Genomic DNA, 113,694 nt, shown 5'->3' on the forward strand with positions numbered 1-113,694 from the left:
GTGAGGGGAAGCGCTATGGACACCACATCAAAACATCTGCCCCGTGTGAGGCTCGAGCTCACAACCTTGAGATTATGCCGCTGACATGCTGCTTACTGCACATCAGTCAGTCTGCAGCGCATTTCCAATAAAGAGATGGTTCGAATCTCCATAAATGATGTTAGACAGTAAGTTGCAAGATTTTTCTGAAGGAGAGATGGTTTGAATCGCCATAACTTGTGTTTGAGATTGGAAGGTTTTTCTAAGAGAGTGATGTTTCGAATCCCCATAACTTGTATTTGACACCTTCCACAGATTGGAGTGGTTGAGCTTCCAAGTTGACGTTCTGTAGATACAACAGAAAGCAATCAGAGCCACTTGTGCCCACCAACTTTCCAGCTGTAAGTGAGGGGAAGCGCTATGGACACCACATCAAAACATCTGCCCTGTGTGAGGTTCAAGCTCACAATCTTGAGATTATGCCGCTGACATGCTGCTTGTGTCAAACACAATTACAAGTACAACGTTGTTTATCGTTGAAACTTGATTAGATATGAATAAATATGAAGGACAAAGCAGTCTTAACTTGGTTTGAGTTAAGGAATTCGTTTTATAGGAGAATCCGAATTCGTGCATAACTCGTAAAATAGAGCTTATTTTCGGATTCCTGAAGAATGAGTCTGGTTCTTTCTCATAATACAAAGTTTGTTGTTTATTGTTGAAACTTCATCAGAAGTGAAGAAATAAATGAATGCCTATCAACAAATGTGGGATCTAAACTCTAGTGCTTCCTCTAAAATAATTTCCTTTCTCAATTCAGAAATGTGTGTGTGTAAGTCACAACACCCGTGACACCAAAACGGCTTTCTTTTCTCTCTTTTCTCTACACTCTGCACTGTGAGCACACACACCAAATCAGAAAGGCTTTTTTCTCTCTTTTCTACATTATGGACTGTGGGGACACAAAACCGCTCTCTTTTTTTTTTTTTTTTGATTGTGTGCCAGGGCGTTGTCTCTCGTATTAGATTTTTCTCATCTCTGTTTGAACGTACACCCAGGTAAATATTCCTGTAGTCTTCTCATACCGACTATGGACCCATTCATTGTTTAACTTCACTATTTTGCAAATCCTAATTGAATATTACACATTGACATTGAACTTTACTGGATAAGCAGGTCTTCATTGCATTCAGCAGCCTATATGTGAGCATCTATGTGTAAGCTGTTCTTCTTTGCATTTATCAGCAGCAAGCAATTCTTCATTGCACATGCATATGAAAATAGTAAAACAATTCCAATGCGTTTGCGAAACCTTCTATATCAGGAGTGTCCAGGAGTGATGCTGGGAATAGAACCTCTTTCCCAGAATAGTTCAACCTTCATTACTCTGTCACACCGTAATGAAGTGCGGGCCCCGGTGCGGTCACAGAGTCGGGAGAACAAGAACTCTTAGTTCAAACAAAAGTTTATTGGATAACAGAAGATCTCACACAGAGGTAAAACGTGGCCTGGTGAGCAGGGAAGTCGGCCTGCAGAACCGGAACAAAAAACCAAGGTAATCCAAGAGCTGAAAATAATCCACAAAACATTAAAGGTCAGGATCCAGGTCGTGAACCAAACAGGCATAACAAATACATTAACACACGAGCAAAGAATGGCAGAGAAGACCAGATATTTAAACTAACGGGGCAATCAAAGGAAGATGGAACACAGGTGACTTAAGAACCAGGTGTCACAGCTGTGGCTGTGACAGTACCCCCCCTCCGACGACCGCCTTTAGGCGGCCCACCAGGCTTGTTAGGGTGGGCTCTGTAGAAGTCGGTGATGAGTGAGTGGTCCAGAATAAACCGACGTGGAACCCAAGAACGCTCCTCCTGCCCATAACCCTCCCAGTCAACCAAAATCTGGAAACCCCTGCCACGACGTCTGACATTCAGAATCTGACAAACGGAGTAAGCAGGATGGCCATCCACGACCAGGGGGGGAGGAGGAGATTCAGCTGGAGGGCCATGTGCACAAGAGGTGACTGGCTTTAAGAGGGAAACATGAAATGTGGGGTGTACCTTAAGGGAGTCTGGGAGCATAAGGCGCACAGCCGAGGGATTAATGATTCTGACCACTGGAAAAGGACCAATGAAACGAGGAGCCAGCTTTCGGAAGTCTACCTGCAAAGGCAGGTCCCTGGTGGATAACCACACCATCTGCCCAGGCTGATAATTAGGAGCGGGCGAACGCCGACGGTCCGCCAACCGTTGGTTCCTGGCAGCGGACCTAACTAAAGCAGCCCGAGCCTCCCGCCACACTCTGCGAACCCGTCGCAAGTGTTCCTGTATAGAAGGGACGGACACCTCATCCTCCTGGGAAGGGAACAAAGGGGGTTGAAAACCATACATTACCATGAATGGCGACATACCAGTAGCAGATGTGGAGAGACTGTTATGAGCATACTCCACCCAAGGCAGCTGAACACTCCAGGAGGACGGGTTACGTGCACACACACATCTTAAAGCGGCCTCCAGGTCCTGGTTGGCCCGTTCTGTCTGGCCGTTTGACTGAGGATGGTACCCAGACGATAAACTAATCCTTGCCCCAACGCTCCACAGAATGCTCGCCAAACCTGGGAAGAAAACCGGGGTCCCCGATCAGAAACTATGTCCATGGGGATACCATGGAGACGAAAAACATGGTGAACTAAGAGCTCAGCAGTTTCAAGAGCAGAAGGGAGCTTCGACAGTAGCACAAAATGCACAGCCTTAGAAAAACGATCAATAACAGTAAGGATGACAGAGTTACCTGCAAAAGGAGGCAGACCAGAGACAAAATCCACCGCGATGTGAGACCACGGCCTTGAGGGAAAGGGGAGAGGGTTCAGCAAGCCAGCGGGCCGTTGGTGCGAGGCCTTCCCTCGGGCAAAGACGGAGCAAGCTGCCACAAACTGATTGGTGTCACGAACCAGCGTGGGCCACCAGAACCGCTGTCGAATAAGCTTAAGTGTGCGTGCCGCCCTAGGATGGCAGGCCAATTTGGAGGAGTGCTCCCACTGCAGCACCTGAGATCTAACGTTCTCGGGAACGAACAAGCAGTTAGGTGGTCCAATCTCTGGACGGGGACAACGGGAAAGGGCCCTCTTAACCTGCTGCTCAACCTCCCAATGGACCGCCCCCACAAAACAGCTTGGAGGGAGCACAGACTCAGAAGGATCAGTCAATGGCTGTCTCTCTGTCTGACGGGAAAGGGCATCAGGCTTTAAATTACGGAAACCTGGTCTGTAAGAGAGAGTAAAATTAAATCGGCTTAAAAAACGTGCCCATCTGGCCTGTCGAGAATTGAGACGTTTGGCTCGCTGAAGGTAGGCTAAATTCTTATGGTCCGTCCAAACCACAAACGGAATTTCTGCCCCCTCCAGCCAGTGTCTCCACTCTTCTAATGCCAGAACGACTGCTAAAAGCTCTCGGTTACCCACGTCATAGTTGCGCTCAGCCGGAGACAGCCGGCGAGAAAAATAGGCGCAAGGAAGAAACTTCTCTTCTGAGATCTGTGAAAGCCCGGCTCCCACACCACTGTCAGAGGCATCCACCTCCACCATGAACTGCTTAGAGGCATCAGGGTGGATGAGAACAGGCGCAGAAGAAAAATGTGCTTTAAGTTTTAAGAATGCCTGGGCAGCTTCAGAGGTCCAGGTAAAAGGGCTGGAGGTGGAGGTAAGTTGGGTGAGTGGTGCAGCTACCTTACTAAAATAAAAATTAGCAAAACCAAGGAAACGCTGAAGCTGCTTGCGGTTTTCAGGTACTGGCCACTCAACCACCGCCCTTACCTTGGCTGGATCAGAGCGAATCTGTCCCCTTTCTATGACAAAGCCCAAAAAGGAGACTGACTGGACATGGAATTCGCACTTCTCAGCCTTTACAAATAGTCTGTTCTCAAGTAACCTTTGGAGAACTAGTCTGACATGCTTGCAATGCTTGCAATGTTCTGTGATTGACCTTCCAAGTTGATTTTCTGCATCCACAACAGAAATCAACTGGAGCCACTTGTGCCCACCAACTTTCAAGCTGTGACTGAGGTGAGGTGCGATAGACACCACATCAAAACATCTACCCCATGTGAGGATCGAGCTCACGACCTTGAAATTATGCCACTGAAACGCTGCCAACTGCACATCAGTCAGATTGCAATGCTTTTCTTAAAGAGAGATGGTTTGAATCCACATAAATTGTGTTTGACACCAGGTTGAAAGGCTTTTCTGAGGGAGTGATTTTTTTCGAATCCCAATAACTTGTATTTGACACCTTCAACAGTTGAGAGTCATTGAGCTTCAGAGTGGGCTTTCTGCAGCCACAACAGAGAGCAACCAGAGCAACTTGTACCCACCAACTTTACAGCTGTAACTGAGGTGAAGTGCTATAGAGCCCCCATCAAAACATCTGCCCCGTGTGAGGGTCGAACTCACGACCTTGAGATGATGCCAGTGATACGCCACATACTGCACATCAGTCAGGTTAAAACACTTTTCTAAAAGAGAGATGGTTCGAATCCCCAAAATGTGTGTTTGACACCAGATTGCAAGGTCGAACTCACGACCTTGAGATTATGCCTACTGCACATCAGTTAGATTGAATCCCCATAACTTGTGTTTGACACCAGATTGGAAGGCTTTTTTAAGAGAGTGATGTTTCACATCCCCTAACTTTTATTTGACAGCTTCCACAGTTTGGAGTGATAGACCTTCCGAATGGGCTTTCTGCAGCCACCACAGAGACAAATTTTGGCTGTACATAGACTGTAAATAAGTGAGATTGCAAGGCTTTTCTTCAAGAGAGATGGTTTGAATCCCCATATCTTGTGTTTGAGATTGGAAGGTTTTACTAAGAGAGTGATGTTTCGAATCCACATAACTTGTATTTGACACCTTCCACAGATTGGAGTGGTTGAGCTTCCAAGTTGACGTTCTGTAGATACAACAGAAAGCAATCAGAGCCACTTGTGCCCACCAACTTTCCAGCTGTAAGTGAGGGGAAGCGCTTTGGACACCACATCAAAACATCTGCCCCGTGTGAGGTTCGAGCTCACAACCTGACATGCTGCTTACTGCACATCAGTCAGTCTGCAGCGCTTTTCCAATAAAGAGATTGTTCGAATCTCCATAAATGATGTTAGACAGTAAGTTGCAAGATTTTTCTGAAGGAGAGATGGTTTGAATCCCCATAACTTGTGTTTGACACCTTCCACACTCTGGAGTGATTGACCTTCCCAGTGGGCTTTCTGCAGCTAACACAGAGAGCAACCGGAGGCACTTGTGGCCAGCAACTTTCCAGCTGTAACTGAGGGTAAGCGCTATTGACCCTATAATCAAAATCAATGCCCCGTGTGAGGGTTGAAATAACGACCTTCAGATTATGAGACTGACGCGCTGCCTACTGCGCCATCGAGGCCTGAAAAGCTTGGAAATACATGTATTGTGAGCCTAGACTCACTTTCCCACACTGATTCATTAGTCCTGCAGACTTTGCTAAAAGTAGTCCTTCAAATGACCTGTTGTTTAGACTAAAGGTTAAACACTCAACTCACAAGTTTCTTCATCTGGCTTTTCTTCTCATTTTGAAAGTTTATGGAAAGTTGCAAAAGAGGTAGTTTCACATTGGATAAACTTGACTGACTTGCCCCATGTCAGTCTATGTCAAGAGAAGGAGAGTCTGCAAAGGTGCTTTTGTCACACTGCGTATTCTATTATGACAGTAACGGCAAAACCCAAGGAAAATTTGTCTGACTTGACAAGTTTCAGCGGATAATAAGGAGAGCAGAAACTGAAAGACGACAAAGATCTAATTGCAACAGTTTTCTTAAAGAGAGATGGCGTGAATCCCCATTGATTGTTTTTGACACCAGATTACAAGGTTCTTCTACGAGAATATCTTTTTGAATCTCCATAACTTGTATTTGACACCTTCCACAGTTGAGAGTCATTGAGCTTCAGAGTGGGCTTTCTGCAGCCACAACAGAGAGCAACCAGAGCAACTTGTACCCACCAATTTTACAGGTGTAACTGAGGTGAAGTGCTATAGAGCCCCCATCAAAACATCTGCCCCGTGTGAGGGTCGAACTCACGACCTTGGGATGATGCCACTGATACGCTGCCTACTGCACATCAGTCAGGTTAAAACACTTTTCTAAAAGAGAGATGGTTCGAATCCCCAAAATGTGTGTTTGACACCAGATTGCAAGGTCGAACTCACGACCTTGAAATTATGCCTACTGCACATCAGTTAGATTGAATCCCCATAACTTGTGTTTGACACCAGATTGGAAGGCTTTTTTAAGAGAGTGATGTTTCGCATCCCCTTTACTTTTATTTGACAGCTTCCACAGTTTGGAGTGATAGACCTTCCGAATGGGCTTTCTGCAGCCACCACAGAGACACATTTTGGCTGTACATTGACTGTAAATAAGTGAGACTGCAAGGCTTTTCTTCAAGAGAGATGGTTTGAATCCCCATAACTTGAGTTTGAGATTGGAAGGTTTTTCTAAGAGAGTGATGTTTCGAATCCCCATAACTTTTATTTGACACCTTCCACAGATTGTAGTGATTGAGCTTCCAAGTTGACGTTCTGTAGATACAACAGAAAGCAATCAGAGCCACTTGTGCCCACCAACTTTCCAGCTGTAAGTGAGGGGAAGCGCTTTGGACACCACATCAAAACATCTGCCCCGTGTGAGGTTCGAGCTCACAACCTGACATGCTGCTTACTGCACATCAGTCAGTCTGCAGCGCTTTTCCAATAAAGAGATTGTTCGAATCTCCATAAATGATGTTAGACAGTAAGTTGCAAGATTTTTCTGAAGGAGAGATGGTTCGAATCCCCATAACTTGTGTTTGACACCTTCCACACTCTGGAGTGATTGACCTTCCCAGTGGGCTTTCTGCAGCTAACACAGAGAGCAACCGGAGGCACTTGTGGCCAGCAACTTTCCAGCTGTAACTGAGGGTAACCGCTATTGACCCTATAATCAAAATCAATGCCCCGTGTGAGGGTTGAAATCACGACCTTCAGATTATGAGACTGACGCGCTGCCTACTGCGCCAACAAGGCCTGAAAAGCTTAAAAATACATGTATTGTGAGCCTAGACTCACTTTCCCACACTGATTCATTAGTCCTGCAGACTTTGCTAAAAGTAGTCCTTCAAATGACCTGTTGTTTAGACTAAAGGTTAAACACTCAACTCACAAGTTTCTTCATCTGGCTTTTCTTCTCATTTTGAAAGTTTATGGAAAGTTGCAAAAGAGGTAGTTTCACGTTGGATAAACTTGACTGACTTGCCCCATGTCAGTCTATGTCAAGAGAAGGAGAGTCTGCAAAGGTGCTTTTGTCACACTGCGTATTCTATTATGACAGTAACGGCAAAACCCAAGGAAAAGTTGTCTGACTTGACAAGTTTCAGCGGATAATAAGGAGAGCAGAAACTGAAAGACGACAAAGATCTGATTGCAACGCTTTTCTTAAAGAGAGATGGCGTGAATCCCCATTGATTGTGTTTGACACCAGATTACAAGGTTCTTCTACGAGAATATCTTTTTGAATCTCCATAACTTGTATTTGACACCTTCCACACTTAGGCGTGATTGAGCTTCCAAGTTGATTTTCTGCATCCACAACAGAAATCAACCGGAGCCACTTGTGCCCACCAACTTTCAAGCTGTGACTGAGGTGAGGTGCGATAGACACCACATCAAAACATCTACCCCGTGTGAGGGTCGAGCTCACGACCTTGAAATTATGCCACTGACACGCTGCCAACTGCACATCAGTCAGATTGCAATGCTTTTCTTAAAGAGAGATGGTTTGAATCCACATAAATTGTGTTTGACACAAGGTTGAAAGGCTTTTCTGAGGGAGTGATGTTTTTCGAATCCCAATAACTTGTATTTGACACCTTCCACAGTTGAGAGTCATTGAGCTTCAGAGTGGGCTTTCTGCAGCCACAACAGAGAGCAACCAGAGCAACTTGTACACACCAACTTTACAGCTGTAACTGAGGTGAAGTGCTATAGAGCCCCCATCAAAACATCTGCCCCGTGTGAGGGTCGAACTCACGACCTTGGGATGATGCCACTGATACGCTGCCTACTGCACATCAGTCAGGTTAAAACACTTTTCTAAAAGAGAGATGGTTCGAATCCCCAAAATGTGTGTTTGACACCAGATTGCAAGGTCGAACTCACGACCTTGAAATTATGCCTACTGCACATCAGTTAGATTGAATCCCCATAACTTGTGTTTGACACCGGATTAGAAGGCTTTTTTTAAGAGAGTGATGTTTCGCATCCCCTTTACTTTTATTTGACAGCTTCCACAGTTTGGAGTGATAGACCTTCCGAATGGGCTTTCTGCAGCCACCACAGAGACAAATTTTGGCTGTACATTGACTGTAAATAAGTGAGATTGCAAGGCTTTTCTTCAAGAGAGATGGTTTGAATCCCCATAACTTGTGTTTGAGATTGGAAGGTTTTTCTAAGAGAGTGATGTTTCGAATCCCCATAACTTGTATTTGACACCTTCCACAGATTGGAGTGATTGAGCTTCCAAGTTGACGTTCTGTAGATACAACAGAAAGCAATCAGAGCCACTTGTGCCCACCAACTTTCCAGCTGTAAGTGAGGGGAAGCGCTATGGACACCACATCAAAACATCTGCCCTGTGTGAGGTTTCGAGCTCACAACCTTGAGATTATGCCGCTGACATGCTGCTTACTGCACATCAGTCAGTCTGCAGCGCTTTTCCAATAAAGAGATGGTTCGAATCTCCATAAATTATGTTAGACAGTAAGTTGCAAGATTTTTCTGAAGGAGAGATGGTTCGAATCCCCATAACTTGTGTTTGACACCTTCCACACTCTGGAGTGATTGACCTTCCCAGTGGGCTTTCTGCAGCTAACACAGAGAGCAACCGGAGGCACTTGTGGCCAGCAACTTTCCAGCTGTAACTGAGGGTAAGCGCTATTGACCCTTTAATCAAAATCAATGCCCCGTGTGAGGGTTGAACTCACGACCTTCAGATTATGAGACTGACGCGCTGCCTACTGCGCCAACGAGGCCTGAAAAGCTTGAGAATACATGTATTGTGAGCCTAGACTCACTTTCCCACACTGATTCATTAGTCCTGCAGACTTTTCTAAAAGTAGTCCTTCAAATGACCTGTTGTTTAGACTAAAGGTTAGACACTCAACTCACAAGTTTCTTCATCTGGCTTTTCTTCTTATTTTGAAAGTTTATGGAAAGTTGCAAAAGAGGTAGTTTCACGTTGGATAATCTTGACTGACTTGCCCCATGTCAGTCTATGTCAAGAGAAGGAGAGTCTGCAAAGGTGCTTTTGTCACACTGCATATTCTATTATGACAGTAACGGCAAAACCCAAGGAAAATTTGTCTGACTTGACAAGTTTCAGCGGATAATAAGGAGAGCAGAAACTGAAAGACGACAAAGATATGATTGCAACAGTTTTCTTAAAGAGAGATGGCGTGAATCCCCATTGATTGTTTTTGACACCAGATTACAAGGTTCTTCTACGAGAATATCTTTTTGAATCTCCATAACTTGTATTTGACACCTTCCACACTTAGGCGTGATTGAGCTTCCAAGTTGATTTTCTGCATCCACAACAGAAATCAATCGGAGCCACTTGTGCCCACCAACTTTCAAGCTGTGACTGAGGTGAGGTGCGATAGACACCACATCAAAACATCTACCCCGTGTGAGGGTCGAGCTCACGACCTTGAAATTATGCCACTGACACGCTGCCAACTGCACATCAGTCAGATTGCAATGCTTTTCTTAAAGAGAGATGGTTTGAATCAACATAAATTGTGTTTGACACCAGGTTGAAAGGCTTTTCTGAGGGAGTGATTTTTTTCGAATCCCAATAACTTGTATTTGACACCTTCCACAGTTGAGAGTCATTGAGCTTCAGAGTGGGCTTTCTGCAGCCACAACAGAGAGCAACCAGAGCAACTTGTACCCACCAATTTTACAGGTGTAACTGAGGTGAAGTGCTATAGAGCCCCCATCAAAACATCTGCCCCGTGTGAGGGTCGAACTCACGACCTTGGGATGATGCCACTGATACGCTGCCTACTGCACATCAGTCAGGTTAAAACACTTCCAAAAGAGAGATGGTTCGAATCCCCAAAATGTGTGTTTGACACCAGATTGCAAGGTCGAACTCACGACCTTGAGATTATGCCTACTGCACATCAGTTAGATTGAATCCCCATAACTTGTGTTTGACACCTGATTGGAAGGCTTTTTTAAGAGAGTGATGTTTCGCATCCCCTTTACTTTTATTTGACAGCTTCCACAGTTTGGAGTGATAGACCTTCCGAATGGGCTTTCTGCAGCTACCACAGAGACAAATTTTGGCTGTACATTGACTGTAAATAAGTGAGATTGCAAGGCTTTTCTTCAAGAGAGATGGTTTGAATCCCCATAACTTGTATTTGACACCTTCCATAGATTGGAGTGATTGAGCTTCCAAGTTGACGTTCTGTAGATACAACAGAAAGCAATCAGAGCCACTTGTGCCCACCAACTTTCCAGCTGTAAGTGAGGGGAAGCGCTATGGACACCACATCAGAACATCTGCCCCGTGTGAGGTTCGAGCTCACAACCTTGAGATTATGCCGCTGACATGCTGCTTACTGCACATCAGTCAGTCTGCAGCGCTTTTCCAATAAAGAGATGGTTCGAATCTCCATAAATGATGTTAGACAGTAAGTTGCAAGATTTTTCTGAAGGAGAGATGGTTCGAATCCCCATAACTTGTGTTTGACACCCTCCACACTCTGGAGTGATTGACCTTCCCAGTGGGCTTTCTGCAGCTAACACAGAGAGCAACCGGAGGCACTTGTGGCCAGCAACTTTCCAGCTGTAACTGAGGGTAAGCGCTATTGACCCTTTAATCAAAATCAATGCCCCGTGTGAGGGTTGAACTCACGACCTTCAGATTATGAGACTGACGCGCTGCCTACTGCGCCAACGAGGCCTGAAAAGCTTAAAAATACATGTATTGTGAGCCTACACACTTTCCCACACTGATTCATTAGTCCTGCAGACTTTGCTAAAAGTAGTCCTTCAAATGACCTGTTGTTTAGACTAAAGGTTAAACACTCAACTCACAAGTTTCTTCATCTGGCTTTTCTTCTCATTTTGAAAGTTTATGGAAAGTTGCAAAAGAGGTAGTTTCACGTTGGATAAACTTGACTGACTTGCCCCATGTCAGTCTATGTCAAGAGAAGGAGAGTCTGCAAAGGTGCTTTTGTCACACTGCGTATTCTATTATGACAGTAACGGCAAAACCCAAGGAAAAGTTGTGTGACTTGACAAGTTTCAGCGGATAATAAGGAGAGCAGAAACTGAAAGACGACAAAGATCTGATTGCAACGCTTTTCTTAAAGAGAGATGGCGTGAATCCCCATTGATTGTGTTTGACACCAGATTACAAGGTTCTTCTACGAGAATATCTTTTTGAATCTCCATAACTTGTATTTGACACCTTCCACACTTAGGCGTGATTGAGCTTCCAAGTTGATTTTCTGCATCCACAACAGAAATCAACCGGAGCCACTTGTGCCCACCAACTTTCAAGCTGTGACTGAGGTGAGGTGCGATAGACACCACATCAAAACATCTACCCCGTGTGAGGGTCGAGCTCACGACCTTGAAATTATGCCACTGACACGCTGCCAACTGCACATCAGTCAGATTGCAATGCTTTTCTTAAAGAGAGATGGTTTGAATCCACATAAATTGTGTTTGACACAAGGTTGAAAGGCTTTTCTGAGGGAGTGATGTTTTTCGAATCCCAATAACTTGTATTTGACACCTTCCACAGTTGAGAGTCATTGAGCTTCAGAGTGGGCTTTCTGCAGCCACAACAGAGAGCAACCAGAGCAACTTGTACCCACCAACTTTACAGCTGTAACTGAGGTGAAGTGCTATAGAGCCCCCATCAAAACATCTGCCCCGTGTGAGGGTCGAACTCACGACCTTGGGATGATGCCACTGATACGCTGCCTACTCCACATCAGTCAGGTTAAAACACTTTTCTAAAAGAGAGATGGTTCGAATCCCCAAAATGTGTGTTTGACACCAGATTGCAAGGTCGAACTCACGACCTTGAAATTATGCCTACTGCACATCAGTTAGATTGAATCCCCATAACTTGTGTTTGACACCAGATTGGAAGGCTTTTTTAAGAGAGTGATATTTCGCATCCCCTTTACTTTTATTTGACAGCTTCCACAGTTTGGAGTGATAGACCTTCCGAATGGGCTTTCTGCAGCCACCACAGAGACAAATTTTGGCTGTACATTGACTGTAAATAAGTGAGATTGCAAGGCTTTTCTTCAAGAGAGATGGTTTGAATCCCCATAACTTGTGTTTGAGATTGGAAGGTTTTTCTAAGAGAGTGATGTTTCGAATCCCCATAACTTGTGTTTGAGATTGGAAGGTTTTTCTAAGAGAGTGATGTTTCGAATCCCCATAACTTGTATTTGACACCTTCCACAGATTGGAGTGATTGAGCTTCCAAGTTGACGTTCTGTAGATACAACAGAAAGCAATCAGAGCCACTTGTGCCCACCAACTTTCCAGCTGTAAGTGAGGGGAAGCGCTATGGACACCACATCAAAACATCTGCCCCGTGTGAGGTTCGAGCTCACAACCTGACATGCTGCTTACTGCACATCAGTCAGTCTGCAGCGCTTTTCCAATAAAGAGATTGTTCGAATCTCCATAAATGATGTTAGACAGTAAGTTGCAAGATTTTTCTGAAGGAGAGATGGTTTGAATCCCCATAACTTGTGTTTGACACCTTCCACACTCTGGAGTGATTGACCTTCCCAGTGGGCTTTCTGCAGCTAACACAGAGAGCAACCGGAGGCACTTGTGGCCAGCAACTTTCCAGCTGTAACTGAGGGTAAGCGCTATTGACCCTTTAATCAAAATCAATGCCCCGTGTGAGGGTTTAACTCACGACCTTCAGATTATGAGACTGACGCGCTGCCTACTGCGCCAACGAGGCCTGAAAAGCTTGAAAATACATGTATTGTGAGCCTAGACTCACTTTCCCACACTGATTCATTAGTCCTGCAGACTTTGCTAAAAGTAGTCCTTCAAATGACCTGTTGTTTAGACTAAAGGTTAAACACTCAACTCACAAGTTTCTTCATCTGGCTTTTCTTCTCATTTTGAAAGTTTATGGAAAGTTGCAAAAGAGGTAGTTTCACGTTGGATAAACTTGACTGACTTGCCCCATGTCAGTCTATGTCAAGAGAAGGAGAGTCTGCAAAGGTGCTTTTGTCACACTGCGTATTCTATTATGACAGTAACGGCAAAACCCAAGGAAAAGTTGTGTGACTTGACAAGTTTCAGCGGATAATAAGGAGAGCAGAAACTGAAAGACGACAAAGATCTGATTGCAACGCTTTTCTTAAAGAGAGATGGCGTGAATCCCCATTGATTGTGTTTGACACCAGATTACAAGGTTCTTCTACGAGAATATCTTTTTGAATCTCCATAACTTGTATTTGACACCTTCCACACTTAGGCGTGATTGAGCTTCCAAGTTGATTTTCTGCATCCACAACAGAAATCAACCGGAGCCACTTGTGCCCACCAACTTTCAAGCTGTGACTGAGGTGAGGTGCGATAGACACCACATCAAAACATCTACCCCGTGTGAGGGTCGAGCTCACGACCTTGAAATTATGCCACTGACACGCTGCCAACTGCACATCAGTCAGATTGCAATGCTTTTCTTAAAGAGAGATGGTTTGAATCCACATAAATTGTGTTTGACACAAGGTTGAAAGGCTTTTCTGAGGGAGTGATGTTTTTCGAATCCCAATAACTTGTATTTGACACCTTCCACAGTTGAGAGTCATTGAGCTTCAGAGTGGGCTTTCTGCAGCCACAACAGAGAGCAACCAGAGCAACTTGTACCCACCAACTTTACAGCTGTAACTGAGGTGAAGTGCTATAGAGCCCCCATCAAAACATCTGCCCCGTGTGAGGGTCGAACTCACGACCTTGGGATGATGCCACTGATACGCTGCCTACTCCACATCAGTCAGGTTAAAACACTTTTCTAAAAGAGAGATGGTTCGAATCCCCAAAATGTGTGTTTGACACCAGATTGCAAGGTCGAACTCACGACCTTGAAATTATGCCTACTGCACATCAGTTAGATTGAATCCCCATAACTTGTGTTTGACACCAGATTGGAAGGCTTTTTTAAGAGAGTGATATTTCGCATCCCCTTTACTTTTATTTGACAGCTTCCACAGTTTGGAGTGATAGACCTTCCGAATGGGCTTTCTGCAGCCACCACAGAGACAAATTTTGGCTGTACATTGACTGTAAATAAGTGAGATTGCAAGGCTTTTCTTCAAGAGAGATGGTTTGAATCCCCATAACTTGTGTTTGAGATTGGAAGGTTTTTCTAAGAGAGTGATGTTTCGAATCCCCATAACTTGTATTTGACACCTTCCACAGATTGGAGTGATTGAGCTTCCAAGTTGACGTTCTGTAGATACAACAGAAAGCAATCAGAGCCACTTGTGCCCACCAACTTTCCAGCTGTAAGTGAGGGGAAGCGCTATGGACACCACATCAAAACATCTGCCCCGTGTGAGGTTCGAGCTCACAACCTGACATGCTGCTTACTGCACATCAGTCAGTCTGCAGCGCTTTTCCAATAAAGAGATTGTTCGAATCTCCATAAATGATGTTAGACAGTAAGTTGCAAGATTTTTCTGAAGGAGAGATGGTTTGAATCCCCATAACTTGTGTTTGACACCTTCCACACTCTGGAGTGATTGACCTTCCCAGTGGGCTTTCTGCAGCTAACACAGAGAGCAACCGGAGGCACTTGTGGCCAGCAACTTTCCAGCTTTAACTGAGGGTAAGCGCTATTGACCCTTTAATCAAAATCAATGCCCCGTGTGAGGGTTTAACTCACGACCTTCAGATTATGAGACTGAAGCGCTGCCTACTGCGCCAACGAGGCCTGAAAAGCTTGAAAATACATGTATTGTGAGCCTAGACCTACTTTCCCACACTGATTCATTAGTCCTGCAGACTTTGCTAAAAGTAGTCCTTCAAATGACCTGTTGTTTAGACTAAAGGTTAAACACTCAACTCACAAGTTTCTTCATCTGGCTTTTCTTCTCATTTTGAAAGTTTATGGAAAGTTGCAAAAGAGGTAGTTTCACGTTGGATAAACTTGACTGACTTGCCCCATGTCAGTCTATGTCAAGAGAAGGAGAGTCTGCAAAGGTGCTTTTGTCACACTGCGTATTCTATTATGACAGTAACGGCAAAACCCAAGGAAAAGTTGTGTGACTTGACAAGTTTCAGCGGATAATAAGGAGAGCAGAAACTGAAAGACGACAAAGATCTGATTGCAACGCTTTTCTTAAAGAGAGATGGCGTGAATCCCCATTGATTGTGTTTGACACCAGATTACAAGGTTCTTCTACGAGAATATCTTTTTTAATCTCCATAACTTGTATTTGACACCTTCCACACTTAGGCGTGATTGAGCTTCCAAGTTGATTTTCTGCATCCACAACAGAAATCAACCGGAGCCACTTGTGCCCACCAACTTTCAAGCTGTGACTGAGGTGAGGTGCGATAGACACCACATCAAAACATCTACCCCGTGTGAGGGTCGAGCTCACGACCTTGAAATTATGCCACTGACACGCTGCCAACTGCACATCAGTCAGATTGCAATGCTTTTCTTAAAGAGAGATGGTTTGAATCCACATAAATTGTGTTTGACACAAGGTTGAAAGGCTTTTCTGAGGGAGTGATGTTTTTCGAATCCCAATAACTTGTATTTGACACCTTCCACAGTTGAGAGTCATTGAGCTTCAGAGTGGGCTTTCTGCAGCCACAACAGAGAGCAACCAGAGCAACTTGTACCCACCAACTTTACAGCTGTAACTGAGGTGAAGTGCTATAGAGCCCCCATCAAAACATCTGCCCCGTGTGAGGGTCGAACTCACGACCTTGGGATGATGCCACTGATACGCTGCCTACTCCACATCAGTCAGGTTAAAACACTTTTCTAAAAGAGAGATGGTTCGAATCCCCAAAATGTGTGTTTGACACCAGATTGCAAGGTCGAACTCACGACCTTGAAATTATGCCTACTGCACATCAGTTAGATTGAATCCCCATAACTTGTGTTTGACACCAGATTGGAAGGCTTTTTTAAGAGAGTGATATTTCGCATCCCCTTTACTTTTATTTGACAGCTTCCACAGTTTGGAGTGATAGACCTTCCGAATGGGCTTTCTGCAGCCACCACAGAGACAAATTTTGGCTGTACATTGACTGTAAATAAGTGAGATTGCAAGGCTTTTCTTCAAGAGAGATGGTTTGAATCCCCATAACTTGTGTTTGAGATTGGAAGGTTTTTCTAAGAGAGTGATGTTTCGAATCCCCATAACTTGTATTTGACACCTTCCACAGATTGGAGTGATTGAGCTTCCAAGTTGACGTTCTGTAGATACAACAGAAAGCAATCAGAGCCACTTGTGCCCACCAACTTTCCAGCTGTAAGTGAGGGGAAGCGCTATGGACACCACATCAAAACATCTGCCCCGTGTGAGGTTCGAGCTCACAACCTGACATGCTGCTTACTGCACATCAGTCAGTCTGCAGCGCTTTTCCAATAAAGAGATTGTTCGAATCTCCATAAATGATGTTAGACAGTAAGTTGCAAGATTTTTCTGAAGGAGAGATGGTTTGAATCCCCATAACTTGTGTTTGACACCTTCCACACTCTGGAGTGATTGACCTTCCCAGTGGGCTTTCTGCAGCTAACACAGAGAGCAACCGGAGGCACTTGTGGCCAGCAACTTTCCAGCTTTAACTGAGGGTAAGCGCTATTGACCCTTTAATCAAAATCAATGCCCCGTGTGAGGGTTTAACTCACGACCTTCAGATTATGAGACTGACGCGCTGCCTACTGCGCCAACGAGGCCTGAAAAGCTTGAAAATACATGTATTGTGAGCCTAGACCTACTTTCCCACACTGATTCATTAGTCCTGCAGACTTTGCTAAAAGTAGTCCTTCAAATGACCTGTTGTTTAGACTAAAGGTTAGACACTCAACTCACAAGTTTCTTCATCTGGCTTTTCTTCTCATTTTGAAAGTTTATGGAAAGTTGCAAAAGAGGTAGTTTCACGTTGGATAAACTTGACTGACTTGCCCCATGTCAGTCTATGTCAAGAGAAGGAGAGTCTGCAAAGGTGCTTTTGTCACACTGCGTATTCTATTATGACAGTAACGGCAAAACCCAAGGAAAAGTTGTGTGACTTGACAAGTTTCAGCGGATAATAAGGAGAGCAGAAACTGAAAGACGACAAAGATCTGATTGCAACGCTTTTCTTAAAGAGAGATGGCGTGAATCCCCATTGATTGTGTTTGACACCAGATTACAAGGTTCTTCTACGAGAATATCTTTTTGAATCTCCATAACTTGTATTTGACACCTTCCACACTTAGGCGTGATTGAGCTTCCAAGTTGATTTTCTGCATCCACAACAGAAATCAACCGGAGCCACTTGTGCCCACCAACTTTCAAGCTGTGACTGAGGTGAGGTGCGATAGACACCACATCAAAACATCTACCCCGTGTGAGGGTCGAGCTCACGACCTTGAAATTATGCCACTGACACGCTGCCAACTGCACATCAGTCAGATTACAATGCTTTTCTTAAAGAGAGATGGTTTGAATCAACATAAATTGTGTTTGACACAAGGTTGAAAGGCTTTTCTGAGGGAGTGATGTTTTTCTAATCCCAATAACTTGTATTTGACACCTTCCACAGTTGAGAGTCATTGTGCTTCAGAGTGGGCTTTCTGCAGCCACAACAGAGAGCAACCAGAGCAACTTGTACCCACCAACTTTACAGCTGTAACTGAGGTGAAGTGCTATAGAGCCCCCATCAAAACATCTGCCCCGTGTGAGGGTCGAACTCACGACCTTGAGATGATGCCACTGATACGCTGCCTACTGCACATCAGTCAGGTTAAAACACTTTTCTAAAAGAGAGATAGTTCGAATCCCCAAAATGTGTGGTTGACACCAGATTGCAAGGTCGAACTCACGACCTTGAGATTATGCCTACTGCACATCAGTTAGATTGAATCCCCATAACTTGTGTTTGACACCAGATTGGAAGGCTTTTTTAAGAGAATGATGTTTCGCACCCCCTTTACTTTTATTTGACAGCCTCCACAGTTTGGAGTGATAGACCTTCCGAATGGGCTTTCTGCAGCCACCACAGAGACAAATTTTGGCTGTACATTGACTGTAAATAAGTGAGATTGCAAGGCTTTTCTTCAAGACAGATGGTTTGAATACCCATAACTTGTGTTTGAGATTGGAAGGTTTTTCTAAGAGAGTGATGTTTCGAATCCCCATAACTTGTATTTGACACCTTCCACAGATTGGAGTGATTGAGCTTCCAAGTTGACGTTCTGTAGATACAACAGAAAGCAATCAGAGCCACTTGTGCCCACCAACTTTCCAGCTGTAAGTGAGGGGAAGCGCTATGGACACCACATCAAAACATCTGCCCCGTGTGAGGTTCGAGCTCACAACCTTGAGATTATGCCGCTGACATGCTGCTTACTGCACATCAGTCAGTCTGCAGCGCTTTTCCAATAAAGAGATGGTTCGAATCTCCAGAAATGATGTTAGACAGTAAGTTGCAAGATTTTTCTGAAGGAGAGATGGTTCGAATCGCCATAACTTGTGTTTGAGATTGGAAGGTTTTTCTAAGAGAGTGATCTTTCGAATCCCCATAACTTGTATTTGACACCTTCCACAGATTGGAGTGATTGAGCTTCCAAGTTGACGTTCTGTAGATACAACAGAAAGCAATCAGAGCCACTTGTGCCCACCAACTTTCCAGCTGTAAGTGAGGGGAAGCGCTATGGACACCACATCAAAACATCTGCCCCGTGTGAGGTTTGAGTTCACAACCTTGAGATTATGCCGATGACATGCTGCTTACTGCACATCAGTCAGTCTGCAGCGCTTTTCCAATAAAGAGATGGTTCGACTCTCCATAAATGATGTTAGACAGTAAGTTGCAAGATTTTTCTGAAGGAGAGATGGTTTGAATCCCCATAACTTGTGTTTGACACCTTCCACACTCTGGAGTGATTGACCTTCCCAGTGGGCTTTCTGCAGCTAACACAGAGAGCAACCGGAGGCACTTGTGGCCAGCAACTTTCCAGCTTTAACTGAGGGTAAGCGCTATTGACCCTTTAATCAAAATCAATGCCCCGTGTGAGGGTTTAACTCACGACCTTCAGATTATGAGACTGACGCGCTGCCTACTGCGCCAACGAGGCCTGAAAACCTTAAAAATACATGTATTGTGAGCCTAGACCTACTTTCCCACACTGATTCATTAGTCCTGCAGACTTTTCTAAAAGTAGTCCTTCAAATGACCTGTTGTTTAGACTAAAGGTTTCTTAACTGCTTTTTACAAACTTTGGTCGGACGTTCACACCTTCTTGCAGCCGAACACCTCCGCTTCCGCTTTTGATGGTGTATATTCGGGCATACGAACCTTTTCTTACCCGCTTTTTACAAACCATGGTTGGACTTTCACACCTCTTAGCTGAACAACTCCACTCCCTCTTTTGATTGTGTACAGTCGGGTATTTTAACCTTTTCTTACCCGCTTTTTACCAACTATGGTCGGACATTCTTACCTTCTTACAGCTGAACACCTCCGCTCCCTCTTTTGATGGTGTGTGTTCGGGCATTCGAACCTTTTCTTACCCGCTTTTTACAAACTATGCTCGGACATTCAAACCTTCTTGTAGCCGAACACATCCACTCCTGCTTTTGATGATGTATGGTTGGTTATTCAAACCTACTTTTTGCCCGCTTTTCATTAATTATGGGTGGGCATTCACACCTTGTCACAGCCAAACACCTCCGCTCCCTGTTTTGATCATGTATGGTTGGACATTCGCACCTTTTCTCACCCGCTTTTTGCAAACTATGGTCGGCTATTCACAGCTTCCTCTCCACCATACTTATATGTTGGGATATTCACACCCACTTGCATCCGAAGACCTCCGCCCCCACTTTTGTTGATATTTAGTCGGTCATTCGCACCTTACCCGCTTTTGGCAAACTATGGCCTTCTTGCAGCCAAACACCTCTGATCTCGCTTTTGATGATGTAAGGTTGGGCATTCAGACCTTGCTTCACCTGCTTTTCACCAAATATAGTCGGACATTTACACCTTCTTGCAGCCGAACACTTCCGCTCCACCTTTTAGTGTTCTATCACACCTTTTTTTTCACCGCATTTTATAGATTATGGTTGGAAATTCTCAACCATTCTCATCCGAAGACCTCTCCTCCCGCTTTTTTTAATATATTTGAACTTTAGTCGGACATTCACACCTTCTTGCAGCTGAACCACCTCCGCTCCCTGTTTTGATCATGTATGGTCTGGCAATACTACCTTTTCTTACCCGTTTGTGAGTAATTATGGCTGGACATTCACACCTACTTGCAGCAGAACACCAACTCTCTGGCTTTTGATGATGTATGGACCGGCATTCTTACCTTTTCTAACACATTTTTCAGCAGTTATGGTTGGAGATTCACACCTACTCACAGCCGAACAACTCCGCTCCCGCAATCCATGGTGTATAGTCAGGCATTCTCACCCTTTCTCATCAGCTTTTTGCAATTTATGATCTGACATTCACACCTACTTGCAGTCAAACAGCTCTGCTCCCGCTTTTGATTATGTTTGGTTAGATATTCGAACCTTTTCTTAACTGCTTTTTACAAACTTTGGTCGGACGTTCACACCTTCTTGCAGCCGAACACCTCCGCTTCCGCTTTTGATGGTGTATATTCGGGCATACGAACCTTTTCTTACCCGCTTTTTACAAACCATGGTTGGACTTTCACACCTCTTAGCTGAACAACTCCACTCCCTCTTTTGATTGTGTACAGTCGGGTATTTTAACCTTTTCTTACCCGCTTTTTACCAACTATGGTCGGACATTCTTACCTTCTTACAGCTGAACACCTCCGCTCCCTCTTTTGATGGTGTGTGTTCGGGCATTCGAACCTTTTCTTACCCGCTTTTTACAAACTATGCTCGGACATTCAAACCTTCTTGTAGCCGAACACATCCACTCCTGCTTTTGATGATGTATGGTTGGTTATTCAAACCTACTTTTTGCCCGCTTTTCATTAATTATGGGTGGACATTCACACCTTGTCACAGCCAAACACCTCCGCTCCCTGTTTTGATCATGTATGGTTGGACATTCGCACCTTTTCTCACCCGCTTTTCGCAAAATATGGTCGGCTATTCACAGCTTCCTCTCCACCATACTTGTATGTTGGGATATTCACACCCACTTGCATCCGAAGACCTCCGCCCCCACTTTTGTTGATATTTAGTCGGTCATTCGCACCTTACCCGCTTTTGGCAAACTATGGCCTTCTTGCAGCCAAACACCTCTGATCTCGCTTTTGATGATGTAAGGTTGGGCATTCAGACCTTGCTTCACCTGCTTTTCACCAAATATAGTCGGACATTTACACCTTCTTGCAGCCGAACACTTCCGCTCCACCTTTTAGTGTTCTATCACACCTTTTTTTTCACCGCATTTTATAGATTATGGTTGGAAATTCTCAACCATTCTCATCCGAAGACCTCTCCTCCCGCTTTTTTTAATATATTTGAACTTTAGTCGGACATTCACACCTTCTTGCAGCTGAACCACCTCCGCTCCCTGTTTTGATCATGTATGGTCTGGCAATACTACCTTTTCTTACCCGTTTGTGAGTAATTATGGCTGGACATTCACACCTACTTGCAGCAGAACACCAACTCTCTGGCTTTTGATGATGTATGGACCGGCATTCTTACCTTTTCTAACACATTTTTCAGCAGTTATGGTTGGAGATTCACACCTACTCACAGCCGAACAACTCCGCTCCCGCAATCCATGGTGTATAGTCAGGCATTCTCACCCTTTCTCATCAGCTTTTTGCAATTTATGATCTGACATTCACACCTACTTGCAGTCAAACAGCTCTGCTCCCGCTTTTGATTATGTTTGGTTAGATATTCGAACCTTTTCTTAACTGCTTTTTACAAACTTTGGTCGGACGTTCACACCTTCTTGTAGCCGAACACCTCCGCTTCCGCTTTTGATGGTGTATATTCGGGCATACGAACCTTTTCTTACCCGCTTTTTACAAACCATGGTTGGACTTTCACACCTCTTAGCTGAACAACTCCACTCCCTCTTTTGATTGTGTACAGTCGGGTATTTTAACCTTTTCTTACCCGCTTTTTACCAACTATGGTCGGACATTCTTACCTTCTTACAGCTGAACACCTCCGCTCCCTCTTTTGATGGTGTGTGTTCGGGCATTCGAACCTTTTCTTACCCGCTTTTTACAAACTATGCTCGGACATTCAAACCTTCTTGTAGCCGAACACATCCACTCCTGCTTTTGATGATGTATGGTTGGTTATTCAAACCTACTTTTTGCCCGCTTTTCATTAATTATGGGTGGACATTCACACCTTGTCACAGCCAAACACCTCCGCTCCCTGTTTTGATCATGTATGGTTGGACATTCGCACCTTTTCTCACCCGCTTTTTGCAAACTATGGTCGGCTATTCACAGCTTCCTCTCCACCATACTTGTATGTTGGGATATTCACACCCACTTGCATCCGAAGACCTCCGCCCCCACTTTTATTGATAATTAGTCGGTCATTCGCACCTTACCCGCTTTTGGCAAACTATGGCCTTCTTGCAGCCAAACACCTCTGATCTCGCTTTTGATGATGTAAGGTTGGGCATTCAGACCTTGCTTCACCTGCTTTTCACCAAATATAGTCGGACATTTACACCTTCTTGCAGCCGAACACTTCCGCTCCACCTTTTAGTGTTCTATCACACCTTTTTTTTCACCTTATTTTATAGATTATGGTTGGAAATTCTCAACCATTCTCATCCGAAGACCTCTCCTCCCGCTTTTGTCAATATATTTGAACTTTAGTCGGACATTCACACCTTCTTGCAGCTGAACCACCTCCGCTCCCTGTTTTGATCATGTATGGTCTGGCAATACTACCTTTTCTTACTCGTTTGTGAGTAATTATGGCTGGAAATTCACACCTACTTGCAGCCGAACACAAATTCTCCCGCTTTTGATGATGTATGGTCCGGCATTCTAGTCTTTTCTAACACATTTTTCAGCAATTATGGTCGGACATTCACACTTTCTCACAGTCGAACACTTCCGCTCCCTAATTTGATGGTGTATAGTCGGGCATTCTTACCCTTTCTCATCAGCTTTTTGAAAATTATGATCTGACATTCACACCTACTTGCAGTCGAACAGCTCTGCTCCCGCTGTTGATTATGTTTGGTTGGATATTCTAAACTTTTCTTAACTGCTATTTACAAACTTTGGTCGGACGTTCACACCTTCTTGTAGCCGAACACCTCCGCTTCCGCTTTTGATGGTGTATAGTCGGGCTCTCGAGCCTTTTCTTCCCGGTTTTTACAAATTATGGTTGGACATTCAGACCTTCTTACAGCCGAACACCTCCGCTCCTTCTTTTGATCATACATTGTCGGGCATTCGCACTTTGTCTTACCCAGTCTTTACAAACTTTAGTCGGACATTCACACCTTCTTGCAGCTGAACCACCTCCGCTCCCTGTTTTGATCATGTATGGTCTGGCAATACTACCTTTTCTTACCCGTTTGTGAGTAATTATGGCTGGACATTCACACCTACTTGCAGCCAAACACCACCTCTCCCGCTTTTGATGATGTATGGTCCGGCATTCTTACGTTTTCTAACACATTTTTCAGCAATTATGGTCGGACATTCACACCTACTCAGAGCCGAACACCTTTGCTCCCGCATTTGATGGTGTATAGTCAGGCATTATCACCCTTTCTCATCAGCTTTTAGCAAATTATGATCTGACATTCACACCTGCTTTTGATAATGTATGGTTGGGCATTCGCACCTTTCTTTACCCATATTTCAGGATTTATGGGTGGACATTCACACCTTCTTGCAGCTGAACACCTCCTCTCCTGCTTATGATCATGTGCGGTTTGACATTCGAAAATTTTCTTTCATGTTTTAAAGCAATTATTGATGGACATTCAGACCTTCTTGCAGCTGAACCCCTCTGCTCCCGCTTTTGATGGTGTATATTCGGGCTTTTGAGCCTTTTCTTCCCGGTTTTTACAAATTATGGTTGGACATTCAGACCTTCTTGCAGCCGAACACCTCCACTCCCTCTTTTGATCATACCTTGTCAGGCATTCGCACTTTGTCTTACCCGCTTTTTACAAACTTTATTCGAAAATTCACACCTTGTAGCTGAACCACCTCCGCTCCCTGTTTTGATCATGTATGGTCTGGCAATACTACCTTTTCTTACCCGTTTGTGAGTAATTATGGCTGGACATTCACACCTACTTGCAGCTGAACACCACCTCTCCCGCTTTTGATGATGTATGGACCGGCATTCTTACCTTTTCTAACACATTTTTCAGCAATTATGGTCAGAGATTCACACCAACTCACAGCCGAACAACTCCGCTCCCGCATTTGATGGTGTATAGTCGGGCATTCTCACTCTTTCTCATCAGCTTTTTGCAAATTATGATCTGACTTTCACACCTACTTGCAGTCAAACAGCTCTGCTCCCGCTTTTGATTATGTTTGGTTAGATATTCGAACCTTTTCTTAACTGCTTTTTACAAACTTTGGTCGGACGTTCACACCTTCTTGCAGCCGAACACCTCCGCTTCCACTTTTGATGGTGTATATTCGGGCATACGAACCTTTTCTTACCCGCTTTTTACAAACCATGGTTGGACTTTAACACCTCTTAGCTGAACAACTCCATTCCCTCTTTTGATTGTGTACAGTCGGGTATTTTAACCTTTTCTTACCCGCTTTTTACCAACTATGGTCGGACATTCTTACCTTCTTACAGCTGAACACCTCCGCTCCCTCTTTTGATGGTGTGTGTTCGGGCATTCGAACCTTTTCTTACCCGCTTTTTACAAACTATGCTCGGACATTCAAACCTTCTTGTAGCCGAACACATCCACTCCTGCTTTTGATGATGTATGGTTGGTTATTCAAACCTACTTTTTGCCCGCTTTTCATTAATTATGGGTGGACATTCACACCTTGTCACAGCCAAACACCTCCGCTCCCTGTTTTGATCATGTATGGTTTGACATTCGCACCTTTTCTCACCCGCTTTTTGCAAACTATGGTCGGCTATTCACAGCTTCCTCTCCACCATACTTGTATGTTGGGATATTCACACCCACTTGCATCCGAAGACCTCCGCCCCCACTTTTGTTGATATTTAGTCGGTCATTCGCACCTTACCTTTTTGCAAACTATGGCCTTCTTGCAGCCAAACACCTCTGATCTCGCTTTTGATGATGTAAGGTTGGGTATTCAGACCTTGCTTCACCTGCTTTTCACCAAATATAGTCGGACATTTACAGCTTCTTGCAGCCGAACACTTCCGCTCCACCTTTTAGTGTTCTATCACACGTTTTTTTTCACCGCATTTTATAGATTATGGTTGGAAATTCTCAACCATTCTCATCCGAAGACCTCTCCTCCCGCCTTTGTTAATATATTTGAACTTTAGTCGGACATTCACACCTTCTTGCAGCTGAACCACCTCCGCTCCCTGTTTTGATCATGTATGGTCTGGCAATACTACCTTTTCTTACTCGTTTGTGAGTAATTATGGCTGGAAATTCACACCTACTTGCAGCCGAACACCACCTCTCCCGCTTTTGATGATGTATGGTCATGCATTCTTACGTTTTCTAACACATTTTTCAGCAATTATGGTCGGACATTCACACCTACTCAGAGCCGAACACCTTTGCTCCCGCATTTGATGGTGTATAGTCAGGCATTCTCAAACTTTCTCATCAGCTTTTTGCAATTTATGATCTGACATTCACACCTATTTGCAGTCAAACAGCTCTGCTCCCGCTTTTGATTACGTTTGGTTAGATATTCGAACCTTTTCTTAACTGCTTTTTCAAACTTTGGTCGGACGTTCACACCTTCTTGCAGCCGAACACCTCCGCTCCCGCATTTGATGGTGTATAGTCGGGCATTCTCACACTTTCTCATCAGCTTTTTGCAAATTACGATCTGACATTCACACCTACTTGCAGTCAAACAGCTCTGCTCCCGCTTTTGATTATGTTTGGTTGGATATTCTAAACTTTTCTTAACTGCTTTTTACAAACTTTGGTCGGTCGTTCACACCTTCTTGTAGCCGAACACCTCCGCTTCCGCTTTTGATGGTGTATATTCGGGCATACGAACCTATTCTTACCCGCTTTTTACAAACCAGAGTCGGACTTTCACACCTTCTCTTAGCCGAACACCTCCGCTTCCGCTATTGATTGTGTACAGTCGGGTATATTAACCCTTTCTCATCAGCTTTTTTAAAATTATGATCTGACATTCACACCTACTTGCAGTTGAACATTTCTGCTCCCGCATTTGATTATGTTTGGTTGGATATGTCCACAAATAATTACTGAAAAATGGTTAAGAAAAGGTGCAATTGCCCAACCATACATCATCAAAAGCAGGAGTGGATGTGTTCGGCTACAAGAAGGTTTCAATGTCCGACCATAGTTGGTAAAAAGCGGGTAAGAAAAGGTTAAAATACCCGACTGTACACAATCAATAGTGGGTGCGGAGTTGTTCGGCTACAAGAAGGTTTGAATGTCTGACCATAGTTTGTAAAAGGCGGGTAAGAAAAGGTTCAAATGCCCGAACATACACCAACAAAAGAGGGAGCGGAGGTGTTTTGCTGTATGAAGGTGTGAATGTGCGACCATAGTTAGTAAAAAGCGGGTAAGAAAAGGTTAAAATACAAGACTGTACAAAATCAATAGCGGGAGCGGAGTTGTTCGGCTACAAGGTGTGAAAGTCCGACCATAATTCGTAAAAAGCGGGTAAGAAAAGGCTCGAATGCCCGACTATACACCATCAAAAGAGGGAGCAGAGGGGTTCAGCTGCAAGAAGGTCTGAATGTCCATCAATAATTGCTTGTGTACAGTCGGGTATATTAACCCTTTCTCATCAGCTTTTTTTAAATTATGATCTGACATTCACACCTACTTGCAGTTGAACATTTCTGCTCCCGCATTTGATTATGTTTGGTTGGATATGTCCACCAATAATTACTGAAAAATGGTTAAGAAAAGGTGCGATTGCCCAACCATACATCATCAAAAGCAGGAGTGGATGTGTTCGGCTACAAGAAGGTTTCAATGTCCGACCATAGTTGGTAAAAAGCGGGTAAGAAAAGGTTAAAATACCCGACTGTACACAATCAATAGTGGGTGCGGAGTTGTTCGGCTACAAGAAGGTTTGAATGTCTGACCATAGTTTGTAAAAGGCGGGTAAGAAAAGGTTCGAATGCCCGAACATACACCAACAAAAGAGGGAGCGGAGGTGTTTTGCTGTATGAAGGTGTGAATGTGCGACCATAGTTAGTAAAAAGCGGGTAAGAAAAGGTTAAAATACAAGACTGTACAAAATCAATAGCGGGAGCGGAGTTGTTCGGCTACAAGGTGTGAAAGTCCGACCATAATTCGTAAAAAGCGGGTAAGAAAAGGCTCGAATGCCCGACTATACACCATCAAAAGAGGGAGCAGAGGGGTTCAGCTGCAAGAAGGTCTGAATGTCCATCAATAATTGCTTTAAAAGATGAAAGAAAATTTTCGAATATCAAACCGCACATGATCATAAGCGGGAGAGGAGGTGTTCAGCTGGAAGAAGGTGTGAAGGTCCACCCATAATTCCTGAAAAATGGGTAAAAAAAGGTGCGAATGTCCAACCATACATCATCAAAAGCAGGAGTGGATGTGTTGGGCTACAAGAAGGTGTGAATGTCCGACCATAGTTTGTAAAAGGCGGGTAAGAAAAGTTTCGAATGCCCGAACATACACCATCAAAAGAGGGAGCGGATGTGTTCCGGTGTAAGACGGTGTGAATGTCCGACCATAGTTGGCAAAAAGCGGGTAAGAAATGGTTAAAATACCTGACTGTACACAATCAATAGCGGGAGTGGATGTGTTCGGCTGCAAGAAGGTGTGAACATCCGACCAAAGTTTGTAAAAAGCAGTTAAGAAAAGGTTCGAATATCTAACCAAACATAATCAAAAGCGGAAGCAGAGCTGTTCGACTGCAAGTAGGTGTGAATGTCAGATCATAATTTGCAAAAAACTGATGAGAAAGGGTGAGAATGCCCGACTATACACCATCAAAAGCGGGAGAGGTGGTGTTCGGCTGCAAGAAGGTGTGAATGTCCAGCCATAATTACTCACAAACGGGTAAGAAAAGGTAGTATTGCCAGATCATACATGATCAAAACAGGGAGCGGAGGTGGTTCAGCTGCAAGAAGGTGTGAATGTCCGACTAAAGTTTGTAAAAAGCGGATAAGACAAGGTGCGAATGCCCGACAATGTATGATCAAAAGAGGGAGCGGAGGTTTTCGGCTGCAAGAGGGTCTGAATGTCCAACCATAATTTGTAAAAACCGTGGAAGAAAAGGCTCGAAAGCCAGACTATAAACCATCAAAAGCGGCAGCGGAGGTTTTCGGCTGTAAGAAGGTCTGAATGTCCATCCATAATTACTGAAAAATGGGTAAGAAAAGGTGTGAATGCCCGAACATACACCATCAAAAGAGGGAGCGGAGGAGCTCTGCTTTAAGACGGTCTGAATGCCCATCATTAATTGCTAGAAAACATAAAAGAAAATTTTCGAATATCAAACTGCACATGATCATAAGCGGGAGAGAAGGTGTTCGACTGCAAGTAGGTGTGAATGTCAGATCATAATTTTTAAAAAGCGGGTAAGAAAAGGTAAGAATGCCCAACCATAAATTATCAAAAGCGACAGCAGAGATGTTTGGCTGGTATTTATCAATGTCTAGATAGATTTCAACAAGAAACAACGTTGTACTTTGCAGTAAAAGAAAGAACAAATCTAAAGTTTCAGGAATCCGAGTATAAGCTTGCTTTCATGAGTTCTTCACGATTTCGGATTTTGCTATAAAATGAATTCCTTCACTCAAACTAAGTTAAAACTGCTTTGTCCTTCATATGTACCCATTTCTACATATATTTCAAGCATAAACTTCCTCATATTACCCTGAATGAGAAAGAACCACACTTGTGATTAAGCCATACGCCCCTTTTGAGGAGTTCTGCATGATTTGGGATTTTATCTATAAAATGAATTCCTTCACTCAAACTATGTTAAAACGGCTATTACCTTCATATTTATCAATGTCTAGATAGATTTTTTTTAAAAAACGTTGTAATTTGCAGTAAAAGAAAGAGCAAATCAAAAGTTGTAGGAATACGAGAATAAGCTTATTTTCATGAGTTCTGCACGATTTGGGATTTTACTATAAAATGAATTCCTTCACTCAAACCAAATTAAAACTGCTTTGTCCTTCATATTTATCAATGTCTAGATCGACTTCAACAAAGAACGACGTTGTATTTTGCAGTAGAAGAAAGGGCAACACTGAAGGATCAGGAATCCGAGAATAAGCTTATTTTCATACGTTCTGCATGATTTGGGATTTTATGTATAAAATGAATTCCTTAACTCAAACTATGTTAAAACTGCTTTGTCCTTCATATTTAACAATTTCTAGATCGACTTCAACAAAGAACAACATTGGATTTTGCAGTAGATGAAAGAGCAAACCTGAAGGATCAGGAATCCGAGAATAAGCTTCTTTTCATACGTTCTGTATGATTTGGGATTTTATGTATAAAATTAATTCCTTCACTCAAACCAAGTGAAAACTACTTTGTCCTTCATATTTATCAATGTCTAGATAGATTTCAACAAAGAACAAGGTTGTATTTTACAGTATAGGAAAGAGCAACACTGGAGGATCAGGTCCTTTGTCTGCAGCCGAACACCTCCGCTTCCGCTTTTGATGGTGTATATTCGGGCATACGAACCTTTTCTTACCCGCTTTTTACAAACCATGTTTGGACTTTCACACCTCTTAGCTGAACAACTCCACTCCCTCTTTTGATTGTTTACAGTCGGGTATTTTAACCTTTTCTTACCCGCTTTTTACCAACTATGGTCGGACATTCTTACCTTCTTACAGCTGAACACCTCCGCTCCCTCTTTTGATGGTGTGTGTTCGGTTATTCGAACCTTTTCTTACCCGCTTTTTACAAACTATGCTCGGACATTCAAACCTTCTTGTAGCCGAACACATCCACTCCTGCTTTTGATGATGTATGGTTGGTTATTCAAACCTACTTTTTGCCCGCTTTTCATTAATTATGGGTGGGCATTCACACCTTGTCACAGCCAAACACCTCCGCTCCCTGTTTTGATCATGTATGGTTGGACTTTCGCACCTTTTCTCACCCGCTTTTTGCAAACTATGGTCGGCTATTCACAGCTTCCTCTCCACCATACTTGTATGTTGGGATATTCACACCCACTTGCATCCGAAGACCTCCGCCCCCACTTTTGTTGATATTTAGTCGGTCATTCGCACCTTACCCGCTTTTGGCAAACTATGGCCTTCTTGCAGCCAAACACCTCTGATCTCGCTTTTGATGATGTAAGGTTGGGCATTCAGACCTTGCTTCACCTGCTTTTCACCAAATATAGTCGGACATTTACACCTTCTTACAGCCGAACACTTCCGCTCCACCTTTTAGTGTTCTATCACAACTTTTTTTTCACCGCATTTTATAGATTATGGTTGGAAATTCTCAACCATTCTCATCCGAAGACCTCTCCTCCCGCTTTTGTTAATATATTTGAACTTTAGTCGGACATTCACACCTTCTTGCAGCTGAACCACCTCCGCTCCCTGTTTTGATCATGTATGGTCTGGCAATACTACCTTTTCTTACTCGTTTGTGAGTAATTATGGCTGGAAATTCACACCTACTTGCAGCCGAACACAAATTCTCTCGCTTTTGATGATGTATGGTCCGGCATTCTAGTCTTTTCTAACACATTTTTCAGCAATTATGGTCGGACATTCACACCTTCTCACAGCCGAACACTTCCGCTCCCGAATTTGATGGTGTATAGTCGGGCATTCTCACCCTTTCTCATCAGCTTTTTGAAAATTATGATCTGACATTCACACCTACTTGCAGTCGAACAGCTCTGCTCCCGCTGTTGATTATGTTTGGTTGGATATTCTAAACTTTTCTTAACTGCTTTTTACAAACTTTGGTCGGACATTCACACCTTCTTGTAGCCGAACACCTCCGCTTCCGCTTTTGATGGTATATAGTCGGGCTTTCGAGCTTTTTCTTCCCGGTTTTTACGAATTATGGTTGGACATTCAGACCTTCTTGCAGCCGAACACCTCCGCTCCTTCATTTGATCATACATTGTCGGGCATTCGCACTTTGTCTTACCCAGTTTTTACAAACTTTAGTCGGACATTCACACCTTCTTGCAGCTGAACCACCTCCGCTCCCTGTTTTGATCATGTATGGTCTGGCAATACTACCTTTTCTTACCCGTTTGTGAGTAATTATGGCTGGACATTCACACCTACTTGCAGCCAAACACCACCTCTCCCGCTTTTGATGATGTATGGTCCGGCATTCTTACGTTTTCTAACACATTTTTCAGCAATTATGGCCGGACATTCACACCTACTCAGAGCCGAACACCTTTGCTCCCGCATTTGATGGTGTATAGTCAGGCATTATCACCCTTTCTCATCAGCTTTTTGAAAATTATGATCTGACATTCACACCTACTTGCAGTCGAACAGCTCTGCTCCCGCTGTTGATTATGTTTGATTGGTTATTCTAAAGTTTTCTTAACTGCTTTTTACAAACTTTGGTCGGACGTTCACACCTTCTTGTAGCCGAACACCTCCGCTTCGGCTTTTGATGGTGTATATTCGGGCATACGAACCTATTCTTACCCGCTTTTTACAAACCAGAGTCGGACATTCACACCTTCTCTTAGCCGAACACCTTTGCTCCCGCATTTGATGGTGTATAGTCAGGCATTATCACCCTTTCTCATCAGCTTTTTTTAAATTATGATCTGACATTCACACCTGCTTTTGATAATGTATGGTTGGGCATTCGCACCTTTCTTTACCCATTTTTCAGGAATTATGGGTGGACATTCACACCTACTTGCAGCCAAACACCACCTCTCCCGCTTTTGATGATGTATGGACCGGCATTCTTACCTTTTCTAACACATTTTTCAGTAATTATGGTCAGAGATTCACACCAACTCACAGCCGAACAACTCCGCTCCCGCATTTGATGGTGTATAGTCAGGCATTCTCACACTTTCTCATCAGCTTTTTGCAAATTATGATCTGACATTCACACCTACTTGCAGTCAAACAGCTCTGCTCCCGCTTTTGATTATGTTTGGTTGGATATTCAAACCTTTTCTTAACTGCTTTTTACAAACTTTGGTCGGACGTTCACTCCTTCTTGCAGGCGAACACCTCCGCTTCCGCTTTTGATGGTGTATATTCAGGCATACAAACCTTTTCTTACCCGCTTTTTACAAACCATGGTTGGAATTTCACACCTTCTCTTAGCTGAACAACTCCACTCCCTCTTTTGATTGTGTACAGTCGGGTATTTTAACCTTTTCTTACCCGCTTTTTACCAACTATGGTCGGACATTCTTACCTTCTTACAGCTGAACACCTCCGCTCCCTCTTTTGATGGTGTGTGTTCGGGCATTCGAACCTTTTCTTACCCGCTTTTTACAAACTATGCTCGGACATTCAAACCTTCTTGTAGCCGAACACATCCACTCCTGCTTTTGATGATGTATGGTTGGTTATTCAAACCTACTTTTTGCCCGCTTTTCATTAATTATGGGTGGGCATTCACACCTTGTCACAGCCAAACACCTCCGCTCCCTGTTTTGATCATGTATGGTTGGACATTCGCACCTTTTCTCACCCGCTTTTTGCAAACTATGGTCGGCTATTCACAGCTTCCTCTCCACCATACTTGTATGTTGGGATATTCACACCCACTTGCATCCGAAGACCTCCGCCCCCACTTTTGTTGATATTTAGTCGGTCATTCGCACCTTACCCGCTTTTGGCAAACTATGGCCTTCTTGCAGCCAAACACCTCTGATCTCGCTTTTGATGATGTAAGGTTGGGCAGTCAGACCTTGCTTCACCTGCTTTTCACCAAATATAGTCGGACATTTACACCTTCTTGCAGCCGAACACTTTTGCTCCAACTTTTAGTGTTCTATCACACCTTTTTTTTCACCGCATTTTATAGATTATGGTTGGAAATTCTCAACCATTCTCATCCGAAGACCTCTCCTCCCGCTTTTGTTAATATATTTGAACTTTAGTCGGACATTCACACCTTCTTGCAGCTGAACCACTTCCGCTCCCTGTTTTGATCATGTATGGTCTGGCAATACTACCTTTTCTTACCCGTTTGTGAGTAATTATGGCTGGACATTCACACCTACTTGCAGCCAAACACCACCTCTCCCGCTTTTGATGATGTATGGTCCGGCATTCTTACGTTTTCTAACACATTTTTCAGCAATTATGGTCGGACATTCACACCTACTCAGAGCCGAACACCTTTGCTCCCGCATTTGATGGTGTATAGTCAGGCATTATCACCCTTTCTCATCAGGTTTTAGCAAATTATGATCTGACATTAACACCTGCTTTGATAATGTATGGTTGGGCATTCGCACCTTTCTTTACCCATTTTTCAGGAATTATGGGTGGACATTCACACCTTCTTGCAGCTGAACACCTCCTCTCCCGCTTATGATCATGTGCGGTTTGACATTCGAAAATTTTCTTTCATGTTTTAAAGCAATCCTTGATGGACATTCAGACCTTCTTGCAGCTGAACCCCTCCGCTCCCGCTTTTGATGGTGTATAGTCGGGCATTCGAGCCTTTTCTTCCCCGGTTTTTACAAATTATGGTTGGACATTCAGACCTTCTTGCAGCCGAACAAAACTTCTCCCGCTTTTGATGATGTTTGGTCCGGCATTCTTACCTTTTCTAACACATTTTTCAGCAATTATGGTCGGACATTCACACCTACTCACAGCTGAACACCTCATTTGAACAACCGCATTTGATGGTGTATAGTCAGGCATTCTCACACTTTCTCATCAGCTTTTTGCAAATTATGATCTGACATTCACACCTACTTGCAGTCAAACAGCTCTGCTCCCGCTTTTGATTATGTTTGGTTGGATATTCGAACCTTTTCTTAACTGCTTTTTACAAACTTTGGTCGGACGTTCACACCTTCTTGCAGCCGAACACCTCCGCTTCCGCTTTTGATGGTGTATATTCGGGCATACGAACCTTTTCTTACCCGCTTTTTACAAACCATGGTTGGACTTTCACACCTCTTAGCTGAACAACTCCACTCCCTCTTTTGATTGTGTACAGTCGGGTATTTTAACCTTTTCTTACCCGCTTTTTACCAACTATGGTCGGATATTTTTACCTTCTTACAGCTGAACACCTCCGCTCCCTCTTTTGATGGTGTGTGTTCGGGCATTCGAACCTTTTTTTACCCGCTTTTTACAAACTATGCTCGGACATTCAAACCTTCTTGTAGCCGAACACATCCACTCCTGCTTTTGATGATGTATGGTTGGTTATTCAAACCTACTTTTTGCCCGCTTTTCATTAATTATGGGTGGGCATTCACACCTTGTCACAGCCAAACACCTCCGCTCCCTGTTTTGATCATGTATGGTTGGACTTTCGCACCTTTTCTCACCCGCTTTTTGCAAACTATGGTCGGCTATTCACAGCTTCCTCTCCACCATACTTGTATGTTGGGATATTCACACCCACTTGCATCCGAAGACCTCCGCCCCCACTTTTGTTGATATTTAGTCGGTCATTCGCACCTTACCCGCTTTTGGCAAACTATGGCCTTCTTGCAGCCAAACACCTCTGATCTCGCTTTTGATGATGTAAGGTTGGGCATTCAGACCTTGCTTCACCTGCTTTTCACCAAATATAGTCGGACATTTACACCTTCTTGCAGCCGAACACTTCCGCTCCACCTTTTAGTGTTCTATCACAACTTTTTTTTCACCGCATTTTATAGATTATGGTTGGAAATTCTCAACCATTCTCATCCGAAGACCTCTCCTCCCGCTTTTGTTAATATATTTGAACTTTAGTCGGACATTCACACCTTCTTGCAGCTGAACCACCTCCGCTCCCTGTTTTGATCATGTATGGTCTGGCAATACTACCTTTTCTTACTCGTTTGTGAGTAATTATGGCTGGAAATTCACACCTACTTGCAGCCGAACACAAATTCTCCCGCTTTTGATGATGTATGGTCCGGCATTCTAGTCTTTTCTAACACATTTTTCAGCAATTATGGTCGGACATTCACACCTTCTCACAGTCGAACACTTCCGCTCCCGAATTTGATGGTGTATAGTCGGGCATTCTCACCCTTTCTCATCAGCTTTTTACAAATTATGATCTGACATTCACACCTACTTGCAGTCGAACAGCTCTGCTCCCGCTTTTGATTATGTTTGGTTGGATATTCGAACCTTTTCTTAACTGCTTTTTACAAACTTTGGTCGGACGTTCACACCTTCTTGCAGCCGAACACCTCCGCTCCCTCTTTTGATCATACATTGTCGGGCATTCGCACCTTTTTTTACAAAACACGGTCGGACTTTCACACCGTTTCTTAGCCGAACACATCCGCTCCCGTTATTTATTGTGTACAGTCGGGTATTCTAACCTTTTCTTACCCGCTTTTTACCAACTATGGTAAGACATTCGCACCTTCTTACAGCGGAACACCTCCGCTCCCTCTTTTGATGGTGTATGTTCGGGCATTCGAACGTTTTCTTACCCGCTTTTTACAAACTATGGTCGGACATTCAGACCTTCTTGTAGCCGAACACATCCACTCCTGCTTTTGATGATATGTGGTTGGGCATTCAAACCTACTTTTTGCCCGCTTTTCATTAATTATGGGTGGGCTTTCACACCTTGTCACAGCCAAACACCTCCGCTCCCTGTTTTGATCATGTATGGTTGGACTTTCGCACCTTTTCTCACCCGCTTTTTGCAAACTATGGTCGGCTATTCACAGCTTCCTCTCCACCATACTTGTATGTTGGGATATTCACACCCACTTGCATCCGAAGACCTCCGCCCCCACTTTTGTTGATATTTAGTCGGTCATTCGCACCTTACCCGCTTTTGGCAAACTATGGCCTTCTTGCAGCCAAACACCTCTGATCTCGCTTTTGATGATGTAAGGTTGGGCATTCAGACCTTGCTTCACCTGCTTTTCACCAAATATAGTCGGACATTTACACCTTCTTGCAGCCGAACACTTCCGCTCCACCTTTTAGTGTTCTATCACAACTTTTTTTTCACCGCATTTTATAGATTATGGTTGGAAATTCTCAACCATTCTCATCCGAAGACCTCTCCTCCCGCTTTTGTTAATATATTTGAACTTTAGTCGGACATTCACACCTTCTTGCAGCTGAACCACCTCCGCTCCCTGTTTTGATCATGTATGGTCTGGCAATACTACCTTTTCTTACTCGTTTGTGAGTAATTATGGCTGGAAATTCACACCTACTTGCAGCCGAACACAAATTCTCCCGCTTTTGATGATGTATGGTCCGGCATTCTAGTCTTTTCTAACACATTTTTCAGCAATTATGGTCGGACATTCAAACCTTCTCACAGTCGAACACTTCCGCTCCCGAATTTGATGGTGTATAGTCGGGCATTCTCACCCTTTCTCATCAGCTTTTTACAAATTATGATCTGACATTCACACCTACTTGCAGTCGAACAGCTCTGCTCCCGCTTTTGATTATGTTTGGTTGGATATTCGAACCTTTTCTTAACTGCTTTTTACAAACTTTGGTCGGACGTTCACACCTTCTTGCAGCCGAACACCTCCGCTCCCTCTTTTGATCATACATTGTCGGGCATTCGCACCTTTTTTTACAAAACACGGTCGGACTTTCACACCGTTTCTTAGCCGAACACATCCGCTCCCGTTATTTATTGTGTACAGTCGGGTATTCTAACCTTTTCTTACCCGCTTTTTACCAACTATGGTAAGACATTCGCACCTTCTTACAGCGGAACACCTCCGCTCCCTCTTTTGATGGTGTATGTTCGGGCATTCGAACGTTTTCTTACCCGCTTTTTACAAACTATGGTCGGACATTCAGACCTTCTTGTAGCCGAACACATCCACTCCTGCTTTTGATGATATGTGGTTGGGCATTCAAACCTACTTTTTGCCCGCTTTTCATTAATTATGGGTGGGCTTTCACACCTTGTCACAGCCAAACACCTCCGCTCCCTGTTTTGATCATGTATGGTTGGACTTTCGCACCTTTTCTCACCCGCTTTTTGCAAACTATGGTCGGCTATTCACAGCTTCCTCTCCACCATACTTGTATGTTGGGATATTCACACCCACTTGCATCCGAAGACCTCCGCCCCCACTTTTGTTGATATTTAGTCGGTCATTCGCACCTTACCCGCTTTTGGCAAACTATGGCCTTCTTGCAGCCAAACACCTCTGATCTCGCTTTTGATGATGTAAGGTTGGGCATTCAGACCTTGCTTCACCTGCTTTTCACCAAATATAGTCGGACATTTACACCTTCTTGCAGCCGAACACTTCCGCTCCACCTTTTAGTGTTCTATCACAACTTTTTTTTCACCGCATTTTATAGATTATGGTTGGAAATTCTCAACCATTCTCATCCGAAGACCTCTCCTCCCGCTTTTGTTAATATATTTGAACTTTAGTCGGACATTCACACCTTCTTGCAGCTGAACCACCTCCGCTCCCTGTTTTGATCATGTATGGTCTGGCAATACTACCTTTTCTTACTCGTTTGTGAGTAATTATGGCTGGAAATTCACACCTACTTGCAGCCGAACACAAATTCTCCCGCTTTTGATGATGTATGGTCCGGCATTCTAGTCTTTTCTAACACATTTTTCAGCAATTATGGTCGGACATTCAAACCTTCTCACAGTCGAACACTTCCGCTCCCGAATTTGATGGTGTATAGTCGGGCATTCTCACCCTTTCTCATCAGCTTTTTACAAATTATGATCTGACATTCACACCTACTTGCAGTCGAACAGCTCTGCTCCCGCTTTTGATTATGTTTGGTTGGATATTCGAACCTTTTCTTAACTGCTTTTTACAAACTTTGGTCGGACGTTCACACCTTCTTGCAGCCGAACACCTCCGCTCCCTCTTTTGATCATACATTGTCGGGCATTCGCATCTTTTTTTACAAAACACGGTCGGACTTTCACACCGTTTCTTAGCCGAACACATCCGCTCCCGTTATTTATTGTGTACAGTCGGGTATTCTAACCTTTTCTTACCCGCTTTTTACCAACTATGGTAAGACATTCGCACCTTCTTACAGCGGAACACCTCCGCTCCCTCTTTTGATGGTGTGTGTTCGGGCATTCGAACGTTTTCTTACCCGCTTTTTACAAACTATGGTCGGACATTCAGACCTTCTTGTAGCCGAACACATCCACTCCTGCTTTTGATGATATGTGGTTGGGCATTCAAACCTACTTGTTTCCCATTTTTCATTAATTATGGGTCGACATTCACACCTTGTCGCAGCCAAACACCTCCGCTCCCTGTTTTGATCATGTATGGTTCGACATTCGCACCTTTTCTCACCGGCTTTTTGCAAACTATGGTCGGCTATTCACAGATTCCTCTCCACCATACTTGTATGGTGGGATATTCACCCCCCTTGCATCCGAAGACCTCCGCCCCCACTTTTGTTGATATTTAGTCGGTCATTCGCACCTTACCCGCTTTTGGCAAACTATGGCCTTCTTGCAGCCAAACACCTCTGATCTCGCTTTTGATGATGTAAGGTTGGGCATTCAGACCTTGCTTCACCTGCTTTTCACCAAATATAGTCGGACATTTACACCTTCTTGCAGCCGAACACTTCCGCTCCACCTTTTAGTGTTTTATCACACCTTTTTTTTCACCGCATTTTATAGATTATGGTTGGAAATTCTCAACCATTCTCATCCGAAGACCTCTCCTCCCGCTTTTGTTAATATATTTGAACTTTAGTCGGACATTCACACCTTCTTGCAGCTGAACCACTTCCGCTCCCTGTTTTGATCATGTATGGTCTGGCAATACTACCTTTTCTTACTCGATTGTGAGTAATTATGGCTGGAAATTCACACCTACTTGCAGCCGAACACCAACTCTCTGGCTTTTGATGATGTATGGACCGGCATTCTTACCTTTTCTAACACATTTTTCAGCAATTATGGTTGGAGATTCACACCTACTCACAGCCAAACAACTCCGCTCCCGCAATTGATGGTGTATAGTCGGGCATTCTCACCCTTTCTCATCAGCTTTTTGCAAATTATGATCTGACATTCACACCTACTTGCAGTCGAACAGCTCTGCTCCCGCTGTTGATTATGTTTGGTTGGATATTCTAAACTTTTCTTAACTGCTTTTTACAAACTTTGGTCGGACGTTCACACCTTCTTGTAGCCGAACACCTCCGCTTCCGCTTTTGATGGTGTATATTCGGGCATACGAACCTATTCTTACCCGCTTTTTACAAACCAGAGTCGAACTTTCACACCTTCTCTTAGCCGAACACCTCCGCTCCCGCTATTGATTGTGTACAGTCGGGTATTTTAACCCTTTCTCATCAGCTTTTTTTAAATTATGATCTGACATTCACACCTACTTGCAGTTGAACATTTCTGCTCCCGCATTTGATTATGTTTGGTTGGATATGTCCACCAATAATTACTGAAAAATGGTTAAGAAAAGGTGCGATTGCCCAACCATACATCATCAAAAGCAGGAGTGGATGTGTTCGGCTACAAGAAGGTTTGAATGTCCGACCATAGTTGGTAAAAAGCGGGTAAGAAAAGGTTAAAATACCCGACTGTACACAATCAATAGCGGATGCGGAGTTGTTCGGCTACAAGAAGGTTTGAATGTCCGACCATAGTTTGTAAAAGGCGGGTAAGAAAAGGTTCGAATGCCCGAACATACACCAACACAAGAGGGAGCGGAGGTGTTTTGCTGTATGAAGGTGTGAATGTCCGACCATAGTTAGTAAAAAGCGGGTAAGAAAAGGTTAAAATACAAGACTGTACAAAATCAATAGCGGGAGCGGAGTTGTTCGGCTACAAGGTGTGAAAGTCCGACCATAATTCGTAAAAAGCGGGTAAGAAAAGGCTCGAATGCCCGACTATACACCATCAAAAGAGGGAGCAGAGGGGTTCAGCTGCAAGAAGGTCTGAATGTCCATCAATAATTGCTTTAAAAGATGAAAGAAAATTTTCGAATATCAAACCGCACATGATCATAAGCGTTCTGTAGATACAACAGAAAGCAATCAGAGCCACTTGTGCCCACCAACTTTCCAGCTGTAAGTGAGGGGAAGCGCTATGGACACCACATCAAAACATCTGCCCCGTGTGAGGTTCGAGCTCACAACCTGACATGCTGCTTACTGCACATCAGTCAGTCTGCAGCGCTTTTCCAATAAAGAGATTGTTCGAATCTCCATAAATGATGTTAGACAGTAAGTTGCAAGATTTTTCTGAAGGAGAGATGGTTCGAATCCCCATAACTTGTGTTTGACACCTTCCACACTCTGGAGTGATTGACCTTCCCAATGGGCTTTCTGCAGCTAACACAGAGAGCAACCGGAGGCACTTGTGGCCAGCAACTTTCCAGCTGTAACTGAGGGTAAGCGCTATTGACCCTTTAATCAAAATCAATGCCCCGTGTGAGGGTTGAACTCACGACCTTCAGATTATGAGACTGACGCGCTGCCTACTGCGCCAACGAGGCCTGAAAAGCTTAAAAATACATGTATTGTGAGCCTAGACTCACTTTCCCACACTGATTCATTAGTCCTGCAGACTTTGCTAAAAGTAGTCCTTCAAATGACCTGTTGTTTAGACTAAAGGTTAAACACTCAACTCACAAGTTTCTTCATCTGGCTTTTCTTCTCATTTTGAAAGTTTATGGAAAGTTGCAAAAGAGGTAGTTTCACGTTGGATAAACTTGACTGACTTGCCCCATGTCAGTCTATGTCAAGAGAAGGAGAGTCTGCAAAGGTGCTTTTGTCACACTGCGTATTCTATTATGACAGTAACGGCAAAACCCAAGGAAAAGTTGTCTGACTTGACAAGTTTCAGCGGATAATAAGGAGAGCAGAAACTGAAAGACGACAAAGATCTGATTGCAACGCTTTTCTTAAAGAGAGATGGCGTGAATCCCCATTGATTGTGTTTGACACCAGATTACAAGGTTCTTCTACGAGAATATCTTTTTGAATCTCCATAACTTCTATTTGACACCTTCCACACTTAGGCGTGATTGAGCTTCCAAGTTGATTTTCTGCATCCACAACAGAAATCAACCGGAGCCACTTGTGCGCACCAACTTTCAAGCTGTGACTGAGGTGAGGTGCGATAGACACCACATCAAAACATCTACCCCGTGTGAGGGTCGAGCTCACAACCTTGAAATTATGCCACTGACACGCTGCCAACTCCACATCAGTCAGATTGCAATGCTTTTCTTAAAGAGAGATGGTTTGAATCCACATAAATTGTGTTTGACACAAGGTTGAAAGGCTTTTCTGAGGGAGTGATGTTTTTCGAATCCCAATAACTTGTATTTGACACCTTCCACAGTTGAGAGTCATTGAGCTTCAGAGTGGGCTTTCTGCAGCCACAACAGAGAGCAACCAGAGCAACATGTACCCACCAACTTTACAGCTGTAGCTGAGGTGAAGTGCTATAGAGCCCCCATCAAAACATCTGCCCCGTGTGAGGGTCGAACTCACGACCTTGGGATGATGCCACTGATACGCTGCCTACTGCACATCAGTCAGGTTAAAACACTTTTCTAAAAGAGAGATGGTTCGAATCCCCAAAATGTGTGTTTGACACCAGATTGCAAGGTCGAACTCACGACCTTGAAATTATGCCTACTGCACATCAGTTAGATTGAATCCCCATAACTTGTGTTTGACACCAGATTGGAAGGCTTTTTTAAGAGAGTGATGTTTCGCATCCCCTTTACTTTTATTTGACAGCTTCCACGGTTTGGAGTGATAGACCTTCCGAATGGGCTTTCTGCAGCCACCACAGAGACAAATTTTGGCTGTACATTGACTGTAAATAAGTGAGACTGCAAGGCTTTTCTTCAAGAGAGATGGTTTCAATCCCCATAACTTGAGTTTTAGATTGGAAGATTTTTCTAAGAGAGTGATGTTTCGAATCCCCATAACTTGTATTTGACACCTTCCACAGATTGGAGTGATTGAGCTTCCAAGTTGACGTTCTGTAGATACAACAGAAAGCAATCAGAGCCACTTGTGCCCACCAACTTTCCAGCTGTAAGTGAGGGGAAGCGCTATGGACACCACATCAAAACATCTGCCCCGTGTGAGGTTCGAGCTCACAACCTGACATGCTGCTTACTGCACATCAGTCAGTCTGCAGCGCTTTTCCAATAAAGAGATTGTTCGAATCTCCATAAATGATGTTAGACAGTAAGTTGCAAGATTTTTCTGAAGGAGAGATGGTTCGAATCCCCATAACTTGTGTTTGACACCTTCCACACTCTGGAGTGATTGACCTTCCCAGTGGGCTTTCTGCAGCTAACACAGAGAGCAACCGGAGGCACTTGTGGCCAGCAACTTTCCATCTGTAACTGAGGGTAAGCGCTATTGACCCTTTAATCAAAATCAATGCCCCGTGTGAGGGTTGAACTCACGACCTTCAGATTATGAGACTGACGCGCTGCCTACTGCGCCAACGAGGCCCGAAAAGCTTGAAAATACATGTATTGTGAGCCTAGACTCACTTTCCCACACTGATTCATTAGTCCTGCAGACTTTGCTAAAAGTAGTCCTTCAAATGCCCTGTTGTTTAGACTAAAGGTTAGACACTCAACTCACAAGTTTCTTCATCTGGCTTTTCTTCTCATTTTGAAAGTTTATGGAAAGTTGCAAAAGAGGTAGTTTCACGTTGGATAAACTTGACTGACTTGCCCCATGTCAGTCTATGTCAAGAGAAGGAGAGTCTGCAAAGGTGCTTTTGTCACACTGCGTATTCTATTATGACAGTAACGGCAAAACCCAAGGAAAAGTTGTCTGACTTGACAAGTTTCAGCGGATAATAAGGAGAGCAGAAACTGAAAGACGACAAAGATCTGATTGCAACGCTTTTCTTAAAGAGAGATGGCGTGAATCCCCATTGATTGTGTTTGACACCAGATTACAAGGTTTTTCTACGAGAATATCTTTTTGAATCTCCATAACTTGTATTTGACACCTTCCACACTTAGGCGTGATTGAGCTTCCAAGTTGATTTTCTGCATCCACAACAGAAATCAACCGGAGCCACTTGTGCCCACCAACTTTCAAGCTGTGACTGAGGTGAGGTGCGATAGACACCACATCAAAACATCTACCCCGTGTGAGGGTCGAGCTCACGACCTTGAAATTATGCCACTGACACGCTGCCAACTGCACATCAGTCAGATTGCAATGCTTTTCTTAAAGAGAGATGGTTTGAATCAACATAAATTGTGTTTGACACCAGGTTGAAAGGCTTTTCTGAGGGAGTGATGTTTTTCGAATCCCAATAACTTGTATTTGACACCTTCCACAGTTGAGAGTCATTGAGCTTCAGAGTGGGCTTTCTGCAGCCACAACAGAGAGCAACCAGAGCAACTTGTACCCACCAATTTTACAGGTGTAACTGAGGTGAAGTGCTATAGAGCCCCCATCAAAACATCTGGTCCGTGTGAGGGTCGAAGTCACGACCTTGGGATGATGCCACTGATACGCTGCCTACTGCACATCAGTCAGGTTAAAACACTTTTCTAAAAGAGAGATGGTTCGAATCCCCAAAACGTGTGTTTGACACCAGATTGCAAGGTCGAACTCACGACCTTGAGATTATGCCTACTGCACATCAGTTAGATTGAATCCCCATAACTTGTGTTTGACACCAGATTGGAAGGCTTTTTTAAGAGAGTGATGTTTCACATCCCCTTTACTTTTATTTGACAGTAAGACAGTAAGTTGCAAGATTTTTCTGAAGGAGAGATGGTTCAAATCCCCATAACTTGTGTTTGACACCTTCCACACTCTGGAGTGATTGACCTTCCCAGTGGGCTTTCTGCAGCTAACACAGAGAGCAACCGGAGGCACTTGTGGCCAGCAACTTTCCAGCTGTAACTAAGGGTAAGCGACCGGGAAGAAAAGCGTTGCAATCAGATCTTTGTCGTCTTTCAGTTTCTGCTCTCCTTATTATCCGCTGAAACTTGTCAAGTCAGACAAATTTTCCTTGGGTTTTGCCGTTACTGTCATAATAGAATATGCAGTGTGACAAAAGCACCTTTGCAGACTCTCCTTCTCTTGATATAGACTGACATGGGGCAAGTCAATCTAGTTTATCCAACGTGAAACTACCACTTTTGCAACTTTCCATAAACTTTCAAAATGAGAAGAAAAGCCAGATGAAGAAACTTGTGAGTTGAGTGTTTAACCTTTAGTCTAAACAACAGGTCATTTGAAGGACTACTTTTAGCAAAGTCTGCAGGACTAATGAATCAGTGTGGGAAAGTGAGTCTACCCTCACAATACATGTATTTTCAAGCTTTTCAGGCCTCGTTGGCGCAGTAGGCAGCGCGTCAGTCTCATAATCTGAAGGTCGTGAGTTCAACCCTCACACGGGGCATTGATTTTGATTAAAGGGTCAATAGCGCTTACCCTCAGTTACAGCTGGAAAGTTGCTGGCCACAAGTGCCTCCGGTTGCTCTCTGTGTTAGCTGCAGAAAGCCCACTGGGAAGGTCAATCACTCCAGAGTGTGGAAGGTGTCAAACACAAGTTATGGGGATTCGAACCATCTCTCCTTCAGAAAAATCTTGCAACTTACTGTCTAACATCATTTTTGGAGATTCGAACAATCTCTTTATTGGAAAAGCGCTGCAGACTGACTGATGTGCAGTAAGCAGCATGTCAGGTTGTGAGCTCGAACCTCACACGGGGCAGATGTTTTCATGTGGTGTCCATAGCGCTTCCCCTCACTTACAGCTGGAAAGTTGGTGGCTCTGATTGCTTTCTGTTGTATCTACAGAACGTCAACTTGGAAGCTCAATCACTACAATCTGTGGAAGGTGTCAAATACAAGTTATGGGGATTCGAAACATCACTCTCTTAGAAAAACCTTCCAATCTCAAACACAAGTTATGGGGATTCAAACCATCTCTCTTGAAGAAAAGCCTTTCAATCTCACTTATTTACAGTCAATGTACAGCCAAAATTTGTCTCTGTGGTGGCTGCAGAAAGCCCATTCGGAAGGTCTATCACTCCAAACTGTGGAAGCTGTCAAATAAAAGTAAAGGGGATGCGAAACATCACTCTCTTAAAAAAGCCTTCCAATCTGGTGTCAAACACAAGTTATGGGGATTCAATCTAACTGATGTGCAGTAGGCATAATTTCAAGGTCGTGAGTTCGACCTTGCAATCTGGTGTCAAACACACATTTTGGGGATTCGAACCATCTCTCTTTTAGAAAAGTGTTTTAACCTGACTGATGTGGAGTAGGCAGCGTATCAGTGGCATCATCCCAAGGTCGTGAGTTCGACCCTCACACGGGGCAGATGTTTTGATGGGGGCTCTATAGCACTTCACCTCAGTTACAGCTGTAAAGTTGGTGGGTACAAGTTGCTCTGGTTGCTCTCTGTTGTGGCTGCAGAAAGCCCACTCTGAAGCTCAATGACTCTCAACTGTGGAAGGTGTCAAATACAAGTTATTGGGATTCGAAAAACATCACTCCCTCAGAAAAGCCTTTCAACCTGGTGTCAAACACAATTTATGTGGATTCAAACCATCTCTCTTTAAGAAAAGCATTGCAATCTGACTGATGTGCAGTTGGCAGCGTTTCAGTGGCATAATTTCAAGGTCGTGAGCTCGACCCTCACACGGGGTAGATGTTTTGATGTGGTGTCTATCGCACCTCACCTCAGTCACAGCTTGAAAGTTGGTGGGCACAAGTGGCTCCAGTTGATTTCTGTTGTGGATGCAGAAAATCAACTTGGAAGGTCAATCACGGAACATTGCAAGCATTGCAAGCATGTCAGACTAGTTCTCCAAAGGTTACTTGAGAACAGACTATTTGTAAAGGCTGAGAAGTGCGAATTCTATGTCCAGTCAGTCTCCTTTTTGGGCTTTGTCATAGAAAGGGGACAGATTCGCTCTGATCCAGCCAAGGTAAGGGCGGTGGTTGAGTGGCCAGTACCTGAAAACCGCAAGCAGCTTCAGCGTTTCCTTGGTTTTGCTAATTTTTATTTTAGTAAGGTAGCTGCACCACTCACCCAACTTACCTCCACCTCCAGCCCTTTTACCTGGACCTCTGAAGCTGCCCAGGCATTCTTAAAACTTAAAGCACTGTTTTCTTCTGCGCCTGTTCTCATCCACCCTGATGCCTCTAAGCAGTTCATGGTGGAGGTGGATGCCTCTGACAGTGGTGTGGGAGCCGGGCTTTCACAGATCTCAGAAGAGAAGTTTCATCCTTGCGCCTATTTTTCTCGCCGGCTGTCTCCGGCTGAGCGCAACTATGACGTGGGTAACCGAGAGCTTTTAGCAGTCGTTCTGGCATTAGAAGAGTGGAGACACTGGCTGGAGGGGGCAGAAATTCCGTTTGTGGTTTGGATGGACCATAAGAATTTAGCCTACCTTCAGCGAGCCAAACGTCTCAATTCTCGACAGGCCAGATGGGCACGTCTTTTAAGCCGATTTAATTTTACTCTCTCTTACAGACCAGGTTCCCGTAATTTAAAGCCTGATGCCCTTTCCCGTCAGACAGAGAGACAGCCATTGACTGATCCTTCTGAGTCTGTGCTCCCTCCAAGCTGTTTTGTGGGGGCAGTCCATTGGGAGGTTGAGCAGCAGGTTAAGAGGGCCCTTTCCCGTTGTCCCCGTCCAGAGATTGGACCACCTAACTGCTTGTTCGTTCCCGAGAACGTTAGATCTCAGGTGCTGCAGTGGGAGCACTCCTCCAAATTGGCCTGCCATCCTAGGGCGGCACGCACACTTAAGCTTATTCGACAGCGGTTCTGGTGGCCCACGCTGGTTCGTGACACCAATCAGTTTGTGGCAGCTTGCTCCGTCTTTGCCCGAGGGAAGGCCTCGCACCAACGGCCCGCTGGCTTGCTGAACCCTCTCCCCTTTCCCTCAAGGCCGTGGTCTCACATCGCGGTGGATTTTGTCTCTGGTCTGCCTCCTTTTGCAGGTAACTCTGTCATCCTTACTGTTATTGATCGTTTTTCTAAGGCTGTGCATTTTGTGCTACTGTCGAAGCTCCCTTCTGCTCTTGAAACTGCTGAGCTCTTAGTTCACCATGTTTTTCGTCTCCATGGTATCCCCATGGACATAGTTTCTGATTGGGGACCCCGGTTTTCTTCCCAGGTTTGGCGAGCATTCTGTGGAGCGTTGGGGCAAGGATTAGTTTATCGTCTGGGTACCATCCTCAGTCAAACGGCCAGACAGAACGGGCCAACCAGGACCTGGAGGCCGCTTTAAGATGTGTGTGTGCACGTAACCCGTCCTCCTGGAGTGTTCAGCTGCCTTGGGTGGAGTATGCTCATAACAGTCTCTCCACATCTGCTACTGGTATGTCGCCATTCATGGTAATGTATGGTTTTCAACCCCCTTTGTTCCTTTCCCAGGAGGATGAGGTGTCCGTCCCTTCTATACAGGAACACTTGCGACGGGTTCGCAGAGTGTGGCGGGAGGCTCGGGCTGCTTTAGTTAGGTCCGCTGCCAGGAACCAACGGTTGGCGGACCGTCGGCGTTCGCCCGCTCCTAATTATCAGCCTGGGCAGATGGTGTGGTTATCCACCAGGGACCTGCCTTTGCAGGTAGACTCCCGAAAGCTGGCTCCTCGTTTCATTGGTCCTTTTCCAGTGGTCAGAATCATTAATCCCTCGGCTGTGCGCCTTATGCTCCCAGACTCCCTTAAGGTACACCCCACATTTCATGTTTCCCTCTTAAAGCCAGTCACCTCTTGTGCACATGGCCCTCCAGCTGAATCTCCTCCTCCCCCCCTGGTCGTGGATGGCCATCCTGCTTACTCCGTTTGTCAGATTCTGAATGTCAGACGTCGTGGCAGGGGTTTCCAGATTTTGGTTGACTGGGAGGGTTATGGGCAGGAGGAGCGTTCTTGGGTTCCACGTCGGTTTATTCTGGACCACTCACTCATCACTGACTTCTACAGAGCCCACCCTAACAAGCCTGGTGGGCCGCCTAAAGGCGGTCGTCGGAGGGGGGGTACTGTCACAGCCACAGCTGTGACACCTGGTTCTTAAGTCACCTGTGTTCCATCTTCCTTTGATTGCCCCGTTAGTTTAAATATCTGGTCTTCTCTGCCATGCTTTGCTCGTGTGTTAATGTATTTGTTATGCCTGTTTGGTTCACGACCTAGATCCTGACCTTTAATGTTTTGTGGATTATTTTCAGCTCTTGGATTACCTTGGTTTTTTGTTCCGGTTCTGCAGGCCGACTTCCCTGCTCACCAGGCCACGTTTTACCTCTGTGTGAGATCTTCTGTTATCCAATAAACTTTTGTTTGAACTAAGAGTTCTTGTTCTCCCGACTCTGTGACCGCACCGGGGCCCGCACTTCATTACGGTGTGACAGAGTAATGAAGGTTGAACTATTCTGGGAAAGAGGTTCTATTCCCAGCATCACTCCTGGACACTCCTGATATAGAAGGTTTCGCAAACGCATTGGAATTGTTTTACTATTTTCATATGCATGTGCAATGAAGAATTGCTTGCTGCTGATAAATGCAAAGAAGAACAGCTTACACATAGATGCTCACATATAGGCTGCTGAATGCAATGAAGACCTGCTTATCCAGTAAAGTTCAATGTCAATGTGTAATATTCAATTAGGATTTGCAAAATAGTGAAGTTAAACAATGAATGGGTCCATAGTCGGTATGAGAAGACTACAGGAATATTTACCTGGGTGTACGTTCAAACAGAGATGAGAAAAATCTAATACGAGAGACAACGCCCTGGCACACAATCAAAAAAAAAAAAAAAAGAGAGCGGTTTTGTGTCCCCACAGTCCATAATGTAGAAAAGAGAGAAAAAAGCCTTTCTGATTTGGTGTGTGTGCTCACAGTGCAGAGTGTAGAGAAAAGAGAGAAAAGAAAGCCGTTTTGGTGTCACAGGTGTTGTGACTTACACACACACATTTCTGAATTGAGAAAGGAAATTATTTTAGAGGAAGCACTAGAGTTTAGATCCCACATTTGTTGATAGGCATTCATTTATTTCTTCACTTCTGATGAAGTTTCAACAATAAACAACAAACTTTGTATTATGAGAAAGAACCAGACTCATTCTTCAGGAATCCGAAAATAAGCTCTATTTTACGAGTTATGCACGAATTCGAATTCTCCTATAAAACGAATTCCTTAACTCAAACCAAGTTAAGACTGCTTTGTCCTTCATATTTATTCATATCTAATCAAGTTTCAACGATAAACAACGTTGTACTTGTAATTGTGTTTGACACAAGCAGCATGTCAGCGGCATAATCTCAAGGTTGTGAGCTCGAACCTCACACGGGGCAGATGTTTTGATGTGGTGTCCATAGCGCTTCCCCTCACTTACAGCTGGAAAGTTGGTGGGCACAAGTGGCTCTGATTGCTTTCTGTTGTATCTACAGAACATCAACTTGGAAGCTCAATCACTCCAATCTGTGGAAGGTGTCAAATACAAGTTATGGGGATTCGAAACATCACTCTCTTAGAAAAACCTTCCAATCTCAAACACAAGTTATGGGGATTCAAACCATCTCTCTTGAAGAAAAGCCTTGCAATCTCACTTATTTACAGTCAATGTACAGCCAAAATTTGTTTCTGTGGTGGCTGCAGAAAGCCCATTCGGAAGGTCTATCACTCCAAACTGTGGAAGCTGTCAAATAAAAGTAAAGGGGATGTGAAACATCACTCTCTTAAAAAAAGCCTTCCAATCTGGTGTCAAACACAAGTTATGGGGATTCAATCTAACTGATGTGCAGTAGGCATAATCTCAAGGTTGTGAGTTCGACCTTGCAATCTGGTGTCAAACACACATTTTGGGGATTCGAACCATCTCTCTTTTAGAAAAGTGTTTTAACCTGACTGATGTGGAGTAGGCAGCGTATCAGTGGCATCATCCCAAGGTCGGGAGTTCGACCCTCACACGGGGCAGATGTTTTGATGGGGGCTCTATAGCACTTCACCTCAGTTACAGCTGTAAAGTTGGTGGGTACAAGTTGCTCTGGTTGCTCTCTGTTGTGGCTGCAGAAAGCCCACTCTGAAGCTCAATGACTCTCAACTGTGGAAGGTGTCAAATACAAGTTATTGGGATTCGAAAAACATCACTCCCTCAGAAAAGCCTTTCAACCTGGTGTCAAACACAATTTATGTGGATTCAAACCACCTCTCTTTAAGAAAAGCATTGCAATCTGACTGATGTGCAGTTGGCAGCGTTTCAGTGGCATAATTTCAAGGTCGTGAGCTCGACCCTCACACGGGGTAGATGTTTTGATGTGGTGTCTATCGCACCTCACCTCAGTCACAGCTTGAAAGTTGGTGCGCACAAGTGGCTCCGGTTGATTTCTGTTGTGGATGCAGAAAATCAACTTGGAAGCTCAATCACGCCTAAGTGTGGAAGGTGTCAAATACAAGTTATGGAGATTCAAAAAGATATTCTCGTAGAAGAACCTTGTAATCTGGTGTCAAACACAATCAATGGGGATTCACGCCATCTCTCTTTAAGAAAAGCGTTGCAATCAGATCTTTGTCGTCTTTCAGTTTCTGCTCTCCTTATTATCCGCTGAAACTTGTCAAGTCAGACAAATTTTCCTTGGGTTTTGCCGTTACTGTCATAATAGAATATGCAGTGTGACAAAAGCACCTTTGCAGACTCTCCTTCTCTTGATATAGACTGACATGGGGCAAGTCAATCTAGTTTATCCAACGTGAAACTACCACTTTTGCAACTTTCCATAAACTTTCAAAATGAGAAGAAAAGCCAGATGAAGAAACTTGTGAGTTGAGTGTTTAACCTTTAGTCTAAACAACAGGTCATTTGAAGGACTACTTTTAGCAAAGTCTGCAGGACTAATGAATCAGTGTGGGAAAGTGAGTCTAGCCTCACAATACATGTATTTTCAAGCTTTTCAGGCCTCGTTGGCGCAGTAGGCAGTGCGTCAGTCTCATAATCTGAAGGTCGTGAGTTCAACCCTCACACGGGGCATTGATTTTGATTAAAGGGTCAATAGCGCTTACCCTCAGTTACAGCTGGAAAGTTGCTGGCCACAAGTGCCTCCGGTTGCTCTCTGTGTTAGCTGCAGAAAGCCCACTGGGAAGGTCAATCACTCCAGAGTGTGGAAGGTGTAAAACACAAGTTATGGGGATTCGAACCATCTCTCCTTCAGAAAAATCTTGCAACTTACTGTCTAACATCATTTATGGAGATTCGAACAATCTCTTTATTGGAAAAGCGCTGCAGACTGACTGATGTGCAGTAAGCAGCATGTCAGGTTGTGAGCTCGAACCTCACACGGGGCAGATGTTTTCATGTGGTGTCCATAGCGCTTCCCCTCACTTACAGCTGGAAAGTTGGTGGCTCTGATTGCTTTCTGTTGTATCTACAGAACGTCAACTTGGAAGCTCAATCACTACAATCTGTGGAAGGTGTCAAATACAAGTTATGGGGATTCGAAACATCACTCTCTTAGAAAAACCTTCCAATCTCAAACACAAGTTATGGGGATTCAAACCATCTCTCTTGAAGAAAAGCCTTTCAATCTCACTTATTTACAGTCAATGTACAGCCAAAATTTGTCTCTGTGGTGGCTGCAGAAAGCCCATTCGGAAGGTCTATCACTCCAAACTGTGGAAGCTGTCAAATAAAAGTAAAGGGGATGCGAAACATCACTCTCTTAAAAAAGCCTTCCAATCTGGTGTCAAACACAAGTTATGGGGATTCAATCTAACTGATGTGCAGTAGGCATAATTTCAAGGTCGTGAGTTCGACCTTGCAATCTGGTGTCAAACACACATTTTGGGGATTCGAACCATCTCTCTTTTAGAAAAGTGTTTTAACCTGACTGATGTGGAGTAGGCAGCGTATCAGTGGCATCATCCCAAGGTCGTGAGTTCGACCCTCACACGGGGCAGATGTTTTGATGGGGGCTCTATAGCACTTCACCTCAGTTACAGCTGTAAAGTTGGTGGGTACAAGTTGCTCTGGTTGCTCTCTGTTGTGGCTGCAGAAAGCCCACTCTGAAGCTCAATGACTCTCAACTGTGGAAGGTGTCAAATACAAGTTATTGGGATTCGAAAAACATCACTCCCTCAGAAAAGCCTTTCAACCTGGTGTCAAACACAATTTATGTGGATTCAAACCATCTCTCTTTAAGAAAAGCATTGCAATCTGACTGATGTGCAGTTGGCAGCGTTTCAGTGGCATAATTTCAAGGTCGTGAGCTCGACCCTCACACGGGGTAGATGTTTTGATGTGGTGTCTATCGCACCTCACCTCAGTCACAGCTTGAAAGTTGGTGGGCACAAGTGGCTCCAGTTGATTTCTGTTGTGGATGCAGAAAATCAACTTGGAAGGTCAATCACGGAACATTGCAAGCATTGCAAGCATGTCAGACTAGTTCTCCAAAGGTTACTTGAGAACAGACTATTTGTAAAGGCTGAGAAGTGCGAATTCTATGTCCAGTCAGTCTCCTTTTTGGGCTTTGTCATAGAAAGGGGACAGATTCGCTCTGATCCAGCCAAGGTAAGGGCGGTGGTTGAGTGGCCAGTACCTGAAAACCGCAAGCAGCTTCAGCGTTTCCTTGGTTTTGCTAATTTTTATTTTAGTAAGGTAGCTGCACCACTCACCCAACTTACCTCCACCTCCAGCCCTTTTACCTGGACCTCTGAAGCTGCCCAGGCATTCTTAAAACTTAAAGCACTGTTTTCTTCTGCGCCTGTTCTCATCCACCCTGATGCCTCTAAGCAGTTCATGGTGGAGGTGGATGCCTCTGACAGTGGTGTGGGAGCCGGGCTTTCACAGATCTCAGAAGAGAAGTTTCATCCTTGCGCCTATTTTTCTCGCCGGCTGTCTCCGGCTGAGCGCAACTATGACGTGGGTAACCGAGAGCTTTTAGCAGTCGTTCTGGCATTAGAAGAGTGGAGACACTGGCTGGAGGGGGCAGAAATTCCGTTTGTGGTTTGGATGGACCATAAGAATTTAGCCTACCTTCAGCGAGCCAAACGTCTCAATTCTCGACAGGCCAGATGGGCACGTTTTTTAAGCCGATTTAATTTTACTCTCTCTTACAGACCAGGTTCCCGTAATTTAAAGCCTGATGCCCTTTCCCGTCAGACAGAGAGACAGCCATTGACTGATCCTTCTGAGTCTTTGCTCCCTCCAAGCTGTTTTGTGGGGGCAGTCCATTGGGAGGTTGAGCAGCAGGTTAAGAGGGCCCTTTCCCGTTGTCCCCGTCCAGAGATTGGACCACCTAACTGCTTGTTCGTTCCCGAGAACGTTAGATCTCAGGTGCTGCAGTGGGAGCACTCCTCCAAATTGGCCTGCCATCCTAGGGCGGCACGCACACTTAAGCTTATTCGACAGCGGTTCTGGTGGCCCACGCTGGTTCGTGACACCAATCAGTTTGTGGCAGCTTGCTCCGTCTTTGCCCGAGGGAAGGCCTCGCACCAACGGCCCGCTGGCTTGCTGAACCCTCTCCCCTTTCCCTCAAGGCCGTGGTCTCACATCGCGGTGGATTTTGTCTCTGGTCTGCCTCCTTTTGCAGGTAACTCTGTCATCCTTACTGTTATTGATCGTTTTTCTAAGGCTGTGCATTTTGTGCTACTGTCGAAGCTCCCTTCTGCTCTTGAAACTGCTGAGCTCTTAGTTCACCATGTTTTTCGTCTCCATGGTATCCCCATGGACATAGTTTCTGATCGGGGACCCCGGTTTTCTTCCCAGGTTTGGCGAGCATTCTGTGGAGCGTTGGGGCAAGGATTAGTTTATCGTCTGGGTACCATCCTCAGTCAAACGGCCAGACAGAACGGGCCAACCAGGACCTGGAGGCCGCTTTAAGATGTGTGTGTGCACGTAACCCGTCCTCCTGGAGTGTTCAGCTGCCTTGGGTGGAGTATGCTCATAACAGTCTCTCCACATCTGCTACTGGTATGTCGCCATTCATGGTAATGTATGGTTTTCAACCCCCTTTGTTCCTTTCCCAGGAGGATGAGGTGTCCGTCCCTTCTATACAGGAACACTTGCGACGGGTTCGCAGAGTGTGGCGGGAGGCTCGGGCTGCTTTAGTTAGGTCCGCTGCCAGGAACCAACGGTTGGCGGACCGTCGGCGTTCGCCCGCTCCTAATTATCAGCCTGGGCAGATGGTGTGGTTATCCACCAGGGACCTGCCTTTGCAGGTAGACTCCCGAAAGCTGGCTCCTCGTTTCATTGGTCCTTTTCCAGTGGTCAGAATCATTAATCCCTCGGCTGTGCGCCTTATGCTCCCAGACTCCCTTAAGGTACACCCCACATTTCATGTTTCCCTCTTAAAGCCAGTCACCTCTTGTGCACATGGCCCTCCAGCTGAATCTCCTCCTCCCCCCCTGGTCGTGGATGGCCATCCTGCTTACTCCGTTTGTCAGATTCTGAATGTCAGACGTCGTGGCAGGGGTTTCCAGATTTTGGTTGACTGGGAGGGTTATGGGCAGGAGGAGCGTTCTTGGGTTCCACGTCGGTTTATTCTGGACCACTCACTCATCACTGACTTCTACAGAGCCCACCCTAACAAGCCTGGTGGGCCGCCTAAAGGCGGTCGTCGGAGGGGGGGTACTGTCACAGCCACAGCTGTGACACCTGGTTCTTAAGTCACCTGTGTTCCATCTTCCTTTGATTGCCCCGTTAGTTTAAATATCTGGTCTTCTCTGCCATGCTTTGCTCGTGTGTTAATGTATTTGTTATGCCTGTTTGGTTCACGACCTGGATCCTGACCTTTAATGTTTTGTGGATTATTTTCAGCTCTTGGATTACCTTGGTTTTTTGTTCCGGTTCTGCAGGCCGACTTCCCTGCTCACCAGGCCACGTTTTACCTCTGTGTGAGATCTTCTGTTATCCAATAAACTTTTGTTTGAACTAAGAGTTCTTGTTCTCCCGACTCTGTGACCGCACCGGGGCCCGCACTTCATTACGGTGTGACAGAGTAATGAAGGTTGAACTATTCTGGGAAAGAGGTTCTATTCCCAGCATCACTCCTGGACACTCCTGATATAGAAGGTTTCGCAAACGCATTGGAATTGTTTTACTATTTTCATATGCATGTGCAATGAAGAATTGCTTGCTGCTGATAAATGCAAAGAAGAACAGCTTACACATAGATGCTCACATATAGGCTGCTGAATGCAATGAAGACCTGCTTATCCAGTAAAGTTCAATGTCAATGTGTAATATTCAATTAGGATTTGCAAAATAGTGAAGTTAAACAATGAATGGGTCCATAGTCGGTATGAGAAGACTACAGGAATATTTACCTGGGTGTACGTTCAAACAGAGATGAGAAAAATCTAATACGAGAGACAACGCCCTGGCACACAATCAAAAAAAAAAAAAAAAGAGAGCGGTTTTGTGTCCCCACAGTCCATAATGTAGAAAAGAGAGAAAAAAGCCTTTCTGATTTGGTGTGTGTGCTCACAGTGCAGAGTGTAGAGAAAAGAGAGAAAAGAAAGCCGTTTTGGTGTCACGGGTGTTGTGACTTACACACACACATTTCTGAATTGAGAAAGGAAATTATTTTAGAGGAAGCACTAGAGTTTAGATCCCACATTTGTTGATAGGCATTCATTTATTTCTTCACTTCTGATGAAGTTTCAACAATAAACAACAAACTTTGTATTATGAGAAAGAACCAGACTCATTCTTCAGGAATCCGAAAATAAGCTCTATTTTACGAGTTATGCACGAATTCGAATTCTCCTATAAAACGAATTCCTTAACTCAAACCAAGTTAAGACTGCTTTGTCCTTCATATTTATTCATATCTAATCAAGTTTCAACGATAAACAACGTTGTACTTGTAATTGTGTTTGACACAAGCAGCATGTCAGCGGCATAATCTCAAGGTTGTGAGCTCGAACCTCACACGGGGCAGATGTTTTGATGTGGTGTCCATAGCGCTTCCCCTCACTTACAGCTGGAAAGTTGGTGGGCACAAGTGGCTCTGATTGCTTTCTGTTGTATCTACAGAACGTCAACTTGGAAGCTCAATCACTCCAATCTGTGGAAGGTGTCAAATACAAGTTATGGGGATTCGAAACATCACTCTCTTAGAAAAACCTTCCAATCTCAAACACAAGTTATGGGGATTCAAACCATCTCTCTTGAAGAAAAGCCTTGCAATCTCACTTATTTACAGTCAATGTACAGCCAAAATTTGTTTCTGTGGTGGCTGCAGAAAGCCCATTCGGAAGGTCTATCACTCCAAACTGTGGAAGCTGTCAAATAAAAGTAAAGGGGATGTGAAACATCACTCTCTTAAAAAAGCCTTCCAATCTGGTGTCAAACACGTTATGGGGATTCAATCTAACTGATGTGCAGTAGGCATAATCTCAAGGTTGTGAGTTCGACCTTGCAATCTGGTGTCAAACACACATTTTGGGGATTCGAACCATCTCTCTTTTAGAAAAGTGTTTTAACCTGACTGATGTGGAGTAGGCACCGTATCAGTGGCATCATCCCAAGGTCGAGAGTTCGACCCTCACACGGGGCAGATGTTTTGATGGGGGCTCTATAGCACTTCACCTCAGTTACAGCTGTAAAGTTGGTGGGTACAAGTTGCTCTGGTTGCTCTCTGTTGTGGCTGCAGAAAGCCCACTCTGAAGCTCAATGACTCTCAACTGTAGAAGGTGTCAAATACAAGTTATTGGGATTCGAAAAACATCACTCCCTCAGAAAAGCCTTTCAACCTGGTGTCAAACACAATGTATGTGGATTCAAACCATCTCTCTTTAAGAATAGCATTGCAATCTGACTGATGCGCAGTTGGCAGCGTGTCAGTGGCATAATTTCAAGGTCGTGAGCTCGACCCTCACACGGGGTAGTTGTTTTGATGTGGTGTCTATCGCACCTCACCTCAGTCACAGCTTGAAAGTTGGTGGGCACAAGTGGCTCCGGTTGATTTCTGTTGTGGATGCAGAAAATCAACTTGGAAGCTCAATCACGCCTAAGTGTGGAAGGTGTCAAATACAAGTTATGGAGATTCAAAAAGATATTCTCGTAGAAGAACCTTGTAATCTGGTGTCAAACACAATCAATGGGGATTCACGCCATCTCTCTTTAAGAAAAGCGTTGCAATCAGATCTTTGTCGTCTTTCAGTTTCTGCTCTCCTTATTATCCGCTGAAACTTGTCAAGTCAGACAACTTTTCCTTGGGTTTTGACGTTACTGTCATAATAGAATATGCAGTGTGACAAAAGCACCTTTGCAGACTCTCCTTCTCTATATATAGACTGACATGGGGCAAGTCAATCTAGTTTATCCAACGTGAAACTACCACTTTTGCAACTTTCCATAAACTTTCAAAATGAGAAGAAAAGCCAGATGAAGAAACTTGTGAGTTGAGTGTTTAACCTTTAGTCTAAACAACAGGTCATTTGAAGGACTACTTTTAGCAAAGTCTGCAGGACTAATGAATCAGTGTGGGAAAGTGAGTCTAGGCTCACAATACATGTATTTTCAAGCTTTTCAGGCCTCGTTGGCGCAGTAGGCAGCGCGTCAGTCTCATAATCTGAAGGTCGTGAGTTCAACCCTCACACGGGGCATTGATTTTGATTAAAGGGTCAATAGCGCTTACCCTCAGTTACAGCTGGAAAGTTGCTGGCCACAAGTGCCTCCGGTTGCTCTCTGTGTTAGCTGCAGAAAGCCCACTGGGAAGGTCAATCACTCCAGAGTGTGGAAGGTGTTAAACACAAGTTATGGGGATTCGAACCATCTCTCCTTCAGAAAAATCTTGCAACTTACTGTCTAACATCATTTATGGAGATTCGAACAATCTCTTTATTGGAAAAGCGCTGCAGACTGACTGATGTGCAGTAAGCAGCATGTCAGGTTGTGAGCTCGAACCTCACACGGGGCAGATGTTTTGATGTGGTGTCCATAGCGCTTCCCCTCACTTACAGCTGGAAAGTTGGTGGGCACAAGTGGCTCTGATTGCTTTCTGTTGTATCTACAGAACGTCAACTTGGAAGCTCAATCACTCCAATCTGTGGAAGGTGTCAAATACAAGTTATTGGGATTCGAAACATCACTCTCTTAGAAAAACCTTCCAATCTCAAACACAAGTTATGGGGATTCAAACCATCTCTCTTGAAGAAAAGCCTTGCAATCTCACTTATTTACAGTCAATGTACAGCCAAAATTTGTCTCTGTGGTGGCTGCAGAAAGCCCATTCGGAAGGTCTATCACTCCAAACTGTGGAAGCTGTCAAATAAAAGTAAAGGGGATGCGAAACATCACTCTCTTAAAAAAGCCTTCCAATCTGGTGTCAAACACAAGTTATGGGGATTCAATCTAACTGATGTGCAGTAGGCATAATTTCAAGGTCGTGAGTTCGACCTTGCAATCTGGTGTCAAACACACATTTTGGGGATTCGAACCATCTCTCTTTTAGAAAAGTGTTTTAACCTGACTGATGTGGAGTAGGCAGCGTATCAGTGGCATCATCCCAAGGTCGGGAGTTCGACCCTCACACGGGGCAGATGTTTTGATGGGGGCTCTATAGCACTTCACCTCAGTTACAGCTGTAAAGTTGGTGGGTACAAGTTGCTCTGGTTGCTCTCTGTTGTGGCTGCAGAAAGCCCACTCTGAAGCTCAATGACTCTCAACTGTGGAAGGTGTCAAATACAAGTTATTGGGATTCGAAAAACATCACTCCCTCAGAAAAGCCTTTCAACCTGGTGTCAAACACAATTTATGTGGATTCAAACCACCTCTCTTTAAGAAAAGCATTGCAATCTGACTGATGTGCAGTTGGCAGCGTTTCAGTGGCATAATTTCAAGGTCGTGAGCTCGACCCTCACACGGGGTAGATGTTTTGATGTGGTGTCTATCGCACCTCACCTCAGTCACAGCTTGAAAGTTGGTGCGCACAAGTGGCTCCGGTTGATTTCTGTTGTGGATGCAGAAAATCAACTTGGAAGCTCAATCACGCCTAAGTGTGGAAGGTGTCAAATACAAGTTATGGAGATTCAAAAAGATATTCTCGTAGAAGAACCTTGTAATCTGGTGTCAAACACAATCAATGGGGATTCACGCCATCTCTCTTTAAGAAAAGCGTTGCAATCAGATCTTTGTCGTCTTTCAGTTTCTGCTCTCCTTATTATCCGCTGAAACTTGTCAAGTCAGACAAATTTTCCTTGGGTTTTGCCGTTACTGTCATAATAGAATATGCAGTGTGACAAAAGCACCTTTGCAGACTCTCCTTCTCTTGATATAGACTGACATGGGGCAAGTCAATCTAGTTTATCCAACGTGAAACTACCACTTTTGCAACTTTCCATAAACTTTCAAAATGAGAAGAAAAGCCAGATGAAGAAACTTGTGAGTTGAGTGTTTAACCTTTAGTCTAAACAACAGGTCATTTGAAGGACTACTTTTAGCAAAGTCTGCAGGACTAATGAATCAGTGTGGGAAAGTGAGTCTACCCTCACAATACATGTATTTTCAAGCTTTTCAGGCCTCGTTGGCGCAGTAGGCAGCGCGTCAGTCTCATAATCTGAAGGTCGTGAGTTCAACCCTCACACGGGGCATTGATTTTGATTAAAGGGTCAATAGCGCTTACCCTCAGTTACAGCTGGAAAGTTGCTGGCCACAAGTGCCTCCGGTTGCTCTCTGTGTTAGCTGCAGAAAGCCCACTGGGAAGGTCAATCACTCCAGAGTGTGGAAGGTGTAAAACACAAGTTATGGGGATTCGAACCATCTCTCCTTCAGAAAAATCTTGCAACTTACTGTCTAACATCATTTATGGAGATTCGAACAATCTCTTTATTGGAAAAGCGCTGCAGACTGACTGATGTGCAGTAAGCAGCATGTCAGGTTGTGAGCTCGAACCTCACACGGGGCACATGTTTTCATGTGGTGTCCATAGCGCTTCCCCTCACTTACAGCTGGAAAGTTGGTGGCTCTGATTGCTTTCTGTTGTATCTACAGAACGTCAACTTGGAAGCTCAATCACTACAATCTGTGGAAGGTGTCAAATACAAGTTATGGGGATTCGAAACATCACTCTCTTAGAAAAACCTTCCAATCTCAAACACAAGTTATGGGGATTCAAACCATCTCTCTTGAAGAAAAGCCTTGCAATCTCACTTATTTACAGTCAATGTACAGCCAAAATTTGTCTCTGTGGTGGCTGCAGAAAGCCCATTCGGAAGGTCTATCACTCCAAACTGTGGAAGCTGTCAAATAAAAGTAAAGGGGATGCGAAACATCACTCTCTTAAAAAAGCCTTCCAATCTGGTGTCAAACACAAGTTATGGGGATTCAATCTAACTGATGTGCAGTAGGCATAATTTCAAGGTCGTGAGTTCGACCTTGCAATCTGGTGTCAAACACACATTTTGGGGATTCGAACCATCTCTCTTTTAGAAAAGTGTTTTAACCTGACTGATGTGGAGTAGGCAGCGTATCAGTGGCATCATCCCAAGGTCATGAGTTCGACCCTCACACGGGGCAGATGTTTTGATGGGGGCTCTATAGCACTTCACCTCAGTTACAGCTGTAAAGTTGGTGGGTACAAGTTGCTCTGGTTGCTCTCTGTTGTGGCTGCAGAAAGCCCACTCTGAAGCTCAATGACTCTCAACTGTGGAAGGTGTCAAATACAAGTTATTGGGATTCGAAAAACATCACTCCCTCAGAAAAGCCTTTCAACCTGGTGTCAAACACAATTTATGTGGATTCAAACCATCTCTCTTTAAGAAAAGCATTGCAATCTGACTGATGTGCAGTTGGCAGCGTTTCAGTGGCATAATTTCAAGGTTGTGAGCTCGACCCTCACACGGGGTAGATGTTTTGATGTGGTGTCTATCGCACCTCACCTCAGTCACAGCTTGAAAGTTGGTGGGCACAAGTGGCTCCAGTTGATTTCTGTTGTGGATGCAGAAAATCAACTTGGAAGGTCAATCACGGAACATTGCAAGCATTGCAAGCATGTCAGACTAGTTCTCCAAAGGTTACTTGAGAACAGACTATTTGTAAAGGCTGAGAAGTGCGAATTCTATGTCCAGTCAGTCTCCTTTTTGGGCTTTGTCATAGAAAGGGGACAGATTCGCTCTGATCCAGCCAAGGTAAGGGCGGTGGTTGAGTGGCCAGTACCTGAAAACCGCAAGCAGCTTCAGCGTTTCCTTGGTTTTGCTAATTTTTATTTTAGTAAGGTAGCTGCACCACTCACCCAACTTACCTCCACCTCCAGCCCTTTTACCTGGACCTCTGAAGCTGCCCAGGCATTCTTAAAACTTAAAGCACTGTTTTCTTCTGCGCCTGTTCTCATCCACCCTGATGCCTCTAAGCAGTTCATGGTGGAGGTGGATGCCTCTGACAGTGGTGTGGGAGCCGGGCTTTCACAGATCTCAGAAGAGAAGTTTCATCCTTGCGCCTATTTTTCTCGCCGGCTGTCTCCGGCTGAGCGCAACTATGACGTGGGTAACCGAGAGCTTTTAGCAGTCGTTCTGGCATTAGAAGAGTGGAGACACTGGCTGGAGGGGGCAGAAATTCCGTTTGTGGTTTGGATGGACCATAAGAATTTAGCCTACCTTCAGCGAGCCAAACGTCTCAATTCTCGACAGGCCAGATGGGCACGTTTTTTAAGCCGATTTAATTTTACTCTCTCTTACAGACCAGGTTCCTGTAATTTAAAGCCTGATGCCCTTTCCCGTCAGACAGAGAGACAGCCATTGACTGATCCTTCTGAGTCTTTGCTCCCTCCAAGCTGTTTTGTGGGGGCAGTCCATTGGGAGGTTGAGCAGCAGGTTAAGAGGGCCCTTTCCCGTTGTCCCCGTCCAGAGATTGGACCACCTAACTGCTTGTTCGTTCCCGAGAACGTTAGATCTCAGGTGCTGCAGTGGGAGCACTCCTCCAAATTGGCCTGCCATCCTAGGGCGGCACGCACACTTAAGCTTATTCGACAGCGGTTCTGGTGGCCCACGCTGGTTCGTGACACCAATCAGTTTGTGGCAGCTTGCTCCGTCTTTGCCCGAGGGAAGGCCTCGCACCAACGGCCCGCTGGCTTGCTGAACCCTCTCCCCTTTCCCTCAAGGCCGTGGTCTCACATCGCGGTGGATTTTGTCTCTGGTCTGCCTCCTTTTGCAGGTAACTCTGTCATCCTTACTGTTATTGATCGTTTTTCTAAGGCTGTGCATTTTGTGCTACTGTCGAAGCTCCCTTCTGCTCTTGAAACTGCTGAGCTCTTAGTTCACCATGTTTTTCGTCTCCATGGTATCCCCATGGACATAGTTTCTGATCGGGGACCCCGGTTTTCTTCCAAGGTTTGGCGAGCATTCTGTGGAGCGTTGGGGCAAGGATTAGTTTATCGTATGGGTACCATCCTCAGTCAAACGGCCAGACAGAACGGGCCAACCAGGACCTGGAGGCCGCTTTAAGATGTGTGTGTGCACGTAACCCGTCCTCCTGGAGTGTTCAGCTGCCTTGGGTGGAGTATGCTCATAACAGTCTCTCCACATCTGCTACTGGTATGTCGCCATTCATGGTAATGTATGGTTTTCAACCCCCTTTGTTCCTTTCCCAGGAGGATGAGGTGTCCGTCCCTTCTATACAGGAACACTTGCGACGGGTTCGCAGAGTGTGGCGGGAGGCTCGGGCTGCTTTAGTTAGGTCCGCTGCCAGGAACCAACGGTTGGCGGACCGTCGGCGTTCGCCCGCTCCTAATTATCAGCCTGGGCAGATGGTGTGGTTATCCACCAGGGACCTGCCTTTGCAGGTAGACTCCCGAAAGCTGGCTCCTCGTTTCATTGGTCCTTTTCCAGTGGTCAGAATCATTAATCCCTCGGCTGTGCGCCTTATGCTCCCAGACTCCCTTAAGGTACACCCCACATTTCATGTTTCCCTCTTAAAGCCAGTCACCTCTTGTGCACATGGCCCTCCAGCTGAATCTCCTCCTCCCCCCCTGGTCGTGGATGGCCATCCTGCTTACTCCGTTTGTCAGATTCTGAATGTCAGACGTCGTGGCAGGGGTTTCCAGATTTTGGTTGACTGGGAGGGTTATGGGCAGGAGGAGCGTTCTTGGGTTCCACGTCGGTTTATTCTGGACCACTCACTCATCACTGACTTCTACAGAGCCCACCCTAACAAGCCTGGTGGGCCGCCTAAAGGCGGTCGTCGGAGGGGGGGTACTGTCACAGCCACAGCTGTGACACCTGGTTCTTAAGTCACCTGTGTTCCATCTTCCTTTGATTGCCCCGTTAGTTTAAATATCTGGTCTTCTCTGCCATGCTTTGCTCGTGTGTTAATGTATTTGTTATGCCTGTTTGGTTCACGACCTGGATCCTGACCTTTAATGTTTTGTGGATTATTTTCAGCTCTTGGATTACCTTGGTTTTTTGTTCCGGTTCTGCAGGCCGACTTCCCTGCTCACCAGGCCACGTTTTACCTCTGTGTGAGATCTTCTGTTATCCAATAAACTTTTGTTTGAACTAAGAGTTCTTGTTCTCCCGACTCTGTGACCGCACCGGGGCCCGCACTTCATTACGGTGTGACAGAGTAATGAAGGTTGAACTATTCTGGGAAAGAGGTTCTATTCCCAGCATCACTCCTGGACACTCCTGATATAGAAGGTTTCGCAAACGCATTGGAATTGTTTTACTATTTTCATATGCATGTGCAATGAAGAATTGCTTGCTGCTGATAAATGCAAAGAAGAACAGCTTACACATAGATGCTCACATATAGGCTGCTGAATGCAATGAAGACCTGCTTATCCAGTAAAGTTCAATGTCAATGTGTAATATTCAATTAGGATTTGCAAAATAGTGAAGTTAAACAATGAATGGGTCCATAGTCGGTATGAGAAGACTACAGGAATATTTACCTGGGTGTACGTTCAAACAGAGATGAGAAAAATCTAATACGAGAGACAACGCCCTGGCACACAATCAAAAAAAAAAAAAAAAGAGAGCGGTTTTGTGTCCCCACAGTCCATAATGTAGAAAAGAGAGAAAAAAGCCTTTCTGATTTGGTGTGTGTGCTCACAGTGCAGAGTGTAGAGAAAAGAGAGAAAAGAAAGCCGTTTTGGTGTCACGGGTGTTGTGACTTACACACACACATTTCTGAATTGAGAAAGGAAATTATTTTAGAGGAAGCACTAGAGTTTAGATCCCACATTTGTTGATAGGCATTCATTTATTTCTTCACTTCTGATGAAGTTTCAACAATAAACAACAAACTTTGTATTATGAGAAAGAACCAGACTCATTCTTCAGGAATCCGAAAATAAGCTCTATTTTACGAGTTATGCACGAATTCGAATTCTCCTATAAAACGAATTCCTTAACTCAAACCAAGTTAAGACTGCTTTGTCCTTCATATTTATTCATATCTAATCAAGTTTCAACGATAAACAACGTTGTACTTGTAATTGTGTTTGACACAAGCAGCATGTCAGCGGCATAATCTCAAGGTTGTGAGCTCGAACCTCACACGGGGCAGATGTTTTGATGTGGTGTCCATAGCGCTTCCCCTCACTTACAGCTGGAAAGTTGGTGGGCACAAGTGGCTCTGATTGCTTTCTGTTGTATCTACAGAACGTCAACTTGGAAGCTCAATCACTCCAATCTGTGGAAGGTGTCAAATACAAGTTATGGGGATTCGAAACATCACTCTCTTAGAAAAACCTTCCAATCTCAAACACAAGTTATGGGGATTCAAACCATCTCTCTTGAAGAAAAGCCTTGCAATCTCACTTATTTACAGTCAATGTACAGCCAAAATTTGTTTCTGTGGTGGCTGCAGAAAGCCCATTCGGAAGGTCTATCACTCCAAACTGTGGAAGCTGTCAAATAAAAGTAAAGGGGATGTGAAACATCACTCTCTTAAAAAAGCCTTCCAATCTGGTGTCAAACACGTTATGGGGATTCAATCTAACTGATGTGCAGTAGGCATAATCTCAAGGTTGTGAGTTCGACCTTGCAATCTGGTGTCAAACACACATTTTGGGGATTCGAACCATCTCTCTTTTAGAAAAGTGTTTTAACCTGACTGATGTGGAGTAGGCACCGTATCAGTGGCATCATCCCAAGGTCGAGAGTTCGACCCTCACACGGGGCAGATGTTTTGATGGGGGCTCTATAGCACTTCACCTCAGTTACAGCTGTAAAGTTGGTGGGTACAAGTTGCTCTGGTTGCTCTCTGTTGTGGCTGCAGAAAGCCCACTCTGAAGCTCAATGACTCTCAACTGTAGAAGGTGTCAAATACAAGTTATTGGGATTCGAAAAACATCACTCCCTCAGAAAAGCCTTTCAACCTGGTGTCAAACACAATGTATGTGGATTCAAACCATCTCTCTTTAAGAATAGCATTGCAATCTGACTGATGCGCAGTTGGCAGCGTGTCAGTGGCATAATTTCAAGGTCGTGAGCTCGACCCTCACACGGGGTAGTTGTTTTGATGTGGTGTCTATCGCACCTCACCTCAGTCACAGCTTGAAAGTTGGTGGGCACAAGTGGCTCCGGTTGATTTCTGTTGTGGATGCAGAAAATCAACTTGGAAGCTCAATCACGCCTAAGTGTGGAAGGTGTCAAATACAAGTTATGGAGATTCAAAAAGATATTCTCGTAGAAGAACCTTGTAATCTGGTGTCAAACACAATCAATGGGGATTCACGCCATCTCTCTTTAAGAAAAGCGTTGCAATCAGATCTTTGTCGTCTTTCAGTTTCTGCTCTCCTTATTATCCGCTGAAACTTGTCAAGTCAGACAACTTTTCCTTGGGTTTTGCCGTTACTGTCATAATAGAATATGCAGTGTGACAAAAGCACCTTTGCAGACTCTCCTTCTCTATATATAGACTGACATGGGGCAAGTCAATCTAGTTTATCCAACGTGAAACTACCACTTTTGCAACTTTCCATAAACTTTCAAAATGAGAAGAAAAGCCAGATGAAGAAACTTTTGAGTTGAGTGTTTAACCTTTAGTCTAAACAACAGGTCATTTGAAGGACTACTTTTAGCAAAGTCTGCAGGACTAATGAATCAGTGTGGGAAAGTGAGTCTACCCTCACAATACATGTATTTTCAAGCTTTTCAGGCCTCGTTGGCGCAGTAGGCAGCGCGTCAGTCTCATAATCTGAAGGTCGTGAGTTCAACCCTCACACGGGGCATTGATTTTGATTAAAGGGTCAATAGCGCTTACCCTCAGTTACAGCTGGAAAGTTGCTGGCCACAAGTGCCTCCGGTTGCTCTCTGTGTTAGCTGCAGAAAGCCCACTGGGAAGGTCAATCACTCCAGAGTGTGGAAGGTGTTAAACACAAGTTATGGGGATTCGAACCATCTCTCCTTCAGAAAAATCTTGCAACTTACTGTCTAACATCATTTATGGAGATTCGAACAATCTCTTTATTGGAAAAGCGCTGCAGACTGACTGATGTGCAGTAAGCAGCATGTCAGGTTGTGAGCTCGAACCTCACACGGGGCAGATGTTTTCATGTGGTGTCCATAGCGCTTCCCCTCACTTACAGCTGGAAAGTTGGTGGGCACAAGTGGCTCTGATTGCTTTCTGTTGTATCTACAGAACGTCAACTTGGAAGCTCAATCACTCCAATCTGTGGAAGGTGTCAAATACAAGTTATTGGGATTCGAAACATCACTCTCTTAGAAAAACCTTCCAATCTCAAACACAAGTTATGGGGATTCAAACCATCTCTCTTGAAGAAAAGCCTTGCAATCTCACTTATTTACAGTCAATGTACAGCCAAAATTTGTCTCTGTGGTGGCTGCAGAAAGCCCATTCGGAAGGTCTATCACTCCAAACTGTGGAAGCTGTCAAATAAAAGTAAAGGGGATGCGAAACATCACTCTCTTAAAAAAGCCTTCCAATCTGGTGTCAAACACAAGTTATGGGGATTCAATCTAACTGATGTGCAGTAGGCATAATTTCAAGGTCGTGAGTTCGACCTTGCAATCTGGTGTCAAACACACATTTTGGGGATTCGAACCATCTCTCTTTTAGAAAAGTGTTTTAACCTGACTGATGTGGAGTAGGCAGTGTATCAGTGGCATCATCCCAAGGTCGGGAGTTCGACCCTCACACGGGGCAGATGTTTTGATGGGGGCTCTATAGCACTTCACCTCAGTTACAGCTGTAAAGTTGGTGGGTACAAGTTGCTCTGGTTGCTCTCTGTTGTGGCTGCAGAAAGCCCACTCTGAAGCTCAATGACTCTCAACTGTGGAAGGTGTCAAATACAAGTTATTGGGATTCGAAAAACATCACTCCCTCAGAAAAGCCTTTCAACCTGGTGTCAAACACAATTTATGTGGATTCAAACCATCTCTCTTTAAGAAAAGCATTGCAATCTGACTGATGTGCAGTTGGCAGCGTTTCAGTGGCATAATTTCAAGGTCGTGAGTTCGACCCTCACACGGGGTAGATGTTTTGATGTGGTGTCTATCGCACCTCACCTCAGTCACAGCTTGAAAGTTGGTGCGCACAAGTGGCTCCGGTTGATTTCTGTTGTGGATGCAGAAAATCAACTTGGAAGCTCAATCACGCCTAAGTGTGGAAGGTGTCAAATACAAGTTATGGAGATTCAAAAAGATATTCTCGTAGAAGAACCTTGTAATCTGGTGTCAAACACAATCAATGGGGATTCACGCCATCTCTCTTTAAGAAAAGCGTTGCAATCAGATCTTTGTCGTCTTTCAGTTTCTGCTCTCCTTATTATCCGCTGAAACTTGTCAAGTCAGACAAATTTTCCTTGGGTTTTGCCGTTACTGTCATAATAGAATATGCAGTGTGACAAAAGCACCTTTGCAGACTCTCCTTCTCTTGATATAGACTGACATGGGGCAAGTCAATCTAGTTTATCCAACGTGAAACTACCACTTTTGCAACTTTCCATAAACTTTCAAAATGAGAAGAAAAGCCAGATGAAGAAACTTGTGAGTTGAGTGTTTAACCTTTAGTCTAAACAACAGGTCATTTGAAGGACTACTTTTAGCAAAGTCTGCAGGACTAATGAATCAGTGTGGGAAAGTGAGTCTACCCTCACAATACATGTATTTCCAAGCTTTTCAGGCCTCGTTGGCGCAGTAGGCAGCGCGTCAGTCTCATAATCTGAAGGTCGTGAGTTCAACCCTCACACGGGGCATTGATTTTGATTAAAGGGTCAATAGCGCTTACCCTCAGTTACAGCTGGAAAGTTGCTGGCCACAAGTGCCTCCGGTTGCTCTCTGTGATAGCTGCAGAAAGCCCACTGGGAAGGTCAATCACTCCAGAGTGTGGAAGGTGTAAAACACAAGTTATGGGGATTCGAACCATCTCTCCTTCAGAAAAATCTTGCAACTTACTGTCTAACATCATTTATGGAGATTCGAACAATCTCTTTATTGGAAAAGCGCTGCAGACTGACTGATGTGCAGTAAGCAGCATGTCAGGTTGTGAGCTCGAACCTCACACGGGGCAGATGTTTTCATGTGGTGTCCATAGCGCTTCCCCTCACTTACAGCTGGAAAGTTGGTGGCTCTGATTGCTTTCTGTTGTATCTACAGAACGTCAACTTGGAAGCTCAATCACTACAATCTGTGGAAGGTGTCAAATACAAGTTATGGGGATTCGAAACATCACTCTCTTAGAAAAACCTTCCAATCTCAAACACAAGTTATGGGGATTCAAACCATCTCTCTTGAAGAAAAGCCTTGCAATCTCACTTATTTACAGTCAATGTACAGCCAAAATTTGTCTCTGTGGTGGCTGCAGAAAGCCCATTCGGAAGGTCTATCACTCCAAACTGTGGAAGCTGTCAAATAAAAGTAAAGGGGATGCGAAACATCACTCTCTTAAAAAAGCCTTCCAATCTGGTGTCAAACACAAGTTATGGGGATTCAATCTAACTGATGTGCAGTAGGCATAATTTCAAGGTCGTGAGTTCGACCTTGCAATCTGGTGTCAAACACACATTTTGGGGATTCGAACCATCTCTCTTTTAGAAAAGTGTTTTAACCTGACTGATGTGGAGTAGGCAGCGTATCAGTGGCATCATCCCAAGGTCGGGAGTTCGACCCTCACACGGGGCAGATGTTTTGATGGGGGCTCTATAGCACTTCACCTCAGTTACAGCTGTAAAGTTGGTGGGTACAAGTTGCTCTGGTTGCTCTCTGTTGTGGCTGCAGAAAGCCCACTCTGAAGCTCAATGACTCTCAACTGTGGAAGGTGTCAAATACAAGTTATTGGGATTCGAAAAACATCACTCCCTCAGAAAAGCCTTTCAACCTGGTGTCAAACACAATTTATGTGGATTCAAACCATCTCTCTTTAAGAAAAGCATTGCAATCTGACTGATGTGCAGTTGGCAGCGTTTCAGTGGCATAATTTCAAGGTCGTGAGTTCGACCCTCACACGGGGTAGATGTTTTGATGTGGTGTCTATCGCACCTCACCTCAGTCACAGCTTGAAAGTTGGTGCGCACAAGTGGCTCCGGTTGATTTCTGTTGTGGATGCAGAAAATCAACTTGGAAGCTCAATCACGCCTAAGTGTGGAAGGTGTCAAATACAAGTTATGGAGATTCAAAAAGATATTCTCGTAGAAGAACCTTGTAATCTGGTGTCAAACACAATCAATGGGGATTCACGCCATCTCTCTTTAAGAAAAGCGTTGCAATCAGATCTTTGTCGTCTTTCAGTTTCTGCTCTCCTTATTATCCGCTGAAACTTGTCAAGTCAGACAAATTTTCCTTGGGTTTTGCCGTTACTGTCATAATAGAATATGCAGTGTGACAAAAGCACCTTTGCAGACTCTCCTTCTCTTGATATAGACTGACATGGGGCAAGTCAATCTAGTTTATCCAACGTGAAACTACCACTTTTGCAACTTTCCATAAACTTTCAAAATGAGAAGAAAAGCCAGATGAAGAAACTTGTGAGTTGAGTGTTTAACCTTTAGTCTAAACAACAGGTCATTTGAAGGACTACTTTTAGCAAAGTCTGCAGGACTAATGAATCAGTGTGGGAAAGTGAGTCTACCCTCACAATACATGTATTTTCAAGCTTTTCAGGCCTCGTTGGCGCAGTAGGCAGCGCGTCAGTCTCATAATCTGAAGGTCGTGAGTTCAACCCTCACACGGGGCATTGATTTTGATTAAAGGGTCAATAGCGCTTACCCTCAGTTACAGCTGGAAAGTTGCTGGCCACAAGTGCCTCCGGTTGCTCTCTGTGTTAGCTGCAGAAAGCCCACTGGGAAGGTCAATCACTCCAGAGTGTGGAAGGTGTAAAACACAAGTTATGGGGATTCGAACCATCTCTCCTTCAGAAAAATCTTGCAACTTACTGTCTAACATCATTTATGGAGATTCGAACAATCTCTTTATTGGAAAAGCGCTGCAGACTGACTGATGTGCAGTAAGCAGCATGTCAGGTTGTGAGCTCGAACCTCACACGGGGCAGATGTTTTCATGTGGTGTCCATAGCGCTTCCCCTCACTTACAGCTGGAAAGTTGGTGGGCACAAGTGGCTCTGATTGCTTTCTGTTGTATCTACAGAACGTCAACTTGGAAGCTCAATCACTCCAATCTGTGGAAGGTGTCAAATACAAGTTATTGGGAATCGAAACATCACTCTCTTAGAAAAACCTTCCAATCTCAAACACAAGTTATGGGGATTCAAACCATCTCTCTTGAAGAAAAGCCTTGCAATCTCACTTATTTACAGTCAATGTACAGCCAAAATTTGTCTCTGTGGTGGCTGCAGAAAGCCCATTCGGAAGGTCTATCACTCCAAACTGTGGAAGCTGTCAAATAAAAGTAAAGGGGATGCGAAACATCACTCTCTTAAAAAAGCCTTCCAATCTGGTGTCAAACACAAGTTATGGGGGATTCAATCTAACTGATGTGCAGTAGGCATAATTTCAAGGTCGTGAGTTCGACCTTGCAATCTGGTGTCAAACACACATTTTGGGGATTCGAACCATCTCTCTTTTAGAAAAGTGTTTTAACCTGACTGATGTGGAGTAGGCAGCGTATCAGTGGCATCATCCCAAGGTCGGGAGTTCGACCCTCACACGGGGCAGATGTTTTGATGGGGGCTCTATAGCACTTCACCTCAGTTACAGCTGTAAAGTTGGTGGGTACAAGTTGCTCTGGTTGCTCTCTGTTGTGGCTGCAGAAAGCCCACTCTGAAGCTCAATGACTCTCAACTGTGGAAGGTGTCAAATACAAGTTATTGGGATTCGAAAAACATCACTCCCTCAGAAAAGCCTTTCAACCTGGTGTCAAACACAATTTATGTGGATTCAAACCATCTCTCTTTAAGAAAAGCATTGCAATCTGACTGATGTGCAGTTGGCAGCGTTTCAGTGGCATAATTTCAAGGTCGTGAGTTCGACCCTCACACGGGGTAGATGTTTTGATGTGGTGTCTATCGCACCTCACCTCAGTCACAGCTTGAAAGTTGGTGCGCACAAGTGGCTCCGGTTGATTTCTGTTGTGGATGCAGAAAATCAACTTGGAAGCTCAATCACGCCTAAGTGTGGAAGGTGTCAAATACAAGTTATGGAGATTCAAAAAGATATTCTCGTAGAAGAACCTTGTAATCTGGTGTCAAACACAATCAATGGGGATTCACGCCATCTCTCTTTAAGAAAAGCGTTGCAATCAGATCTTTGTCGTCTTTCAGTTTCTGCTCTCCTTATTATCCGCTGAAACTTGTCAAGTCAGACAAATTTTCCTTGGGTTTTGCCGTTACTGTCATAATAGAATATGCAGTGTGACAAAAGCACCTTTGCAGACTCTCCTTCTCTTGATATAGACTGACATGGGGCAAGTCAATCTAGTTTATCCAACGTGAAACTACCACTTTTGCAACTTTCCATAAACTTTCAAAATGAGAAGAAAAGCCAGATGAAGAAACTTGTGAGTTGAGTGTTTAACCTTTAGTCTAAACAACAGGTCATTTGAAGGACTACTTTTAGCAAAGTCTGCAGGACTAATGAATCAGTGTGGGAAAGTGAGTCTACCCTCACAATACATGTATTTTCAAGCTTTTCAGGCCTCGTTGGCGCAGTAGGCAGCGCGTCAGTCTCATAATCTGAAGGTCGTGAGTTCAACCCTCACACAGGGCATTGATTTTGATTAAAGGGTCAATAGCGCTTACCCTCAGTTACAGCTGGAAAGTTGCTGGCCACAAGTGCCTCCGGTTGCTCTCTGTGTTAGCTGCAGAAAGCCCACTGGGAAGGTCAATCACTCCAGAGTGTGGAAGGTGTCAAACACAAGTTATGGGGATTCGAACCATCTCTCCTTCAGAAAAATCTTGCAACTTACTGTCTAACATCATTTATGGAGATTCGAACAATCTCTTTATTGGAAAAGCGCTGCAGACTGACTGATGTGCAGTAAGCAGCATGTCAGGTTGTGAGCTCGAACCTCACACGGGGCAGATGTTTTCATGTGGTGTCCATAGCGCTTCCCCTCACTTACAGCTGGAAAGTTGGTGGGCACAAGTGGCTCTGATTGCTTTCTGTTGTATCTACAGAACGTCAACTTGGAAGCTCAATCACTCCAATCTGTGGAAGGTGTCAAATACAAGTTATTGGGAATCGAAACATCACTCTCTTAGAAAAACCTTCCAATCTCAAACACAAGTTATGGGGATTCAAACCATCTCTCTTGAAGAAAAGCCTTGCAATCTCACTTATTTACAGTCAATGTACAGCCAAAATTTGTCTCTGTGGTGGCTGCAGAAAGCCCATTCGGAAGGTCTATCACTCCAAACTGTGGAAGCTGTCAAATAAAAGTAAAGGGGATGCGAAACATCACTCTCTTAAAAAAGCCTTCCAATCTGGTGTCAAACACAAGTTATGGGGGATTCAATCTAACTGATGTGCAGTAGGCATAATTTCAAGGTCGTGAGTTCGACCTTGCAATCTGGTGTCAAACACACATTTTGGGGATTCGAACCATCTCTCTTTTAGAAAAGTGTTTTAACCTGACTGATGTGGAGTAGGCAGCGTATCAGTGGCATCATCCCAAGGTCGGGAGTTCGACCCTCACACGGGGCAGATGTTTTGATGGGGGCTCTATAGCACTTCACCTCAGTTACAGCTGTAAAGTTGGTGGGTACAAGTTGCTCTGGTTGCTCTCTGTTGTGGCTGCAGAAAGCCCACTCTGAAGCTCAATGACTCTCAACTGTGGAAGGTGTCAAATACAAGTTATTGGGATTCGAAAAACATCACTCCCTCAGAAAAGCCTTTCAACCTGGTGTCAAACACAGTTTATGTGGATTCAAACCATCTCTCTTTAAGAAAAGCATTGCAATCTGACTGATGTGCAGTTGGCAGCGTTTCAGTGGCATAATTTCAAGGTCGTGAGCTCGACCCTCACACGGGGTAGATGTTTTGATGTGGTGTCTATCGCACCTCACCTCAGTCACAGCTTGAAAGTTGGTGGGCACAAGTGGCTCCGGTTGATTTCTGTTGTGGATGCAGAAAATCAACTTGGAAGCTCAATCACGCCTAAGTGTGGAAGGTGTCAAATACAAGTTATGGAGATTCAAAAAGATATTCTCGTAGAAGAACCTTGTAATCTGGTGTCAAACACAATCAATGGGGATTCACGCCATCTCTCTTTAAGAAAAGCGTTGCAATCAGATCTTTGTCGTCTTTCAGTTTCTGCTCTCCTTATTATCCGCTGAAACTTGTCAAGTCAGACAAATTTTCCTTGGGTTTTGCCGTTACTGTCATAATAGAATATGCAGTGTGACAAAAGCACCTTTGCAGACTCTCCTTCTCTTGATATAGACTGACATGGGGCAAGTCAATCTAGTTTATCCAACGTGAAACTACCACTTTTGCAACTTTCCATAAACTTTCAAAATGAGAAGAAAAGCCAGATGAAGAAACTTGTGAGTTGAGTGTTTAACCTTTAGTCTAAACAACAGGTCATTTGAAGGACTACTTTTAGCAAAGTCTGCAGGACTAATAAATCAGTGTGGGAAAGTGAGTCTACCCTCACAATACATGTATTTTCAAGCTTTTCAGGCCTCGTTGGCGCAGTAGGCAGCGCGTCAGTCTCATAATCTGAAGGTCGTGAGTTCAACCCTCACACCGGGCATTGATTTTTGATTAAAGGGTCAATAGCGCTTACCCTCAGTTACAGCTGGAAAGTTGCTGGCCACAAGTGCCTCCGGTTGCTCTCTGTGTTAGCTGCAGAAAGCTCACTGGGAAGGTCAATCACTCCAGAGTGTGGAAGGTGTAAAACACAAGTTATGGGGATTCGAACCATCTCTCCTTCAGAAAAATCTTGCAACTTACTGTCTAACATCATTTATGGAGATTCGAACAATCTCTTTATTGGAAAAGCGCTGCAGACTGACTGATGTGCAGTAAGCAGCATGTCAGGTTGTGAGCTCGAACCTCACACGGGGCAGATGTTTTCATGTGGTGTCCATAGCGCTTCCCCTCACTTACAGCTGGAAAGTTGGTGGGCACAAGTGGCTCTGATTGCTTTCTGTTGTATCTACAGAACGTCAACTTGGAAGCTCAATCACTCCAATCTGTGGAAGGTGTCAAATACAAGTTATGGGGATTCGAAACATCACTCTCTTAGAAAAACCTTCCAATCTCAAACACAAGTTATGGGGATTCAAACCATCTCTCTTGAAGAAAAGCCTTGCAATCTCACTTATTTACAGTCAATGTACAGCCAAAATTTGTCTCTGTGGTGGCTGCAGAAAGCCCATTCGGAAGGTCTATCACTCCAAACTGTGGAAGCTGTCAAATAAAAGTAAAGGGGATGCGAAACATCACTCTCTTAAAAAAGCCTTCCAATCTGGTGTCAAACACAAGTTATGGGGATTCAATCTAACTGATGTGCAGTAGGCATAATTTCAAGGTCGTGAGTTCGACCTTGCAATCTGGTGTCAAACACACATTTTGGGGATTCGAACCATCTCTCTTTTAGAAAAGTGTTTTAACCTGACTGATGTGGAGTAGGCAGCGTATCAGTGGCATCATCCCAAGGTCGTGAGTTCGACCCTCACACGGGGCAGATGTTTTGATGGGGACTCTATAGCACTTCACCTCAGTTACAGCTGTAAAGTTGGTGGGTACAAGTTGCTCTGGTTGCTCTCTGTTGTGGCTGCAGAAAGCCCACTCTGAAGCTCAATGACTCTCAACTGTGGAAGGTGTCAAATACAAGTTATTGGGATTCGAAAAACATCACTCCCTCAGAAAAGCCTTTCAACCTGGTGTCAAACACAGTTTATGTGGATTCAAACCATCTCTCTTTAAGAAAAGCATTGCAATCTGACTGATGTGCAGTTGGCAGCGTTTCAGTGGCATAATTTCAAGGTCGTGAGCTCGACCCTCACACGGGGTAGATGTTTTGATGTGGTGTCTATCGCACCTCACCTCAGTCACAGCTTGAAAGTTGGTGGGCACAAGTGGCTCCGGTTGATTTCTGTTGTGGATGCAGAAAATCAACTTGGAAGCTCAATCACGCCTAAGTGTGGAAGGTGTCAAATACAAGTTATGGAGATTCAAAAAGATATTCTCGTAGAAGAACCTTGTAATCTGGTGTCAAACACAATCAATGGGGATTCACGCCATCTCTCTTTAAGAAAAGCGTTGCAATCAGATCTTTGTCGTCTTTCAGTTTCTGCTCTCCTTATTATCCGCTGAAACTTGTCAAGTCAGACAAATTTTCCTTGGGTTTTGCCGTTACTGTCATAATAGAATATGCAGTGTGACAAAAGCACCTTTGCAGACTCTCCTTCTCTTGATATAGACTGACATGGGGCAAGTCAATCTAGTTTATCCAACGTGAAACTACCACTTTTGCAACTTTCCATAAACTTTCAAAATGAGAAGAAAAGCCAGATGAAGAAACTTGTGAGTTGAGTGTTTAACCTTTAGTCTAAACAACAGGTCATTTGAAGGACTACTTTTAGCAAAGTCTGCAGGACTAATGAATCAGTGTGGGAAAGTGAGTCTACCCTCACAATACATGTATTTTCAAGCTTTTCAGGCCTCGTTGGCGCAGTAGGCAGCGCGTCAGTCTCATAATCTGAAGGTCGTGAGTTCAACCCTCGCACCGGGCAATATTTTGATTAAAGGGTCAATAGCGCTTACCCTCAGTTACAGCTGGAAAGTTGCTGGCCACAAGTGCCTCCGGTTGCTCTCTGTGTTAGCTGCAGAAAGCCCACTGGGAAGGTCAATCACTCCAGAGTGTGGAAGGTGTAAAACACAAGTTATGGGGATTCGAACCATCTCTCCTTCAGAAAAATCTTGCAACTTACTGTCTAACATCATTTATGGAGATTCGAACAATCTCTTTATTGGAAAAGCGCTGCAGACTGACTGATGTGCAGTAAGCAGCATGTCAGGTTGTGAGCTCGAACCTCACACGGGGCAGATGTTTTGATGTGGTGTCCATAGCGCTTCCCCTCACTTACAGCTGGAAAGTTGGTGGGCACAAGTGGCTCTGATTGCTTTCTGTTGTATCTACAGAACGTCAACTTGGAAGCTCAATCACTCCAATCTGTGGAAGGTGTCAAATACAAGTTATGGGGATTCGAAACATCACTCTCTTAGAAAAACCTTCCAATCTCAAACACAAGTTATGGGGATTCAAACCATCTCTCTTGAAGAAAAGCCTTGCAATCTCACTTATTTACAGTCAATGTACAGCCAAAATTTGTCTCTGTGGTGGCTGCAGAAAGCCCATTCGGAAGGTCTATCACTCCAAACTGTGGAAGCTGTCAAATAAAAGTAAAGGGGATGCGAAACATCACTCTCTTAAAAAAGCCTTCCAATCTGGTGTCAAACACAAGTTATGGGGATTCAATCTAACTGATGTGCAGTAGGCATAATTTCAAGGTCGTGAGTTCGACCTTGCAATCTGGTGTCAAACACACATTTTGGGGATTCGAACCATCTCTCTTTTAGAAAAGTGTTTTAACCTGACTGATGTGGAGTAGGCAGCGTATCAGTGGCATCATCCCAAGGTCGGGAGTTCGACCCTCACACGGGGCAGATGTTTTGATGGGGACTCTATAGCACTTCACCTCAGTTACAGCTGTAAAGTTGGTGGGTACAAGTTGCTCTGGTTGCTCTCTGTTGTGGCTGCAGAAAGCCCACTCTGAAGCTCAATGACTCTCAACTGTGGAAGGTGTCAAATACAAGTTATTGGGATTCGAAAAACATCACTCCCTCAGAAAAGCCTTTCAACCTGGTGTCAAACACAGTTTATGTGGATTCAAACCATCTCTCTTTAAGAAAAGCATTGCAATCTGACTGATGCGCAGTTGGCAGCGTTTCAGTGGCATAATTTCAAGGTCGTGAGCTCGACCCTCACACGGGGTAGATGTTTTGATGTGGTGTCTATCGCACCTCACCTCAGTCACAGCTTGAAAGTTGGTGGGCACAAGTGGCTCCGGTTGATTTCTGTTGTGGATGCAGAAAATCAACTTGGAAGCTCAATCACGCCTAAGTGTGGAAGGTGTCAAATACAAGTTATGGAGATTCAAAAAGATATTCTCGTAGAAGAACCTTGTAATCTGGTGTCAAACACAATCAATGGGGATTCACGCCATCTCTCTTTAAGAAAAGCGTTGCAATCAGATCTTTGTCGTCTTTCAGTTTCTGCTCTCCTTATTATCCGCTGAAACTTCCCCTCACTTACAGCTGGAAAGTTGGTGGGCACAAGTGGCTCTGATTGCTTTCTGTTGTATCTACAGAACGTCAACTTGGAAGCTCAATCACTCCAATCTGTGGAAGGTGTCAAATACAAGTTATTGGGATTCGAAACATCACTCTCTTAGAAAAACCTTCCAATCTCAAACACAAGTTATGGGGATTCAAACCATCTCTCTTGAAGAAAAGCCTTGCAATCTCACTTATTTACAGTCAATGTACAGCCAAAATTTGTCTCTGTGGTGGCTGCAGAAAGCCCATTCGGAAGGTCTATCACTCCAAACTGTGGAAGCTGTCAAATAAAAGTAAAGGGGATGCGAAACATCACTCTCTTAAAAAAGCCTTCCAATCTGGTGTCAAACACAAGTTATGGGGATTCAATCTAACTGATGTGCAGTAGGCATAATTTCAAGGTCGTGAGTTCGACCTTGCAATCTGGTGTCAAACACACATTTTGGGGATTCGAACCATCTCTCTTTTAGAAAAGTGTTTTAACCTGACTGATGTGGAGTAGGCAGCGTATCAGTGGCATCATCCCAAGGTCGGGAGTTCGACCCTCACACGGGGCAGATGTTTTGATGGGGACTCTATAGCACTTCACCTCAGTTACAGCTGTAAAGTTGGTGGGTACAAGTTGCTCTGGTTGCTCTCTGTTGTGGCTGCAGAAAGCCCACTCTGAAGCTCAATGACTCTCAACTGTGGAAGGTGTCAAATACAAGTTATTGGGATTCGAAAAACATCACTCCCTCAGAAAAGCCTTTCAACCTGGTGTCAAACACAATTTATGTGGATTCAAACCATCTCTCTTTAAGAAAAGCATTGCAATCTGACTGATGTGCAGTTGGCAGCGTTTCAGTGGCATAATTTCAAGGTCGTGAGTTCGACCCTCACACGGGGTAGATGTTTTGATGTGGTGTCTATCGCACCTCACCTCAGTCACAGCTTGAAAGTTGGTGCGCACAAGTGGCTCCGGTTGATTTCTGTTGTGGATGCAGAAAATCAACTTGGAAGCTCAATCACGCCTAAGTGTGGAAGGTGTCAAATTCAAGTTATGGAGATTCAAAAAGATATTCTCGTAGAAGAACCTTGTAATCTGGTGTCAAACACAATCAATGGGGATTCACGCCATCTCTCTTTAAGAAAAGCGTTGCAATCAGATCTTTGTCGTCTTTCAGTTTCTGCTCTCCTTATTATCCGCTGAAACTTGTCAAGTCAGACAAATTTTCCTTGGGTTTTGCCGTTACTGTCATAATAGAATATGCAGTGTGACAAAAGCACCTTTGCAGACTCTCCTTCTCTTGATATAGACTGACATGGGGCAAGTCAATCTAGTTTATCCAACGTGAAACTACCACTTTTGCAACTTTCCATAAACTTTCAAAATGAGAAGAAAAGCCAGATGAAGAAACTTGTGAGTTGAGTGTTTAACCTTTAGTCTAAACAACAGGTCATTTGAAGGACTACTTTTAGCAAAGTCTGCAGGACTAATGAATCAGTGTGGGAAAGTGAGTCTACCCTCACAATACATGTATTTTCAAGCTTTTCAGGCCTCGTTGGCGCAGTAGGCAGCGCGTCAGTCTCATAATCTGAAGGTCGTGAGTTCAACCCTCACACGGGGCATTGATTTTGATTAAAGGGTCAATAGCGCTTACCCTCAGTTACAGCTGGAAAGTTGCTGGCCACAAGTGCCTCCGGTTGCTCTCTGTGTTAGCTGCAGAAAGCCCACTGGGAAGGTCAATCACTCCAGAGTGTGGAAGGTGTAAAACACAAGTTATGGGGATTCGAACCATCTCTCCTTCAGAAAAATCTTGCAACTTACTGTCTAACATCATTTATGGAGATTCGAACAATCTCTTTATTGGAAAAGCGCTGCAGACTGACTGATGTGCAGTAAGCAGCATGTCAGGTTGTGAGCTCGAACCTCACACGGGGCAGATGTTTTCATGTGGTGTCCATAGCGCTTCCCCTCACTTACAGCTGGAAAGTTGGTGGCTCTGATTGCTTTCTGTTGTATCTACAGAACGTCAACTTGGAAGCTCAATCACTACAATCTGTGGAAGGTGTCAAATACAAGTTATGGGGATTCGAAACATCACTCTCTTAGAAAAACCTTCCAATCTCAAACACAAGTTATGGGGATTCAAACCATCTCTCTTGAAGAAAAGCCTTTCAATCTCACTTATTTACAGTCAATGTACAGCCAAAATTTGTCTCTGTGGTGGCTGCAGAAAGCCCATTCGGAAGGTCTATCACTCCAAACTGTGGAAGCTGTCAAATAAAAGTAAAGGGGATGCGAAACATCACTCTCTTAAAAAAGCCTTCCAATCTGGTGTCAAACACAAGTTATGGGGATTCAATCTAACTGATGTGCAGTAGGCATAATTTCAAGGTCGTGAGTTCGACCTTGCAATCTGGTGTCAAACACACATTTTGGGGATTCGAACCATCTCTCTTTTAGAAAAGTGTTTTAACCTGACTGATGTGGAGTAGGCAGCGTATCAGTGGCATCATCCCAAGGTCGGGAGTTCGACCCTCACACGGGGCAGATGTTTTGATGGGGACTCTATAGCACTTCACCTCAGTTACAGCTGTAAAGTTGGTGGGTACAAGTTGCTCTGGTTGCTCTCTGTTGTGGCTGCAGAAAGCCCACTCTGAAGCTCAATGACTCTCAACTGTGGAAGGTGTCAAATACAAGTTATTGGGATTCGAAAAACATCACTCCCTCAGAAAAGCCTTTCAACCTGGTGTCAAACACAGTTTATGTGGATTCAAACCATCTCTCTTTAAGAAAAGCATTGCAATCTGACTGATGTGCAGTTGGCAGCGTTTCAGTGGCATAATTTCAAGGTCGTGAGCTCGACCCTCACACGGGGTAGATGTTTTGATGTGGTGTCTATCGCACCTCACCTCAGTCACAGCTTGAAAGTTGGTGGGCACAAGTGGCTCCGGTTGATTTCTGTTGTGGATGCAGAAAATCAACTTGGAAGCTCAATCACGCCTAAGTGTGGAAGGTGTCAAATACAAGTTATGGAGATTCAAAAAGATATTCTCGTAGAAGAACCTTGTAATCTGGTGTCAAACACAATCAATGGGGATTCACGCCATCTCTCTTTAAGAAAAGCGTTGCAATCAGATCTTTGTCGTCTTTCAGTTTCTGCTCTCCTTATTATCCGCTGAAACTTGTCAAGTCAGACAAATTTTCCTTGGGTTTTGCCGTTACTGTCATAATAGAATATGCAGTGTGACAAAAGCACCTTTGCAGACTCTCCTTCTCTTGATATAGACTGACATGGGGCAAGTCAATCTAGTTTATCCAACGTGAAACTACCACTTTTGCAACTTTCCATAAACTTTCAAAATGAGAAGAAAAGCCAGATGAAGAAACTTGTGAGTTGAGTGTTTAACCTTTAGTCTAAACAACAGGTCATTTGAAGGACTACTTTTAGCAAAGTCCGCAGGACTAATGAATCAGTGTGGGAAAGTGAGTCTACCCTCACAATACATGTATTTTCAAGCTTTTCAGGCCTCGTTGGCGCAGTAGGCAGCGCGTCAGTCTCATAATCTGAAGGTCGTGAGTTCAACCCTCACACCGGGCATTGATTTTGATTAAAGGGTCAATAGCGCTTACCCTCAGTTACAGCTGGAAAGTTGCTGGCCACAAGTGCCTCCGGTTGCTCTCTGTGTTAGCTGCAGAAAGCTCACTGGGAAGGTCAATCACTCCAGAGTGTGGAAGGTGTAAAACACAAGTTATGGGGATTCGAACCATCTCTCCTTCAGAAAAATCTTGCAACTTACTGTCTAACATCATTTATGGAGATTCGAACAATCTCTTTATTGGAAAAGCGCTGCAGACTGACTGATGTGCAGTAAGCAGCATGTCAGGTTGTGAGCTCGAACCTCACACGGGGCAGATGTTTTCATGTGGTGTCCATAGCGCTTCCCCTCACTTACAGCTGGAAAGTTGGTGGGCACAAGTGGCTCTGATTGCTTTCTGTTGTATCTACAGAACGTCAACTTGGAAGCTCAATCACTCCAATCTGTGGAAGGTGTCAAATACAAGTTATGGGGATTCGAAACATCACTCTCTTAGAAAAACCTTCCAATCTCAAACACAAGTTATGGGGATTCAAACCATCTCTCTTGAAGAAAAGCCTTGCAATCTCACTTATTTACAGTCAATGTACAGCCAAAATTTGTCTCTGTGGTGGCTGCAGAAAGCCCATTCGGAAGGTCTATCACTCCAAACTGTGGAAGCTGTCAAATAAAAGTAAAGGGGATGCGAAACATCACTCTCTTAAAAAAGCCTTCCAATCTGGTGTCAAACACAAGTTATGGGGATTCAATCTAACTGATGTGCAGTAGGCATAATTTCAAGGTCGTGAGTTCGACCTTGCAATCTGGTGTCAAACACACATTTTGGGGATTCGAACCATCTCTCTTTTAGAAAAGTGTTTTAACCTGACTGATGTGGAGTAGGCAGCGTATCAGTGGCATCATCCCAAGGTCGGGAGTTCGACCCTCACACGGGGCAGATGTTTTGATGGGGACTCTATAGCACTTCACCTCAGTTACAGCTGTAAAGTTGGTGGGTACAAGTTGCTCTGGTTGCTCTCTGTTGTGGCTGCAGAAAGCCCACTCTGAAGCTCAATGACTCTCAACTGTGGAAGGTGTCAAATACAAGTTATTGGGATTCGAAAAACATCACTCCCTCAGAAAAGCCTTTCAACCTGGTGTCAAACACAGTTTATGTGGATTCAAACCATCTCTCTTTAAGAAAAGCATTGCAATCTGACTGATGCGCAGTTGGCAGCGTTTCAGTGGCATAATTTCAAGGTCGTGAGCTCGACCCTCACACGGGGTAGATGTTTTGATGTGGTGTCTATCGCACCTCACCTCAGTCACAGCTTGAAAGTTGGTGGGCACAAGTGGCTCCGGTTGATTTCTGTTGTGGATGCAGAAAATCAACTTGGAAGCTCAATCACGCCTAAGTGTGGAAGGTGTCAAATACAAGTTATGGAGATTCAAAAAGATATTCTCGTAGAAGAACCTTGTAATCTGGTGTCAAACACAATCAATGGGGATTCACGCCATCTCTCTTTAAGAAAAGCGTTGCAATCAGATCTTTGTCGTCTTTCAGTTTCTGCTCTCCTTATTATCCGCTGAAACTTCCCCTCACTTACAGCTGGAAAGTTGGTGGGCACAAGTGGCTCTGATTGCTTTCTGTTGTATCTACAGAACGTCAACTTGGAAGCTCAATCACTCCAATCTGTGGAAGGTGTCAAATACAAGTTATTGGGATTCGAAACATCACTCTCTTAGAAAAACCTTCCAATCTCAAACACAAGTTATGGGGATTCAAACCATCTCTCTTGAAGAAAAGCCTTGCAATCTCACTTATTTACAGTCAATGTACAGCCAAAATTTGTCTCTGTGGTGGCTGCAGAAAGCCCATTCGGAAGGTCTATCACTCCAAACTGTGGAAGCTGTCAAATAAAAGTAAAGGGGATGCGAAACATCACTCTCTTAAAAAAGCCTTCCAATCTGGTGTCAAACACAAGTTATGGGGATTCAATCTAACTGATGTGCAGTAGGCATAATTTCAAGGTCGTGAGTTCGACCTTGCAATCTGGTGTCAAACACACATTTTGGGGATTCGAACCATCTCTCTTTTAGAAAAGTGTTTTAACCTGACTGATGTGGAGTAGGCAGCGTATCAGTGGCATCATCCCAAGGTCGGGAGTTCGACCCTCACACGGGGCAGATGTTTTGATGGGGACTCTATAGCACTTCACCTCAGTTACAGCTGTAAAGTTGGTGGGTACAAGTTGCTCTGGTTGCTCTCTGTTGTGGCTGCAGAAAGCCCACTCTGAAGCTCAATGACTCTCAACTGTGGAAGGTGTCAAATACAAGTTATTGGGATTCGAAAAACATCACTCCCTCAGAAAAGCCTTTCAACCTGGTGTCAAACACAATTTATGTGGATTCAAACCATCTCTCTTTAAGAAAAGCATTGCAATCTGACTGATGTGCAGTTGGCAGCGTTTCAGTGGCATAATTTCAAGGTCGTGAGTTCGACCCTCACACGGGGTAGATGTTTTGATGTGGTGTCTATCGCACCTCACCTCAGTCACAGCTTGAAAGTTGGTGCGCACAAGTGGCTCCGGTTGATTTCTGTTGTGGATGCAGAAAATCAACTTGGAAGCTCAATCACGCCTAAGTGTGGAAGGTGTCAAATTCAAGTTATGGAGATTCAAAAAGATATTCTCGTAGAAGAACCTTGTAATCTGGTGTCAAACACAATCAATGGGGATTCACGCCATCTCTCTTTAAGAAAAGCGTTGCAATCAGATCTTTGTCGTCTTTCAGTTTCTGCTCTCCTTATTATCCGCTGAAACTTGTCAAGTCAGACAAATTTTCCTTGGGTTTTGCCGTTACTGTCATAATAGAATATGCAGTGTGACAAAAGCACCTTTGCAGACTCTCCTTCTCTTGATATAGACTGACATGGGGCAAGTCAATCTAGTTTATCCAACGTGAAACTACCACTTTTGCAACTTTCCATAAACTTTCAAAATGAGAAGAAAAGCCAGATGAAGAAACTTGTGAGTTGAGTGTTTAACCTTTAGTCTAAACAACAGGTCATTTGAAGGACTACTTTTAGCAAAGTCTGCAGGACTAATGAATCAGTGTGGGAAAGTGAGTCTAGCCTCACAATACATGTATTTTCAAGCTTTTCAGGCCTCGTTGGCGCAGTAGGCAGCGCGTCAGTCTCATAATCTGAAGGTCGTGAGTTCAACCCTCACACGGGGCATTGATTTTGATTAAAGGGTCAATAGCGCTTACCCTCAGTTACAGCTGGAAAGTTGCTGGCCACAAGTGCCTCCGGTTGCTCTCTGTGTTAGCTGCAGAAAGCCCACTGGGAAGGTCAATCACTCCAGAGTGTGGAAGGTGTAAAACACAAGTTATGGGGATTCGAACCATCTCTCCTTCAGAAAAATCTTGCAACTTACTGTCTAACATCATTTATGGAGATTCGAACAATCTCTTTATTGGAAAAGCGCTGCAGACTGACTGATGTGCAGTAAGCAGCATGTCAGGTTGTGAGCTCGAACCTCACACGGGGCACATGTTTTCATGTGGTGTCCATAGCGCTTCCCCTCACTTACAGCTGGAAAGTTGGTGGCTCTGATTGCTTTCTGTTGTATCTACAGAACGTCAACTTGGAAGCTCAATCACTACAATCTGTGGAAGGTGTCAAATACAAGTTACGGGGATTCGAAACATCACTCTCTTAGAAAAACCTTCCAATCTCAAACACAAGTTATGGGGATTCAAACCATCTCTCTTGAAGAAAAGCCTTTCAATCTCACTTATTTACAGTCAATGTACAGCCAAAATTTGTCTCTGTGGTGGCTGCAGAAAGCCCATTCGGAAGGTCTATCACTCCAAACTGTGGAAGCTGTCAAATAAAAGTAAAGGGGATGCGAAACATCACTCTCTTAAAAAAGCCTTCCAATCTGGTGTCAAACACAAGTTATGGGGATTCAATCTAACTGATGTGCAGTAGGCATAATTTCAAGGTCGTGAGTTCGACCTTGCAATCTGGTGTCAAACACACATTTTGGGGATTCGAACCATCTCTCTTTTAGAAAAGTGTTTTAACCTGACTGATGTGGAGTAGGCAGCGTATCAGTGGCATCATCCCAAGGTCGTGAGTTCGACCCTCACACGGGGCAGATGTTTTGATGGGGACTCTATAGCACTTCACCTCAGTTACAGCTGTAAAGTTGGTGGGTACAAGTTGCTCTGGTTGGTCTCTGTTGTGGCTGCAGAAAGCCCACTCTGAAGCTCAATGACTCTCAACTGTGGAAGGTGTCAAATACAAGTTATTGGGATTCGAAAAACATCACTCCCTCAGAAAAGCCTTTCAACCTGGTGTCAAACACAGTTTATGTGGATTCAAACCATCTCTCTTTAAGAAAAGCATTGCAATCTGACTGATGTGCAGTTGGCAGCGTTTCAGTGGCATAATTTCAAGGTCGTGAGCTCGACCCTCACACGGGGTAGATGTTTTGATGTGGTGTCTATCGCACCTCACCTCAGTCACAGCTTGAAAGTTGGTGGGCACAAGTGGCTCCGGTTGATTTCTGTTGTGGATGCAGAAAATCAACTTGGAAGCTCAATCACGCCTAAGTGTGGAAGGTGTCAAATACAAGTTATGGAGATTCAAAAAGATATTCTCGTAGAAGAACCTTGTAATCTGGTGTCAAACACAATCAATGGGGATTCACGCCATCTCTCTTTAAGAAAAGCGTTGCAATCAGATCTTTGTCGTCTTTCAGTTTCTGCTCTCCTTATTATCCGCTGAAACTTGTCAAGTCAGACAAATTTTCCTTGGGTTTTGCCGTTACTGTCATAATAGAATATGCAGTGTGACAAAAGCACCTTTGCAGACTCTCCTTCTCTTGATATAGACTGACATGGGGCAAGTCAATCTAGTTTATCCAACGTGAAACTACCACTTTTGCAACTTTCCATAAACTTTCAAAATGAGAAGAAAAGCCAGATGAAGAAACTTGTGAGTTGAGTGTTTAACCTTTAGTCTAAACAACAGGTCATTTGAAGGACTACTTTTAGCAAAGTCTGCAGGACTAATGAATCAGTGTGGGAAAGTGAGTCTACCCTCACAATACATGTATTTTCAAGCTTTTCAGGCCTCGTTGGCGCAGTAGGCAGCGCGTCAGTCTCATAATCTGAAGGTCGTGAGTTCAACCCTCACACGGGGCATTGATTTTGATTAAAGGGTCAATAGCGCTTACCCTCAGTTACAGCTGGAAAGTTGCTGGCCACAAGTGCCTCCGGTTGCTCTCTGTGTTAGCTGCAGAAAGCCCACTGGGAAGGTCAATCACTCCAGAGTGTGGAAGGTGTAAAACACAAGTTATGGGGATTCGAACCATCTCTCCTTCAGAAAAATCTTGCAACTTACTGTCTAACATCATTTATGGAGATTCGAACAATCTCTTTATTGGAAAAGCGCTGCAGACTGACTGATGTGCAGTAAGCAGCATGTCAGGTTGTGAGCTCGAACCTCACACGGGGCACATGTTTTCATGTGGTGTCCATAGCGCTTCCCCTCACTTACAGCTGGAAAGTTGGTGGGCACAAGTGGCTCTGATTGCTTTCTGTTGTATCTACAGAACATCAACTTGGAAGCTCAATCACTCCAATCTGTGGAAGGTGTCAAATACAAGTTATGGGGATTCGAAACATCACTCTCTTAGAAAAACCTTCCAATCTCAAACACAAGTTATGGGGATTCAAACCATCTCTCTTGAAGAAAAGCCTTGCAATCTCACTTATTTACAGTCAATGTAATCTCAAGGTGTCAAATACAAGTTATGGAGATTCAAAAAGATATTCTCGTAGAAGAACCTTGTAATCTGGTGTCAAACACAATCAATGGGGATTCACGCCATCTCTCTTTAAGAAAAGCGTTGCAATCAGATCTTTGTCGTCTTTCAGTTTCTGCTCTCCTTATTATCCGCTGAAACTTGTCAAGTCAGACAAATTTTCCTTGGGTTTTGCCGTTACTGTCATAATAGAATATGCAGTGTGACAAAAGCACCTTTGCAGACTCTCCTTCTCTTGATATAGACTGACATGGGGCAAGTCAATCTAGTTTATCCAACGTGAAACTACCACTTTTGCAACTTTCCATAAACTTTCAAAATGAGAAGAAAAGCCAGATGAAGAAACTTGTGAGTTGAGTGTTTAACCTTTAGTCTAAACAACAGGTCATTTGAAGGACTACTTTTAGCAAAGTCCGCAGGACTAATGAATCAGTGTGGGAAAGTGAGTCTACCCTCACAATACATGTATTTTCAAGCTTTTCAGGCCTCGTTGGCGCAGTAGGCAGCGCGTCAGTCTCATAATCTGAAGGTCGTGAGTTCAACCCTCACACCGGGCATTGATTTTGATTAAAGGGTCAATAGCGCTTACCCTCAGTTACAGCTGGAAAGTTGCTGGCCACAAGTGCCTCCGGTTGCTCTCTGTGTTAGCTGCAGAAAGCTCACTGGGAAGGTCAATCACTCCAGAGTGTGGAAGGTGTAAAACACAAGTTATGGGGATTCGAACCATCTCTCCTTCAGAAAAATCTTGCAACTTACTGTCTAACATCATTTATGGAGATTCGAACAATCTCTTTATTGGAAAAGCGCTGCAGACTGACTGATGTGCAGTAAGCAGCATGTCAGGTTGTGAGCTCGAACCTCACACGGGGCACATGTTTTCATGTGGTGTCCATAGCGCTTCCCCTCACTTACAGCTGGAAAGTTGGTGGGCACAAGTGGCTCTGATTGCTTTCTGTTGTATCTACAGAACGTCAACTTGGAAGCTCAATCACTCCAATCTGTGGAAGGTGTCAAATACAAGTTATGGGGATTCGAAACATCACTCTCTTAGAAAAACCTTCCAATCTCAAACACAAGTTATGGGGATTCAAACCATCTCTCTTGAAGAAAAGCCTTGCAATCTCACTTATTTACAGTCAATGTACAGCCAAAATTTGTCTCTGTGGTGGCTGCAGAAAGCCCATTCGGAAGGTCTATCACTCCAAACTGTGGAAGCTGTCAAATAAAAGTAAAGGGGATGCGAAACATCACTCTCTTAAAAAAGCCTTCCAATCTGGTGTCAAACACAAGTTATGGGGATTCAATCTAACTGATGTGCAGTAGGCATAATTTCAAGGTCGTGAGTTCGACCTTGCAATCTGGTGTCAAACACACATTTTGGGGATTCGAACCATCTCTCTTTTAGAAAAGTGTTTTAACCTGACTGATGTGGAGTAGGCAGCGTATCAGTGGCATCATCCCAAGGTCGGGAGTTCGACCCTCACACGGGGCAGATGTTTTGATGGGGACTCTATAGCACTTCACCTCAGTTACAGCTGTAAAGTTGGTGGGTACAAGTTGCTCTGGTTGCTCTCTGTTGTGGCTGCAGAAAGCCCACTCTGAAGCTCAATGACTCTCAACTGTGGAAGGTGTCAAATACAAGTTATTGGGATTCGAAAAACATCACTCCCTCAGAAAAGCCTTTCAACCTGGTGTCAAACACAGTTTATGTGGATTCAAACCATCTCTCTTTAAGAAAAGCATTGCAATCTGACTGATGCGCAGTTGGCAGCGTTTCAGTGGCATAATTTCAAGGTCGTGAGCTCGACCCTCACACGGGGTAGATGTTTTGATGTGGTGTCTATCGCACCTCACCTCAGTCACAGCTTGAAAGTTGGTGGGCACAAGTGGCTCCGGTTGATTTCTGTTGTGGATGCAGAAAATCAACTTGGAAGCTCAATCACGCCTAAGTGTGGAAGGTGTCAAATACAAGTTATGGAGATTCAAAAAGATATTCTCGTAGAAGAACCTTGTAATCTGGTGTCAAACACAATCAATGGGGATTCACGCCATCTCTCTTTAAGAAAAGCGTTGCAATCAGATCTTTGTCGTCTTTCAGTTTCTGCTCTCCTTATTATCCGCTGAAACTTCCCCTCACTTACAGCTGGAAAGTTGGTGGGCACAAGTGGCTCTGATTGCTTTCTGTTGTATCTACAGAACGTCAACTTGGAAGCTCAATCACTCCAATCTGTGGAAGGTGTCAAATACAAGTTATTGGGATTCGAAACATCACTCTCTTAGAAAAACCTTCCAATCTCAAACACAAGTTATGGGGATTCAAACCATCTCTCTTGAAGAAAAGCCTTGCAATCTCACTTATTTACAGTCAATGTACAGCCAAAATTTGTCTCTGTGGTGGCTGCAGAAAGCCCATTCGGAAGGTCTATCACTCCAAACTGTGGAAGCTGTCAAATAAAAGTAAAGGGGATGCGAAACATCACTCTCTTAAAAAAGCCTTCCAATCTGGTGTCAAACACAAGTTATGGGGATTCAATCTAACTGATGTGCAGTAGGCATAATTTCAAGGTCGTGAGTTCGACCTTGCAATCTGGTGTCAAACACACATTTTGGGGATTCGAACCATCTCTCTTTTAGAAAAGTGTTTTAACCTGACTGATGTGGAGTAGGCAGCGTATCAGTGGCATCATCCCAAGGTCGGGAGTTCGACCCTCACACGGGGCAGATGTTTTGATGGGGGCTCTATAGCACTTCACCTCAGTTACAGCTGTAAAGTTGGTGGGTACAAGTTGCTCTGGTTGCTCTCTGTTGTGGCTGCAGAAAGCCCACTCTGAAGCTCAATGACTCTCAACTGTGGAAGGTGTCAAATACAAGTTATTGGGATTCGAAAAACATCACTCCCTCAGAAAAGCCTTTCAACCTGGTGTCAAACACAATTTATGTGGATTCAAACCATCTCTCTTTAAGAAAAGCATTGCAATCTGACTGATGTGCAGTTGGCAGCGTTTCAGTGGCATAATTTCAAGGTCGTGAGTTCGACCCTCACACGGGGTAGATGTTTTGATGTGGTGTCTATCGCACCTCACCTCAGTCACAGCTTGAAAGTTGGTGCGCACAAGTGGCTCCGGTTGATTTCTGTTGTGGATGCAGAAAATCAACTTGGAAGCTCAATCACGCCTAAGTGTGGAAGGTGTCAAATACAAGTTATGGAGATTCAAAAAGATATTCTCGTAGAAGAACCTTGTAATCTGGTGTCAAACACAATCAATGGGGATTCACGCCATCTCTCTTTAAGAAAAGCGTTGCAATCAGATCTTTGTCGTCTTTCAGTTTCTGCTCTCCTTATTATCCGCTGAAACTTGTCAAGTCAGACAAATTTTCCTTGGGTTTTGCCGTTACTGTCATAATAGAATATGCAGTGTGACAAAAGCACCTTTGCAGACTCTCCTTCTCTTGATATAGACTGACATGGGGCAAGTCAATCTAGTTTATCCAACGTGAAACTACCACTTTTGCAACTTTCCATAAACTTTCAAAATGAGAAGAAAAGCCAGATGAAGAAACTTGTGAGTTGAGTGTTTAACCTTTAGTCTAAACAACAGGTCATTTGAAGGACTACTTTTAGCAAAGTCTGCAGGACTAATGAATCAGTGTGGGAAAGTGAGTCTACCCTCACAATACATGTATTTTCAAGCTTTTCAGGCCTCGTTGGCGCAGTAGGCAGCGCGTCAGTCTCATAATCTGAAGGTCGTGAGTTCAACCCTCACACGGGGCATTGATTTTGATTAAAGGGTCAATAGCGCTTACCCTCAGTTACAGCTGGAAAGTTGCTGGCCACAAGTGCCTCCGGTTGCTCTCTGTGTTAGCTGCAGAAAGCCCACTGGGAAGGTCAATCACTCCAGAGTGTGGAAGGTGTAAAACACAAGTTATGGGGATTCGAACCATCTCTCCTTCAGAAAAATCTTGCAACTTACTGTCTAACATCATTTATGGAGATTCGAACAATCTCTTTATTGGAAAAGCGCTGCAGACTGACTGATGTGCAGTAAGCAGCATGTCAGGTTGTGAGCTCGAACCTCACACGGGGCACATGTTTTCATGTGGTGTCCATAGCGCTTCCCCTCACTTACAGCTGGAAAGTTGGTGGGCACAAGTGGCTCTGATTGCTTTCTGTTGTATCTACAGAACGTCAACTTGGAAGCTCAATCACTCCAATCTGTGGAAGGTGTCAAATACAAGTTATGGGGATTCGAAACATCACTCTCTTAGAAAAACCTTCCAATCTCAAACACAAGTTATGGGGATTCAAACCATCTCTCTTGAAGAAAAGCCTTGCAATCTCACTTATTTACAGTCAATGTACAGCCAAAATTTGTCTCTGTGGTGGCTGCAGAAAGCCCATTCGGAAGGTCTATCACTCCAAACTGTGGAAGCTGTCAAATAAAAGTAAAGGGGATGCGAAACATCACTCTCTTAAAAAAGCCTTCCAATCTGGTGTCAAACACAAGTTATGGGGATTCAATCTAACTGATGTGCAGTAGGCATAATTTCAAGGTCGTGAGTTCGACCTTGCAATCTGGTGTCAAACACACATTTTGGGGATTCGAACCATCTCTCTTTTAGAAAAGTGTTTTAACCTGACTGATGTGGAGTAGGCAGCGTATCAGTGGCATCATCCCAAGGTCGGGAGTTCGACCCTCACACGGGGCAAATGTTTTGATGGGGACTCTATAGCACTTCACCTCAGTTACAGCTGTAAAGTTGGTGGGTACAAGTTGCTCTGGTTGCTCTCTGTTGTGGCTGCAGAAAGCCCACTCTGAAGCTCAATGACTCTCAACTGTGGAAGGTGTCAAATACAAGTTATTGGGATTCGAAAAACATCACTCCCTCAGAAAAGCCTTTCAACCTGGTGTCAAACACAGTTTATGTGGATTCAAACCATCTCTCTTTAAGAAAAGCATTGCAATCTGACTGATGTGCAGTTGGCAGCGTGTCAGTGGCATAATTTCAAGGTCGTGAGCTCGACCCTCACACGGGGTAGATGTTTTGATGTGGTGTCTATCGCACCTCACCTCAGTCACAGCTTGAAAGTTGGTGGGCACAAGTGGCTCCGGTTGATTTCTGTTGTGGATGCAGAAAATCAACTTGGAAGCTCAATCACGCCTAAGTGTGGAAGGTGTCAAATACAAGTTATGGAGATTCAAAAAGATATTCTCGTAGAAGAACCTTGTAATCTGGTGTCAAACACAATCAATGGGGATTCACGCCATCTCTCTTTAAGAAAAGCGTTGCAATCAGATCTTTGTCGTCTTTCAGTTTCTGCTCTCCTTATTATCCGCTGAAACTTGTCAAGTCAGACAAATTTTCCTTGGGTTTTGCCGTTACTGTCATAATAGAATATGCAGTGTGACAAAAGCACCTTTGCAGACTCTCCTTCTCTTGATATAGACTGACATGGGGCAAGTCAATCTAGTTTATCCAACGTGAAACTACCACTTTTGCAACTTTCCATAAACTTTCAAAATGAGAAGAAAAGCCAGATGAAGAAACTTGTGAGTTGAGTGTTTAACCTTTAGTCTAAACAACAGGTCATTTGAAGGACTACTTTTAGCAAAGTCTGCAGGACTAATGAATCAGTGTGGGAAAGTGAGTCTACCCTCACAATACATGTATTTTCAAGCTTTTCAGGCCTCGTTGGCGCAGTAGGCAGCGCGTCAGTCTCATAATCTGAAGGTCGTGAGTTCAACCCTCACACGGGGCATTGATTTTGATTAAAGGGTCAATAGCGCTTACCCTCAGTTACAGCTGGAAAGTTGCTGGCCACAAGTGCCTCCGGTTGCTCTCTGTGTTAGCTGCAGAAAGCTCACTGGGAAGGTCAATCACTCCAGAGTGTGGAAGGTGTAAAACACAAGTTATGGGGATTCGAACCATCTCTCCTTCAGAAAAATCTTGCAACTTACTGTCTAACATCATTTATGGAGATTCGAACAATCTCTTTATTGGAAAAGCGCTGCAGACTGACTGATGTGCAGTAAGCAGCATGTCAGGTTGTGAGCTCGAACCTCACACGGGGCACATGTTTTCATGTGGTGTCCATAGCGCTTCCCCTCACTTACAGCTGGAAAGTTGGTGGGCACAAGTGGCTCTGATTGCTTTCTGTTGTATCTACAGAACGTCAACTTGGAAGCTCAATCACTCCAATCTGTGGAAGGTGTCAAATACAAGTTATGGGGATTCGAAACATCACTCTCTTAGAAAAACCTTCCAATCTCAAACACAAGTTATGGGGATTCAAACCATCTCTCTTGAAGAAAAGCCTTGCAATCTCACTTATTTACAGTCAATGTACAGCCAAAATTTGTCTCTGTGGTGGCTGCAGAAAGCCCATTCGGAAGGTCTATCACTCCAAACTGTGGAAGCTGTCAAATAAAAGTAAAGGGGATGCGAAACATCACTCTCTTAAAAAAGCCTTCCAATCTGGTGTCAAACACAAGTTATGGGGATTCAATCTAACTGATGTGCAGTAGGCATAATTTCAAGGTCGTGAGTTCGACCTTGCAATCTGGTGTCAAACACACATTTTGGGGATTCGAACCATCTCTCTTTTAGAAAAGTGTTTTAACCTGACTGATGTGGAGTAGGCAGCGTATCAGTGGCATCATCCCAAGGTCGTGAGTTCGACCCTCACACGGGGCAGATGTTTTGATGGGGGCTCTATAGCACTTCACCTCAGTTACAGCTGTAAAGTTGGTGGGTACAAGTTGCTCTGGTTGCTCTCTGTTGTGGCTGCAGAAAGCCCACTCTGAAGCTCAATGACTCTCAACTGTGGAAGGTGCCAAATACAAGTTATTGGGATTCGAAAAACATCACTCCCTCAGAAAAGCCTTTCAACCTGGTGTCAAACACAATTTATGTGGATTCAAACCATCTCTCTTTAAGAAAAGCATTGCAATCTGACTGATGTGCAGTTGGCAGCGTTTCAGTGGCATAATTTCAAGGTCGTGAGCTCGACCCTCACACGGGGTAGATGTTTTGATGTGGTGTCTATCGCACCTCACCTCAGTCACAGCTTGAAAGTTGGTGCGCACAAGTGGCTCCGGTTGATTTCTGTTGTGGATGCAGAAAATCAACTTGGAAGCTCAATCACGCCTAAGTGTGGAAGGTGTCAAATACAAGTTATGGAGATTCAAAAAGATATTCTCGTAGAAGAACCTTGTAATCTGGTGTCAAACACAATCAATGGGGATTCACGCCATCTCTCTTTAAGAAAAGCGTTGCAATCAGATCTTTGTCGTCTTTCAGTTTCTGCTCTCCTTATTATCCGCTGAAACTTGTCAAGTCAGACAAATTTTCCTTGGGTTTTGCCGTTACTGTCATAATAGAATATGCAGTGTGACAAAAGCACCTTTGCAGACTCTCCTTCTCTTGATATAGACTGACATGGGGCAAGTCAATCTAGTTTATCCAACGTGAAACTACCACTTTTGCAACTTTCCATAAACTTTCAAAATGAGAAGAAAAGCCAGATGAAGAAACTTGTGAGTTGAGTGTTTAACCTTTAGTCTAAACAACAGGTCATTTGAAGGACTACTTTTAGCAAAGTCCGCAGGACTAATGAATCAGTGTGGGAAAGTGAGTCTACCCTCACAATACATGTATTTTCAAGCTTTTCAGGCCTCGTTGGCGCAGTAGGCAGCGCGTCAGTCTCATAATCTGAAGGTCGTGAGTTCAACCCTCACACCGGGCATTGATTTTGATTAAAGGGTCAATAGCGCTTACCCTCAGTTACAGCTGGAAAGTTGCTGGCCACAAGTGCCTCCGGTTGCTCTCTGTGTTAGCTGCAGAAAGCTCACTGGGAAGGTCAATCACTCCAGAGTGTGGAAGGTGTAAAACACAAGTTATGGGGATTCGAACCATCTCTCCTTCAGAAAAATCTTGCAACTTACTGTCTAACATCATTTATGGAGATTCGAACAATCTCTTTATTGGAAAAGCGCTGCAGACTGACTGATGTGCAGTAAGCAGCATGTCAGGTTGTGAGCTCGAACCTCACACGGGGCACATGTTTTCATGTGGTGTCCATAGCGCTTCCCCTCACTTACAGCTGGAAAGTTGGTGGGCACAAGTGGCTCTGATTGCTTTCTGTTGTATCTACAGAACGTCAACTTGGAAGCTCAATCACTCCAATCTGTGGAAGGTGTCAAATACAAGTTATGGGGATTCGAAACATCACTCTCTTAGAAAAACCTTCCAATCTCAAACACAAGTTATGGGGATTCAAACCATCTCTCTTGAAGAAAAGCCTTGCAATCTCACTTATTTACAGTCAATGTACAGCCAAAATTTGTCTCTGTGGTGGCTGCAGAAAGCCCATTCGGAAGGTCTATCACTCCAAACTGTGGAAGCTGTCAAATAAAAGTAAAGGGGATGCGAAACATCACTCTCTTAAAAAAGCCTTCCAATCTGGTGTCAAACACAAGTTATGGGGATTCAATCTAACTGATGTGCAGTAGGCATAATTTCAAGGTTGTGAGTTCGACCTTGCAATCTGGTGTCAAACACACATTTTGGGGATTCGAACCATCTCTCTTTTAGAAAAGTGTTTTAACCTGACTGATGTGGAGTAGGCAGCGTATCAGTGGCATCATCCCAAGGTCGGGAGTTCGACCCTCACACGGGGCAGATGTTTTGATGGGGACTCTATAGCACTTCACCTCAGTTACAGCTGTAAAGTTGGTGGGTACAAGTTGCTCTGGTTGCTCTCTGTTGTGGCTGCAGAAAGCCCACTCTGAAGCTCAATGACTCTCAACTGTGGAAGGTGTCAAATACAAGTTATTGGGATTCGAAAAACATCACTCCCTCAGAAAAGCCTTTCAACCTGGTGTCAAACACAGTTTATGTGGATTCAAACCATCTCTCTTTAAGAAAAGCATTGCAATCTGACTGATGCGCAGTTGGCAGCGTTTCAGTGGCATAATTTCAAGGTCGTGAGCTCGACCCTCACACGGGGTAGATGTTTTGATGTGGTGTCTATCGCACCTCACCTCAGTCACAGCTTGAAAGTTGGTGGGCACAAGTGGCTCCGGTTGATTTCTGTTGTGGATGCAGAAAATCAACTTGGAAGCTCAATCACGCCTAAGTGTGGAAGGTGTCAAATACAAGTTATGGAGATTCAAAAAGATATTCTCGTAGAAGAACCTTGTAATCTGGTGTCAAACACAATCAATGGCGATTCACGCCATCTCTCTTTAAGAAAAGCGTTGCAATCAGATCTTTGTCGTCTTTCAGTTTCTGCTCTCCTTATTATCCGCTGAAACTTCCCCTCACTTACAGCTGGAAAGTTGGTGGGCACAAGTGGCTCTGATTGCTTTCTGTTGTATCTACAGAACGTCAACTTGGAAGCTCAATCACTCCAATCTGTGGAAGGTGTCAAATACAAGTTATTGGGATTCGAAACATCACTCTCTTAGAAAAACCTTCCAATCTCAAACACAAGTTATGGGGATTCAAACCATCTCTCTTGAAGAAAAGCCTTGTAATCTCACTTATTTACAGTCAATGTACAGCCAAAATTTGTCTCTGTGGTGGCTGCAGAAAGCCCATTCGGAAGGTCTATCACTCCAAACTGTGGAAGCTGTCAAATAAAAGTAAAGGGGATGCGAAACATCACTCTCTTAAAAAAGCCTTCCAATCTGGTGTCAAACACAAGTTATGGGGATTCAATCTAACTGATGTGCAGTAGGCATAATTTCAAGGTCGTGAGTTCGACCTTGCAATCTGGTGTCAAACACACATTTTGGGGATTCGAACCATCTCTCTTTTAGAAAAGTGTTTTAACCTGACTGATGTGGAGTAGGCAGCGTATCAGTGGCATCATCCCAAGGTCGGGAGTTCGACCCTCACACGGGGCAGATGTTTTGATGGGGGCTCTATAGCACTTCACCTCAGTTACAGCTGTAAAGTTGGTGGGTACAAGTTGCTCTGGTTGCTCTCTGTTGTGGCTGCAGAAAGCCCACTCTGAAGCTCAATGACTCTCAACTGTGGAAGGTGTCAAATACAAGTTATTGGGATTCGAAAAACATCACTCCCTCAGAAAAGCCTTTCAACCTGGTGTCAAACACAATTTATGTGGATTCAAACCATCTCTCTTTAAGAAAAGCATTGCAATCTGACTGATGTGCAGTTGGCAGCGTTTCAGTGGCATAATTTCAAGGTCGTGAGTTCGACCCTCACACGGGGTAGATGTTTTGATGTGGTGTCTATCGCACCTCACCTCAGTCACAGCTTGAAAGTTGGTGCGCACAAGTGGCTCCGGTTGATTTCTGTTGTGGATGCAGAAAATCAACTTGGAAGCTCAATCACGCCTAAGTGTGGAAGGTGTCAAATACAAGTTATGGAGATTCAAAAAGATATTCTCGTAGAAGAACCTTGTAATCTGGTGTCAAACACAATCAATGGGGATTCACGCCATCTCTCTTTAAGAAAAGCGTTGCAATCAGATCTTTGTCGTCTTTCAGTTTCTGCTCTCCTTATTATCCGCTGAAACTTGTCAAGTCAGACAAATTTTCCTTGGGTTTTGCCGTTACTGTCATAATAGAATATGCAGTGTGACAAAAGCACCTTTGCAGACTCTCCTTCTCTTGATATAGACTGACATGGGGCAAGTCAATCTAGTTTATCCAACGTGAAACTACCACTTTTGCAACTTTCCATAAACTTTCAAAATGAGAAGAAAAGCCAGATGAAGAAACTTGTGAGTTGAGTGTTTAACCTTTAGTCTAAACAACAGGTCATTTGAAGGACTACTTTTAGCAAAGTCTGCAGGACTAATGAATCAGTGTGGGAAAGTGAGTCTACCCTCACAATACATGTATTTTCAAGCTTTTCAGGCCTCGTTGGCGCAGTAGGCAGCGCGTCAGTCTCATAATCTGAAGGTCGTGAGTTCAACCCTCACACGGGGCATTGATTTTGATTAAAGGGTCAATAGCGCTTACCCTCAGTTACAGCTGGAAAGTTGCTGGCCACAAGTGCCTCCGGTTGCTCTCTGTGTTAGCTGCAGAAAGCCCACTGGGAAGGTCAATCACTCCAGAGTGTGGAAGGTGTAAAACACAAGTTATGGGGATTCGAACCATCTCTCCTTCAGAAAAATCTTGCAACTTACTGTCTAACATCATTTATGGAGATTCGAACAATCTCTTTATTGGAAAAGCGCTGCAGACTGACTGATGTGCAGTAAGCAGCATGTCAGGTTGTGAGCTCGAACCTCACACGGGGCACATGTTTTCATGTGGTGTCCATAGCGCTTCCCCTCACTTACAGCTGGAAAGTTGGTGGGCACAAGTGGCTCTGATTGCTTTCTGTTGTATCTACAGAACGTCAACTTGGAAGCTCAATCACTCCAATCTGTGGAAGGTGTCAAATACAAGTTATTGGGATTCGAAACATCACTCTCTTAGAAAAACCTTCCAATCTCAAACACAAGTTATGGGGATTCAAACCATCTCTCTTGAAGAAAAGCCTTGCAATCTCACTTATTTACAGTCAATGTACAGCCAAAATTTGTCTCTGTGGTGGCTGCAGAAAGCCCATTCGGAAGGTCTATCACTCCAAACTGTGGAAGCTGTCAAATAAAAGTAAAGGGGATGCGAAACATCACTCTCTTAAAAAAGCCTTCCAATCTGGTGTCAAACACAAGTTATGGGGGATTCAATCTAACTGATGTGCAGTAGGCATAATTTCAAGGTCGTGAGTTCGACCTTGCAATCTGGTGTCAAACACACATTTTGGGGATTCGAACCATCTCTCTTTTAGAAAAGTGTTTTAACCTGACTGATGTGGAGTAGGCAGCGTATCAGTGGCATCATCCCAAGGTCGGGAGTTCGACCCTCACACGGGGCAGATGTTTTGATGGGGGCTCTATAGCACTTCACCTCAGTTACAGCTGTAAAGTTGGTGGGTACAAGTTGCTCTGGTTGCTCTCTGTTGTGGCTGCAGAAAGCCCACTCTGAAGCTCAATGACTCTCAACTGTGGAAGGTGTCAAATACAAGTTATTGGGATTCGAAAAACATCACTCCCTCAGAAAAGCCTTTCAACCTGGTGTCAAACACAATTTATGTGGATTCAAACCATCTCTCTTTAAGAAAAGCATTGCAATCTGACTGATGTGCAGTTGGCAGCGTTTCAGTGGCATAATTTCAAGGTCGTGAGTTCGACCCTCACACGGGGTAGATGTTTTGATGTGGTGTCTATCGCACCTCACCTCAGTCACAGCTTGAAAGTTGGTGCGCACAAGTGGCTCCGGTTGATTTCTGTTGTGGATGCAGAAAATCAACTTGGAAGCTCAATCACGCCTAAGTGTGGAAGGTGTCAAATACAAGTTATGGAGATTCAAAAAGATATTCTCGTAGAAGAACCTTGTAATCTGGTGTCAAACACAATCAATGGGGATTCACGCCATCTCTCTTTAAGAAAAGCGTTGCAATCAGATCTTTGTCGTCTTTCAGTTTCTGCTCTCCTTATTATCCGCTGAAACTTGTCAAGTCAGACAAATTTTCCTTGGGTTTTGCCGTTACTGTCATAATAGAATATGCAGTGTGACAAAAGCACCTTTGCAGACTCTCCTTCTCTTGATATAGACTGACATGGGGCAAGTCAATCTAGTTTATCCAACGTGAAACTACCACTTTTGCAACTTTCCATAAACTTTCAAAATGAGAAGAAAAGCCAGATGAAGAAACTTGTGAGTTGAGTGTTTAACCTTTAGTCTAAACAACAGGTCATTTGAAGGACTACTTTTAGCAAAGTCTGCAGGACTAATGAATCAGTGTGGGAAAGTGAGTCTACCCTCACAATACATGTATTTTCAAGCTTTTCAGGCCTCGTTGGCGCAGTAGGCAGCGCGTCAGTCTCATAATCTGAAGGTCGTGAGTTCAACCCTCACACGGGGCATTGATTTTGATTAAAGGGTCAATAGCGCTTACCCTCAGTTACAGCTGGAAAGTTGCTGGCCACAAGTGCCTCCGGTTGCTCTCTGTGTTAGCTGCAGAAAGCCCACTGGGAAGGTCAATCACTCCAGAGTGTGGAAGGTGTAAAACACAAGTTATGGGGATTCGAACCATCTCTCCTTCAGAAAAATCTTGCAACTTACTGTCTAACATCATTTATGGAGATTCGAACAATCTCTTTATTGGAAAAGCGCTGCAGACTGACTGATGTGCAGTAAGCAGCATGTCAGGTTGTGAGCTCGAACCTCACACGGGGCACATGTTTTCATGTGGTGTCCATAGCGCTTCCCCTCACTTACAGCTGGAAAGTTGGTGGGCACAAGTGGCTCTGATTGCTTTCTGTTGTATCTACAGAACGTCAACTTGGAAGCTCAATCACTCCAATCTGTGGAAGGTGTCAAATACAAGTTATTGGGAATCGAAACATCACTCTCTTAGAAAAACCTTCCAATCTCAAACACAAGTTATGGGGATTCAAACCATCTCTCTTGAAGAAAAGCCTTGCAATCTCACTTATTTACAGTCAATGTACAGCCAAAATTTGTCTCTGTGGTGGCTGCAGAAAGCCCATTCGGAAGGTCTATCACTCCAAACTGTGGAAGCTGTCAAATAAAAGTAAAGGGGATGCGAAACATCACTCTCTTAAAAAAGCCTTCCAATCTGGTGTCAAACACAAGTTATGGGGGATTCAATCTAACTGATGTGCAGTAGGCATAATTTCAAGGTCGTGAGTTCGACCTTGCAATCTGGTGTCAAACACACATTTTGGGGATTCGAACCATCTCTCTTTTAGAAAAGTGTTTTAACCTGACTGATGTGGAGTAGGCAGCGTATCAGTGGCATCATCCCAAGGTCGGGAGTTCGACCCTCACACGGGGCAGATGTTTTGATGGGGGCTCTATAGCACTTCACCTCAGTTACAGCTGTAAAGTTGGTGGGTACAAGTTGCTCTGGTTGCTCTCTGTTGTGGCTGCAGAAAGCCCACTCTGAAGCTCAATGACTCTCAACTGTGGAAGGTGTCAAATACAAGTTATTGGGATTCGAAAAACATCACTCCCTCAGAAAAGCCTTTCAACCTGGTGTCAAACACAATTTATGTGGATTCAAACCATCTCTCTTTAAGAAAAGCATTGCAATCTGACTGATGTGCAGTTGGCAGCGTTTCAGTGGCATAATTTCAAGGTCGTGAGTTCGACCCTCACACGGGGTAGATGTTTTGATGTGGTGTCTATCGCACCTCACCTCAGTCACAGCTTGAAAGTTGGTGCGCACAAGTGGCTCCGGTTGATTTCTGTTGTGGATGCAGAAAATCAACTTGGAAGCTCAATCACGCCTAAGTGTGGAAGGTGTCAAATACAAGTTATGGAGATTCAAAAAGATATTCTCGTAGAAGAACCTTGTAATCTGGTGTCAAACACAATCAATGGGGATTCACGCCATCTCTCTTTAAGAAAAGCGTTGCAATCAGATCTTTGTCGTCTTTCAGTTTCTGCTCTCCTTATTATCCGCTGAAACTTGTCAAGTCAGACAAATTTTCCTTGGGTTTTGCCGTTACTGTCATAATAGAATATGCAGTGTGACAAAAGCACCTTTGCAGACTCTCCTTCTCTTGATATAGACTGACATGGGGCAAGTCAATCTAGTTTATCCAACGTGAAACTACCACTTTTGCAACTTTCCATAAACTTTCAAAATGAGAAGAAAAGCCAGATGAAGAAACTTGTGAGTTGAGTGTTTAACCTTTAGTCTAAACAACAGGTCATTTGAAGGACTACTTTTAGCAAAGTCTGCAGGACTAATGAATCAGTGTGGGAAAGTGAGTCTACCCTCACAATACATGTATTTTCAAGCTTTTCAGGCCTCGTTGGCGCAGTAGGCAGCGCGTCAGTCTCATAATCTGAAGGTCGTGAGTTCAACCCTCACACGGGGCATTGATTTTGATTAAAGGGTCAATAGCGCTTACCCTCAGTTACAGCTGGAAAGTTGCTGGCCACAAGTGCCTCCGGTTGCTCTCTGTGTTAGCTGCAGAAAGCCCACTGGGAAGGTCAATCACTCCAGAGTGTGGAAGGTGTAAAACACAAGTTATGGGGATTCGAACCATCTCTCCTTCAGAAAAATCTTGCAACTTACTGTCTAACATCATTTATGGAGATTCGAACAATCTCTTTATTGGAAAAGCGCTGCAGACTGACTGATGTGCAGTAAGCAGCATGTCAGGTTGTGAGCTCGAACCTCACACGGGGCACATGTTTTCATGTGGTGTCCATAGCGCTTCCCCTCACTTACAGCTGGAAAGTTGGTGGGCACAAGTGGCTCTGATTGCTTTCTGTTGTATCTACAGAACGTCAACTTGGAAGCTCAATCACTCCAATCTGTGGAAGGTGTCAAATACAAGTTATTGGGAATCGAAACATCACTCTCTTAGAAAAACCTTCCAATCTCAAACACAAGTTATGGGGATTCAAACCATCTCTCTTGAAGAAAAGCCTTGCAATCTCACTTATTTACAGTCAATGTACAGCCAAAATTTGTCTCTGTGGTGGCTGCAGAAAGCCCATTCGGAAGGTCTATCACTCCAAACTGTGGAAGCTGTCAAATAAAAGTAAAGGGGATGCGAAACATCACTCTCTTAAAAAAGCCTTCCAATCTGGTGTCAAACACAAGTTATGGGGGATTCAATCTAACTGATGTGCAGTAGGCATAATTTCAAGGTCGTGAGTTCGACCTTGCAATCTGGTGTCAAACACACATTTTGGGGATTCGAACCATCTCTCTTTTAGAAAAGTGTTTTAACCTGACTGATGTGGAGTAGGCAGCGTATCAGTGGCATCATCCCAAGGTCGGGAGTTCGACCCTCACACGGGGCAGATGTTTTGATGGGGGCTCTATAGCACTTCACCTCAGTTACAGCTGTAAAGTTGGTGGGTACAAGTTGCTCTGGTTGCTCTCTGTTGTGGCTGCAGAAAGCCCACTCTGAAGCTCAATGACTCTCAACTGTGGAAGGTGTCAAATACAAGTTATTGGGATTCGAAAAACATCACTCCCTCAGAAAAGCCTTTCAACCTGGTGTCAAACACAATTTATGTGGATTCAAACCATCTCTCTTTAAGAAAAGCATTGCAATCTGACTGATGTGCAGTTGGCAGCGTTTCAGTGGCATAATTTCAAGGTCGTGAGTTCGACCCTCACACGGGGTAGATGTTTTGATGTGGTGTCTATCGCACCTCACCTCAGTCACAGCTTGAAAGTTGGTGCGCACAAGTGGCTCCGGTTGATTTCTGTTGTGGATGCAGAAAATCAACTTGGAAGCTCAATCACGCCTAAGTGTGGAAGGTGTCAAATACAAGTTATGGAGATTCAAAAAGATATTCTCGTAGAAGAACCTTGTAATCTGGTGTCAAACACAATCAATGGGGATTCACGCCATCTCTCTTTAAGAAAAGCGTTGCAATCAGATCTTTGTCGTCTTTCAGTTTCTGCTCTCCTTATTATCCGCTGAAACTTGTCAAGTCAGACAAATTTTCCTTGGGTTTTGCCGTTACTGTCATAATAGAATATGCAGTGTGACAAAAGCACCTTTGCAGACTCTCCTTCTCTTGATATAGACTGACATGGGGCAAGTCAATCTAGTTTATCCAACGTGAAACTACCACTTTTGCAACTTTCCATAAACTTTCAAAATGAGAAGAAAAGCCAGATGAAGAAACTTGTGAGTTGAGTGTTTAACCTTTAGTCTAAACAACAGGTCATTTGAAGGACTACTTTTAGCAAAGTCTGCAGGACTAATGAATCAGTGTGGGAAAGTGAGTCTACCCTCACAATACATGTATTTTCAAGCTTTTCAGGCCTCGTTGGCGCAGTAGGCAGCGCGTCAGTCTCATAATCTGAAGGTCGTGAGTTCAACCCTCACACGGGGCATTGATTTTGATTAAAGGGTCAATAGCGCTTACCCTCAGTTACAGCTGGAAAGTTGCTGGCCACAAGTGCCTCCGGTTGCTCTCTGTGTTAGCTGCAGAAAGCCCACTGGGAAGGTCAATCACTCCAGAGTGTGGAAGGTGTAAAACACAAGTTATGGGGATTCGAACCATCTCTCCTTCAGAAAAATCTTGCAACTTACTGTCTAACATCATTTATGGAGATTCGAACAATCTCTTTATTGGAAAAGCGCTGCAGACTGACTGATGTGCAGTAAGCAGCATGTCAGGTTGTGAGCTCGAACCTCACACGGGGCACATGTTTTCATGTGGTGTCCATAGCGCTTCCCCTCACTTACAGCTGGAAAGTTGGTGGGCACAAGTGGCTCTGATTGCTTTCTGTTGTATCTACAGAACGTCAACTTGGAAGCTCAATCACTCCAATCTGTGGAAGGTGTCAAATACAAGTTATTGGGAATCGAAACATCACTCTCTTAGAAAAACCTTCCAATCTCAAACACAAGTTATGGGGATTCAAACCATCTCTCTTGAAGAAAAGCCTTGCAATCTCACTTATTTACAGTCAATGTACAGCCAAAATTTGTCTCTGTGGTGGCTGCAGAAAGCCCATTCGGAAGGTCTATCACTCCAAACTGTGGAAGCTGTCAAATAAAAGTAAAGGGGATGCGAAACATCACTCTCTTAAAAAAGCCTTCCAATCTGGTGTCAAACACAAGTTATGGGGGATTCAATCTAACTGATGTGCAGTAGGCATAATTTCAAGGTCGTGAGTTCGACCTTGCAATCTGGTGTCAAACACACATTTTGGGGATTCGAACCATCTCTCTTTTAGAAAAGTGTTTTAACCTGACTGATGTGGAGTAGGCAGCGTATCAGTGGCATCATCCCAAGGTCGTGAGTTCGACCCTCACACGGGGCAGATGTTTTGATGGGGGCTCTATAGCACTTCACCTCAGTTACAGCTGTAAAGTTGGTGGGTACAAGTTGCTCTGGTTGCTCTCTGTTGTGGCTGCAGAAAGCCCACTCTGAAGCTCAATGACTCTCAACTGTGGAAGGTGTCAAATACAAGTTATTGGGATTCGAAAAACATCACTCCCTCAGAAAAGCCTTTCAACCTGGTGTCAAACACAATTTATGTGGATTCAAACCATCTCTCTTTAAGAAAAGCATTGCAATCTGACTGATGTGCAGTTGGCAGCGTTTCAGTGGCATAATTTCAAGGTCGTGAGTTCGACCCTCACACGGGGTAGATGTTTTGATGTGGTGTCTATCGCACCTCACCTCAGTCACAGCTTGAAAGTTGGTGCGCACAAGTGGCTCCGGTTGATTTCTGTTGTGGATGCAGAAAATCAACTTGGAAGCTCAATCACGCCTAAGTGTGGAAGGTGTCAAATACAAGTTATGGAGATTCAAAAAGATATTCTCGTAGAAGAACCTTGTAATCTGGTGTCAAACACAATCAATGGGGATTCACGCCATCTCTCTTTAAGAAAAGCGTTGCAATCAGATCTTTGTCGTCTTTCAGTTTCTGCTCTCCTTATTATCCGCTGAAACTTGTCAAGTCAGACAAATTTTCCTTGGGTTTTGCCGTTACTGTCATAATAGAATATGCAGTGTGACAAAAGCACCTTTGCAGACTCTCCTTCTCTTGATATAGACTGACATGGGGCAAGTCAATCTAGTTTATCCAACGTGAAACTACCACTTTTGCAACTTTCCATAAACTTTCAAAATGAGAAGAAAAGCCAGATGAAGAAACTTGTGAGTTGAGTGTTTAACCTTTAGTCTAAACAACAGGTCATTTGAAGGACTACTTTTAGCAAAGTCTGCAGGACTAATGAATCAGTGTGGGAAAGTGAGTCTACCCTCACAATACATGTATTTTCAAGCTTTTCAGGCCTCGTTGGCGCAGTAGGCAGCGCGTCAGTCTCATAATCTGAAGGTCGTGAGTTCAACCCTCACACGGGGCATTGATTTTGATTAAAGGGTCAATAGCGCTTACCCTCAGTTACAGCTGGAAAGTTGCTGGCCACAAGTGCCTCCGGTTGCTCTCTGTGTTAGCTGCAGAAAGCCCACTGGGAAGGTCAATCACTCCAGAGTGTGGAAGGTGTAAAACACAAGTTATGGGGATTCGAACCATCTCTCCTTCAGAAAAATCTTGCAACTTACTGTCTAACATCATTTATGGAGATTCGAACAATCTCTTTATTGGAAAAGCGCTGCAGACTGACTGATGTGCAGTAAGCAGCATGTCAGGTTGTGAGCTCGAACCTCACACGGGGCACATGTTTTCATGTGGTGTCCATAGCGCTTCCCCTCACTTACAGCTGGAAAGTTGGTGGGCACAAGTGGCTCTGATTGCTTTCTGTTGTATCTACAGAACGTCAACTTGGAAGCTCAATCACTCCAATCTGTGGAAGGTGTCAAATACAAGTTATTGGGATTCGAAACATCACTCTCTTAGAAAAACCTTCCAATCTCAAACACAAGTTATGGGGATTCAAACCATCTCTCTTGAAGAAAAGCCTTGCAATCTCACTTATTTACAGTCAATGTACAGCCAAAATTAGTCTCTGTGGTGGCTGCAGAAAGCCCATTCGGAAGGTCTATCACTCCAAACTGTGGAAGCTGTCAAATAAAAGTAAAGGGGATGCGAAACATCACTCTCTTAAAAAAGCCTTCCAATCTGGTGTCAAACACAAGTTATGGGGGATTCAATCTAACTGATGTGCAGTAGGCATAATTTCAAGGTCGTGAGTTCGACCTTGCAATCTGGTGTCAAACACACATTTTGGGGATTCGAACCATCTCTCTTTTAGAAAAGTGTTTTAACCTGACTGATGTGGAGTAGGCAGCGTATCAGTGGCATCATCCCAAGGTCGGGAGTTCGACCCTCACACGGGGCAGATGTTTTGATGGGGGCTCTATAGCACTTCACCTCAGTTACAGCTGTAAAGTTGGTGGGTACAAGTTGCTCTGGTTGCTCTCTGTTGTGGCTGCAGAAAGCCCACTCTGAAGCTCAATGACTCTCAACTGTGGAAGGTGTCAAATACAAGTTATTGGGATTCGAAAAACATCACTCCCTCAGAAAAGCCTTTCAACCTGGTGTCAAACACAATTTATGTGGATTCAAACCATCTCTCTTTAAGAAAAGCATTGCAATCTGACTGATGTGCAGTTGGCAGCGTTTCAGTGGCATAATTTCAAGGTCGTGAGTTCGACCCTCACACGGGGTAGATGTTTTGATGTGGTGTCTATCGCACCTCACCTCAGTCACAGCTTGAAAGTTGGTGCGCACAAGTGGCTCCGGTTGATTTCTGTTGTGGATGCAGAAAATCAACTTGGAAGCTCAATCACGCCTAAGTGTGGAAGGTGTCAAATACAAGTTATGGAGATTCAAAAAGATATTCTCGTAGAAGAACCTTGTAATCTGGTGTCAAACACAATCAATGGGGATTCACGCCATCTCTCTTTAAGAAAAGCGTTGCAATCAGATCTTTGTCGTCTTTCAGTTTCTGCTCTCCTTATTATCCGCTGAAACTTGTCAAGTCAGACAAATTTTCCTTGGGTTTTGCCGTTACTGTCATAATAGAATATGCAGTGTGACAAAAGCACCTTTGCAGACTCTCCTTCTCTTGATATAGACTGACATGGGGCAAGTCAATCTAGTTTATCCAACGTGAAACTACCACTTTTGCAACTTTCCATAAACTTTCAAAATGAGAAGAAAAGCCAGATGAAGAAACTTGTGAGTTGAGTGTTTAACCTTTAGTCTAAACAACAGGTCATTTGAAGGACTACTTTTAGCAAAGTCTGCAGGACTAATGAATCAGTGTGGGAAAGTGAGTCTACCCTCACAATACATGTATTTTCAAGCTTTTCAGGCCTCGTTGGCGCAGTAGGCAGCGCGTCAGTCTCATAATCTGAAGGTCGTGAGTTCAACCCTCACACGGGGCATTGATTTTGATTAAAGGGTCAATAGCGCTTACCCTCAGTTACAGCTGGAAAGTTGCTGGCCACAAGTGCCTCCGGTTGCTCTCTGTGTTAGCTGCAGAAAGCCCACTGGGAAGGTCAATCACTCCAGAGTGTGGAAGGTGTAAAACACAAGTTATGGGGATTCGAACCATCTCTCCTTCAGAAAAATCTTGCAACTTACTGTCTAACATCATTTATGGAGATTCGAACAATCTCTTTATTGGAAAAGCGCTGCAGACTGACTGATGTGCAGTAAGCAGCATGTCAGGTTGTGAGCTCGAACCTCACACGGGGCACATGTTTTCATGTGGTGTCCATAGCGCTTCCCCTCACTTACAGCTGGAAAGTTGGTGGGCACAAGTGGCTCTGATTGCTTTCTGTTGTATCTACAGAACGTCAACTTGGAAGCTCAATCACTCCAATCTGTGGAAGGTGTCAAATACAAGTTATTGGGATTCGAAACATCACTCTCTTAGAAAAACCTTCCAATCTCAAACACAAGTTATGGGGATTCAAACCATCTCTCTTGAAGAAAAGCCTTGCAATCTCACTTATTTACAGTCAATGTACAGCCAAAATTTGTCTCTGTGGTGGCTGCAGAAAGCCCATTCGGAAGGTCTATCACTCCAAACTGTGGAAGCTGTCAAATAAAAGTAAAGGGGATGCGAAACATCACTCTCTTAAAAAAGCCTTCCAATCTGGTGTCAAACACAAGTTATGGGGGATTCAATCTAACTGATGTGCAGTAGGCATAATTTCAAGGTCGTGAGTTCGACCTTGCAATCTGGTGTCAAACACACATTTTGGGGATTCGAACCATCTCTCTTTTAGAAAAGTGTTTTAACCTGACTGATGTGGAGTAGGCAGCGTATCAGTGGCATCATCCCAAGGTCGGGAGTTCGACCCTCACACGGGGCAGATGTTTTGATGGGGGCTCTATAGCACTTCACCTCAGTTACAGCTGTAAAGTTGGTGGGTACAAGTTGCTCTGGTTGCTCTCTGTTGTGGCTGCAGAAAGCCCACTCTGAAGCTCAATGACTCTCAACTGTGGAAGGTGTCAAATACAAGTTATTGGGATTCGAAAAACATCACTCCCTCAGAAAAGCCTTTCAACCTGGTGTCAAACACAATTTATGTGGATTCAAACCATCTCTCTTTAAGAAAAGCATTGCAATCTGACTGATGTGCAGTTGGCAGCGTTTCAGTGGCATAATTTCAAGGTCGTGAGTTCGACCCTCACACGGGGTAGATGTTTTGATGTGGTGTCTATCGCACCTCACCTCAGTCACAGCTTGAAAGTTGGTGCGCACAAGTGGCTCCGGTTGATTTCTGTTGTGGATGCAGAAAATCAACTTGGAAGCTCAATCACGCCTAAGTGTGGAAGGTGTCAAATACAAGTTATGGAGATTCAAAAAGATATTCTCGTAGAAGAACCTTGTAATCTGGTGTCAAACACAATCAATGGGGATTCACGCCATCTCTCTTTAAGAAAAGCGTTGCAATCAGATCTTTGTCGTCTTTCAGTTTCTGCTCTCCTTATTATCCGCTGAAACTTGTCAAGTCAGACAAATTTTCCTTGGGTTTTGCCGTTACTGTCATAATAGAATATGCAGTGTGACAAAAGCACCTTTGCAGACTCTCCTTCTCTTGATATAGACTGACATGGGGCAAGTCAATCTAGTTTATCCAACGTGAAACTACCACTTTTGCAACTTTCCATAAACTTTCAAAATGAGAAGAAAAGCCAGATGAAGAAACTTGTGAGTTGAGTGTTTAACCTTTAGTCTAAACAACAGGTCATTTGAAGGACTACTTTTAGCAAAGTCTGCAGGACTAATGAATCAGTGTGGGAAAGTGAGTCTACCCTCACAATACATGTATTTTCAAGATTTTCAGGCCTCGTTGGCGCAGTAGGCAGCGCGTCAGTCTCATAATCTGAAGGTCGTGAGTTCAACCCTCACACGGGGCATTGATTTTGATTAAAGGGTCAATAGCGCTTACCCTCAGTTACAGCTGGAAAGTTGCTGGCCACAAGTGCCTCCGGTTGCTCTCTGTGTTAGCTGCAGAAAGCCCACTGGGAAGGTCAATCACTCCAGAGTGTGGAAGGTGTAAAACACAAGTTATGGGGATTCGAACCATCTCTCCTTCAGAAAAATCTTGCAACTTACTGTCTAACATCATTTATGGAGATTCGAACAATCTCTTTATTGGAAAAGCGCTGCAGACTGACTGATGTGCAGTAAGCAGCATGTCAGGTTGTGAGCTCGAACCTCACACGGGGCAGATGTTTTCATGTGGTGTCCATAGCGCTTCCCCTCACTTACAGCTGGAAAGTTGGTGGGCACAAGTGGCTCTGATTGCTTTCTGTTGTATCTACAGAACGTCAACTTGGAAGCTCAATCACTCCAATCTGTGGAAGGTGTCAAATACAAGTTATTGGGAATCGAAACATCACTCTCTTAGAAAAACCTTCCAATCTCAAACACAAGTTATGGGGATTCAAACCATCTCTCTTGAAGAAAAGCCTTGCAATCTCACTTATTTACAGTCAATGTACAGCCAAAATTTGTCTCTGTGGTGGCTGCAGAAAGCCCATTCGGAAGGTCTATCACTCCAAACTGTGGAAGCTGTCAAATAAAAGTAAAGGGGATGCGAAACATCACTCTCTTAAAAAAGCCTTCCAATCTGGTGTCAAACACAAGTTATGGGGGATTCAATCTAACTGATGTGCAGTAGGCATAATTTCAAGGTCGTGAGTTCGACCTTGCAATCTGGTGTCAAACACACATTTTGGGGATTCGAACCATCTCTCTTTTAGAAAAGTGTTTTAACCTGACTGATGTGGAGTAGGCAGCGTATCAGTGGCATCATCCCAAGGTCGGGAGTTCGACCCTCACACGGGGCAGATGTTTTGATGGGGGCTCTATAGCACTTCACCTCAGTTACAGCTGTAAAGTTGGTGGGTACAAGTTGCTCTGGTTGCTCTCTGTTGTGGCTGCAGAAAGCCCACTCTGAAGCTCAATGACTCTCAACTGTGGAAGGTGTCAAATACAAGTTATTGGGATTCGAAAAACATCACTCCCTCAGAAAAGCCTTTCAACCTGGTGTCAAACACAATTTATGTGGATTCAAACCATCTCTCTTTAAGAAAAGCATTGCAATCTGACTGATGTGCAGTTGGCAGCGTTTCAGTGGCATAATTTCAAGGTCGTGAGTTCGACCCTCACACGGGGTAGATGTTTTGATGTGGTGTCTATCGCACCTCACCTCAGTCACAGCTTGAAAGTTGGTGCGCACAAGTGGCTCCGGTTGATTTCTGTTGTGGATGCAGAAAATCAACTTGGAAGCTCAATCACGCCTAAGTGTGGAAGGTGTCAAATACAAGTTATGGAGATTCAAAAAGATATTCTCGTAGAAGAACCTTGTAATCTGGTGTCAAACACAATCAATGGGGATTCACGCCATCTCTCTTTAAGAAAAGCGTTGCAATCAGATCTTTGTCGTCTTTCAGTTTCTGCTCTCCTTATTATCCGCTGAAACTTGTCAAGTCAGACAAATTTTCCTTGGGTTTTGCCGTTACTGTCATAATAGAATATGCAGTGTGACAAAAGCACCTTTGCAGACTCTCCTTCTCTTGATATAGACTGACATGGGGCAAGTCAATCTAGTTTATCCAACGTGAAACTACCACTTTTGCAACTTTCCATAAACTTTCAAAATGAGAAGAAAAGCCAGATGAAGAAACTTGTGAGTTGAGTGTTTAACCTTTAGTCTAAACAACAGGTCATTTGAAGGACTACTTTTAGCAAAGTCTGCAGGACTAATGAATCAGTGTGGGAAAGTGAGTCTACCCTCACAATACATGTATTTTCAAGCTTTTCAGGCCTCGTTGGCGCAGTAGGCAGCGCGTCAGTCTCATAATCTGAAGGTCGTGAGTTCAACCCTCACACGGGGCATTGATTTTGATTAAAGGGTCAATAGCGCTTACCCTCAGTTACAGCTGGAAAGTTGCTGGCCACAAGTGCCTCCGGTTGCTCTCTGTGTTAGCTGCAGAAAGCCCACTGGGAAGGTCAATCACTCCAGAGTGTGGAAGGTGTAAAACACAAGTTATGGGGATTCGAACCATCTCTCCTTCAGAAAAATCTTGCAACTTACTGTCTAACATCATTTATGGAGATTCGAACAATCTCTTTATTGGAAAAGCGCTGCAGACTGACTGATGTGCAGTAAGCAGCATGTCAGGTTGTGAGCTCGAACCTCACACGGGGCACATGTTTTCATGTGGTGTCCATAGCGCTTCCCCTCACTTACAGCTGGAAAGTTGGTGGGCACAAGTGGCTCTGATTGCTTTCTGTTGTATCTACAGAACGTCAACTTGGAAGCTCAATCACTCCAATCTGTGGAAGGTGTCAAATACAAGTTATTGGGAATCGAAACATCACTCTCTTAGAAAAACCTTCCAATCTCAAACACAAGTTATGGGGATTCAAACCATCTCTCTTGAAGAAAAGCCTTGCAATCTCACTTATTTACAGTCAATGTACAGCCAAAATTTGTCTCTGTGGTGGCTGCAGAAAGCCCATTCGGAAGGTCTATCACTCCAAACTGTGGAAGCTGTCAAATAAAAGTAAAGGGGATGCGAAACATCACTCTCTTAAAAAAGCCTTCCAATCTGGTGTCAAACACAAGTTATGGGGGATTCAATCTAACTGATGTGCAGTAGGCATAATTTCAAGGTCGTGAGTTCGACCTTGCAATCTGGTGTCAAACACACATTTTGGGGATTCGAACCATCTCTCTTTTAGAAAAGTGTTTTAACCTGACTGATGTGGAGTAGGCAGCGTATCAGTGGCATCATCCCAAGGTCGGGAGTTCGACCCTCACACGGGGCAGATGTTTTGATGGGGGCTCTATAGCACTTCACCTCAGTTACAGCTGTAAAGTTGGTGGGTACAAGTTGCTCTGGTTGCTCTCTGTTGTGGCTGCAGAAAGCCCACTCTGAAGCTCAATGACTCTCAACTGTGGAAGGTGTCAAATACAAGTTATTGGGATTCGAAAAACATCACTCCCTCAGAAAAGCCTTTCAACCTGGTGTCAAACACAATTTATGTGGATTCAAACCATCTCTCTTTAAGAAAAGCATTGCAA

At 44.1% G+C, this 113,694-nt stretch overlaps 35 non-coding genes across 35 annotated transcripts; 26 read left to right on the forward strand and 9 right to left on the reverse strand.

Annotated features, from left to right (window-relative positions):
• Positions 1-6,994: 6,994 nt before the first annotated feature.
• On the reverse strand, positions 6,995-7,067 carry trnam-cau (transfer RNA methionine (anticodon CAU)). The gene has a single exon. It is a non-coding gene; the product is annotated as a tRNA-Met (tRNA).
• Positions 7,068-8,997: 1,930 nt separating this feature from the next.
• On the reverse strand, positions 8,998-9,070 carry trnam-cau (transfer RNA methionine (anticodon CAU)). Its single transcript has one exon. It is a non-coding gene; the product is annotated as a tRNA-Met (tRNA).
• Positions 9,071-10,940: 1,870 nt separating this feature from the next.
• trnam-cau (transfer RNA methionine (anticodon CAU)) lies at positions 10,941-11,013 on the reverse strand. Its single transcript has one exon. It is a non-coding gene; the product is annotated as a tRNA-Met (tRNA).
• Positions 11,014-12,980: 1,967 nt separating this feature from the next.
• trnam-cau (transfer RNA methionine (anticodon CAU)) lies at positions 12,981-13,053 on the reverse strand. The gene has a single exon. It is a non-coding gene; the product is annotated as a tRNA-Met (tRNA).
• Positions 13,054-14,966: 1,913 nt separating this feature from the next.
• Positions 14,967-15,039, reverse strand: trnam-cau (transfer RNA methionine (anticodon CAU)). The gene has a single exon. It is a non-coding gene; the product is annotated as a tRNA-Met (tRNA).
• Positions 15,040-16,952: 1,913 nt separating this feature from the next.
• On the reverse strand, positions 16,953-17,025 carry trnam-cau (transfer RNA methionine (anticodon CAU)). The gene has a single exon. It is a non-coding gene; the product is annotated as a tRNA-Met (tRNA).
• A 2,312-nt stretch (positions 17,026-19,337) lies between these two features.
• trnam-cau (transfer RNA methionine (anticodon CAU)) lies at positions 19,338-19,410 on the reverse strand. Its single transcript has one exon. It is a non-coding gene; the product is annotated as a tRNA-Met (tRNA).
• Positions 19,411-41,000: 21,590 nt separating this feature from the next.
• On the reverse strand, positions 41,001-41,073 carry trnam-cau (transfer RNA methionine (anticodon CAU)). The gene has a single exon. It is a non-coding gene; the product is annotated as a tRNA-Met (tRNA).
• Positions 41,074-42,986: 1,913 nt separating this feature from the next.
• Positions 42,987-43,059, reverse strand: trnam-cau (transfer RNA methionine (anticodon CAU)). The gene has a single exon. It is a non-coding gene; the product is annotated as a tRNA-Met (tRNA).
• Positions 43,060-44,911: 1,852 nt separating this feature from the next.
• On the forward strand, positions 44,912-44,984 carry trnam-cau (transfer RNA methionine (anticodon CAU)). Its single transcript has one exon. It is a non-coding gene; the product is annotated as a tRNA-Met (tRNA).
• Positions 44,985-51,492: 6,508 nt separating this feature from the next.
• trnam-cau (transfer RNA methionine (anticodon CAU)) lies at positions 51,493-51,565 on the forward strand. Its single transcript has one exon. It is a non-coding gene; the product is annotated as a tRNA-Met (tRNA).
• Positions 51,566-58,070: 6,505 nt separating this feature from the next.
• Positions 58,071-58,143, forward strand: trnam-cau (transfer RNA methionine (anticodon CAU)). Its single transcript has one exon. It is a non-coding gene; the product is annotated as a tRNA-Met (tRNA).
• A 1,913-nt stretch (positions 58,144-60,056) lies between these two features.
• Positions 60,057-60,129, forward strand: trnam-cau (transfer RNA methionine (anticodon CAU)). Its single transcript has one exon. It is a non-coding gene; the product is annotated as a tRNA-Met (tRNA).
• A 6,505-nt stretch (positions 60,130-66,634) lies between these two features.
• Positions 66,635-66,707, forward strand: trnam-cau (transfer RNA methionine (anticodon CAU)). Its single transcript has one exon. It is a non-coding gene; the product is annotated as a tRNA-Met (tRNA).
• A 1,913-nt stretch (positions 66,708-68,620) lies between these two features.
• Positions 68,621-68,693, forward strand: trnam-cau (transfer RNA methionine (anticodon CAU)). The gene has a single exon. It is a non-coding gene; the product is annotated as a tRNA-Met (tRNA).
• Positions 68,694-70,596: 1,903 nt separating this feature from the next.
• Positions 70,597-70,669, forward strand: trnam-cau (transfer RNA methionine (anticodon CAU)). The gene has a single exon. It is a non-coding gene; the product is annotated as a tRNA-Met (tRNA).
• A 1,914-nt stretch (positions 70,670-72,583) lies between these two features.
• Positions 72,584-72,656, forward strand: trnam-cau (transfer RNA methionine (anticodon CAU)). Its single transcript has one exon. It is a non-coding gene; the product is annotated as a tRNA-Met (tRNA).
• A 1,914-nt stretch (positions 72,657-74,570) lies between these two features.
• On the forward strand, positions 74,571-74,643 carry trnam-cau (transfer RNA methionine (anticodon CAU)). The gene has a single exon. It is a non-coding gene; the product is annotated as a tRNA-Met (tRNA).
• Positions 74,644-76,557: 1,914 nt separating this feature from the next.
• trnam-cau (transfer RNA methionine (anticodon CAU)) lies at positions 76,558-76,630 on the forward strand. Its single transcript has one exon. It is a non-coding gene; the product is annotated as a tRNA-Met (tRNA).
• Positions 76,631-79,771: 3,141 nt separating this feature from the next.
• Positions 79,772-79,844, forward strand: trnam-cau (transfer RNA methionine (anticodon CAU)). The gene has a single exon. It is a non-coding gene; the product is annotated as a tRNA-Met (tRNA).
• Positions 79,845-81,747: 1,903 nt separating this feature from the next.
• trnam-cau (transfer RNA methionine (anticodon CAU)) lies at positions 81,748-81,820 on the forward strand. The gene has a single exon. It is a non-coding gene; the product is annotated as a tRNA-Met (tRNA).
• Positions 81,821-84,962: 3,142 nt separating this feature from the next.
• On the forward strand, positions 84,963-85,035 carry trnam-cau (transfer RNA methionine (anticodon CAU)). The gene has a single exon. It is a non-coding gene; the product is annotated as a tRNA-Met (tRNA).
• Positions 85,036-86,938: 1,903 nt separating this feature from the next.
• On the forward strand, positions 86,939-87,011 carry trnam-cau (transfer RNA methionine (anticodon CAU)). Its single transcript has one exon. It is a non-coding gene; the product is annotated as a tRNA-Met (tRNA).
• Positions 87,012-88,118: 1,107 nt separating this feature from the next.
• Positions 88,119-88,191, forward strand: trnam-cau (transfer RNA methionine (anticodon CAU)). The gene has a single exon. It is a non-coding gene; the product is annotated as a tRNA-Met (tRNA).
• A 3,142-nt stretch (positions 88,192-91,333) lies between these two features.
• trnam-cau (transfer RNA methionine (anticodon CAU)) lies at positions 91,334-91,406 on the forward strand. Its single transcript has one exon. It is a non-coding gene; the product is annotated as a tRNA-Met (tRNA).
• Positions 91,407-93,319: 1,913 nt separating this feature from the next.
• Positions 93,320-93,392, forward strand: trnam-cau (transfer RNA methionine (anticodon CAU)). The gene has a single exon. It is a non-coding gene; the product is annotated as a tRNA-Met (tRNA).
• Positions 93,393-95,305: 1,913 nt separating this feature from the next.
• Positions 95,306-95,378, forward strand: trnam-cau (transfer RNA methionine (anticodon CAU)). The gene has a single exon. It is a non-coding gene; the product is annotated as a tRNA-Met (tRNA).
• A 3,142-nt stretch (positions 95,379-98,520) lies between these two features.
• Positions 98,521-98,593, forward strand: trnam-cau (transfer RNA methionine (anticodon CAU)). The gene has a single exon. It is a non-coding gene; the product is annotated as a tRNA-Met (tRNA).
• Positions 98,594-100,507: 1,914 nt separating this feature from the next.
• On the forward strand, positions 100,508-100,580 carry trnam-cau (transfer RNA methionine (anticodon CAU)). The gene has a single exon. It is a non-coding gene; the product is annotated as a tRNA-Met (tRNA).
• A 1,914-nt stretch (positions 100,581-102,494) lies between these two features.
• Positions 102,495-102,567, forward strand: trnam-cau (transfer RNA methionine (anticodon CAU)). The gene has a single exon. It is a non-coding gene; the product is annotated as a tRNA-Met (tRNA).
• A 1,914-nt stretch (positions 102,568-104,481) lies between these two features.
• On the forward strand, positions 104,482-104,554 carry trnam-cau (transfer RNA methionine (anticodon CAU)). Its single transcript has one exon. It is a non-coding gene; the product is annotated as a tRNA-Met (tRNA).
• Positions 104,555-106,468: 1,914 nt separating this feature from the next.
• trnam-cau (transfer RNA methionine (anticodon CAU)) lies at positions 106,469-106,541 on the forward strand. Its single transcript has one exon. It is a non-coding gene; the product is annotated as a tRNA-Met (tRNA).
• Positions 106,542-108,455: 1,914 nt separating this feature from the next.
• Positions 108,456-108,528, forward strand: trnam-cau (transfer RNA methionine (anticodon CAU)). Its single transcript has one exon. It is a non-coding gene; the product is annotated as a tRNA-Met (tRNA).
• A 1,914-nt stretch (positions 108,529-110,442) lies between these two features.
• On the forward strand, positions 110,443-110,515 carry trnam-cau (transfer RNA methionine (anticodon CAU)). Its single transcript has one exon. It is a non-coding gene; the product is annotated as a tRNA-Met (tRNA).
• A 1,914-nt stretch (positions 110,516-112,429) lies between these two features.
• On the forward strand, positions 112,430-112,502 carry trnam-cau (transfer RNA methionine (anticodon CAU)). Its single transcript has one exon. It is a non-coding gene; the product is annotated as a tRNA-Met (tRNA).
• The last annotated feature ends 1,192 nt before the right edge of the window (positions 112,503-113,694 follow it).

Source organism: Leuresthes tenuis, unplaced genomic scaffold (assembly GCF_036924035.1).
Source record: "Leuresthes tenuis unplaced genomic scaffold, fLeuTen1.0.hap1 SCAF_21, whole genome shotgun sequence".
Lineage (NCBI taxonomy): Eukaryota > Metazoa > Chordata > Actinopteri > Atheriniformes > Atherinopsidae > Leuresthes > Leuresthes tenuis.